The sequence below is a fragment of the Argopecten irradians genome, chromosome 14, assembly GCF_041381155.1.
Source record: "Argopecten irradians isolate NY chromosome 14, Ai_NY, whole genome shotgun sequence".
Taxonomy (NCBI): Eukaryota; Metazoa; Mollusca; class Bivalvia; order Pectinida; family Pectinidae; genus Argopecten; species Argopecten irradians.
The window spans coordinates 34,797,019-34,941,197 of record NC_091147.1 but is presented as its reverse complement, the minus strand read 5'-3'; the positions used below and the strand labels follow the sequence as shown (position 1 = coordinate 34,941,197).

General features: G+C 35.2%; 6 protein-coding genes and 1 pseudogene across 10 annotated transcripts; 4 read left to right on the top strand and 3 right to left on the bottom strand.

The window, feature by feature from the left end:
- The first annotated feature begins 1,199 nt into the window (after nt 1-1,199).
- Nucleotides 1,200-22,685, top strand: LOC138307212 (beta-1,3-galactosyltransferase brn-like). Of its 2 annotated transcripts, none has more exons than XM_069247848.1 (2): nt 1,200-1,402; nt 5,982-7,240. In XM_069247848.1, exon 2 carries the CDS (start codon nt 6,120-6,122, stop codon nt 7,227-7,229), a length of 1,110 nt encoding a protein of 369 aa, XP_069103949.1. In that variant the 5' UTR covers nt 1,200-1,402; nt 5,982-6,119; the 3' UTR covers nt 7,230-7,240. The 2 variants fall into 2 exon arrangements, with proteins under 2 accessions (XP_069103949.1, XP_069103948.1); XM_069247847.1 differs by lacking the exon at nt 5,982-7,240 and adding an exon at nt 20,455-22,685 and having other exon boundaries at nt 1,206-1,402.
- A 10,154-nt stretch (nt 22,686-32,839) lies between these two features.
- On the bottom strand, nt 32,840-40,492 carry LOC138306935 (uncharacterized). Of its 3 annotated transcripts, none has more exons than XM_069247517.1 (2): nt 40,368-40,492; nt 32,840-34,521 (listed from the first exon to the last, which is right to left on the bottom strand). In XM_069247517.1, exon 2 carries the CDS (start codon nt 34,464-34,466, stop codon nt 33,483-33,485), a length of 984 nt encoding a protein of 327 aa, XP_069103618.1. In that variant the 5' UTR covers nt 34,467-34,521; nt 40,368-40,492; the 3' UTR covers nt 32,840-33,482. The 3 variants fall into 3 exon arrangements, with proteins under 3 accessions (XP_069103618.1, XP_069103617.1, XP_069103616.1); XM_069247516.1 differs by lacking the exon at nt 40,368-40,492 and adding an exon at nt 36,771-36,889; XM_069247515.1 differs by lacking the exon at nt 40,368-40,492 and adding an exon at nt 35,024-35,063.
- A 227-nt stretch (nt 40,493-40,719) lies between these two features.
- LOC138306818 (uncharacterized) lies at nt 40,720-46,227 on the bottom strand. Its single transcript, XM_069247295.1, has 2 exons — nt 45,719-46,227; nt 40,720-43,902 (listed from the first exon to the last, which is right to left on the bottom strand). The coding sequence occupies exon 2, from the start codon at nt 43,896-43,898 to the stop codon at nt 42,933-42,935; it is 966 nt and encodes a 321-aa protein (XP_069103396.1). The 5' UTR covers nt 43,899-43,902; nt 45,719-46,227; the 3' UTR covers nt 40,720-42,932.
- On the top strand, nt 46,055-50,585 carry LOC138306817 (leukocyte elastase inhibitor-like). The gene is made up of 2 exons (XM_069247293.1): nt 46,055-46,132; nt 47,405-50,585. The coding sequence occupies exon 2, from the start codon at nt 47,409-47,411 to the stop codon at nt 48,648-48,650; it is 1,242 nt and encodes a 413-aa protein (XP_069103394.1). The 5' UTR covers nt 46,055-46,132; nt 47,405-47,408; the 3' UTR covers nt 48,651-50,585.
- A 1,098-nt stretch (nt 50,586-51,683) lies between these two features.
- LOC138308181 (leukocyte elastase inhibitor pseudogene) lies at nt 51,684-55,148 on the top strand (annotated as a pseudogene).
- Nucleotides 55,149-60,049: 4,901 nt separating this feature from the next.
- On the top strand, nt 60,050-64,903 carry LOC138307584 (uncharacterized). The gene is made up of 4 exons (XM_069248387.1): nt 60,050-60,405; nt 61,708-61,734; nt 63,456-63,908; nt 64,271-64,903. Exons 1-4 carry the CDS (start codon nt 60,348-60,350, stop codon nt 64,720-64,722), a joined length of 990 nt encoding a protein of 329 aa, XP_069104488.1. The 5' UTR covers nt 60,050-60,347; the 3' UTR covers nt 64,723-64,903.
- A 2,365-nt stretch (nt 64,904-67,268) lies between these two features.
- Nucleotides 67,269-138,936, bottom strand: LOC138306979 (Na(+)/H(+) exchanger protein 7-like). 2 transcript variants are annotated; one of them, XM_069247585.1, is made up of 23 exons: nt 138,639-138,936; nt 127,455-128,388; nt 118,628-118,673; nt 108,055-108,096; nt 105,619-105,687; nt 104,568-104,649; nt 101,035-101,062; nt 99,490-99,599; nt 95,699-95,774; nt 92,093-92,163; nt 89,634-89,745; nt 88,537-88,618; nt 87,342-87,437; nt 86,635-86,768; nt 85,715-85,791; nt 84,146-84,271; nt 83,712-83,804; nt 83,351-83,416; nt 80,394-80,500; nt 79,834-79,926; nt 79,244-79,383; nt 78,699-78,829; nt 67,269-77,503 (listed from the first exon to the last, which is right to left on the bottom strand). In XM_069247585.1, exons 2-23 carry the CDS (start codon nt 127,732-127,734, stop codon nt 76,469-76,471), a joined length of 3,096 nt encoding a protein of 1,031 aa, XP_069103686.1. In that variant the 5' UTR covers nt 127,735-128,388; nt 138,639-138,936; the 3' UTR covers nt 67,269-76,468. The 2 variants fall into 2 exon arrangements, with proteins under 2 accessions (XP_069103686.1, XP_069103687.1); XM_069247586.1 differs by lacking the exon at nt 138,639-138,936 and adding an exon at nt 133,900-134,122.
- Nucleotides 138,937-144,179: the final 5,243 nt, after the last annotated feature.

Below are 144,179 nucleotides of genomic sequence, written 5' to 3'. Positions count from 1 at the left end.
TGGTTACTTTAAAGGCCCACTACCTTTCCAGAGCAAACCATAAATGTTTCTTAAAAACATTAATAACACCAGAAAATATATACTGATGGCCTAAGCTGAGGTTACAACACCAAACATATGCACGATTTCCTGTCTAATGTACGATAACAGTGGAGATTCATTTCGCTGTTTTGCCGTCTGGCGCAGTGACAAGTCAACTACCGCGCGGTATTTAGGACGACGGCGGGAAACATAAGACGACCCGCGTTATGAAAATTAACATTTTATTTATTTTCATCAAATTGTTCAGATGGTGATGATACATGTAGTATTAACGGTAAGTTAATAACTTTTGCGACTCTACAAAATTCTCGATCTCGTTTTACATTCCCATTTTAAAAATTAAAAGCCGTTCCGGAAAGGTAGTGGCCCTTTAACCCGGTCTATGATGTAATTTCAAATCAAATGCAATAAAAATGTATATTGAATAATGGTATAAGTTCATCTCACTTTATACTTTCCTGAAACAAAAATATAAGTTTCTTAAAAAGGATAATTCTATGAGACCAGAAAATATATATCGACGGCCTTTGCATCCCCGATACTCCAAGGGTTACTTTCACTGTCTTTTTATATCCATCCTTGATAATCTCATAGTAAACTTAAAACTGATGTTCAGGAGGAAAAATCTGACCAATCACAGACCTGCAGAGATTTCCTTTGAAGATTGCAGGGAGAGTGACGCCCAACTTCAATGCCACAATGTAAACCACAGTGTACCGTTATTTAATTCTTTTGATGTAATCACATGCATCTACGTTCAAGTTGAATACATGACAAACTACCTGTTCATTTGCTGTCAAATACAGAGCCTTCAGTTTTGCTATGGCAAAGTCTAGTGGTGGATATACCGACAGTGATATATACATGTAGTAATCCCGGCAATTTCGTGAATGCGATTTTTAAAGAAGATTCTTTAAAACTCAACAAAACCATTAACTTCATTTTAATGTAACTTAAGGAGTCGTTTCGATATGTACCTGAATCCAGGTAAAACTACGTACTAATATATTCATAGATCGATACAGTGTGGGCGACTTTCATATGCTTCTTAACATGAATCTCTCGACTAGGGTCAATTTTTTACTTGTTCTCTGTGTGTGTACACAGCTACAATATAAAGCTAGCTATATAGTACTAGTGTATGTGGCGTGATCACTGGAGCGTGTCACAATTACACAGGTATTCTACACACTTGTGTATACATGTAAGCTTAGGAACCAGCGTGTTCACCGGACACAGGATACAGTTTATGTACATGTACAGCCATTGACCAGATGTACGTATATAACTGACCAGCGAATGATTCTTTACGGTTTCAACAAATGACTGCTGATGGTTTCTGTAGCTATGGATGAGGCAGGTGAGTGAAATAACACGCGTGGATCAATATGAGTACCAATACATTATTGTATGTGTTGCTCAACAGTCACACACACATGTTCATGGATACCAGAGATTTAGGAGATATATAGAATAATGATGTTTTTGTGTCATTGTATGGTAGATATTGAGCAGCATGTATGTATAATTGTATACCTTTATGATTGTATTGGAGAATATGAAGGGTGGGGGTTGTCGAGGCGCATTGTACATATATGTTCGTGTATGTACAAATTAAATACAATGTACACGTACGTATAGTTACGTACATCTGGTATATTTACAAAATAATAATGCCATTGACGTAATCTTAATATTGATCATGATCATCATCATCATCATCATCATATATATATATAGATATAATGTATATCCTTATGAATATATTGGGAGATGGCGGGTAATGGGGGCGAGGTACATGTACATGCTCGTGTAATATGTAATCATATCTGAATAATGATCACCAACAAAACAATAGCTTTTATAATGTTGCAAAATAGAAGATATATATCCCTATACACGTAACTACATAGTACATGTATACATATGTACACTTGAACTAATGTTTGTGTGTGAAGGGGTGGGGGTCGTTAGCTATTTAAGTGTGATTGAATGGTTAACTTTTTTGGATTTTGATAGGCGAAGTTTGAAAAAGCAGAGAAAACATCACTCTTTCCGTCTGAAATTTAACATGTAAAAAATAACCAAAATAGCAAAGAGATATATACAAAATATGTGCAGGTTCAAGTCTAAAATTTATAATTAATTGAGTTTTAACCGTAGCAATAAAGATCACCTGCTTTCAGTAGTCTATACAAAAAATTACATTTCCTAATCTAAACTCTTCTAAATCAGTATGTGAACAATCAAAGGCTATACAATGTGTTATATAAATCTAAATAAGATGAATTATGAAGCAATGACAATGACATGAACTCTAATCCAAAATTGTTCACCAAAAAACACCAGTATTCGTCACGATTTTCACTATTTTTTTACTACAATACAAAATAACATAGGTAATATGATCATTAAAAACATTCCACAATATTCACGTAATTCCATACAATTTCATATTCGTGACTGTACATGTACATTTGTACATCGCTATCATACTTTGAGAACTTAACAGCGAGTTTATTAAGAAAATGCAAACTAGTTTTAGGGTGAATACATTTAAATGCTGCCTGTCAGTCCAAACTTTAAACGATTTTAGACTTAAGACTGATTCACGATCCAGTCTTTTCAGTCCATACCTGTAGTCTGAAAGTTAACACCGTGTGCCCAATGTGTGGTCTTTAGTCTACTACCGACTGTAGTAGGGGGTTCGACTACACACCCTTTGATTTTAATTTGTTTGAATGCTGTTACGTGTATCATATTGCCCTCCGCTGTTCCGTATATAGACTACTGATCGCTAGTCTACATCTATACACCGCGGTCACTTCTGTATAAAATGAAGTTATTTATTATATCAAAATAAAAGTTTAAAAAATTACATCAAGTTGATTGTTTTATAGTACAGTTCACGGCCCCAGGGTGCTGTCGAACATTCTTTACATATATACATATACATTGTATTTATATTGATGAAAAAACTTTTCACCGCAAGTATACAAGTATACGTATGCTTAAAATAAAATATTTAATATTATTTTCATTGCTGAAACAAAATCACACAGACCACCTCGTTATGTCCATATATTTGGCATCTTGGCTCATGATTTATGACTCATTCATTACATATACATTGTAATTCAATTTTGCTTTTATAAAGCGTTTTATTGGCTTAGAAATTTACTTTATCAGGCTATAAATGGAAAAATGGCGTCGCCGTTTGTAACGTCGCTTCTAATTGGCCGATATAAGGGCGTAATGATTTCATGAACAAAGAGTAACAAAAGTAAATAAGGAATTTTCGAAGAGATTGTCTTTAGTAAATTGAATTGTAAGGATTTATTTGAATAGATTTTGTTTTATTTTATGGAGATATAACACAAATATCTGAGTGTGCTCTCATCATAAACCGCTTCGCACTTTATTAAGAATACACTCGATTTTTGTGTTATATCTCCATAACATAAAATATCTCTTCAAGTAGAGTGATATTATAATATACATTTATATGTAAAATGTAGACTTAATTTGGCTGACCCGACATAACACATTTTAGAAAGGACAAAGTTGTAAAAGTCCTCAGACAAATAAAAAAAGAAGACAAACAGTGTTTGCTGAAGTCAGCGATCATCCTACATCACATAAAATAGATTGAATATAGTATGTAGAAGTTATAGACAAGGGACTTAAAATTTATTTCATCAGCTCTTAAGGGGAAAAATAGCATCGCTCTTTGTAACGTCTCTTCTGATTGGCTGGGATAATGGCATTGTGAGTTCATGGGGGTCCTAAAATTAATATGGCATTATAAAGACTGTCTTTTGTATATTGTATTTTAAGGATTAATCATGTGATTAAGAGTACAGTCAGATTTTTGTGTTATATATCTTTAACATAAACAAATTATCATGCAACTGCCGAACATACTGACCGATAACTACTGCCGGATAAACTTGTGCGTTATCCGTCAATATGAAATGCTTTATCCGTCAATACGATCACGTGAATTTATTCCACATCTAACGGAACATTTTCTAAGTTGACCCTGAGCTTGAACCTTCCGCCGGTGAATGAAACGTCCTTCAGTTCGGCTAAAAAGTGACGCCATATTCACCGGAATGACGTCATTTTTTTACGGTATCGAAACTCTCGTATGGCGTCGTCGTCTTTTTCTTGACTCATGGCAAAGATATGTGTTGGAAAATGATTCTTTGATGGGTAATTGTTATTTTTTTTAGTTTTTTTTCTGTATTGTTTCATTGATATTACACACTGAATAGAATTACTGGAACTGTTTGCGAAGGGCTTATAGTACACTTTCATTCGGTTTAATGAATGAATCTTTTCCTGTGCATCAAAGAGACGCCTCGCTTCGAGAGAAACCAAGTAAACAAGTTACAGTAAGTGTTACAAGCAACATGTGTCCCCTGTCTTCAAAAAAAAATCTGTAGAAAAAAAAAAAAAAAAATTATCTATGTGTAACCTCACAGACTACCAGTGTATGAAGTTTGAACAAAATCTGTTGGTTTGTTCTAAAGATATCATCTGGAAACTAATATTTTGTGAAAAAAAAAATATTTTTATTAACAGTGACCTTTGTAATTGACCTTTTGACCCCAATGTCAATCCCAAGCTGTACTTCCTTATATGTTAACACTGTATGAAGTTTGATCATCATATGGAATTTTGAAGATTTTGTATTTAGTAACATTAACCTTTACAGTTGACCTTTTGGTCCCAAAATTCAATCCCAAGTTGTGTCCCCTCCTGTGCGATCATTGTATGAAGTTTGAGCAAATTCTGCTGATGTGTTCTAAAGTTATCATCCGGAAACTAAAAGGACCATTTATGGTGTGAGCGCTTTTTGGCACCCATTTCCAGTAATTTTTCAAACCTAGTAATTGATTTTTAAATAAGAAATATCGAGTTCATCTTTGATAGAATACGCATGATCGTTATACTTCATTGCAGCTGTAGTTGATATGGTAATTATCCTAAATATGCAAAAATTATGATAATGTGGAAATTGTTATTCAATTATGTGACCATACATTGTGTTTTGCTAGGGTTTTCTTCAAGAAACCATAGAGCTCATTCTTGAAAAACTTTATATTTCTCTTAAAGATGCGTCTGTTCAGACAAAAAAAGTACCTACATATTTTAAATAAATGTTAAGCTTGTTGAAGATTGTGCTCTATCGTTTCTTAGACAAAAACTGTAAAACAAAAAATATTAAATAGGCAAAAAATGTCAAAATTTGTAAATTTAGTTAAAGATGGTCCATCGCTGACGAATGGTATTTTCCCTCTATTAAAATCAGGAGAAAACGAATACGTATTTTTCTTCAGTTACAAAAGTTACTTACTTTACACCTTAACCACCATTGAAAAATTTGAACTTTTTATTTTAATTCAAAATGAAAATATTAAAAACAATTAGTTATGTCCCGAAAAAAATTCCATAGCACTATGCTCTACGTGAAATTAAGCACTGATTGCGCATGCATCAAAACCAAAATAAATCTTTCTTTTTTTAAATGCATTTTTGTGTTAGTTAGGCACATATAAACATGATTTAACTTTAGTTGTTCAAATGATAAGTATCGTTTATCCTCTGTCGGCGTTGGAACATCTTTAAATGCATATTACGAGTGGTTACCATGACAACTTAAAACTGTGAAATTAGAAACGTTTATTGTAATTAAAATCAAACATTCCATATGAAATAATTTTATTCTTGAGTTTTTATTTTGGTGCTCGACACAGAAAGCCGTGATGACTCGGCAAAGCCTCATCATTTCGGCTTCCCTAAGTCTAACACAAAATAAACCTTGTACAGTAAGGTACAACAAAGTCAGATTTATGTTTGAAAGCAAAGACAATTAGTTAAAACAGAGTTATAAGTTACGGTTTGTTCAGGCGTTGAATTTTGCATTTTCCCAGGTAGACATGCATTATTGAGCTGACACGCGGAGATGGCAAGACAAACATCCAGCCACTTTACTCAAGATGATGTAGACATTGGACCCTAACCAACGGCTTGTCGGATACTTATAAAAGAGTTTTGTCACTACAGTGGCAATGGATGTGACATCTGATCACAGATCATACAGCTGCACTATATCTGCAATGTCGGTAATGGGGATTGTGCCCAGAATTTTTCGATATCGATTCATAATTTTATTTGTGACTTTTATAATGTTCTGTGGGCTTTGTGTCTTGCACATCCTAGACAAATCTGACATCACATTTCGAGATGAGGACAACCATAACTTGGAGGCACACTTTGACATGAAGAAAAGAAGATCATATTTCGGTACTCATGTTGATATTATCGACATCGTTAACAGAAAAATCCAGAATCGAACCGTCCAACTTGATGGTGCCAATCCTCATCCATTCCGATACATGAATAATCCAGGCTACTGTCATTTCAAAAGTGATAATTCTCGTACCATATTGATCATTGTGAAATCCACAGTCCGAAATGTCTTACTAAGACAGTCTATACGGATAACATGGGGTAATATAACGGACGAAAGTGTCAAGGTTGTCTTTATGTTAGGACGAAACAGATCCGAACACTTCCATCAAGAAATTGTGGACAAGGAAGCGACCACACATGAAGACATTATCCAAGAAGACTTTCTAGATGCTTATTTAAACAACACTCTGAAATCCATTATGTCGTTCAACTGGGCGGTTCAGTTCTGTGAAAAAGCCCAATTTCTCTTATTTTTGGACGATGACTTCATAATTGACTTTCCAAAAATCCAAGACTATATTTACTCTATCCCAGAGAGGGAGAAGGAAACACTTTTTATAGGCCATCGCATTGCTCGACCTGTAGACAGATTCCCAAAGTCAAAATGGTACATATCATGGGAAATATATCCTTACAAATATTGGCCGCCATATTTAGCCGGCGGTGCATATTTAACAAGTATGACAGTTGCTAAGAAATTTAGCTATGCTTTTCCGTATATTGATAGGCTGGGAATAGATGATGCGTGGTTAGGTATTGTTGCTAGAAATGTGAGGATATATCCCCAGGATCATCATTACTTTCATAATCATGGCCGGTACTCACATCTGGCTCTAGTCCTCCAATGCTGTCATACTCAGAAGGAAATGTTAGATACATGGTGGCAATATAATCACAATACAAGTTTCCGATTTGGGACATTATAGCGTATTCACTTAAGGATTGATTGTCAATTTTGTTGCTTGCATTGACTGATGAAGAAAGTTAATCTCGTGCAAATGAAGTGAACTGCGAAGCAGTTCATGTAACATTTGCACGAGATTAACTTTCTTCATCAGTCAATGCAAGCAACAAAATTGATAATCAATCCTTATATTTACATTAACCAATTTAAAAATTCCGCTGTTAAAAAAAGTCAAATTATATGTGTTCGGTATAAAATTATTATGCAATTTTGCAACATTGTACCAGTTATCGTACATGTATGTACAGCTACGGAACAGCCGCCAGTCAGTTCTTCTCGTCACCAAGGCAACACAAAATGTAGTTCCGAAAATAACTTCATTCTTTGTGCGTTGTTACGATAAAAAACGGAGATTTTGAAATATTGTTTTTATATTCAAGAATTAATGGCTTAAATTTTTCATAAAACATTATTATGTAGCTTCAAATACAAAAATTGCTGCGCAGTACTAGCAGTGCAGTCAATGTGTAATCCGGTCGCTCGATTGAGCAGGGGTCCGGTTTCGAAGAAAATGACGATTGTGGTGAAAATGCTGAATAGTTGGTATCTAAACATAATCAAACCCTTTAAAACTCAATTATAATTGTTATGGAATTAACTGAATGTTGTATTTCCGTCTGATAATTATTTGTAGCTGACATTTAAATATGTATTAACTAAACCTGTTGTGAAATCCAACCCCTGTGTCTGTAGTATGTGATGCAGTCCAATAATCATGCTTCCGGGGCTCAATAAAAACGTGTTAAAAGCGGGACTTAGTCGCAGATCACTGGAAGACTTCTGTGTTATTCTTGAAATGTGATAACTTCTCTGTCTACTGGAGTTTGGGGATTAAAATTCGGTATAAAGTAAGTAGAGAAACATCGATTTGAAAAGTTGGCGGTTTCCAACGACCCTCCAATGCCGTGGATTTTGACACTCACAGAATCGTTTCGTTAGGCTTAATGTCACTGAATTTAGCCTGTTTGCTATTTGAGCGTATTTTCATGGAATCTATCGTTTCTAAGCTTACATGTATGACACCGTTTCACATATATTGTACACATTAAACTATTTGCGTTCGATTATGCCTACTAGGCTATGCGATGAGTGGTGAACCTCACTGCGTTCGGTCCTAACATGACGCTAACCCAAATTACACTTTTTGAAGATAACATTGTTAAAATTTTCTTACGTGTGCTTGAATTAAGATATCTCTCTAAACATTAAACAAATAAATGCTTTTAGTTTTAATTTCATGCTTTGTTTACTTGTCAGCAGTGCATATATTTATAGGCCTAAATAGAGAGCTTTGAAGCATCCCCGGTTCAGGCTATGCTCAGCATTTTTTTACCTGGGCTTGAGCCTAATTCAGTGTGTCATCAAAATACGTGTAAAATATCTCTAGGCGACTATAATATTATATTACTGACAATTTCTAATATCACTTTATCAAGCATTCTTGTCTGTGCTTCTAAATGTACAACGGTAGGCCTAGGCCACATCGCAGAAAGTTCGTTCAAAACTGAAGCGGCGTAAAACTACAATGTAGGTCAAAATGTAAACAATGTCAAAATGTATTCTCACGCCGGTCAGAGGTCAGCACGTGACCAAGCATCTTCATTGGGAAATGAAGTGATCGGAGTTTACTAGTTTCATTGAGGCGGAGCGAAGTGAAAATGTATTCACTTCAAAATGCTCCACCGCCGACAGAGTATTAACTGTACTCATTATTTGAACAATAATTGGTGTTTACTCATGTAAATGTATCTCAATAATTAACACAAAAAATAATATAACTTAATTTCTTTGGCTTTTGGTGCATGCAATGGATTTTTCCGGTGCGTAATTAATCATTTTTAATATTTGTATCTTGAAGTAAAATAAAAAAAATTCAAACTTTTCAGTTGTGGTAATGGTGTGAAGTTGGTAAGTTTTTTTAACTGAAGAAATATACTATACTATATCCTCTTTGAAAAAGAAAACATACAATCCGTCAGTGGTGTAGCATCTTCAAATGTAAAATTGTGTTAAAATCTGTTGTTCCTACTCAATAACTTGTTATTTCGTAGGTACACAAGTTCCCAGATTTTGACTCGAGAAATAACAAATTAACCAAAAATACGTGCATGCAATTAAGAGTACATATGCGTTATTTTTTCTTCTTTTTTTTCCATTTTATTTCATGACCTCGGGTATCGCGCAATATCGCTATCTCAGAATTCCCGCGATATTCCGAAATTATTATCCCAAGAAAATTACTGGCTTTACAGAAACGTCGATATATGTAAACCAACTAATATCCGCGGTGGCTTATTTTCGCGTGTCCATGCCTGACTACTTTCACATTCATTTGATTTCGCAAAATGGGTCTACTCATCTGTGACACGTTTTCGCGTCGATTGATTTCGCCATATTGCGAACACGTGAATTTAAGAAAACGCGAAAAAATGAGTTAGTTTGCAGTATATTTTTGAAGATATGCGTCATGGTTGACATGTGGGAATACTCAATCTCAATTCTAAGTGGCTTTGATCAAAGTTTTGCCACATAAATAATGTCTGATCTTATTACATTTGACATTCTGTAAACGTGTATATTTTCGTGTGTAGATATTTTCGCTGAGGGAACGTTAACAGTGTGATCATTTTCGCGTTTTGTCTGTATTTATAGTTTTCATTCACAGATTATATAAAGTGCATGTTTTGATATATTTGCACATTCACGTACTGTAAAGTTACCTATTTTAGCGGTAGTTTTATTTTGGCGTTTTCACGTTGTTAATGAGTTTAGCTAACTCATGATCAACGCTGAAGTTTGTTAAGGGTTTTTCCTGAATTGAACGCCGAATTGCGCTAATTTATATCATCGCTAATAAATCTTAATTGACAGTTTTTCGCATTTGCGGGAAAATTGAACTTCGCTTAATTTGACTTCGCTATAATAAGTGCGACTTCAGTATTCGCTTAAATTAAATAGAACTGAAATGAATGAAACTTTCAACACCACAAATAATTTCATGTTTTCAGTATTTGGATTTGTTTTAAAGATATATGCACCACAAGTTTCACACTGACGAACCAAGAAGAGCTCGTATTCTTGGTTTTTTTTATGGCGAATAACAGTTATATTTCATCGAGTGGGGTGGAAACTTTTATATTTATTAAAGATGCTCTTCCGCTGACAAATGATTTTTTTCTTAATAAAAATCAGGAACAGACGAATTTTCTTTATTTACAAAAGTTACTTACCATTACCGCCATTGGAAAAGTTTGAGCTTCTAATTTTACTTCAAAATAAAACATTAAAAAATAATTGATTGCACCCCGAAAAAAAATTCATTGCACTACATCTGTATGATCTATATGGAATGACGTATTGATTGCGCATGCACCAGAAGCAAAATAAATTAGTTTATGTGTATTTTTGTGTAAATTATACATATAATACTCACCATTAAACATTAATAATTGTTTAAATGATGAGTATCATTTATGCTCTTTCGGCGGTGGAGCATCTTTAAAGTTTCCACCTAACCAGATGATGTGTTCTCTCATACCTACATGTGTAATACTGCCTGGTCCATGGCAATACACCTATGTCGCCTTAAGCTGTATTGCATGGCTACCCATGCAATAAAGCCTCGTGACGTCACAGCATCAACAAAATTACTATTTTCTAGGCACAATTTTAACATATTTTTTATTAATTTAGCTGAATTTACTTTAAATGATAATAATTCAATTTTGCTTGTTACGAGCATTTTCATTGGCTTAAAAATTTACTTTATCAGCCCATAAAGGAAAAAATGGCGTCGCCGTTTATAACGTTGCTTCTGATTGGCTAAGATGACGGCGTAATGATTTCATAGACAAAAGAGTCCCAAAATGATTTTTGAATATTGAAGAGATTATCTTTAGTAAATTGAATTATAAGGATTAATTTGAATATATTTTTTTATGTTATGGAGATATAACACAAAAATCTGAGTGTACTCTCATCATAAACCGCTGCTTCGCGGTTTATTTAGAGTACACTCAGATTTTTGTGTTATATCTCCATAACATAAAACATCTATTCAAGTTAATCCTTAACTAACAACGGGATCTGCGTTGAAAATATCACGTAATTTTTTAAGTATGGAGATTTGACTTGCAGTCGCGGTTTTTTCGAAATTATTTCAAAATGGCGGAAATTAATAGAAGTAAAATTGCAAGAAAAGGTCGAGGTATGAGAGAACAATACTCTTTCATACGTGGATATGAAGGATAGGGAAGCCTCGGGTTTTACAACATTTTGTGATCCCGAGGGTATGATATCCCTATCCTTCATACCCACGAATTAAAGAGTCTTATATTATTCACCAGCAAACATTACCAACATTATACGAATTACAAAACTTACTATGCATATGTTTTAATTTTACAAGTACAAATAAGAACTTAAAATGATATTTGCCAGTATTGCCAAAATTTATTATATTTATGTCTACAGTGTAGTGAAATGAGTACATGAAGTCCGACCATGTAGCCAAGTTGTGGTCTACAATATTATTTCCCATTTTTTTATTGTTATTTGTAAGGTACATGTTTTCATCTAAACATACTTAAGGCACTAAAAAAACTTTTTTCCAGTGCTATGGTGTGTTGTAATTAATGTTTATATGACATTATTCATATTTGTCTTTCCATTTGAATGATTTTCACACCTGAGTTCATTAAACCTAAAGGTTTGCAATTAATAGCGACGAAAAAATAACGCCAATTTATGGCACATACAACTTTTAAGTAGAAAAGGACACGATTATGTATAGAGCCGCTTACTGTAAACCAATGTTCTTAGCGGCTTTTGAATTTTGCGATTTTCACAGCAAAACAAGTTCGCTAAAATTAAAATTCGCGAATTGAAAAAGTGAATGGAAATTCCTATCAATAGATAAAAATGATGTTTAATGTAGATATTCATTTGCGGAAATAAACTTCCGCGAATTTATTTGGATCGCGAAATTTGCGAAAGTAAATCGTACGCAAAAGAAAGTTGGTTTACATGTATAGCGTTTGCTCGTTAAAATGTCATCTTGTCAATTTTTTACTATTGCGAAAATTATTAAGTACTTACAGTATTTCTACTCTAACAGTTGATGCCGAAAATGTTCAATGATTTGCTGTGTTATGTTACACTTGTTATATTATATTATATTATCAATAACCTTTTGTAACTTGCCATCACATTTATTGTGATATAGAACAGATGACAGTCTTTACTAATAAATTTGATAATTTGGAATTAAGATTTTATTTTTATTAGTTTGGTTTAAAGAAATCACATGAACTCATGTTTCGGCCGGTACGTTACAAACGGGCTGATTCTATAATTATGTTAGAGGCTCCACCGCCGACAGAGCATAAACGAAACTCATCATTTGAACAATAATTAATTTGGTGTTTAATCATTTAGTCGGAACGCAATTTACTTATTTTTAATATTTTTATCTTAATGTAAAATTAGAAGCTCAAAATTTTCAATGGTGGTAATCGTGTAAAGTAAGTAACTTTTGTGACTGAAGAAAAATACGAATTCGTCTGCTCCCGTTTTTGATTGAGAAAGATACCATTTGTCAGCACTGGCGCACCTTTAAATGGACAATTCAATGAGGCTAATTCTGCTACATAACCACGAAGCAAAATATGACATAAATGTATTGTTCGATATTCCTTATGAAACATTTAACAAGAAATATAAACACATTCCACGACATTGTTAAGTATTTTGATTGATACCGTTGAAATTCCAAATCGTTGATCAATACGATTAAGCTGGTACAACATGTACGCTGTACCCATACCCGAGCCAAAGTCACGCACGTTAATCAAATGCAATACATAACCACTGAGGAGTTGATGAAATTATTTTTAGACAAGAACATGCATCTAATAAGGTGAACACACTACTGTAAGAGCGACTTGAGTAATTCTAGACAAACATTTCTTTACTACACTGACAAGGGCCAGGGTTCGGCATACAAGACATCCGACCACTAGTGTAATGGCGGACAGTAAGCGAGTTTGATAATTTCACATACAATTCACTACAGTGGGCTTTTCTGGCATATCACAGTAAAACCAACTTATTAAATTTCTATTTGAGCTGGTTTGTTTTCGATACATGTGCAAATTTTAATATACTCTTAGACTGAATTGTCCCTTCAAACAACCACTGACATATATATATACTCTTATAAAGTAATTTCTGCTCCTGCTTAGCCATTGGGCGACTGATTTGCCTGTTTGTAATGTGTAATATGTGTATATTTGCAATGTGTATAATGTGACTGGGTGGGGTGTGCTGTTCAGTGTATTTGGCAATATGCTTCAGTGAGATAGCACTATAAAAAGGACACGAGTTCCACAAACTGCAGCATTCCACATTACCGATGCTCACACACAACACAATACATACAGGGGATGTCGTCCTTAAATGACTCTGAATGTTAATAGGATGTTTAAGTCGAATCAACCTATTAACCAACCTTTATGGATACAGGTCAGTAAATGAAGTAAACCTTGGGGATTTTAGAAACCAACAACAGTGTAGTTGATTATTATTGTTCATAATATCCAAGATACCGATCATCATTATAAATATAGATATACCTAACAAGTTTTTGTCCTTTTTAAGAACCGTCAGTGATATTTAAGTTATATGTGGCAATAATTTTCATTCTCACGAATCAAAAATAATTTTTAATATATTAATCACCACCAAATGTTACTACATTGTAGCTTTTTCAGTATTACAATACTTACAATGGATTGGTATTCATTTTTGAAAATCAAATAAGAACTCAAAATGAATTTTGGTATTACTGCAAAATATAATTATCTTTACTTCTACAGTGCAGTCAAAAGAGTACACATGGTAAACCAAAAAGCCAAATTGTGGTCTACCATTTTATTTAACATTTTTACAGTAATGTAAGTAATTCTAAAAATACCATAATCTATATTTTCATCTAAACATTCACGAAGCATAAAAAACTAGAACTGCTGTAGTTCATTAATTCTTTGTTGTTGCGAATACTTAGAAAGCATTGTACGTGTATGTCCGTGCCTTTTGATGATTTCACATATCAAAACTTATGATTTTCAATTCTAGGAAACATAACATGGCAAAATTTTCGCCCAGTTATGACATATTTAAATTCATCACATAACTAACCTATCCAGCCATGTCATAAATAGAGTAATTCACATGTGTAAAAACACTATTATGACGTCAAGGTAGTTTTGACGTCATAATATATATGACATTGCAAGATTGTCTCAGTAGACGGAAACGTCACATCTGAACCGGATTTCTACTGTTTTATATAGTGACCAAAAGCTATGTTTTATTTATTATTTAAAGTTATGTGATAAATAGAATCTTACACTCGTGACTATGTGATATGAAATTTATCAAACTCGTTAGATGATATGATATGCCACTCGCCTAAAGGCTCGTGGCATATTAAATTACACAACTCGTTTGATACATTTCATGTAACAGAGTCACTCATGTAAGATCCTTTATTCAAGGACAATATTATTTAACAGCTGTAATTTTCCAATGGTGTTATCGACATCATGCATGTACATTTCTCATTTCTTTTTATGACTTGTCAGCGTTGCTAGGGGACGTCATACATTTGTTTCGTCTTTTTAAGACTCGTAATTGACGTTAAATGTCTAGATTTATAGCTTCAATAATTTTAAAGTAGTTTGGATACATTTGATTTTTTTTCAATATTGAATTTCTAACAAACCCAAATAAACCAAGGAAATGGGTTTGGGAGGTTTGCGCAATTCAAATGTCACCCATTGGAATCATGGTCCATTATTTTAGCTGTCTGAATACTTGAACTCCCCGCAATGTCACCTGTACAGACATTTAGTTGATGGATTATCATTACAGTTTTATTTGAGTAAATATATTTCGAAGAGTAATAGAATTGCCCTCACTAGATTGAGATTATCACCCCACTCGCTAAATATTGAATCAGGAAAATATAGAAATATTGTTAGAAATAAGCGTTTTTTGCAGAATCTGTAACTCTGGTGATGTTGAACATGAATACCACTTTTTGTTTATACATGTATGTCCATTTTTTGTGATATTCGTTCAAAACGATTTAACGTAATTATTGGAAAAAGCCATCTGTGTTTAAAATAATACAATTAATAGGCTCAACTAATTTGAAAGATTTGTCTATGTTAAGTAAATACATTTACGAGGCTAACCAAATAAGAAGAAATTTATTGCCATGAAATTATAACTGTCCATTCTCTATGTATTTATTATACATGTGTACATGCAACCTGTCCTCTCTACACTACTTTGTAAAAAGTTTATGTTTTGTACTGATGGGCTTTAAAGCCTAAAGTAATGGAGAAAATGAATTTGAATACCTGAGTAAACATAAAACCGATACGGTAGTCGAAATGCTTGTAAATTAGATTTTTTTCACATTACATTTTATTAAATTATATCGGCCCACCACAACAGCAATACAGTTAAAACATTTTGAAATAGCTTAACATCGGCACAGTTCATAAGTACAATGTGTAATTTGTTGGTTTTTTTTAAATGGCAAATTACATTTCCGAAACAAACAAAAAATGAAGTTTCTTAAAATAACAACAAAGGGAAAATTATATTGATGGCATAAGATGGCAAATTCGAAAAAAAAGTTTTTTTCTGTGTAATCTCTTTGAAGATTAATTTCGCTGTTTTGTCGTCTGGGACAGGAATAAGGACGATTGCAGGAAACATAAAACGACCCGCGTAATGAAAACTAACATTTAATTTAATTCAATTGTCAAAAAGGTAATGATAAGTGCAGTTTTAACCTTAAGCTGATAACTTTCGTGACACTACAAATTATCAATCTCGTTTTACATTCAAATTGAAAAAATAAAAGTCGTTTCGGAATGTAAGTGGGCCTTTAAATTGCGTCCTTTTCACCATACACGTGTACCTAGTCCGCTAAACCTGCCCATATTATTAGGCTTTTAAAAAAATGCCTAATATAATAATAGTCTATATAATAGGCAAAAAAATTAAAAAGCCTAATAATATAGGCAGGTTAACGAAGAAACGTGTACCTTGTTCACAATCCTGCATGCTATAAAGGGAACCATATAAAGATGTCTTTCACAACTTTTTATAATGTCGTATTTATCTAAATAAATGTTACTAGTTTTGATATTGTTCTTTTCTCCGATATATTTACTTTCATAAATCCACGGAGCCATAGATTTGATGAGTACATATCTTAAAGAATTACATGTATAAAAAATATCTTAATGTTTGTATATAATGGTGGACTATCTTTACTTTGCATTTAAACACATTGAGAATTTGTATTGACTAACCAGTTCAGTCATAAAGAGAGACAAGGTTTTGAAATTTAAACTTTAAGCGATTTTGTTCCATTGCTGTTGGATGCCATACTCACACACGTGTAAGACGAACATATACATAATTCAGTCTAGACAACTACCTATCAGCCACCAAAACATGTGAGCAGAAAGTTTTAAGTTTGTGAATTTTTGTTAATATTTATTACGTTAGTATTGATCGTTCAGATCAGGTTACGTAATTTTAAATGTATACCGGGCAATTTTCTGATAACATTTCTAGTGGAATTCACTGTTATTGTACAACACGAACGTTTCATTGGATTTAGAATTCAATCGTGAAGGTAGAATATTTATTTTAATTTTAGTGTAAGTCCACAGCATTATATGGTGATATTCATAATCTCATGTGTGACTCGGTATTGAAAGTGGTACAAAAGTAATATAAGTGTATTTTATAGTGAAACTCACAACAGGAGACCAATGCAAATGGATGTTGTCATACCAAAAGTCATGATTTTTTTTCAGAAAACACGACATTTGAAAAGATAGATAATTAAAAATGGGGATAATTACTTATAAAACAGTTCTATTCACTAGTCCATCTACTAAAAACAAAACATATATGACATCAACAATTTTCATTGAATGGGTCCCCATTTTCGGAAATCACGTGGTACAAACTCAAACAAAATGTCTGCTGGTCAGGAAATCGAGGCGCTTGAGCAGAAACTAGAAGGTAGACATTTTTTTGTGCTTGGACTCGCCTAAAAACCACGTGATTCCCGACAGTGGTCCGTCGTACGCGTGGTGTGACTTCGTATCTGAAATTTTATGATAATATTTATTCCGTAATATGCGGCTTCGTATTTTTAAACTTTAAATAAATGTAATGTAATGTTTAAAGTGAATTCATTTGTCTAAAATGAAATACTGCTTGAAAAGAGTGAAAAATAAACACGTGTAAAATGGTAGAAGTTACAAATCGAAGCACCCAACATACCATGGCCAGTTGATATATGTTCCAATTAACATAATTACACGAGTATATATATTGATTTAAGTACCTGTCCATGTAGAGTTGAATATATATAAAAAAAAAAGATAAAATAAAAAAATAAAACTCAACGTTGAGTTTTATATTTTGTTGATTTAAGTATATCTGTCATATACCATAAAACATCGTGATAATAAGCGACGGCTTGTATTATTTTTAGAAGGAAATCCCGGGCTTATTTTAGAGACCAGTATATTTCCATATCCCTCTTATCACAGGGACTTTGCACGATTTTTTTAACAAACAGTATACATATATCTATGATACTATAATATAAAAAAATAAAACTCAACGACCTTCCTCTAGTACTTTCGTCATTTCGTGATGGCTCTTCAGGAAATGGCGAAAGTACAAAAGGAAGGTCGTTGAGTTTTTTGTATATTCAACTCTACATGGACACGCACTTTTTTCTTGACTGATACTATAATATATATATATATATATGTGTGTGTGTGTGTGTGTGTGTGTGTGTGTGTGTGTGTGTGTGTGTGTGTGTGTGTGTGTGTGTGTGTATACTGTTGATTAAAAGAATTCGTACCGGGTGAAAGCCGAACTAATTTCAAGATACAAAAAATGTACACAGACAAGAAATCCCAGGTTTACTCTCATGACCGGCCTACTTTCGTTTCAGGCTTATTATCAAGATTTTAGGGTTTTCCAATAAAAGAGCTTCGGTGTCATATGGTAAAAAATAATCGCTAATATTTTCAAATTGGTACTTTTCACTTTTAAAATATCTCCTGTAGATATTTACACATGTATAGCAGTACTTGTATCAATATAAACATTAATATGCATATTTTTTTAAAAACTCTTTACAATTTGTACTCATCAAAAATCTAAGACTCCATTATAAAAGTAAACATATCGGAGAATATAATAAACAGTTACATTAATATTTTTTATGCTTAAAAAATCGTCAAAATATATGGCTCAATTTATGAAAGCAAACATATCTGAGTATATTTTAAAAATTTACATTCATATTTTTTAAAAATTCTTGAAAATGTTTACTCGTCAAAATCTATGGCTCGTTTGTTATGTAAATAAACATATATGAGAAAAGCACATTGACATGACGTGAATCATTTATTTAGAAACATATAATATTCGAAAAAGCAGTGAACGATATTCTCACATAGACATCCACTAGAACATGCAGGCCGGTTATTAATGTACACACTGAAAATATGATAAAAATGTTCAAAATTAGGAATTACAGTGTTGATGATAGGTTGCGTTTCGCTCTATGTTGCGTTCCGCTATTATGTATTCTATCAACCCGATCCGGAAGTTGTAAGAACCATGTACCCAGAATGCTTGCTGTTATTAAAAATGGCTACCTGTTAGTATGCCTCGTGGTTATCTTTACCTCACAACAAATTGTCCTGTTAGACAATACAACGAACAAAGCTTTTACGACTCAATAAAACCGCACAAAGACAATGTCAAATGAAAAAAATGTAAGATCACAAAATATTACTTGTAATCTCCAGTTTTAGCAGGTATAATCAGTATTCCAATAGCTTCTGAAATACTAAAGGGAATTATGACGATTTATTCAACGACAATACATTATCATCCTCGATCCTCCAGGGGTTCCGATCAACTGCGATCTCTACACCCCTGGACTATCTCATAGTATACTTGAAGGCAACAAAATAGAACAGGTAATTTAGTCCTTTGAAAAGAGCCGTATAACGGTACACTGTGGTAGACTGTGAGACTTTGAAGATAGGCTTTCTCTCTAGTCTTCAAAGGACATTTTTGCTGGCCTGTGATTTGTTCAGATTTTTTCCTCTGAGCTGCCTTCAGTTTTACAATGAGATAGTCCATGGGTGTACCTATCGTAAGTGATCGAAACCCCTGGAGTATCAAGAATGATACATTATCGGCGAAGATTGACGTAATTGGGAATTAAGGGGTTATATTAAAGGCCACTACCTTTCTGAAACTGCATTTATTTTTCTTTCATTTGAATGTAAAGCGTTAGTGAGGATTTAAAGTTATCTAAAAGTTATTATCTTATCGTTAATACTACACTTATCATCACGTCCTGATCAATTGTATTAAGATGCAAATGCAAAATACAAAATAGGTCAATTTTCATAACGCGGATCGTCTTATGTTTCCCGCTGCCGTCCCTAATACCTCGCAATAGCTGAATATCTGTGCCCCAGACGACAAAACAGTGAAATCTTCCCTGTTAACATTGATTACGCTTGAATCTTGCATTTGTTGGGTGTTGTAACTTCATCTTAGGCCATCGATATAAATGTTCCTATGTTGCTATTGATTTTAAGACACTTTCAATTTTTGTTTCGGAATAATCTTGAATCTTGCATTTGTTGGGTGTTTTTGTTTCGGAAATTTAGTAGACCTTTAAGGAATAAAAACAACTGAAATTTATTTTTATATAACTACTCATAAGTGCTCCAAAGGGAACGTAACTTACAATATTCATTATATCAACCGTCTATGTTCCAAATTTTCGGCTACGTAGCCTTCATGTTATGCAACAATAGCACTATCCTGTACCATCTGATGGTTCCATGACTCGGATAACGAATTACAAGTCATACTCACATGTACAGTACCAAGATACAGTATTATAGTTATGGAAAACTAGAAGATGAAAATAAAATTAATAATGTCATTAGGGAACGCATCCCAAATCTGTATTTAAAAATAAATATAAAATATAATAATACATTTTTTTTCATTTATGTCTTTTTGGTTTTTTTTTGTTCCAGAAATACACTGTAGCTACCCAATTAATCCCAAAATCTCCATACGGTTTCCTTGACGTTTTAGCTGGTGCTTGGACAACGCATGCGCAGAGGTTGTACTTTAAAAGCAGAATGGTGCGGTTGAGGTGGAAAGCTGTTATCAATAATTTGCCATCAGCATTATGTATCAGGCTAATTCGCCTGCGTGTACTTTTAATATTAATAGTTATCGTACTATTATCTAAGATATTGTTAGGCATAACGGGTACAGAGAAAGAAATGGACATGAAGAAAGAGGATAACAAAATTGAAGCCATGATGCAAAAATCAGATCGCTCATTTTTTGGACTTCACATTGATGTCCGAGATATTGTCAACAAAAAGATTATGAAGGATGCATCGATAACTGCCGATGATGTCGGGGTGGTGAACCCTCATCCTTATATATATATGAATAATCCGGGTCACTGTCATTTCAAAAGTGATAATTCTCGTACCATATTGATCATTGTGAAATCGACAGTCCGAAATGTCTTACTAAGGCAGTCCATACGGATTACATGGGGTAATATAACGGACGAAAGTGTCAAGGTTGTCTTCATGTTGGGGCGAAACAGCTCCGAAAACTTCCAGCAGGACGTTATCAATACGGAGGCGGCGAGACATAAAGACATAGTGCAGGAAGACTTCCTAGATGCGTATTTCAACAACACACTTAAATCTATCATGTCGTTTAACTGGGCAGTTCAATACTGTGAAGAAGCAACGTTCCTACTTTTTCTTGACGACGACTTTCTGATCGATTTTCCAAGAATTCGGAAGTACATTGACTCCATCCCGGAAGCGGATATGGCGACACTTTTTATGGGTCATCGCATAGTTCAACCAGTGGTGAGAGACCAGAAGTCAATTTGGTTTCTTCCATGGGAGGTATTTCCTTTCAAATATTGGCCGCCTTATTTAGCCGGCGGTGCTTATTTGACAAGTATGGACGTAGCAAGGAAATTCAGTTATGCTTTTCCGTATATAGATATCTTGGGTATTGATGATGCATGGCTAGGCGTTGTTGCTAGGAACCTTAGAATCAATCCACAGGATAACCATTTCTTTCACAACAATGGCAAATATTCGCATTTAGCCTTGGTACAACAATGTTGCCATACACAGAAACAATTGTTAGAAACATGGTGGCAATTTAGACATACAGACTTCCGATTTGGTGCGCCGTAGACAGAGTAAACCAATGCTAGATTGTATTGCCTTTTAGCAATTCATGCCAAATACATACTGATACATGAGGAATTCGCGCCATATATATATTTGTTACATGAACAATTCGTGCCATATATATATATTGTTACAGGAACAATTTTTGCCATATATATATGGTTACATGAACAATTCGTGCCATATATATATTGTTACAGGAACAATTCGTGCCATATATATATATGGTTACATGAACAATTCGTGCCATATATATATTGTTACATGAACAATTCGTGCCATATATATATTGTTACATGAACAATTCGTGCCATATATATATGTTACATGAACAATTCGTGCCATATATATATTGATACATGAACAATTCGCGCCATATATATATTGATACATGAACAATTCGTGCCATATATATATGGTTACATGAACAATTCGAACCATATATATATATTGATACATGAACAATTCGCGCCATATATATATTGGTTACATGAACAATTCGTGCCATATATATTGATACAGTCCGAGGGATGCTTGTCTATCAAACTTCGTGAGTTCAGTTTCAAAACAAGATCGTGGTTATTTAGTCTTTTGAAGATTCTGTAATATATCCGTAAATTTTGTAAGTGGAAATGAATTTTAGAGAATTGAACATTGACCAAAAAAATGCGAAAAAATAAATGGCACGCGAAAGACAGTTGCTATACAGTAAGGGAAAGGTTAGGGTGAAGAATCAATGAATATATCGATAGATAGACAGAAATTTGTTCAATGTATTATTACTTATCTCTTTGTCTTTACTTTGCCATAGTAAACCTTACACGGTAAAAATACTTGCCATTGTGGTAGATATCTATATTTAGTATCCATGCTCTTCATATTGGCGCTAATTAAAATCAAAACGTACTACAATAAAACCTGTCTAAAACCTCAGTATTAGGCCACTTTGTTCAGGACCATCATAAGACTTCTTTCTCTGGGTCCCTATTAGACTACTTTCTTTGAGTATCTAGTATGATCACTTTCTTATGAATTCAATTTGTACATGTAAACATTGGCGGACTTCTTTTGACATTCCACAAAATCACGTATCAGTGTTTACAAATAACAATGTACCAAACAATCGGAGATATACAATAAAACGGATTTAATGTTTTAAATGTGTTATTGCTATTTGACTTGAATAAAATAACTGAAATATAGGAACTATTTCTTTTGATTTCATGGAGAAAAGGGCGGGTTTTAGCTGCAGTCAATGGCGCGCTTTTTCTGAATGGCTGTTGTGCATGGATAAACATAACGGCAGTATAATTTTGACCGCGAATAACTGTCGTTCTGGTTGATTTTATTGTTTAAAGAAAATATTGTAAATATAAGGATTAACCTCTTACTCTGCTTAGTCGGTAAATTTACCTCGTGCTCCATTGGGTCTATCATTTTTTTAATTTCTTTTAAACCTAAAAATCCTACACATTTAAGAGGGTTTTAATAGTTATCATTGTTGTTACAGTGGACAATTTTCTAAAATTAAGTACAAAAATGTGCAGCAAAATGGGGGGGGGGGGGGGGGGCAAAAGACATGTTTGCCCCCCCCCCCCCCCCCCCCCCCCCCCGATTCTTCCCCCCTGTGTTATATAATGTTTGTTATCGCACTATCGAACAAAAGATTAATAAAATAATATATAAATGATAGTACATTGTCAGTCCTGTCAAAGATACGGCTTAGAGGATTTTTCATTCTGATCAATTAAAGTTACTTTCTGTCCAGACACTTCCTCGTAGCAACGATAGCTTTCTAAATTTGGAGATAGGGATTTTAAATGAGAAACGAACTAGAGAAAAAAATAGAGTGACGGAATATCCGAAACGGATTTCATTTATTAAAATAGGAATGTAAAATTAGATTGATAACTTTGTAGAGTCGCAAAAGACATTAGCTTAGCGTTAATACTGAACCTATCATCACCTTCTGAACAATTACATTAAAGCAATTTTAATGTTATTTTTTTTTATTTTTTTTTCTATATTTTCTGCTACCATCCTAATTACCGCGCGTTAGTTGACTCTTCACTGTTAACTTACATTATGGAGGAAATCTGGAATTTATTTCCTATTGTAAACTCATCTTAGGCCAGTAAGATAATTTGTATGTTATTATTTCTTTTAACAATTCTTTAAAAAAATTGTTTCTGAAAGGTAGTGGGCTTTACTAACAAAAAAAATGAAAAAAAAATATCCCTAAGAGCTAGCATTAGCCCCTTTAAGGTAAAACATATCGATCATTACAACGTCCTGTTGCCTGGTATTTTTAAGTATCCTTGAAAAAATTATGTGTTTGTGTACATATGTCTAAGGTTACATCGATTTAATATGAATGGTTTCGTTGATAAGTGAGCGCATCTTTGATAATTTGTTATATTAAGACGTTGGGCAAAGTTTTTTTTTTCTTCAAACAAGTGACAAGTGAAGACAAACTATTAGACATGGATTCGGTCGTATTTACTTGTATCAAGGCAAATAGACTTCTAAACAGTATTGATATTTTCATTTGACGTTGCATGTGTTTTTGATAAAGAAGTCAAATATCACCCTAACAAATCAAATGTGTTCACAGTATTATAATAATAATAATATCAAGGTAATACATAATTTGGTGTAGAATATATGAACATTGTTTTGATATTTTTTATAATATTTTCGAAATAAGAATTTATGGTAAGCTAATTGTACCATAGGGTTTGTATCTATAACCATGCTGTCATACTACTGCAAATCGAACTGATTTCCCGGTCTGATGTTTTTATCGCCCAGTGTCATTTTAGCTAAGAAAGGATTACTTGTTATATCTTCAAAGTTGAAAATAATACATAATTTGGCGCAAACAATGCATCATGATATAACGTGTGCAAGTAGTTATTTTGAGTGTTGAAATATTTCCGACAGTTCTCTAGACAAATTTTGGAGGGGTGGGTAATTGAATTCGCACTTTGAAAATGAATTTTTCACACACAAAAAACTAGCTGCAATATTGTAGCTCAAAAGACTTTTAGACTGAAAATGGTGTCGTCTTTAGAGCTACAATTGGTGCCTATTACTGCTAATGGAGCAAAGTAATGATTATGCAAACCATTATAAAACGTCTGTTGGTATTTTATCGTATTTGTTTGATATCGCCAACCTACTAGGCAATAAAACCGAACCACATAAAATATCAAATTCTCATCGAGGCATTATTTTTTGCATAATACATATGGAGGTCTTTCTGAAGGGTCTTTATACGGCAAGTCCACAAATTGTGAACTTGACGTCTTGTGAGCGGTATGGTAGATATTAAGAATGGTAGTTATGTTTGTTATGGACCAAAATAATATTTAAGTGCATGTATACGCATAAAATAATTGGAAACCTACAAAAATGTATAGAAATTTGTGCCCGAGTGATTTTCGGAGGCAGTGCTCCACTACGACACATAGGGACCAATTCGTACCCGGCCGAAAGGTATAGAAGGCCGGGTACGTATATTCGTTCTAACAAAAAACATGCGATTTTTACATTAAGCGGAAATTCCTGAAAAACAAAACTACAACTTCTTGTTGCAGTTAATTCGTAATTGTGTGCTAAAAACATCTTCAAACATTCCAAAATAATATTTTTTTAAAGAAAGACTTACAAAATGAATTGAAATAAAATGTTTATACTTGGTCCATCCTGTCCAGGCTTTGTAATCTGCATCAAACAGAGTGGAGAAACACGTAAGGTAAAACTTCCTGCTTCGATAACATGTGTGATCTCTCCAAAAGATTATTGATGATTTGCTATGATCTGATAGGTAGTTGTAATGTCAACATTTCTCATCAATGCGAGTTTCAGCGTTAGGATTAAGACAATACGTGAGGACCAACGACACCATAGTTTGTGATGGAAGATAAGTGGGTGTTATGCGCGATTGGGCAAATTAGTCGAGTTGTTATTGAATATCTTCATAAATAGTGTTCATTTGGCGTGGGAAGACTGGGCGTCGAATAGAGCATTTATGGATAATAATGGGATGTTTCGCCACGTATTATAATCAACACCAACATTTGTTGCAGGTTGCAGCTTTCGTTTCTGATAATTCTTAAAACACTTTGCACGCATGCCAAACTTTTGATCATCAGTAAAGTTATTGTCATCTGCTTTTTAAAACATCAAGCAAACAATTGTGCTTTGGAAGTCTTAGTTTTGTAGCAGATTTCTTGGTTTTTATGTCTCACGATAACTTTGGAACACCTATCGACCATTGTAAGAACAGAACTGTTCAATGTAATAAGTGTTTAAAAGTCTTCATCAGATGGGATTTTATATTTATATGTACTACCAAATAGCATAGAAACGCTTTAATATAAAAAAAAATATTTCAAGTCAAATCCTGGACAAAGAAACTATTTACTTGAAGAAAATGTCAAAAGTACATGTTATGTGTCAAAAGAACATTCAGATTGGGGTATATGTATCCTCGATATTCCTGGGGTTCCGATCACTTACGATCTCTACACCCCTGGACTATCTCATAGTAAAACTGGAGGCAACAGAATAGTTTGGTTTGTTTATTTTTACGTCCTATTAACAGCCAGGGTCATGTAAGGACGTGCCAGGTTTGTTGGTGGAGGAAAGCCGGAGTACCCGGAGAAAAACCACCGACCAGCGGTCAGTACCTGGCAACTGCCCCACATGGGATTCGAACCCGCATCCCAGAGGTGGAGGGCTTGTGGTAATATGTCGGGACATCTTAACCACTAGGCCACCGCGGCCCCCAGATACTGACGACAAAACAGAATAGAACGGGTAATTTAGTCATTTGATGTTCATCAAAAGAGCCGTATAACGGTACACTGTGGTTGACTGTGTGGCTTTGATGTTGGGCGTCGCTCTCTCTGTAGTCTTCAAAGGAATTCTTTGCTAGCCTGTGATTGGTCAAATGCTTTCCGCTGAGCTGCCTTCAATTTCACTATGAGATAGTCCAGGGGTGTAGAGATCGTAAGTAATCGGAACCCCTGGAGTATCGAGAATGGGGTATATGGGACATAAAATTTGTTGAGTCGTTATCAGTCATTAATACATACGTATGTCGTATAGAAAGTCCTAATTATAATTAACATTAACAGTAAGTCATTTAAGGAGCTGATCCACAAATGTAGTCTTGTTTGCATCCTTCAGGTTGTTACAGAATGTGTCCATTAAGATTTGGAGTTTAACAGGGTGATCTGCTATGTCCACTTTCATTCAACAAGTAGTTGAGGAAGTCATTTGGGTGACACATGCAAGCCAAAAATCAACACTTTGCATAAATGTTAAAATTTTGGTCTTTGGCACCCATCAAAGATTTATCTATGTCTGACGATTGAAAGAGATATCTTTTCTCTGCTTTTCAAACTTCAACTATCAAAATCAAAGATGGCGGCCTATTAAGTACTATCAACAAACTGAAGGACGTACAATGGAAGGACGGGCAAAAGGCAATATTTGAATAGGCCACCTTCTGATGATAGAATTGCGGATATCCCTGTCCGGGGTAAGAGAAAAACAATACAATGCACCTTTCATCAAATTGTTCTTCTTTTAAAAAGAGGAATGTCAACAAGAACAGACTTATAATATTTTTTATTGGTAGAAGTGTTGAACATTTATAGAACATTACATTCAATTTAAACAAACACCCTACACAGTATCTATTCACAATGTTATCTTAACTACTTCTTTTAACGCGACCCGTTTTCAATTACATAAATTAAGTGATATACTGTATTTGACCCAATAAGTGCCCCTTTCCTTTTTCAGCCTCCAATTTCACTTACTTTGAATTAAATGCAGACTGAAAATACGAAAACTTGCTTTGTTTTCTTACTGATTTCTTTTGAAAACTGATTTATGGCTAACTTTGTAGAATAATTTTATGAAAGGTAAGTCCTTATTTGTTCCTATTAAGCGCCCCCTGATTTGCTCTTATTTTTCTAAGCGTCATTGGCACTTATTGGGTTGAATACAGTATTTATAAAATCTTGCCACCTTTGGAATTGATTCAAGCATCAAACCTCTTCAGATGACAAATTATGATGAGTTCTACTGTGAACTGAATATTACTAAGCAGGTTCTGCTGTCCACAATAAATGGAGAATGGAGTGATTGGGACATCACCATCAGCATTCAAGGACCAAGTAAATATATAATTGGTCAAAATTAACCAGGAATGTAAATGTATAGGTCGCTTATAAACACACAAAGTCGATCAACAGGGAAACCACAAGGACTTGGAGTTACTTCCCTTTGCTTCGTTTCATAGAATCACTCCATCAGACTAACGTACATAAAACATTTTTCTTTTTTTTTTTTTGATTTTGTGGTTTTTTTTCTCTCCTTTTTTTATCTCTATGATGACAGAGCACACATTATGAATACAAAATGGTATTGTTCGTACCTTAAAGAGTTGTTTCCCTTTCTTTTATGCACAAAGAGTAATTAAATCTAACAAACCATTAGAGTTATTTCCTTAGCTAAAAATACACTAACAACACACATTTACACAATACAAAATACATATTAGCTCACATAACCACTTATACATATTATATATATGTAAATTGAAATAAATTGTACAACAAAGCAATGACTACTGCACATGAATAATATGTGTGTAACGAAACTACACCGTTTATATTAATGCCAATTTAGATTTACAAAAAAAATAAAATAATGCAGTTTTTCATTTGAGCATTACTTACATGTATTTATATACATAGTAATAAGTAGTCCTCCTAACAATGCTAATGTCTTGTTTACTGTTTATTTACAATAAGTTCAATTTTCTGGAATGGAATGTATCATAAAACCTTACATTTTGAAGACACAAAAACCTGAAAAAGTCTAACATGGACTTGACAAGAAATGAAATTACATCAAACATACAATGATGTATATATGTAAAGAATGTATTTAAATGTGGTTCAAACCACTATGATGCACATTTTATTTCAGAACAGGAAGTGGCCATCAACTTAAGCCTTTATACGTTCGTTCCTTACTTATAAGGTACATATGTAAGTTGAAATATTGGCTCCTGTGAGCCTCAAATAAGTGATAATGTGTCTTACAAAACTGGTTAAGTTTCCATAATGAAGAAATATATAATAAATGAAATATTTTAAATCATGTCAACCCTGAAAACATATTTAGACTCTTCTAAATCAAAGACTAGACCAGTCCATTATGAACTTTCAGGGGTGAATCAGAGTGAAAGGAGTCTGTCTGGATAAACAGAATTTTATAAAAGCATACATTAAATGGTAGGTCCTAAGGGTATTTTTTTATCTTTCAACTGTCATTTCCTGTACTGAAAACATGGATCTAAAAATAAACAAAAATACTGTTTTATTACTCAGATTGGCATATATACCAGGTTTTCAATCATTTAAAGTACATGTACAATCAATTTGAGATTAAAATATTTTTCTGTCAAATTTTTAAAAAGGAAAAAAGACAATAACTTTAGTGATCCATGTCACCAGATCATATTGTGCAACTCCGCATATGAAAATCAAACTTTATAATTATGAAAAAGTAGTGTTTAACCAGTATCATTTTCCGGCTACATGTATATTATAAATAATCTTAAATGCTGAAAATCAATGCTATCATTAAAGCAAAAAGCGGGTCATTTACTGTGTAATTAACAATATGATTAGCATCCAGGGCATTTAATTTAAAGATGCTCCACCACTGACAAATAGTATTTTTTCTTGATTAAAAACAAGAGCAAACGAATAATTAATTTTCGTCAGTAACAAAAGTTACTTACTTTACACCATTACCACTATTGAAAAAGTTTGAGCTTCGTATTTTACTTCAGGATGGAAATATTTTTTGTTTTGATCATTAGACATACATATAAATGATTAAACACCAATTACATTTCAAAATGATAAATATCATTTACGCTCTGTTGGTGGTGGAGCATCTTTAACAAATACAGAGGGAGGGTTGATAATTACAGTGAATATGATATACCGTATTCGACCCAATAAGTGCCCATATCCCTATAAGAGCCCCTCCCCCTTTTTGAGGCCTCAATTTCAATTGCCCAGGCATAAATAAGGACCAAAATTACATAAAACTGTATAGATTTGCAATAATTTTGACTTATTAGCACCTTTTCATTTTTATATTTTTTTAAGCACCCTGGGCGCTTTTTGGGTCAAATACGGTATTTGTTGATTATTGGAGAACATAAAAGAATGTTTTGAGATTCAATATGATGAAAAATATCTATTAAATGAAAGACAACAACTAGAGCTGGGTAAATATTGGAAGGGTTAAAACGATACGTATTGACAATACACAAAAACAATACATGATACGTATTGACGATACAGTGGACCTCTTTTTCAAAGTCAGCTAAACATTATTTTTTGAAAATTGTGACAAAAAATGACAGTATTGATGAAACCTGGAAAAAATCTACCAAACATTTGATTTGGTTTATACTATGTGTTAAATTAAGCTCTTTCAATTTATATTCTTAATTATGAAAAGGCATTTCTAATAGATGCTTATATTAACACTAAATGATGTTCTTACTTGGATGATGTTTTAGAATATATCTGAACAGGAATTTCCCATTTTTAAACGAAACTTGTTGGTTTATTAGTAATAATGATACAGCGATATACAGAATGTTTACGTATTGATAATCGATACTGTAACTCTGGTCAATACTAGCCGCAATATATCACTCGGCTAGAGAGAACTTCTCTTTAGCTCGATTGGTTGAGCATCAGACCAGTAATCCAGAGGTCCCGAGTTCGATCCCTGGCAGAGGCAGGTATTAAATTTATTGCAAATCCTGCACCCTGTTACAATACATTGCTGAAAAATGATATACATGTATACCAGTATATCGATATATTGATCCAGCCCTAAAAAACACAGCAATCGTGTTTATATATAAAACAAAGAGTTATCTGCCCTTGAGATAGATACTGATTGTGATTTCATGTGTTTTTGAATAATGTCATACTTTTCAGAGAAAATAACGTGAATGTCGCTTAAAAAATAATGATGTCACAATGGAAACACACTGGCAAGGGAGGTAACTATGCAATTATACAAAGACAAAATAAACAATGCATATATGCTGATGCAAAATCAAACTGCAACAAGAGTTGAATAAGAAAAGATTTAACACTGAAACTGCCTGTTTTTGTACACAAAGTCGCAGTATAGATATACAAATGTAGCTACCAGCTTATTTCTGACTTGTTTCTCTTAAGTTATTAGATCATGGGTACAGCTGTAGGTGTTTCTATGAATAAATCCAGAAAACAGAGACTAGTAGTTTGCTGCCATAGATCCATTTAAGTATAATGATGTATATATATATATTCAGTACTGGTATAATGGATTAACTGAATACAGAGATTAATTACATAAGTACATGTACATTTATCAAAATATAATAAAGAGTTTTTAAAGTAAAAAATATATAAGATGAAAATAGTATGTAAACAATATTTAGAATTCAGAAATCAAAAAGACTAGAAAAGATATATAAATTTTAAAGGTTATTAAGTAATACAATGTATATTGATAAATAAGTATATTAAGATATAGTGCATTGATTTCAACATCAAACTAAACCTGTAATGGAAGGGACATAACTCTGTGTTGGATTTTGGAATGTAGTGGGGTATATTTTCTAATTTCTTATTGAACGGGGAGGAAAAAATAGTTCAATACCGTATTTGCAATAATTAGCACCCTTCCCCCTATAAGCGCCCCTCCCCTTTTCTGGAGAAGAGTTGAAGTTGTATAAATGCCCCAATGCCATGGATTGGACAATGTTTTATAACATGTGATGCCTCTAACATCAGCATTGTATCCCATATTACATGAACTTGGGAGTCTTTTACCTTTTACATGTGAATCACAACATAATAATGCATCTCAAAGGATAAAAAGCATTTGCATATGTTTACTGTAACAGATTAATGTACCATGAGTAAAGAAAGATTAAAAACATGGCTGATTTTTTTCGTCCAAAACTTTGGTTCAATAAGCTCCCCCCCCCCCTCCCTCCTATTATTTAAGTGCCCTGGGCGCTTATAACAGAGAATACAGGATTCATATAATGACCTGAACATTAATAACAACCCAAACAAACAGAACTTTAAAGCACAAACACAGTTTAGTGTCTACATAAAATCATAAAGCAATACAGTCGTCATGAATGGGATTTTGGGACTCAATACAAATGTACATAAAATACCATAAATGGCAAATACAAATCATAGGCAATATATGAAGTTTGGACTCCAAATTTAAAGTCATAGATGAAAGAAAACTTCCTTATTTACAAATATTTACCAATGATAACATTAAAAGTCATATTTTATAATGTTCGTGAAGTGTCACTGTAAAGCAGTTTCTTAGTACTGTGCTTTTTAAATGTCACACATATGTAGAGAATATAATGGTAATTGGGACCAGAAGCAATTTAAATTGTAAATGTATCTTAGACTATTTTAAATCTAAAGACCATGACTCGGTTGTTCAAAGCATGATTAGCTTAATCACATGATTAGCGAAAATTTCATTTCTTATTTACAGCAACATTTTTAATTTGTGATCATGTCTTCTTTAAACTCAGCAAGTAAGTCATAAAAAAGGAGTTCTTCAGATTTTCATAAAATTTTATAAAATTTACCAGAACTTTTTCATCTTGATTTGAAAATTGTTGTTAAACTAAGATTAGGTTAATAACCTTTTGAACAACTGAGCCCAAATTTAAAAGTCAAACATGAAAATGTAGAACTTGTTAATACAGAACTGGTTTTTAATCTTTTAAGCCTTGCTTGGCTGATGACTATACAGTGGAAAACAAGGTGTTTTTGTGTCCATACACATAGCATTGTATCCTGTATCTCATTATCTAGCAGTAAATAGATTTCTTAATTCCCTTCAGAGCCATATATATATCCTAGACAAGTCTTGGACTCATGATTTTCATGATACGTGGGACTTATTTAAATTTTGAGATCCCTGTATATGTGTATATACTTCTTTATACTAGGATCGACTTATAAATATAATTATCAAAACTTGAAAATCATAGTGTTCTGGACTCGCCTTAGAAAATCATATATATAAAATTACTACAAATTACTATCTATTAATAGGAATATAATATATACTTAGACATATGTACATACATGTTTATTGATAATTATATATAAATGTATGTTGACTATTGAATGTAGAGCAGAGTATTAAAGAAATTAAAAAAAAAATGTAAACATTACTCAAAATGAGGTTTCAACAGCATATTAAGATCAATGTTTACATTTAATCTATAGTAAGAAGTTTTAGAAGCATGCCAAAAGCTTAAGGCTTCCTTAATATAACATTATTAGATACAGACCTGTTAAAAATCTATAATGTCTTTGAGACTAGCGAAAAACTTATATGCCTCTGCCCCAATTTCATATGTTGGTGGTAAAACTATACACTTAATTTCTTCAACAGCACCTACCTCTCTGGAAAGGCTTTAACTCATTAACCCCTAAAATTTCACAATGGACTGCTCTAGTCTCTGATTTAGAAGAGCCCAAATGTGTCTTCAGGGATGGATGTGTTGATAAGACTTCCATAATCAGTGGTTGCCATTGGCAACTACAAACATAAAACTAACTACAAAATTACCCTGATCACAGAATACTAAATGCAATAAAGATTTAAGATCTTTCTTTTTTTTACTGTAATTTCGTTGATGAATCGCTGAATTAGAGTAACCTGTTTTATATTGTAATATCCCGTCTGGTCCATGTTTCCCAATTGAACTTGTAGCTGTAGCTAAGTCTATGAGTCCTCTGTAAAAGTTCCTGAATTCTACAATAACGATTAACAGGATCTACAAGGTACGCTAGCTTTGTATGCGTGGCAAACTGGATATGTTTAAAATTGTTGACGAGTGAATTTGAAATAATGGATTCCAGAACATCGTACTCGCATCCTTCGCAGTTTATAGTCATGAGATCAACATCAAAACAACCAACTCCCAGTTTTGTCAGAAAAACTGTGGTGTTTACGACTTTTAGAGAACAAGTACCATCCGTTGTCTTCGCCAGGAAAGGTGATGTTGCATCACCATCATGGCCCTCAATGCTTAACATAAACACTTCATTCTTTTTACTCAACCCTATATTATAGGTCAGAACATTAGGTCTGTTCTTAAACTTTACAACAAGATTTCGATAAAGAAGCTTCAATGGTTCAAGCACAACATAATTCTTTGGATTGTAATGTTTAATTAAGTACGCTGCGTCTTCCCCAACATTGCCGCCGACATCGAGAACGAGACTCTGATTGGTCAGATACTTATGGTGATGATGGCGGACATATTGGTTGTCTCCGTACCAGAATAATTCGTGAGCTGCCTTGAAGTCTTTTTCATAATTCTGAACACAATGATCCGCTCGACTCTGTTCTTCACTTGTGAGAAGCGTCTCACGTAACAAAACCTTTTTCATACAATCTTGAGGTGTTGCACTGTTAAACGGAAGAAATTCCACTTTCTCCAAACCAGATAATTTCAACAGCTCTGGATCCTCTATGCAGATGTATGTCGGGGACTGTTTCGGACAACTGGATCTATGCAATATGAGAATAAGCAATAGGAATAAGCAGAGGATAATAACAGTTCGGAACAAATGACTAGGATTTTGTATGATGCTTTTGATGAACAGGGTTGGCCTCTGACTGAATGATGATGTTGAGGCCATGTTGGATACGGTTTGATGATAAAGCCTGCGACTTGACCATATGGAGTAGAAGAACCTGAAATAGAGATTAAAACAATGCAATAACGTTGTTTAGAATAAATACCGTATTTTCTAAATATGGAAAACAAATAACAATGGTCTAAATGTTAGGAATCGAAGGAAACTGAAGACCAAGATTAAATCAATTCACAATATAATGACCCTTCAACCTCGTGTATTTGTTTAGGTTACACTACTGACTGAGATAATGGAGAAGAGTGTAAGACAAACAGACAATTATTGAGAGCAATTTCTGAAATATCCCTTGAAGGAACGAGGAAAACAATCTCTTCAACATTTGAACAATGAAGCCTAAATGGCCTGTATCGCTCATCTGAATACTGGTTCAGCGTTTCTTTCCTCAAAAATTTACATGACATGTGTAGTGTTTTCGACATACTTAAAAAAAATTACAAGAAGAAATGGTTGCCAGCATTTGGGCAAAGAAATTCATATGGAGTTTTAACTATTGACTGTTTCCAAAAATTTGAACACCAAGTCGATATGCTAGTACTTACCGGTATATCAACCTCCACATGACAATGCATGTATTTAGCCAATGTGAATACCGATTGTGGAAAATCAGAGCATATATGTATAAATTAAATGTTATTGAATATCCGCTGTTTTTCATTTACATTCTCATCGAGAAGGTGTTTACATTAATATGGATATTTAAATTATCAATAACAATATATATGCTGAATTAAAATTAAAATGTTGAAGGCTTTTGAAAGCAATCAACATTAATATTGCAGTCATGAACAAAAAGAAATATGGGATATTGATTTGAAAACACCAGTAGAATATATATAATTCATCGTTCTAGGTTATCGGTTAGAATTCGCCAGTAGACTAGAATAATTCATTCATCATTCTACTTCTAGGCCAATTAAATACTACCCTGGGATCAGTTTCAAAAACATTCCTTCAATTAAAGGATACCTTCAACTTAAAATTCTCCTTAGGCAAGCAATAAAGATAAAACTTCTTATAACCTTAGATTTTTTCCTTAACTTCTGTGATGCTTTCCCGTAGAATTTTAAGCTAAAGGATTCTTTAAAGGTGCATATATATCTAAACATAATTTTTTTTTCATTTTTAAAACTACTAAAACAGATCTAGACAAAAAATTGTGTGCACATTTATATCCTGTTAGCGACACCACTGGTCGTCTTCTGTTTCTGGACGTCATCCTTATTACCGCTCGTAATTAGTTGACTATCAATGTGATAGACAGCCAAACAGTGCTATGAATCGAGAAACATGTATATGTTTGATGGTGTAACCTCATCTTAGGCCTTCGTCTTCAATATCATTTTTCTTAGGTTGTTATTACCTTTTAAACACTTTTTTATTGTTTTGTTTCGGAATGGTATGGGCCTTTCCATTTTTTAAAGCTAAAAGAGACTGGACATTATTATGTTTGCAGGTATCCGGTTTCAATGTTCTGTTAAAAGAATTCCCTCGTATCTATAAAATCAGAACCACGCACACAAATAGAAGATACGTAGCCCCTCCCACTAAACAAATAAATCACAAATCAACTCCACACCTCCGAGATCCCTTCTCCAATTAAACAAATGTGTAAATTGTACATGTATGTAGTAAATTGATTATCAACAGTTAGCAGTTCTAGTAGCTACTGTTGTAGCGGAAAAGATATCACCCTCTGAAGTCAGTCAGATATCTTTTCCGCTACAACAGTTAGCAGTTCTAGTTGGTAATCCAACCAGTTAACATTATCATAGAATCAGTACTTATTTTACAAATGTATGATATAATATTAAAATGTCGTACAAATGTAGAAGAATCAAAATATAATTTCCATTAATCAGGCATTAATGGATTAACACATGCGTGTGCTTTTAATTTTGGAAATAACATAATAGGCTATCATGTTTTTACAAAACCGGAACTCTGAAGCAGACGCCTGTGGATAATTCATGATCATTAAAAAAAACCACAAATATGCATTCGTGTACTGCGTATACAGGGGCGATTTTACAAGTATAGATTAAAGCCAGATTATGTCAAAGAGGTAATTCAGGTTCGCCGGTAGTTCACGGTAGCGTAGATCTGTGATTGTCAACGAGGTTTTGTAACACGCATGGGTTCCTATGACGTGTAAACCTAAACAATAACACAACGATGTTAATTATACTGCTTACATTTAAACAATTAGAGCTTCGTCCATCAGACCGTGTTATACATATACCGTAATTACCTGGCTTGTGAATAAGGACGGAAATTTAAAGAGCGTACCTTGCTACCTGTGTGCAGTTTCCTAGTCAACAGCTTTATCTCACCTGTGCCTCCACACATGTGTGTAATGTCGTCGCTATTCGGAATATCCTCGGGTGACACACACTTTCGCTCACGATCAGTAGCAAAAGGTAGCTTGTTATCACATGACCACAGGTGTAGCTTGCCAATGATTAGTATTTTATTGGTCACCGGTGCAGAATCATACTTTAAATATGTATGGAATGAGGGAGTTGGAATAATTAACAAGTACATATCACAAACATAATTATATATCCTAATTCTACGAATAATTAAATGGTAGATTTACAACTGTTCCTTTTTGAAATTTGCAGTCGATGGAGCTTTTTAGATACTCCACCGCTGACAAACGGTATTTTTCACTATCAAAAACAGGAGCAGACAAAGTTACTTACTTTACACCATTACCACCATCGAAAAGTTGTACCTTCTAATTTTACTTCGAGTTTAAAATATGAAAAATAATTAATTGCATCCCGAAAAAATTCCTTGGCACTATATATATATCCTATATGGTATAAAGTACTGCATGATTGCGCACGCACCAAAGGCAAAAAGGCGGTCCTTTCGGTCTAATTGTCTTTTGAGCTACAATATTGCAGCTAATGCAGATGTAGGTATTACAATCACGCTTCATTACTTTTTGGAGATATGAACATAAGTACACATAAAAACGAATTAATCTTCAAGCACACTGAGCAATATCAAAGATACACATAGATTTTAACTTCGTCCTTCTATTATTGATATTATCATATAATAATATTATTTCCCTACCTGTTTTACTCCCAACATCTTTCGGGTTTTGTGTTTATACGTGAATAATATTTGTAAAATCCTCCGATACTGACGAGTTTTGGTTTGTTTAGTTTTACGTCCTGGCAACTGCCCCATATGGGATTCGAACCCGCATCCCAGAGGTGGAGGGCTTGTGGTAATATGTCGGGACATCTTAACCACTCGGCCACCGCGGCCCCCAGATACTGAATACAAAAGTGAAACCAATATATATATTTATATTACTCAAAGGAGCCTATATACAATGTATATAGAGTGACTAGGAGAAAGTCAAACGAAGGAAAGGATGATATGAACGTTGATAAGTTGAAAGTTATGGAAAGTGGTTTAGAACTTCTGTCGTCCTTATCGGAGGAAAGATTTGAAAATAAAAGTATATTAGGAAGTGAAAATATCACGTTGTCTTTATATTATAGTTGAGGCGCATACTGGTTATAAAATGTTAAAATTTTACCGAGGAAATAGAGATTTTGTTGACGCCGTGACGTCACGAGGCTTTATTGCATGGGTAGCCATGCAATACAGCCTCAGGCGGCATGAGTGAATTGCCCTAGACCAGCCAGTATTAAACCCATAGGTATGAAAGAAATATATATATACAGAAGATCTGTACAGTTACAACTGATACGAACCCGAAATGGAACGCACGATTAATATCGTGGAACTGCATGGAGCTGATGTTTTAAGCGGGAAATATTCAGGCATTGCTTAAAGAGGGTTCAATGTTGATTGTCTGCATGTGATTATAACAGAAAACGGCGGGATGTGACGAACATTAAGAAAAGCTAGTAGTTCTGATTGCTGTTTGTGTTTTAAGTGTCGGCTGTAATGGATGGCGCGCAATTTTTTTTTTATTAAAGGACTAGATATGGTAATGGCTCTTTTTGTCCAATAAATCTACCATATTTCAAATTAAGTATTTAGAAATTAAGTTGCTGCGTTTGAAATATTGAATACGCCACTGATAAAAACTTAATGATAATTTTGTTGACAGAAAGTATGCTTTTGCTTTATTACCATGGTAACTTTACATAAATTATGCAAATTTGAAAAAAAAAATGGTTAATTTTGGCATATTTTTTGATAGTTTTTCTTATAAAAACAAAAGAGCACAACTTAGAACAAACTTTATATTTTAAGGGAATTACCAGACATGAAGAATACATCATTTTGAGAAATATAAAGTTTGTTCTAGAATGTGCTCTATATTAACTAGATGAAAAACTGCATAAAAAAGGCAATTTCTTATGAAATTTTCACATTTTGCATAATTTATGTATAATAAAAATGGTTGCCATGGCAAATAGAACTGTTATATTACCTAATAGCACTATCAAATATGTCAGGTATGTAGTTAATATTTGAAATGCAAGATTAACATCATGATTGTAAATAAGATGTAAACTATTGATGTTTTACGTCTACTCTTCTTCTGCTAATAGGTATTATACTCGTCAATATATATTCTATAATGATATATTTTAGATATGCTCTGATTTTCAACTATTTTCATTTAATACATGGTCACGTGACGTTCACTATATGCATCATATTGACTCGGTGTTTCCAATTTTAGAAACACTGAGTTAATATTCCTTTCTGAACGCACAAACAGAGCATTCTTCAGAGTGCCGTTCTTTGACCAACGCTTTTATTATGATTAACATGCACATAACATTTGTGGAAGAAACAACCATGTGAAAATCAATGACCTTTGTTTCGGTCTATGTGATGTAACTATTGTTATATCACCCTGGTAGAACAACCTCGGTGATTATAAATTTATTCTACAAAGGTCCATAATTGATATATATAAGATATACCCAGTCTCTGATATTCCACTATTTTCATTGGCGAATGCATAGTCACGTGACGTTCACTATAAAGCAATTTAATTCGGTGTTTCCATATTAGTAACACGGAGTCAATATTCCGAATTTGATTTGCGAACTTCATTGCCCAAACGCTGCGTTCTTCAGGGTGGCGTTCTTTGATCGATGCTTTTCTTGTTATCAATATGCATATTATTATTAGAGATTGTTTTTAACATTTGTTAAAGAAACGACATCAAACATAGAAATTAAGGACATTTAATTTGCTTTTGTTCATATTGTGTAATTTTCGGTGTTATATCACCCTTGTAAATTTTTTAATAAATACCTCGTTCGTTATGTGTGTCCATAACGCGGTAATGGATTAGAGTCTAGTCATCCTCGATATTCTAGTTGATAAGATTATTTGTACTCATACAATTATCTATCCACCCCGGAATATCTCTTAGCAACATTGAAGGCTTTCTATGTGATCATAGATGAGAGGATACTAAAGTTTGGACGTGGTCATTTAAAATTGATGTTCATCAAAATTGAATTCTCTCTGTGCGACCATATAGATGATGAGAGGGTAGTTTGGTCATTTGAAATTGTAAAAGGAGCGGGTCGGTGTGGATTGTAAATAGTGTTATATACAGTCTCTATCACTCAGCTGACGGAGCATGCTTCTTTGGCTCAGTCGGTAAAGCCGTAGATTTCCACACTGGAGACCCGGGTTCGATTCCTGGTCGGGGCACTCGACAGGAATGTGTATTTCCCCTGTTCTTCTACAAAATTGATGTTTATCAAAAATTGAAGGAACCCATGGAGTATTGAGGATGACCCACTTCTGGACTATCTCATAGTAAAACTGGAGGCAACAGAACAGGTAAACTTGACAGTGTGGGTTTGAAGTTGGGCGTCGCTCTCTTTGTGTAAGCTTCAACGGAATTCTTCGCATACATACCAGATGACTGCTGTTGAAATTCAGTTGAATGATCTAAAACAAGATGCAAGCCTAGAGTTCTTTCCTGTTTTCAGTGTCAAGTGTCAATATTGAATAAATGGCGGGCACAGACTAGAGTTAACGGAAGTGATTATGTAAAATTGAAGCCAACACCGTGAATCTTCTTCGGACCTGAGTACACTAAGTGTAGGCCAGCTCACAGATTTGAAACTTAAAACTTCACAGATTTGTGTGTGTGTGTGTGTGGGGGGGGGGGGGGGGGTAAAAAGGGGCCAGCTACAGTTGTAGTCAGAAGGTAATATCCTTTCCACTACAACAGTAGCTAAAAAGGGGCCAAACCATACACTTGATAATGCATGTTACCAGTGCTTATACCTTATGCTACCGTAATGATACAGTCCTTCCTGACCAGGATTTGAACTAGGAACAATAGCTGGATGCTCTTCCGATTGAGCTACCAAATATAGGCCTACACCCATGAAACTGTTGTAACATTCTTACCAATTGGAATTAAGTAGATTTTTAAACTTTACCCGTATTCCACTTGGTTCTTTGAACGCGCCTAATAAGTTAATAACTAAAATGTTTGTCCTGTTAGAAACGGAATTTCTATTCCAGATTTTTTTGTCTTAAAAAGTCGATATCTAGTATACCGGATAACAAAATAATGAATTTCCAAATTTTTCAGGTTTTTTTATGTTTATTAAGTTCGATTCGGTGCCATTTGACAACGCTCCAGGAGTAAAAGCGGATGAAAGCCACAGTGCTCATTGAAAAACCATCGATGGCAGTATATATTTGGCAACTGAATTAATTCGTTATGGTGCATAAATTGACATTCATCCGGTTGCACAATTCAAAATTGCCACCACACATGTAAATTATTGATTAATATATAAACTCGACGATCTCTAAAGTAATGAATTAATTAAATCCATGCAGTATAAAACATTTATCACTGAAAACGATCAAGGTAGACATCTAGATACTACTTTTGAATAATTTTGTGATTTCTCTTCCTGGATGGTATCAGAGACGCTTGTGTTATAAAAATGTAGAATTAAAAAGTATAACTGAAGAGGAGTATGCTATTTGAAATAAATGTGCTTTTTTAACGATTGAAGAGAGATATAGGTGTGTTTTTCCCCTTTCACATGGCGGAACTGCCAGCCTTGGACCCATGTTTAGTAACTTTTTAAGCAACTCTATACAATGCAAACACCTGTGTATTCTCGATACTCCAGGAATTACTTTCACCATCGTTATATCCACCCAGGGCTGGTGTTTATTACAGTAAAACTGAAGGCCGTTCGGGACGGACCATTCCAGTTCTGCTGAGACTTCTTTTGAACCGAGAGTGACGCCAACCTTTAAAGCAACACGCTGTATGTTTATTTGATTCTTTTGAAAACATGTGCATCAAAGTTCCCAACTAACTACTCGTCTGTTTTCACACACAGGTCTCCAGTTTTGCTATGGTATTTTCAAGAGATGGATATAACGACATAGTAACAGTAACCCCTTGGGGTATCGAGGATGGTGTTAAGTTATACTTTTAAGTAACTTCATAAAATACAAGCGCATGTAGATAATCATATTCGATACTCCAGGGGTTCTGATCTCTTACGATCTCTACACGCTTGGACTATCTCACAGTAAAACTGGAGGCAATATAACAAAACAGGTAATTTAGTCGTTTGATGCACATCAAAAGAACCGTATAACGGTGCACTATGATTGGCTATGTGGCTTTGATGTTGGGCGTCGTTCTCTCTATAGTCTTCAAAGGAAACCTTTCCGGGCCTGTGATTGGTTCAGATGTTTTCCGCTGAGCTGTTTCTAATTTTACTATGAAATCGTCACTATCAGGGATGTAGAGATCGTAAGTGATCGGAACCCCTGGAGTATCGAGGATGGTGGATATCATGACCGGCCTTTCAGTACAGATCAACCGAACAAATACACTTAATGTATTGTATTTGTTATCCAACATGAATCATTGTAATGAAATTAAATTTTTGTCGTTTGTTGATGAGTGTATTGTTGGTAGCTGTTTGTTGAAGAGTAAGTCGATGGGTGTAAAGTTGAATGATGATTGTTTTCATGGTTTTATTTAGTTCCATATTTATAACTAGTAAACTGGATAAAGGACCGTATATATATATATAGTCATAAACATCCTGACAGAAATTACAATAATATTTCTCCGTCCTACTAAATACATTCTACAAAATTATTTCCATGCTTCCAAGTGTTGGTGTCTGTAGAGTTGTCCTGTGTCAGTGTGTGAAGTGTGTCATAGTGGTTGTTAGTGTCTGTAGTGTATCTGTAGTGTTTTCTAAAGAACATCTTGAGCATCTCATATATTTGGTACCAGGAAGCAGGAATGGCGTGAAGATCACGACTCCAAAATGATATCAGCCAATGATTGAAAAACAACTTCGTAAATGTGAATAAACTTCCTTTATGGACTTCTATCAAGTCGATGTTCCTGAATCAACTACCTGAAGATGTTATGTATGTGCATTAAATCATATTTCATATCCATGGCCTGGTTATACCACATTATGAACAAAAATCCATATTGTAATTGATCATCTGGGTTGTAAACAAATACGCGTTGATGCAACCTTCGTGGAATTTATACAAAATAACCGAAAGTACAGAACGGTCAATGTTACAGCCATCTTCGACATCTTCTCGACTTCCGGTCACCGTTGAGCTATCAGTCGTTTTACCGGAAGTACTACAAGGATGTTCAGAGACTGTTCGTTTCGAGAAAAAACATTTACGCCTAACTGCACATTTCACCCATGGTGTTATCACTGTTTCCATGACGTCAGTTCTCCGATTAACAAGCATCCAATCGGTGTTTAATTCTCGGGAATACTCGTAAAATATCGGCTCTTCCCGGACGGTTTGCATGACAAGGTCTTTTGTGGCCTTTGACCTGAGATGTGTCTTACCGTCCAGTACAATAATACCGCTTTTGACTGACTTCGCAAGATCAAAAAGAATATCCAATTTACCATTAAGATTAAATCGTATTGAGGAACCAACCCACATCACGAAATCATACTCTGCCAATACCAGTTCTATAAGGACAGGTTTCAAAGCACCTGACTTGATTCGTTGAAGCTGAGCCGGATATTCGGAAAACGGAAACCGGCGTATCTCCATGGCAACGTTTTCTGATAAACTATACAAAGTTTCATTTTGTACCTCTGTCAAGCCGATGTCATACAATACCATATATATTGAAGGATGCTGCCTTGTCAAGTTCCCTATCACTGATTGTAACATTGCAATCGATTGCTCGAAATTTTGCGCATGCGCAGCCGACACAATTATAGGAATATCCTCGATGATTTGTTTTACCGAAACTACAGGTGGTGGAATGTATTCCTCTTCTGCGAAGCACTTGAATTTTTCCTTCACCAAAGTAGTCATAAAGATCAAGAAGAGGACGGAGAGAAAAAAGACCACAGAAATCACCAATCCAATAGCGATTGGAGCAGGTCGTGTTTTCATGATACTGAAAAACAAAACAAACATATTGTTATTTTGACGAATACACATCAGATACTTGCATCTTTATTTACAATTCATATCACTAATATATTATCCTTTGTACAGGAACTATCTTTTGAGCGGAATTAATTTTGTGGACATTTTCAAATGTTTTGTGTTTTTGAAATGTTTTGAATGTATGTTTGACTGACTGAATCCTCAAGTAGTCTTATATGTTTTGGTTTTATTTGTGCTATAATGAGAATTAGCTATGGTTCAATTTACATCCTATCGGCATGTCGTTCATCTGCCACCTCATGATAATAGCTATATCCGGTGTACGTTATACACGGATTTAAAGTTGCATGGCACTACTGCACAGGGAAGAGGGACACGGAAAAGTCCCTGTGCTACAGCTACATATGTAGGGTTGCTGCTCAAATGAAACCTAGCCCTATTCGATATTAAATATCCATTCATTTGATATGAATTAAATGTGTCGAAATTAAACTGATACAGCAAATGCATTTTTCCTAACATTAAAAAGTTTAATTTTTAAATTCAAGACAAAACAACTGTAATTTTCATTTCTAGCGATGATCCACAGAAAGGGAGACCATTTCACATATTTTTTTCATCATTCATTAATTATTCTAATATTAAAACATGGAATCAACATTGTCTCGGTATAGAAACGAACGGATTTCCGGAATTTAGAGCCATGTTTTATAGAAAAGATAATATTTTTAAAGTTTTTCTAAATATTAAATGAAGCCATTATAAATGACAATCAAAAACGATGCAAACCTCGCATTGGATAGAGAACTGTTCGTCGGTGCACAGGGGCACGTAAATACTGACAATCTTGTAAGTTGTATCAGCACCGTATGTCGTATCCTAATAGGATATGGCGTACCTATTGATTATTATACATGATTAATAATTTGCATGCCCCTGTGATTGGTGTTTCCTATTATGGTCACAGAAATAGACTATCCGAGGAACAGATCGCTTTGAGCTTGAATGGACATGAATACCTGTACAAATTGATTGTAGTATCATATATAAGACATATATACAGTGATCGCTTGGTGTGTAGCATTTAATTAGCTAAATAGATAATTAGTAGTAGTTACACATGTATGTATACGTTATTATACTCGACCTTATATATCATACTATTGAGGTTTTGAGGAACATAATTGTTAGAGTGTAAAAAAAAAATATATATATATCAAAAGTACTTAGCAAACGCTTTTATGAAATCAAGTGAATTACAGGTTTAATTTATCTTAATGTATCAGCCGTTTATATAATTGAATTGTTGAAATTAATTAATAGTGTTTCGTAAGTCTTTAAAGGCTGGGTATTTTGATATGTTATTTGTATATGATCTGATGATTTTTTTTTTTTGAATGCGTAACACCAGAATGTTAAATACTATTTAAATCACTGATAACACTTAATTTGATAAAAAATATTAATAAATTTATATATAATGCATCATATTTTATTTTATCTTATTTCGTCTATAATGAGCATACACAGTTGACTATGGTGGAAAAGGAGCTGAGTGCACGATCGGACAACTGAACCATCCTCGATACTCTAGGGGTTACTTTCACTGTCGTGGATATTACAACAGTGATAGTAACACCTCGATTATCGAGTATGCGACCGGACACGCCTGTCTCTTGGTGGGAAACACAAATAAATCTAATATAGCAATGCCGTATACTCGACCATTCTTTGATATTATTGTGTATGTACGTACATTGTACCAATTAATTATTAATAACCAATTAATTAAAATAAAGTTAATTAGTGAAAACATGACATACCTCTGTTAAGTGACTTACATCTGGTTTTAGGCCAGGTGTGCTTTACACATAATCGTCGGTCACTTGTACCATAGGAAAGAGAATAAACGCTTCCATTATTGTCTGTCTAACTCAGCTATACTGATCAAGATACATGTATATGTACGGCGTTTCTGGTTGTTCAATATCAGCAAAAGATATGTCATTTGTCAAAATAAAATGGAGAAGAGTCGAGGTAGAGAATATTAATCACTGCCGATTCATTATCCAAACACAAAATAAAAACTGATATAAAATCAATCACTTTGAACATACTCGAAAGTTCGTTTCGTTTGTTTGACTCTCTTCCATTCCGATAATTCATGAGTGCCCTTGTAAACAAACGTGTGTACGCCTCACGGAAGTAAATATCTCAACTAAATATTAAACTAACAGGTAAGTCTTCATTACAGAAACTGTCCGATTAAAGCTTATGTATCACCAAGAGACTTTTGTAGCTATTCCCTAGACGTGTCACTACGAACTTCTGGTAAAAATATATTACAATGTACATTGTACCTGTTGTACAACACATATAAAATGTAGTTTGCATGCATGTATGTGAAAATACTTGTACAATGTACATGAATGTATGTATGAGTATAGCTTATTCGGGTATTGGTATTGTAGATGTACACCACATATAGCCGTACTGACACATACATCTACACATGTAGTTTTTCTTTTGTGTGTGTCTGTGTGTTACTGCAACTCGTCTACATACATGTAGATACAATGTGTAAAATAGATGTACGACTTGTACACATATACATTGTATACCGTACTAAAATATACGTGGAACCTCAAACATTTTTACACGCATCCTCAGCACTCCAGGGGTTCCGATCACATACGTACGATCTCTACATCCCTGGACTCTCATAGTAAAACTGGAGACAGCAGAACAAAACAGGTAATTTAGTCCTTTGATGCACATCAAAAGAGCTGTATAACGGTACACTGTGTGACTTTGAAGTAGTGGTCCACTTTCTCTGTAGACTTAAAAGAAATTTTGTGTAGGTCTGTGATTGGTTCAGATCTGTTCCCCTGAGCTGCCTTCAGTTTGCTATGAGATAGCCAAGGGATGAAGAGATTGTAAGTAATAGTAACCCCTGGAGTATCGAGGAAGAATATGTTTGTGATCTATCTCATTTGAATTTATATAATCGATGATTTCCAACATCCCGACGAATTGTGGCATACCACTGTTTCATTATAAAAACATTTTGATAGTCTCTTTCATCTGTGTGCTGCCTTATCTCCGTCTGTCTGTCAATTCGGACACAAGATGGCCGAAAGGCAGCCATCTTAGATATTGATAATTGAAGTTTGTTATCGCTATTTCTTAGTAAAACCCAATCTTATTAAAATTAGACTTGTAATTCCGCTCCACTACGATGCTCGAGGTTACGCTCAAATACTGCAGTGTATGGGTGAGTAGAATTATACTTGTATTGGATCGTAACGTAGGACATAGTAGTGGGGCAGAATAACAAGTTTAATTTTAATTAGATTGATTAAGAACCAATCAGGACTTTTTTGCACAGATTTAATCTCTAGGTTCCATTTGGTGTCTGGTTTTGCATATTGCATATTCTTATCAAAGTTTTTATCCTACATTACATGTTTCAGTCTAAACTGTGGATGTTTATTTTTCATGTATTCTAGGTATATGAAACAGCAGTTGTTGTCCCTCGTCCTAGTCATGGCTTTTGTTCAACAATCCCAAAGTAGCGCCAAAGTCTTCAGAGATGATCGACTACACGCAGGATTCCAGACATCAAACGCCGAGTTTACATTGGAGCTTTACAAGCGTCTAACTAAAATGTCCGAGGACGGGAATTTGTTCTACTCGCCTTTCTCCGTCTCGGCTGCCATGTCCATGGTTTACCTTGGTGCCAGGGAGCAGACGGCAGCCCAAATGGTTCCCGCGCTCAGCATTCAGTCACTAGGTCAGCGAGTGCACGAAGCCTATGAAGACTACTTGAAGGTGGTTTTGGCAGGAAACGAAAACGTCACACTACAGATTGCCAACAGATTGTTTCCTAATAATAAGGTAGAAATTGTGCCATCATTTATTGAGCTTTGTGCTAAGCACTACCAAGCTGACGCGAAAGCAATGGATTATGGACAATTTGAAACCGCAAGGAAAGTGATCAACGATTGGGTTAGTCAGCAAACAGCAGAGAAAATAAAGGACCTTCTGCCACAAGGATCTTTGAATGAACTGACCATTATGGTACTGGTCAACGCTATCTACTTCAAGGGCAACTGGGAGACAAAGTTTGACGACAAAGCTACCAGGGATATGACCTTTCATAACCTTAACGGTCAACAAAAAAATGTGAAAATGATGTTTCACAAAGCCACAAAATTCCCGCTAAAGATCGACGATGAATTAAAGTGCAAAGTGTTGGAATTGCCATACAAAGGTAACGACCTCTCAATGGTCATAATTTTACCCGAGGATAAACAGGGGTTGTCTGCCCTTGAAGAGAAGCTAACTCCATCTGTCCTGAAGGAGCTGACGACAAACATGCCACCAATAAAGGTTGAAGTTTATCTCCCAAAATTTAAACTTAAATCCGGTTTTGAGCTTTCTAAACTCTTCAAAAGCATGGGAGTGACAGATTTATTTCACAAGACGAAGGCAGATCTGTCGGGTATTGACGCCACCAGGGCATCGTATGTGTCCGGCATCTTTCACCAAGCCTTTGTTGATGTGAACGAAGAAGGAACCGAGGCTGCTGCCGCCACTGCAGTTGTGATGCTAACAAGAGCAATGCCGAGACCGCCATTGGAGTTCAAGGCCGATCACCCGTTCATGTTCGTTATCAGGGACAACCGGGCAGATACCATTTTGTTTGTCGGGAGGTTTGTGGATGTTGATCAGGCTCAGAGAGATGAATTATAGCGAACTTGCCGTTGACATTGCCTCCGAAACTTTGTGTTCATTGCACCTACCCTACTCTACCTTCGCTTAGTTTATATTGAATGTTATCCTCGATATTCCAGAAGTTTATTACTGTCATTATATCCACCCCTAGGGTATTCAAAGCAACACTGATTGTAGTACAGGAATAAGAACTGATGAATCACAAGTCTGCATGGACTTCCTTTGTAGAATACAGGTAAAGTAACGCCCAACTTGAAATATCAAATGAAAATTTGAAGAAGGTCATCTCACAAAACTGCGAATAATAATTGATAAAAAAGAACCATCTTGCTAAATGTTTAGATGGTGGGATCTATTTTGTGTTGAATTACGCACTAAAAAGTTACCAACATTTTCATAAAATTGCAATCCTGATTATCTCTCCTTAACAAAACAGACTTAAAAGAATTTCAAAATTTCTTTACACATTTTACATCTACATATATTCCCCAACTCACAAATTAAATATCTGGAACTAATGCATCCTGAATACCCAATCAGCAGGCTTCGAAACATTCATCTTTATATGAAAATACTTAAAAGGGGATTTCCAGAAATCTATTTTTGGTTTGATACTGCGAACCCTTCGGGGTGAAGATGACGACAGTAAAGTAACCCGCGGAGTATCAAGGATCACCTACCGTACGCTATAGCTACCCTAGTCTGGTTCCCTGCTGCGAATGCTCCGATAGCTCTGCGCTATTCTTAGGGAACCAGACTATAGCTACCCTCGCTTGGTTAATACGTGTTTATTAAATCTCTGACTTTAAATTAGACTGAAATTATTATGCACCATCTTAGAAACCCTATTGATGAATTATTGATATTCCGCTAAATCTACCTTTATCACTAGCCTAAAATGTAGGCAGGTTTAGCGAACTATATCGATGCGTGTTACTCATGCAATAAGATCCAGACCAGAGCTTTTTCATTTGTTGTACGATGTGACAATCAAATAGCAAGGTGCACAGGTAAAGTATCTTGTCAGCTCTGGTCACGTTCATGTGGAAATGTGTAGATGAAATTAACATGAATATCTGTTGATGGGAGAATCTTATCAGTTCAGGTCACGTTCATGTGGAAATGTGCAGGTGAATTTAACAGTAATATCTGTTGATGGGCAATAATATAATCTCACGAATGTTATATCGTATCTAAACTATTTTCATTGTTTGATCCTTTGTAACAGGGTCCAGTTTCACAATCATTTCTTAAATTTAAGGAATCCCTTAACTTCAATTTCTCCAGTAAAGTATTACAGATTTTAAGAAAGAATTTCCCTTAACCTTTGTAATGTATGGGGAAAGTTGAGGAATCCCACAAAGTTAAGGAATATTCATGAAACAGGGCCCAGATTTCAGATTTGTTAAAGTATCTCGCCATATGTACTATCCTATTCGGGTTGTTTAAACATTGTATTTAACACCCCTATTAATGACTTAACAAATTTATGAAAGTCACATGTATTATATCATTATACTTAAGCACATTTTCTTTTTTGTTATATTTGATTAATTTAGATTTTTCCCTTGTTAAATTTTTTGACATGTTTATACGTAGTTTACATTGATATATTGAAATATGTTCTTTGTTTCATTATTACATATATCAATTAATATTTTTTATTCTCTTTACGAATGCTAGGTTATCTTTCTTGTTCTTTCTACGAATGCTAGGATTAATATACATTATATTGTTTATTACAGTAGTAAGGTATTATTTTACCGACTTTTCAAGGTTGAAAACAGTGACTGATGTGGAAAATGAATTACCGTATATATTGGAAAATGTACATATATACTGACGTTTCTGATTGTTTAATATCAAATGAAAATGGAATCGAGGTAGAATAATAATCCCTCGCTGCCAATTAATTATTCAAACACAAAATAAACTTAGTGTACTTATTCTTGACCTCAGATTTCGTTTCGTTTTTACCATACCTGCCCTAAAGGCAATTGAGCTTATGCCGTGGTCTGCCGTCCGTCTGTCCGTCCGGCTTCAACTTTTCTACTTAAACAATTTCTTCTCCAAAAATTGGAGACATAGAGTCCTAAAAGGCATGTGGCATGCTGGATGAAAGGCTACCAAGTTTGTTCAAATGAATGACCCTAACCTTCATTCAAGATCACGGGGGTCAAATAGACTTAAATCTTATAATGACTTCTTAATATCCAAGATGCCTGGAGAACTGATGTATGCTGAGATGATGGGCTATCAAATTTCTTCAAATGAATAACCTTGACTTTCATTCAAGGTCACATGGTAATAATAGAAATTCTTATTGACTCTCTAATGTTTGAAATATGCACCATGATTACCAGATAGCAGTTGTGCGATTTTCTCGCACTCCGCTAATTCATGAGTATCCTTTTAAACAAACGTATACATGTATACGTACCACGTAACACGGAAGTAAAAGTCTTATCTATACTAAACAAACATAGGGTAAGTCTTCATTACACAAAATAGTTCGATTAAAGCTGATATATTATCAATAATCTCGTGTAGCTATTCCCCAGGTGTGTGAATATAAGCTTCTGGTCAAAAATCAACTTACACTATTGCAATATAATACCAGGAGACTACTCATACAATGTACAAATACATGTAAGTATATATAAATATAGCTTATTCATTCAGGTATTGGTATTGTATATCACACTACATGTACATGTGATATAATTTTCCGTGCTGACATAGTTATATTTTTTAGTTAATTCGAAATCTTTATTTCTGGGTAACAACAACTCGTTTACAATGCAAATGAACTGTACAGTACAATGTGTAGATCTAGATCTACATGTACCATATGTAAATATATATATCTACTGTAATAAATTGTAGTGTAAGATCAAATATATATACACCAATTACCAATATAGTTTAATCTACATTTGTACATGTATTTTCTACTTAAATACTTCATTACACATCTCGACAACTTGTGGCAATCCTACATTTCATGTTCCTGTTATTTGGGGATTTTTATTTCCCTTATATTCTAGGTATATGAAGCAACAGTTGTTGTCCTTCATCCTAGTTATGGTTTTCGTTCAGTCACAGAGTGCCACCAAAGTCTTCAGAGATGATACACTACACGTAGAATTCCAGACATCAAACGCCGAGTTTACCTTGAGACTTATAAGCGTCTAACTAAAATGTCCGAGGAATTTGTTCTACTCGCCATTCTCCATCTCTGCTGCCATATCCATGGTTTACCTTGGTGCCAGGGAGCAGACGGCAGCCCAAATGGTTCCCGCGCTCAGCATCCAGTCACTAGGTCAGCGAGTGCACGAAGCCTATGAAGAGTGCTTAAAGATGGTTTTGGCTGGAAAGGAAAACGTCACACTACATATTGCCAATAGACTGTTTCCCGACAAAAGTGTAGAAATTGTACCATCCTTTATTGAGCTTTGTGCTAAGCACTATCAAGCTGACACGAAAGCAATGGACTACAGGCAAACCGAAACCGCTAGGCAAGAAATCAACGATTGGGTTTACAAGCAAACAGCAGAGAAAATAAAGGACCTTCTGCCACAAGGATCTTTGAATGAACTGACCATTATGGTACTGGTCAACGCTATCTACTTCAAGGGGCAACTGGGAGACAAAGTTTGACGACAAAGCTACCAGGGATATCACCTTTCATAACCTTAAAGGTCAACATAAGAATTTGAAAATGATGTTTCACAAAGCCACAAAATTCCCGCTAAAGATCGACGATGAATTAAAGTGCAAAGTGTTGGAATTGCCATACAAAGGTAACGACCTCTCAATGGTCATAATTTTACCCGAGGATAAACAGGGGTTGTCTGCCCTTGAAGAGCAGCTAACTCCATCTGTCCTGAAGGAGCTGACAACAAACATGCCACCAATAAAGGTGGAAGTTTATCTCCCAAAATTTAAGCTTAAATCCGGTTTTGAGCTTTCTAAACTCTTCCAAAGCATGGGAGTGACAGATTTATTTCACGAGACGAAGGCAGATCTGTCGGGTATAGACGCTGCCAAGACATCATATGTGTCCGGCATCTTTCACCAAGCCTTTGTTGATGTGAACGAAGAAGAAACAGAAGCTGCTGTTGCAACTGGAATTGTGATGATTCGAATACGTGCAATGCCGAGACCGCCATTGCAGTTCAAGGCCGATCACCCGTTCATGTTCGTCATCAGGGACAATCGGGCAGATACAATTATGTTTGTCGGGAGGTTTGTGGATGTTAAGCAGGCTCAAAGAGATGAATTATAGAAAACTCAACATTGACATTGCCGCTAAAACTTGTGTGCTTATTCTGCTACAGAACTTACTATCTATATACATTGACCTAGCGTACTCTACATTATCTTGGTCAATATTGAATGCCGTCCTCGATATTCCAGAAGTTACTATGACTTTTCGCTTGGTTTATGCTGAATGTCAACCTCGATATTCCTGACTCGCAATCTTGATTATATTAGAAATATTGACAACACGACATTAATAAGTATTTTGATTGATACCGTTGAAATTCCAAATCGTTGATCGATACGATTATGTAGGTATAACATGTATGCTGTACCCATACCCGAGCCAAAGTCACGTACATTAATAAAATACATAACCACTGAGGAGTTAATGAAATTACATTTAGACAAGAATATGCACATAATAAGGTAAACACACTACTGTAAGAGCGATCTGAGTAGTTCTAGACAAAAATTTCTTCACTACACTGGCAAGGGCCAGGGTTCGGTATACAAGACGTCCGACCACAATGTGTAATTGCGGTTTGAACATTTCACATACATTTCACTACAGTGGGTTTTTCTGGCAAATCACAGTAAAACCAACTAATCTAATTTCTATCAGAACTGGTTACTTTCCGATATATATGCAAATTTTAAGGTACTCTTAGACTGGATTGTCCATTTAAAAGAATTTCAAATTTTCATTTTACATGTATTGCCCAACTCACACATTAAACATTTGGAATTAATGCATTCTGAATTCACAATCAGCAGGCCTCGAAAAATACATCTCTATATGAAAATGCCCAAAAGAGGATTTCCAGAAATCTATTTTTGGTTTGATGATGACAGTATCATCTACCGTACGCTAGAGCTACCTTCGCTTGGTTTATACGGTATATTAAATCTCTGCCTTTAAATTAGACTGAAATTATTATGCACCATCTTAATAACCCAACAGATGCATTATTGGTACTAGTCCGATAAACTTGCCTATATTAATAAGCTTCCCCCTAATATATATTAGAAATAAAACCCCATAACATAGGCAGGTTTAGCAGACTATATTGCTGCATGTCATTAAAGCAAAATGGTCCAGTCCAGAACTCTTTCATTTGTTGTACAGTACCCCATTACAATCATATAACATGGTGCAAAAGTGAAATATCTTATCAAGTTCAGTTCACTTTCATGTTAAAATGCGTAGGTGAAATTAACATGAATATCTTTTGATGGTCAATAATATAATATCAAGAATGTGATGAAATAAGTAAGCGACTTTTGCAACAGATTTCACATTTATTTTGTTTAAACATGCTACACCGCTGACAAATGCTATTTATTCTTGAGCTACAAAAGTTACTTACTTTATACCATTACCACCACTGTAAAGTTTGAGCTTCTTCATTAAGATAAAAATTGTAAAAATTATTTAATTGCATCCGAAAAAAATAATCCATGGCACTATGTTCTATATGGAATAAAGTACTGATTACGCATGCACCAAGAGCAAACTAAATAATTTTATATGTACTTATGTGTTAATTTGACTCATATGTGCACGATTAAACATCAGTTATTTTTCATATGATGCGTATCACTTATTCTTTGTCGGCGGTGGAGCATCTTTAAAATATCTTTTATTTTGTACCATCAAATTCGGTTTATTGAAACAGTGTTTCTGTGAACTATCATTGAAAACTGCTGAAAATAAGTTCTTACATGTTGCCAATTTGGATTTTAGAACACTACTATAAATATCTTTACATATTTATAATTGTTACATATATAATATCATTATACTTAACGTATGTTTTCTTTTTCGTTATTTCGTTATACTTAGTTGGGCTTTTTTTTAGATTTTCCCCCTTGTTAATTGTTTTACATGTTTATACGCAGTTTACATTGATATATTGAAATATATTCATGGTGTCATTATTAGATATATCAAATCAATTTTTTTTATATTCTCTTCGAATGCTAGGATAGCTTTCTTATTACTACTACGAATGCTAGAATTAATATTCATTGAATTGTTAATTACAGTAGTTAGGTATTATTTTATCGACGTTTCAAGGTTAAAAACAGTGACTGATGTAAAGTGCAATGTGATTTCAAATAAATATAATTTTTCGTTTTTGAAGACTTTTTTGCTAGTTAGCCACTCACTCCCTTTAATAAATAAAATGAAAATGCTATAATGTGAAATCAAGAGGAGATGTCTATACCATTATTGACGAAATGTGCGATATGCTGATATGAAAAATCGTTAGAAAAGTTCGAAGTAACAGCAACATTGACTAGAACAATGAGGGAAAGGATTGCGATATGCTGGTGTGAACAATCGTTAGAAAAGTTCAGAAGTTCAGTGACCTTGTCTAGAAAATTATGGAGAAAAGGTGCAATATGCTTATTTGAACAATCTTTACTACCAAACATCATTATGAGTACATAGGGTCAGACAATGAAGCCAAACTGTGGTCTACAATTTCATTTCACATTTTTACAGTGTTATTAGAAAGATCTTGTAAAGTTATTAAGGCATAAAACAAGAATTTTAGACTGTATAAATTCTATGCTGTAACTATAATGCTTTTAAGGCATCGTCATTTTAGTCTGTCCATTTGAATGTTTCACAGATAAATATTATCAAACCTTATGGTTTTCAATAGATAACTTAAAAATAACATGTCAAAATTTTCGCCCAGTAATGGCAATTATAACTTTAAACACAATCTTGGAAACTGGCATTCTCGATACTCCAGAGGTTCCGATCACTTACAATCTCTACACTCCTGGACTATCTCATAGTAAAACTGAAGGCACCTCAGAGGACAAAATCTGAACGAATCACAGACCAGCAAAACAGTAGTCTTCATTGGAATTGTTTACTGCCAAAAATAATGTTCAGCTCTTATTTGTGCCCGAAAAATTAAAAGCATTGAAGTACTGCAATTCTAAAAATGTTGGTAACGTTTGGTGATGAATGACATATTAAAAGTTCATCTTCCTTCGCGAGTATGAAATATGCGGCACATATAACTTTAAAACGGAGATGCTTACTGTAAAACGGAGATGCTTACTGTAAGTAATATTTTTTCGCCGATAAAGCTAGGTGAAGCTTCCCGAACATTATAATTATTTTAACTTCGATTTCTAAAGTTTTTTCGTAGACGTCTACTAAAACGTCTGAAAGTGCTAGGCCCAATTATACATAATCTGTAACTAATTATCAGATCCCTGGGCTTGAAATAGGATCCACACTAATCTGTTTCGAAGGATTATTTTTACAAATGTCAATACGTTCATTGTTCAAGTTTTTGTGATATCTTATATTTTTCAATTGAGTTCAAAAATATTGAATTTTTATATTCGTTTCCTGCTACACAAGTATGCATTGACCGATAATCAAGCACAATACAAAATGCAACGTCCGGATTGATTGACAGATTGCAAGCGACAAAGCCTTCCTACAACCTGTTGCAAAAGCGTGAGTTAACAAGTCGGTCAATGATACAAAGATAAAACATTTAAATATTTGTTAATTATTAATCTCAGCTATCCAATATCATCGGATAATGTGCCACAACGAGGGAATAATGAAACGTTTTTATGCATGCTTCAGGGAGACATTTTTATAACAGTTCTTCCTCATATTATCATTCAATTAAGCAATCTGTGACAGTATATATTTACGGTAAGTACGTAACTTAAACCTATATTTTTGTTGTATTTTACTATGGTATTTCCGTATTCTTTTCTCCTACCAGGCCTTACCTGTATACTGTTTCACATCTTACCTGGTTGCACTAAACCTCATTATGTTTTTGTAATATTTTTGGTTTTAAAGAATATCTATTTTTGCCAAATGATAGGATGTATATCCTAATGGTACGGTGGGTTGGAGTAGACATGAAATAATATAAGACTCTTTCATTCTACCGAGGGTCACAAAATGTTGTAAAACCCGAGGCTTGCCGAACATTATAACTATTTGAACTACGATTTCTTAATTTTTCATAGACGTCTACTAAAACAACATTTTGTGATCCCAAGAGTATTTTTCTCTCATACCTCGACGTTTTTTTGCAGTTTTACTTCGATGATTTTTCTGCCGTTTTAGCACACCTGGACCGAAGGGCCGGTGAGCTTATGTCATGGCGCGGCGTCCGTCCTCCGTCCGTCAATATTTCTTTAAATCGCTACTTGTCATAGAGTTCTGCATGGATTCTGCCAAAATTCGGCCACAAACATCCTTGGGGGAAGGGAAACAGAACTTGTATAAAATTTGGCTCTGACCCCCCCGGGGGCAGAAGGGGCGGTGCCCAATAGGGGAAATAGAGGTAAATCCTATAAATCGCTACTTGTCCTAGAGTTCTGCATGGATTGTAACGAAATTTGGCCATAAACATCCTTGGGAAAAGGGAACAGAACTTGTATAACTTTTGGCTATGACCCCCGGGGGCAGGAAGAGCGGGGCCCAATAGGGGAAATAGAGGTAAATTCTATAAATCGTTACTTGTCCTAGAGTTCTGCATGGATTGTAACCAAATTTGGCTGCAAATATCCTTGGGAGAAGGGAAACAGAACTGGTATAAATTTTAGCTCCAACCCCCGGGGGGGCAGGAAGGGCGGGGCCCAATACGGAAATAGAGATAAATCCTATAAATCGCTACTTGTTCTAGAGTTCTGCATGGATTTTGACCAAATTTGGCTGCAAATATCCTTTAGAGAAGGGAAACAGAATTTGTGTAAATTTTGGCTCTGACCCCCCGGGGGCAGGAGGGGCGGGGCCCAATAAGGGAATTTGAGGTAAATCCTATAAATCGCTACTTGTCATAGAGTTCTACATGGATTGTAACAAAATTTAGCCACAAACATTTTTGGTGGAAGGGGAACAAAATTTGTATAAATTTTGGTTCTGATCCCCTGGGGGCAGGGGGGGGGGGGGCGGGGCCCAATAGGGGAATTAGAGGTAAATATTCAAATTTCTATAGAAAAGAAACAGTGAACCTGTATTCAGAACAATACTTGGCATTACACACCAGGTGGGCGATACAGGCCCTCTGGGCCTCTTGTTAAATTATTGCGTGGGAACGAAATATTATCGCGTGGGAATGAAATATTGTTACATTCCAACGAAGTGTTTGGAATGCCATACCCGGATGAAAAAGAAATAGTGACACCAATGCTTATGATTAATTTTTCCAGCGACTTGATAAAATGTGATCATTTTTTCCAAATATGTACTCTGATTCGCACAGTTAGCTAAAAATTTTCTTTCATACCACGACAAAATTAAAAAAGAGTTACATCAATACTTAAAGGAAAAAAAGTCCGAGAATGACGCGAAAACCCCACATTAAAAACAATGACGTTGCGTATTAATTTGGAAAAAAATAATCCATAGGAAAATCAATGGAATCGCACGTTTAAACGTATTTTGTTTTATCAAGTAGTCTGAAAATTGAGGTAAATAAAATTATAAGCATTAACGCCACTATATTTTTCATCGGGTTATGAAATAAATTTTGTTTGCAAACTTTTGTGAGAATCCGCAACGTTCAAATATTTTCTCCTGAGCTGCCATCAGTTTTACTATGAGATAGTCTAGGGTTGGATATAATATCAGGGTCTAGTTTCATAGATATTCCTTAATTTTACGGAATTCTACAAAATTCTACAAATGCAAGGAAAGCATTACATATTTTTATTAAGGCTCCTTAACTTAAGATTTTTTCTTAAATTTTGTAATGCTTTTCTGTGAGGAAATTTAAGTTAATATTCGTGAAACTGGACCCAGTTATAGTAATCCCTGGAATACCGAGGATGGGATAGAATCGATGTAAATCCCATATGAATGTCACAAAACATAACACACATTGAAAAGTCTTTTATTGTGGACCAAGCAGACAATGTCTCATCAGCCTTACTAGACTGTAAACAGACGAAAACAAAAGACAAATGGTGTTTGTAGCTGGACATCAATTCAGTTCCATCCTCGATAATCCAGAGGTTACTATCACTGACGTTATAACGTCAGTGATAGTAACCCCTAGAGTATCGAAAATGGACCATTTGTATCATTATATTATTATCCATCTTCCACTTGGCAAATTCCATTTATGGTTTATTAGAAAATGAAAAAAAAAATGTTATAAATACAATTATCATACTATTCATTTAACAATGATTCAATGTCAATTTATAATGTCGACTAATTACACACATTGCGCAAAGAAAACCAAAGACGTTTCTTCTTTTGTAGCACGAGTTAAACGAGATATGATATCCTGTGAACACGGATGCATAGAGATTACCAATAAGTGATAGTTGTTCATCATGTTTATGAAGCTCGAAAAAAAAAATATTTATCAAATTTTTAATTTTTGATTTTTGATAAATTTTGATAAATATAATACAATTAGTTCACAGTCACGCGTTCAGGGAACTTGTTTATCACATGACTTTAACAACAGTGGTGATCACGGGGATCTGACACGAATTTCTAACCATCAGTATACGCATATGTATATATACATATTAATTATAGTTTTATAATATATATTTTATATGTATACACTGTTGGTTAGAAATTCGCGTCAGGTCCCTGTGGTGATAATGAATAGTTGTCTCACATTACAGTCAGGGTAGCTCCACATATGGCATCATAATACATTCCGCCATGAAATATAGTACCCAAATACATAGTCAATATTCTATTGTTAATACTTACCTGTTATTTATGCAATTTAAAAGAAAATGCGTTATAAAAAGTAGTCCAAAGTTGAAAGCCAATCGGAATCAAGAGATTTGGAATTAACCAATGAGAGTAGCAAGCGTGTAAACATAAACCATAACCAACCGCTGTGGAATTGATCACACGATTATTCCATTGTGAAATATGAATTGCTATTGGATAAACTATCATCAAAGATCAGTAAAGGTCTGTGCAAATATTGACAAATGTACATCATATTGGTCAACACATCTGCAATTGTTGGTCTAAAAAATTGAATAGTAATTTGATTCAGCACATGTTGATGATAAAACGCATATATTACAACGATATTGATGAACACAAAACTAGTGTTTGTGTTTAATGCATAAATATTTTTATGTTCGAAACATGTCTTTATTTCTATTTTCTACAACAACGAAACTTTTTTAACGCATCATTTTAGTAGGGAGATACTTCCTCGTGTGTACCGATGATCTTACAATGAAATATACATTGTGCATCAAAGCACGAAATTTGATCGGATACGAATCTTGATTATTCAACATCATGGTTAACAAAGCATAAATTAATCCAGCAACAGCTTCAATGAAAACAATTATTTTTATGACGTAAAACTAGCTTCTCTAATTCGGGATTCTTATTGGAGGAGGTTTGTATATAAAGAAGGTACATGAGATGCTTTGGTATCCGAAGGATCCGTCGCCGAGATGGGGATACTTCGGACACGGCTCACTGGATGTCTGATCCTTGTAATAGCATTGTGGGGTAAGTACGATTGTTATCTGTTCTTATCTGGCCATTTCCTCCTTCAAATATTCTGACATCTGTATTTCATGTTTAGTCTTCCTATTCAGAACACATGTGATTTTTCGTTGTTCTAATGGCGAGACATTGGACATTATTTTAGGCACAAATGACTTAGAGTAAATACAAACTGAAAAATAGTAATCGAAAATGATGACAAACTTTTTCTTTGATCGTCAATATAATTATTTGAACACTGGGTTAAACATAAGCACTATAAATGGAATTGTATCATTGACTTTATGGGTAATTGAAAAAAAATCCTCCTATGGACATGTACATGTAATTTTGGTCAATAAACTAGCGTTTGCGGTATAAAATCGTTGACCTTGGTAGATTTAAATATGAGAGATCAATATGTTAAGAGTTAGCCGTCAAGGTGAGACATTCAATTCTTCAGCCTGTACAGTCTATAAGCAATCATCGATGATGCTAGCGTATATTTTGTTAGGCGACTTGTGTGGAAATTTTCATTTTTTTCCTTCATTCAACAAGATATTTACTTAATATACACAATAATTAATAATCATGTAGAATTCGCAGATTACATTACTATGCATACATTGTTTAACGCGGAACATGAACAGTTCATGTTCAAATTATTTTCTTAAATACGATGGGAAAATAAGTTTCTAACAGCATTAGAATGATAATTCCTAGCTATAATCATGTCACATGTTTTGGAATCTAACATATTGTTAATATAAGTATTTTGTCCAATAATGTTTCAAATTAGTCAGATCTCGGATATTGTCGACGCAATAGAAGTTTAAAATTGAAACTTTAATAAAACTTCTCTTTCAACCATATAGTCTTCTTCAGAGTTAAGCTCTCTCTATTGTGATGAAGATTTCGTTTTGCCATTTTAATAGTCGACATCAACTCTGTAATTGCATAAATGAAATGTGTAATAAAAAAAATTGCAGCTCTAGAATTTTAAAATGAATAACGTTTTAAAATATCAAACCAAAATCCTATGTTCGAAAAATGTAAGGAATCAATTCACATTGTATCTACCAAAAGATTTACACAAATACATATTTGCTCTGTATAATACATGTACATAGCAGAAATCAGTTTCGCGTTAACGTAATTCCGTAGCGTTTTATTTTGTTTTCTTATAAGTTTGTTTTAATGTTTCACGATATCGTAATTTCGTAGCGTTTTATGCTGTTTTCTTATACGTTTGTTTTAATGTTTCACGATATCGTAATTTCGTAGCGTTTTATGCTGTTTTCTAATAAGTTTGATTTACTTTTTCAGCGTTATCAGATGGGAAATCAAAACGAGGTACGTAAGGAATATTTTGTATATTACTTTATATAACTTGTTTCTTATATACTTTATTCATCAAATCTCTTATCTTAAAGATGCTACACTGCTGACGATTTTTCTATCAAAAACAAGAACAGACGAATTAGAAGCTTTCTTCAGTTACAAAAGTTACGTACTTTACACCATTACCACCAATGCAAAGTTTGAACCTCTTATTTTACTTCAAGATAAGATATCAAAAATATGGTTAATTGCGTCCAGAAACAAATCAATTTCACTGTGCCCTATATGGAATGAAGAAATGTTAACGCATCAACCAAAAGCAGAACAAGTTATTTTATATTTTTCCCCTGTTAATTAGATATACATGTACATGACTAGTACAAATTATTGTTCAAATGATATTGTTTATTCTCTATCGGCAGTGGAGCATCTTTACATAAAGATATAATTATACAATATGTTATATAAAATAATACATATAATGTGATAAATACAGTATGAAAATATTTCGTTCGAAATAATGTTTCTTAATCCCATTGCAATTTACTGTACAAGAATATATTTTCCAATTCCTGAACATGTGGAATGATGGCGGTGAAAATTGAAAATGTAAAAATTGTCGTGGAAGGTTATCAAAAATTTCTTTATTAATGTTTAAAATTGGATAACTATATGTTTGTGATAGATTATAACTTGTAAATAAAATTTATGACTTATGACTGCTTATTCATTAAATGATATATTTTCCAATATTTTAGTCATTTTATTTAGAATACAACTTAAAGAGGTAACTGAATTTCTATCATTTCCTTTCGTCGTATTTTTTCAAATAACTACAAAACTGTTTTGCTGTTTGAAGAAGTGGGTTTATCACTTCCGTAAAAATAATACCGAATAGAAATCAAGATGGGCGGTAACGATTTGGAAACGTGTGTTAAAATTCAAATATTGAACATAGCTAAGTTGGTCCCACATTTTAAACGAACCAACGTTAGTCCAGATTGTAACGTCGTGGCCCGTGCACTACGTGACTTCCGTAACTCGTGACGTCTTTCCGAACTCTCTCACGAAAGGGTGAAGAAATTTCCGACTTCCGTTCGGCAATGATCGTAACTTCTATTGCGACCAGTTCAAAATCAAAGCATCGCTCAAGGGAAAGCAAAGACGATAAGAAATATTCAAAGACAGAAGGATCGCTCAAAGGAAATCAACAAAGATAAAAAGTACTCAAAAGAGAAGGATCTCTCAATGTAAAGCAAAGAGGAAAAGAAACGAAACATTCTATAGAGAATCAAACGAAATCAAGACTTATTCAACACTGGAAACAAAACCACTGATGGAAATTTCAATGAAAGTTATACTTTGTATCTATAGACCATAGGTGTTGTTATACTCGATGAAACATCGGGAAATTGTGGTAAGTCGGACACTTATTTGTCCGCTGTATAACAAGACATGACACTAGAGGAAAACTTAACTACATGTGCATGTCAACGCCAGTCCTTCACAGCAATGCGTCTTGGACTTAAAAAAAAAACTTACTTATAACTTTGTCCGCACTGTACAATTACCCTTTCGCTCGTCCCTTGCCATTGATTATTATGTATGACTTATTTTCGTTTTAATATATTTTAATGAAACATATTCAATCATAAAACCGCAGTCAAAGGGGAATTGTATTTAAGTTATATGTTATTTTGTTGTATACTAATCGCCAGCAATATTTTTTGTAGGAGGCAGATTGCGCACAATAAATACTCCGAAACAGATTCCAACGTATTTATACACCAAACTGAACAGATATGGCTATACCCTGAATCGTAGGAAAACTTTCGAATTTGCAGCGAAGGCGTGCAACGATGTCCATGTTGCTTTAATGGGCCGAGGTGGCGAAACGGGCAAACTATACGAAATTGTCATAGGAGGCTGGCAAAATTCTCAATCCGTAATCCGAATACGGAAGCAAGGACCCCAGGTTGACGTTAATCGTGGGAGGTACCTGGACTGTCATAAGTACCTACGATTCAAGATCACGTGGTATAACGGCGAAATTAAGGTCCTGCGCCTAGTTTACAACAGTTGGAGGACATTTCTGAAGTGGAGGGACCCAATACCGCTACGCGTAAAATCTATTGGCGTTTCTGGTGGCTTATGGGCGGATGTTACTTGGCAAGCCAAGATACTAGGTAGGATTTCGTGTTTGAAAATTGAAAACACGCTTATATACGAGGGAACTCATTTTAAAAAAAATTGTAATTGTTATTAGACATTAATTTACACGAGAAGCGAGTTAGGTGCACAATATTGTTCTTATAATGAACTATGATTGTTTGTTGTTATTTGTGAGCGGTAAGCTGCAAGTAATATCAAGTAGAATAAAATGTTTTTGAATAACAAATCCTAATGAGAAGATTCATATTGATATATATAAAATAAATATAATGAAACATATTCAGTTATAAAACCGCCGTCAAAGGGGAATTGTTTTGAAGTCATTTGTTATTTTGTTGTATACTAATCGCCAGCAATATTTTTTGTTCTTTGGTAGGAGACAGATTCCGCAAAATAAAAACTCCGAAACAGATTCCAACGTATTTATATACCAAACTGAAGAGATATGGCTGTACTCTGAATAGTAGGCAAACTTTCCAATTTGCAGCGAAGGCGTGCAACGATGTCTATGTTGCTTTAATGGGCCGAGGTGGCGAAACGGGCAAACTATACGAAATTCTCATAGGAGGCTGGCAAAATTCTCAATCCGTAATCCGAATACGGAAGCAAGGACCCCATGTTGAAGTTAATCGTGGGAGGTACCTGGACTGTCATAAGTACCTACGATTCAAGGTCACGTGGTATAACGGCGAAATTAAGGTCCTGCGCCTAGTTGACAACAGTTGGAGGACATTTCTGAAGTGGAGGGACCCAAAACCGCTACACGTAAACTCTATTGGCGTTTCTGGTGGCTTATGGGCGGATGTGTCCTGGATAATCATAAAATAACGTAGGGATATCAAAAAGGAAAATATTAAATGATACGTAGAGGTAAATGTTGATATATGTATTTCCGACATTCTTGATAAGCAAAATTTCATGATTCTACATTTCTATAATGTCTATCTCTCTTAATGTGCTAAAATAAAGTATATGCTGTATTATCAAAATAAAAGCTATGACATAATCACTATAATGTTCGTGTTTTTAAGCAAACCTTCAATAAAACGATGAATACGGCATTCTGCCGGATATTTCATCAATCAGCGTTGAATATCCTTCCGAAACCGATGGTATAGAAAAAAAAAAGTTGTCATTATTTCAGAAAGACGCACGACTCCATCCTTATCAAATCTGCCTCATTATTTCTGAATCATTGAATCATTGCGCATTTAGAGTCAAATTGTATGTGCTGTAATTACAAGAACTTTTCATATGCTATTCACCATCAAAAGTTACCAACATTTTGATAATTACAATACTTTCAATGCAAAGTTTTTTTGTATTAAAAGTACAAATAAGAGCTGAAAATGATTTTGACAGTACTGCTAAAAAGCATTAAATCTACATCATGAACATACGGTCAGACCGGGAAATTAAATTGTGGTCTACAATTTTATTTCTCATTTTTACAGTGTTATTAGCGATTTCTGCAGGTTTGTTTCCATCTCAACATACATAAGGCATATAACTGACGTTTTTTTATTCAACATACATGTTTTTTCCGGCCATTTGAATGATTTTCACAGCTTTACTCAAAAACCAATGAGGTTTTAATTGATAATTGAAGAAAAAAATAAAAAATAAATTTCGCCCATTTTTCAGCACATGTAACTTTTATGTTTAATAGATGGAGTAAGTTTGTTACCCCTATTTCTCGGATACTAACATAGTGCATGTTGCATTTTGGGACTTTCAGGATACTTAGTGATATTTATACGGCATGATAATCATGTATATTATATCACACACCAAATCAAAATAATAGATTAATTAACTGTCTATCGATTGAGAGTATTTCCATCGTTATGGGAAGCCATTTTGAAATTAAATACGTGATAGCTTAATACGTTGAAAATACATAATTTAACTTAATTTCAAAGGATTTTAGCTTCAGTATCGGTCTCAAAATGCAAATTACACAACTAGGGAGAACTCCAAATAAAATAAGATTTTGAGACAATCCCTCCAGTAGTTTCTTAGAAATAGTGGTAACAAACTTCAGCGATTAAAATCCAAGATGGTGGCCTGTTGGTATCTTGTTGACTGATGGGCCCTAAAATACAACAGTATATGCACATCAACGACCCTAGGAGACCTTGCAAATGAAATTTGAGATTATGAGAACTAGCGGTAACAAATTTCCACTATCAAAACATAAGATGGCAGCCGGTCGGCCATCTTGTTGACCGATGGGTCCCAAAATGCAATATGCACAACTAGGACCGTAAGGAAAAATACAAATGAAAATTGAGAAAGATCCCTTCAGCACTTTCCGAGAAATAGCGGTAACAATATTTAACTATCAAAATCCAAGATGGCTATCTTGTGGCCATCATGTTGACCGATCGGTCCCCAAATGCAATATGCGCAACTAGGGCCCTACATATGAAATTTTAGGAAGATCCATCCAGTACTTACTGAGAAATAGCTATAACAAGAGTTCTTAACGAACGGAAGGATGGACGACGGACAACGGACGAAAGGCAATTTGAAAACGCTCTATCTGATGATGATGGGCTAAAAAACTAACTTTATCACTTTTTAAAAATTAAATTGATATCTAATTAATTAAAAAAATTATGACACAATAAGATTTCTCATGTTTCATATTATTACTTTTAAACTTAAATTAAAAATAGTTTTCTACTTAATCTGAATTGTTATACAACTTAAGGTATTCTTATATTTTCGCTTTTTCACACGAAGTTTTTTCACTTAATCACTATCTCAACTTAAAGTTATATAATTATGCCGTAACTGGGCGAAAATTTTGACATGTTATTTTTTTCTGCAATGATTTCTTAAAAACCATCATGTTTAATAAATAAAGCTTTGAAAAGCATTCAAATGAACAGAAAAACATGTTTAATGGCTTATAAACAGTAATTACAAGACAGAATTTTAGAACTGTAAAATTCCTGTTTTTATGCAGAGACAACTTTATAATTACTAATTACATTGTAAATATGTTTAATGAATTGTAAACTACAACTCGGCTTCGTGGTCTGACCTTATGTACTCATATTACTGCACTCTAGGTGTAATCATAATTATATTTAGCTCTAATTTGTACTTATTAAATCAAAACCTATGCATAGTAATTGTTGTAATTTTAAAAATTGTGGTAATTTTTGGTTGTGAATAAAATATCAAAAGCTCTTCTTGATTCGTGAATATGAAAATTACTGCACGAATAACTAAAAGTAAAAATGGTTTTTGCATTATCTTTTTTTCATTTTAAGTTAGATATAACGTCAGAAATAGTACCTTACTAACCCTCTGAAGTGTCGAGGATGAATATTTAGTTGGTAAAAGACAACAAAATAACTTCGGTATGCTACACAATGTCATATTTTCATTTGAATAAAACAATCCACAGCTTGCAATCATACACCCATACAGTAAAGCAATTTCACACAACCGTTTGAATAGTTTTATAAGTTTAATTTGTGCGTGATGAACGTGTTTTGAATCAAAAAATGTAAAATTTGATCCACTTAAAAATCGAAATCTGTACAAATATCTCATCAATTTTACATCTTATCTATTGAATTTTATGGTCATGATAAACTTTCAGTTACCGCATTCGACCCAATAAACGCCCAACCCCTTTCCCCACTTACTTTGAATTAAAAGCGGACTGAAAATATGAAAACCTTTTTTTACTGATTTCTTAAGAAAAATAATTGATGGCTTGTTTTGTAGAATAATGCTATGAAAGGCGAATCCGAATTTGAGTGTAATAAGCTGATTTGATCCAATTTTTTAAGTGGCCTGTGTACTTAATGGGCCAAATACGATAACTGTTATAAATTGACAGCAAACAATATATTTAAAGATATTCCACGGCCGACCGAGCGTAGATGATACGCATCATTTAAACAAGGTTACAGTAAGAATTGCAAGCAACACACATCCTCGGCCGTCAATTACATTTCTAATATATGGTAAGTTGTTATTATTGCTTAGTTATGCTATCATTGTATGAAGTTTGAACAAATTCAAAGTGTTGATGCGTTCTCAAGTTATCGTCAAGAAAAATAAAATTTGTGAAATAATATATTTCCAGTAACAGTGACCTTTGAAGTTGACCCTTTGATCCAAAATTCAATCCCCAGCTGTATTCATTTATATGCTACCATTGTGTAAAATATGATCAAAATCAATCAGATCGTTCTTAGGTTATCATCTTGAAACCAAATCCGGACAGACAGACAGACAGAGGGAACAAACACTATATATAGTCCCCTCCTGTTTCACCGGCAGGGAACTAATAATTGATGATTAATTGTATATATATATACATGTATGTCTAATTAAAACAAAAAATTACATAAAATAATTTTAAATTGCTTTAGGTGCATGCGTAATCAGTTCTTCATTCCATTTTGGTGAGCAATAAGAACTGTAAAGTGGATATTTTCAGGAGTGTAACATTTTGCAACTAACATCGGTAGCAATGTAATTTCATACACATACCAAATATTATGCGTGGTTGGTTAATTTTCGAGCTAAAATGTCCTTTACGAAGTTACATCATGAAGTGTAAATTCACCCCTAACGTAAATTTCCATGTTGACAGAATATTTATTTGAAAAGGATCCAAAATATCAATCAAATATCTAATCACATGTATCCATACATGGAATGAAATGGTCTGTGACGTGGGTGCTGCATTCCATCTTTGCATATTACAGAGTAAGCACCCTTGTGGATTGGTATCCATTGTGACATCATTATTTTGTGGGTGCAAATCACGTCGTTATCTCCGAAAGTTACGACGTTAAGCTCACAAACATATGACGTCACAATCAATACCTATCCACAAGGGCAGATAATTCTGCAATATGCAAATACAGAATACTTAAATTTGCAATATATCAAGTGAGTGTACTTGACATAAATAATCAGACAATGTGTCCTTACAATTTCAAAATGCATATTATATCACATGTGCATTGTAAATGTAAACCTGAAACTATTGAAAATGATTGAGTTCATAATCTTCAACAAAAATACTTCTGAACTATTAAAAATGAAATGGCATAAGTCAACATTTTAATGTGTACAAATACATGAATGAAACGAATAACAAACAGCATTACTTGTACAGTAACGATCGCGTAACAATTTACAAGTACTATGGAATCAAAAGGCCCACGGGGTCGTATTACTCATTGTCAGATGTGATGATCCTTTCAGATGTATTATATATTACCTATATATAGTATACACACTGTTTTCTGGTTCTCAAAATAAAGTTTGATTAATTGTACAAAACAATATCTTTATCTAACAACAGTATCTTTTTTACAATAATAAATAACATAAATGAATGGCATACTAACTTTAAATTTCAACTGTACAAAACAATTTATTGCGATTAATAGAGAAAAAATATAAAACAATTTCTATTTCTATGAAAATCTCTTCCTATTTAAAGATGCTCCACCGCCGACAGAGCATAAATTATATTCATCATTTGAACAATAATCGTGTATATAATAGTCTAATTAACACAAAAAATAACATAAAATAATTTATTTTGCCTTTGGTGCATGCGCATTCAGTAGTTCATTCCATATAAGATATAGTGGTACGGAATTTTTTCGGGATGCAATTAATTATTTTTCACATTTCTAACTTGAAGTGAAATTAGAAGCTCAAACATTTCAATGATGGTAATGGTGAAAAGTAACTTTTGTAACTAAAGAAAAATACTAAATCATCTGCTCCTGTTTTTAATAGTGAAAAAATACCATTTGTCAGCGATGGAGCATCTTTAATACCATACCAACTTTTAATTTCACCTGTACAAAACAATTTATTGCTGTTGAAAGAGAAAAAAAAATAAAACAATTTCTATTTCTATAAAAAGTTCATTTCCTAATTAATACTATACACCCACTATTAAATTCAACTGTACGAAAAGTTTTTTGGTGTTGACACAGAAAATTTATAAAACATATTTTTATTTCCTTGAAAATCTTTCTAATTAATACCATATACTATTTTTAAAGGCCCACTACCTTTCCGAAACAGCTTATAACTTTTAAAATGGGAATGTAAAATGGGATCGATAATTTTGCAGAGTCATAAAAGTTACTAACTTACCGTTGATAGTACACTCATCATCATCTTCTGAAATTTTTTTTTAAAAATAAACAAAATGTTAATTTCCATAACGCGGGTCGTCTTATGTTGTTAATACCGACGACAAACAGTAAAAAAATCTCCAAAGTTATCATGTATTACGCAGGAAATCTTGTTTATGTTTGTTGTTGTTCCCTTATCTTAGGCCATTGATATGTATTTTTTTTTTCAAGAAACCTGTAAATTTTGCTCCGGAAAGATAGTGGGCCTTTAATGAATGAAATCAATCAAACAGATCCATATCATTTTACAGTAATAATCTTACTAAGATAAGAGAGTGTAAAGAAACCAAAAAGACACATTCTAATTCAACCCTGCTGAGATCGTAAAGATGCTCCACCGCCGACAAATCGTATTTTGTCACTATCAAAATAAGGAACAGACGATTTAGTATTTTTATTCAGTTACAAAAGTTACTTACTTTACACCATTACCAACATTGAAAAGTTTGAGCTTCTAATTTTACTTCAAGTTAAAAATATGAAAAATAATTAATTGCATCCCGAAAAAATTCCGTGGCCCTATATCCTATATGGAATGAAGTTATGATTGCGCATGCATCAAATGCAAAATCAATTATTTTTTTATTATTTTTGTGTTAATTAGACATATATATACACGTTAAAACAAAAATTATTGTTCAAATAATGAATATCATTGATGGTCTGTCGGTGGAGCATCTTTAAGCTAAAGCAGATCAATTTGACACTTTAACGCTGAAGCACAATAATGTATATAATATTATAATTTCAACTGTACAAAACTATTTACTGTTGTTGATAAAAAATATAAAACAGTTTTTATTTCTAAGAAAAGTTCCATCTGATGAGGGGACCGGCCAGCATTGGAGATATCCAGTGTATATTACGGTTTTAACATCCTGGATTTCCAGTGACGACTAGGAAAGACTAGATGACGACGACGAATAGTACACCGACAACCTGGAGAGACAGGAGGCAGTTGGGAGAGACAAGCAACGCACAGGGCGTTAGGCTTGGCACGCCGAAGCGCATCCTCCGTGAAGAGGAACCCTTAGAACCCTTATATGCAATGGGCATATATATATGTTAAGACACCCTCCGGGTCGCGTGAGAGTAGGAGATGACGAGCGACCTATGGAGGAGGCCAATGAGCGGAAGCAACAGAAATACCAGCAACTGGTTGAGGAATTTTAACAACGTGGATGGAAGACATGATGTCTACATATAAAGGTTGGATGTAGGGGCGATGTCAGTCTGGTGAGACTTACGACTACTAGGGGTCATAGGAGCAGATCGGCGACATCTGATATGGACTATAAGTAGGCAGGCAGAGGGTTGGTTCCAGTTGGATCTGGAGAAAAAGGGGACAAGAGTGGATTGGTAACCAGACAAAGAGCTATACTTGCATCAGGTGACGATAGGGAATGTAGACCTCACCGCCCGAGGTGAGAACCAAGATGCAGTAGCTATGGCAACTACCAACAGTCACATCAATCGGAAACTATAGCCAATCGGTTCCTAGTTGGGCCTAATCAACCCAGCCAGCACACCTTTAGAGGACGAAAATTGCCGAAGGAGGACCCACCTGATGAAGGGCCAGATCGATAGCGGACCAGTTCCTTGTTGGGCCTGATCAATCCAGTCTTCACACCTTCAGAGGACTTCGTGGAAAGCGCCGGAAAATCTAAGGAAGAAGGACCCACCTGATGAAGGGACCGATCGATAGCGGACCAGTTCCTAGTTGGGCCTGATCAATCCAGTCTTCACACCTTCAGAGGACTTCGTGGAAAGCGCCGGAACGTCTTAGAAGGACCCACCTGATGAAGGGACCGATCGATAGTGGACCGGTTCCTGGTTGGGCCTGATCAATCCAGACTTCACACCTTCAGAGGACTTCGTGGAAAGCGCCGGAACGTCTAAGGAAGAAGGACCCACGTGATGAAGGGACCGATCGATAGCGGAAGAGGACTTCGTGGAAAGCGTTGAATCGTCGAAGGAAAGAGGACCCACCTGATGAGGGAACCGGCCAGTATTGGAGATATCCAGCGCATATTAAGGTATCTTTCTTAAATAATTAAGAAGTATTTATCTTGCTTAAATAGTTAAGAAGTATTTATCGAGTCTTATCATTGATCATAGAGACAATTGGTCTTAGATAAACATAACTCCTTTAATTTTACTAATAAACTAGATCTTAGGAACTCGGTTGGACAATGTATGTATTTAGATTGCATTTATTTCGAAATAAAAAAAACTTGTTATAGTAATAAATTAAAAACAATATAAAGAATTTCACATACCTGGTAAGCGATAAAAGAACATTATTGAGAGTTACCTCGCTTCCAATATAGCTTACAAAATATCTGAGGGAATGATATTATAATTTGTGACAATCTTTAGATTGTAAATATCAAAGAAACACAATTTAACAAAGCATGACAATTTATTGACTCGTGCCCTATCCGGGCCCCGAACCCACGATCTACGGCACCCAATCGCCTAGCCAAACATAGCTGCGCCTTCTACCACTGCGCCACATTCAATTGTATATGATTAACATGAATGTATATGCGTGTCAAATATCATTTTGGTGACAAATTTGATCCGTCTTTTAAGATTTAATTTCTTCTTTTTGTGTCTTGATAAAGGGGCAGATTGCCTTGAAAAATAAATTGTGTCCAAACTGCTTGGAATTCTTCATTACTCTATATTTACCAATTCAAGTAATTTACATCTTACAGACATACATTTATAAGGATATAATGTTATCTGGACTTAAGCTGTTTAATGATATACATGGGACTTAAATGAAAACTTTGGCAAATCTTCAAAGAATACTGCAAAATATAATAGTAAAAGAATAAATATCTGAAAAATCAAAAATATTTGTACATATATATAAGTGAGTAAAGATACAGAGTGTATTTAAAAAGTGATATCACATGAGATTCTTTGTTGAGATTTTATAATTAATCTATATTAAAACAGAAAAAAACCAGTTACCGTATTTCACCACAAATAAAACCCCTCCGCAAATAACACCTTGCTACTACCCGTCTGTCTTACAACAGGACTTACAACAGGACATTCAAAATTCCAAGATGTCTACATCATAGATTGATGTTATCAGGGAGGTTGTCCACAAATAAGACCCCCACACCACTTTTGATCTTTATTTCTTCTCTGGGTGGGGGTCTTATATGCGGTGAAATACGGTATACAACTGGTGTACTTGACATGAGTGTATACTATATGCACTAATAGAGTACCTACAGAATAGTCTACTTTTGTTACAATTAATGATTGAAATCATTCAAAAAGATCCATATTAATTTTCATTTATAATCTTACTAAGATAAGAGAGTGTAACAAAAATCAAAACAACACATTCTGATTCTACCCTGCTGAGATCTTAAGCTAAACTAGTCCAATTTGAAACTTAAACGGTGAATCACAATAATGTATATAATATTTCAAGCAATATATTTCATTTATAAATATTCCTGATATACAAAATATGAAAGTAATAATATCATATTATGCAAATAGTTCTATAGATATCACTTATATAAGTAATATATTCACCGTAACTACCGCCTGAAAATCAAAGGAAGGGGGGGTGTGTTTGCTTATCAGTGAACAAAAATGTAATAGTGGACAAAACTTTTAGTCATATTTTAAATCTTTCTATACTCATGACACATTAATCTGTTACATTAAATAAGCCTGTTTTAACCTCTGAGACGCATTATTATGTTGTGATTCTCATGTAAAAGACTCACAAGTTCGTGTAATATATGGGATACAATTTTGACTTTAGAGGCAGGACATGTTGTAAGACATTGTTAAATCTATGGGGTGGGGGTGTTTATACAACCTCAATTCCTTCTCCAGAAAAGGGAAGAGATTCTGTCTGTTAAGGTTTGGTAGGTCCGGATACATTTTTTACTAAGTGTCTGAGATCGAAATCCCGACTTTCAATTTTTTTGTAGAAAAGTGGAAACAAATTAGGATAGGGGGGGTATGAAATTAGGGTTGATCGGGTAACTCTAAACAAATATATTTCTTTTGCCTTATAGGGGAGGGGCGCTTGTTACGGTGATTACAGTAATAATATATAAGTTTTCACAACAAATAGTTTATATGTGTAAACAACAAAAACAAAACGCATAAATAATACTGCAACATGCACCAGTTATAAACGTCAAAGTATATTATATATCATAAAAATATGTAATACTGTCAACACAAATAAAATGCATCATAAAGCATAAACCTAGACAGGAATTCTAACAGTTTAACTCATTCACCCCTGAAAACACATTTAGACTCTTCTAAATCAAAGACTAGACCAGTCCATTATGAAATTTCAGGGGTGAATGAGTTATGAGCTACATATCCTCCCAAAACTTTTATCAGGAGCCTCTACAACCATCTTGGATACTTGATCAGGAAGAAAGAGGGATTAGGTATTCTGTATTTGCATATTACAGAGTTATCTGCCCTTGCGAGTAGGTATTAATTGTGACGTCATGTGTTTTGCGAGAGTAACGTTATATTTTTCGGAGAAACAACATGAATCGCGCTCAAAAAATAATAACAATCGATACATATCTGCAAGGGAGCTAACTCTGTAATATGCAATGATAGAATGTCGCTTATTAATTACATATTAAATCTTAACCCTGTATACAACAATGGTTGAGTCTGGTAGGTGTGACACCTTGTGTATTACCTGACCAAAGCCATAGGTACTGATCATATTATTATCAGGACTCACATGTATATATTTCATATATATATATATATAATAATTATACTGCTTTAGGGGGAATCAATATTTTATATATTGTTTTATACATAAATTACTGACCTGGGTTAATCATGCATAAAATATTGTCCCAGTTGACCTAGGTCATTTATTTTATGCATAAAATATTTATCCAGGTTAGTATTTTACGGGGATCAAAATCTTATTGAACACTGGTAATAGACAGTGTCATGTAGGCATTAATAACTAAGTTTTACCTGCATACATGTTTTATCACTATTGTTGCTGACCTAATAATATCCTTATTAATACATCAAACTGAATATTCATATGGATTGAAACAAGTAAGTGTATAGAAACAGTTAAATTTACAAACACCACAGTACCACTTATTTCCATTAATTACCAACAATTTTATGTTGCAATATTTCTGGTGGGAATAAATACTGTCAAAAATCTGAACCACTACAGTAGTTAGATGAGTTAGTTACACTAAAAATACTTGTTTTAGTGGTATTTTTTTATTTTAGCATTTTTGCGGTGTCTTTGAAGGGTATATATCTGGTTTATAACCAACGAATAACACTTATTGATATCCACGGCAACAAATCATAATTTATACATTTTCACATTTGCGCTTAAATTTGACTGTGGTAAAATCAGTAAGTTTACAGTATACAAAAACGGATGGAACAGAATAGGACAAATATATACTGTAAAGCAATTTATTTTTGTATGCAATTCAATATTGCGGATTTCATGGGCAATAAGAAATCGCAACAATACCCCTCTGCATAACTGCTTCAAATACAGAAGCCTAGATTGCAAAAGATATTGAAGACAATAACAAATCATGAAAATAAATCTCCACACCATTGGTTCAAATTAGGTAATATAGGACTCAAAAAGTTTACATCGTGAAATTAAATCTCTGCAAAAATATCCTTAGGTACACAACCGCAAAATTAGGTTGCTGCGAAAATAAGTCGGTTTATGTCCTTCAACATGGCATGGTAATTAAAAATGCATATTATATACACATATGTTGCAATATCTACTGGTGTAAGTGGAAATTATAATAATTAATAATTACTGAACCTGAGACAAAATGTTATCACAAACCTCATACCCTGATTACCAACATCACTGATAATTCCCTCTTACAGACTTTGAAGGCAATCAAAGTTTTCTCTGAGACATAACGTATATTACAAACCTCATACCCTGATAACCAATATTGCTAATAATTCAGATCTAAAGCCTTTGAAGTCATTCAAAGTTATCTGAAACCCAGGACGTATATGAATAAATATAAATCCTTGTCTGAAACATTTAAAAGTTTTTCTGCAGACGTTTACTTTTACTTAAATAAAGATGAAACTTCCAATGGCAAAAAAAAATATTATTCAATTCTGAAAAAATTGCAAACCAGATATGTTGAGATTTATAAGTGTATGCAATTCACATAACACATAAAATGTGCAATGTATAGCCAATCAAACATTCATACTTGCCAATCAGCGCTAAAAAATTATGCATGTGAGCATTTAAACCAAATTCAATCTCCAAGCAATTCTAAAGTTTACAATTCAATAATTCATTATCATACAATAATAAAAAGCACCATTCACTGAATATCTTCCTTGTGTTTTTCTTGTGATATGTTTTCCATCTCGATAGAGTTATCTCCCTTGTTGGAATGCTCCAGTGGTTTCTCACCAATAGAATCTGTCTTTGAAATGGCAGTTATATATGACGACTTCCGTAACGAAGATCCTTGAAGATCAGACTTTTTGTCAGAATCCGTTAAAGGTGAACATTCAGAAAGAGGGCGAGGATTCACTGAATTTGAATTAACAGACTTTTCTTTCCCATCAAAGTCAAGCTTAGTTCCATCGACAGATCGTGTCTTCTGTAACAAACTTCGTTTCTTATGAAGCCTTGATTTTGGTGAAGATTTTACAGCAGAGGCGTCACTATCAGCTAAATGTCCATCGTCGATTGAATCAGAACTTTTCGGCTGACGATGCGTGTCTACTACATGACTATTTGGAGTATTCTCCCCTTCTGTAACAGAGGGCGACTTTTCAGTAATTTTCAGGTTTGGGAGACTTTTTTGATTGGGAGATTTCTCGGGAGATGATAAATCCTCTTCCTCTGAGATCACCTCAAATTTTTGTCCAGTTGAGTTCCTCATCGGACTACTAGATGGAACATCGAGCTTTGCCCGACGTATCAAGGGAGATAAATCTTCCTTTACATCGCTTCCATCTATGGTGTGAGACTTTTTGAACATATGTGCACGTTTCTGCGGAGTTTCAGATACAAAATCTGCCCTGTTTGCTCCTGCATCTCCTTCCCTAAACTGACTCATCATCCGCAGTGACGTAATGTCCGAAGGCGAACGCTCACGTATGAAGTTTGACCTCTGTGCAGGAACAGCAAGGCTTAGGCGACGACGATAATTTGCTGTTGCTGCATCTGCATTGAAATTTCTGCCCGGAATTTTTTCTGTACTTCCTAGAAGCTGTTCCATGCCAGGAAGGTTCCCTGGCATGACAGCCCGAGACATCCGTCTTGTTCTTAATTGTTTCTCCTGAAGGCATTTTAGTAAGTCAGCACTACTCTCATTCTTCAGATTCTTGTCCAGTTTGGCAGGAATCTAAAACATAATACCGCACTCATCAATGAAGATTTTACTCTTGTTAAGTCTATAAAGAATTAAGAATTACTGCTAATAATTGGGGCTTTTAATTTAATTAAATTTGTGGATTCACACCAATTTGCGAAATCTAATACCTAGCAAATGTCTACAAAAAGCATGATTTTACATGTCAATTGCTAGCTCATTTCGGCACTTTAAAAGACTATAAAGAATATTCACAAAAACAATTCCACGCAAATAATTTAGAAGCAGTATAAACAGCACATTTTTACATACATGAAATTTCAACTATACAGCTAATTGATGGTTGTTAAGAGTCTTCTGAAATTAGATTTATGAATTAAAGATGCTCCACCGCCGACAGAGCATGAATGATATTTATTATTTGAACAATTATTGGTGTTTAATCGTGTATATATGTGCCTAATTAACACAAAGAATAACATAAAATAATTCATTTCGCCTTTGGTGCATGCGCAATCATTACTTCATTCCATATAGGGTATAGTGCTTCGGAATTTTTTCGGGATGCAATTAATAATTTTTTCATATTTTTAACTTGAAGTAAAATTAGAAACTCAAACTTTTCAATGGTGGTAATGGTGTAAAGTAAGTAAATTTTGTAACTGAAGAAAAACACTAAATCGTCTGCTCATGTTTTCGATAGTTAAAATATACCATTTGTCAGCGGTGGAGCATCTTTAAGCAGATGTTTTTTGCAGTTTTAAACAAAATTACTTAAGTAATCTTTTGTAGTGAATTTTCTGACCCCTTCCAAACTCTGACCACGATACCAATACTACTGAAAATTAGACAATATTATTTCGGACACTTTTATTTCGTCTTTGCATATTACAGAGTTAACTCCCTTGAGGGAAGGTATCTATTGTGACGTCATTATTTTGTTGGCGACCAGTGGTCAGTATCTGGCAACTATCCCACACGGAATTCAAACTTGCAATTTGAATGTGGAGGGCTTGCGGTTATATGTCCCAAAATCTTAATCACTCGCCCTACATGGCGTCTAATATGAAAGTGCTCCAGGTATATCTTTGATGCATGGCACTTTCTCTTCATTGGTTAACTCCTACATCCCTAAAGACACATTTAGACTCTTCTAAATCAAAGACTCTATCAGTCCATTATGGAATTTCAAGGGTGAATAAGTTAAACAAAGTATAGAATACACTACCTCTCGACGAACAGGTGTCAACATCTTGCGGACATCCTTCACTGTAGGGTTTTCGATGTGTTTTGATTCTCTACGTTTACCAAATATTGGTTTGTTCCGGATGTTTGCCAACGTCTCTCTTCTGGCTTCAGCTATAAAAAAGTATGCATATGATGTAATTCGTGCATAAAACCTTACTCTATGATAAAAATTTATTCTGCACAATATAAATAACATATCATAAATTTAATTACGATTTTAATTGTGAGAAGTGTTCCATCGAGCCTTATATTAAAGATGAATGTTAATTTTTATTTATTCAAAACAGGAGCAGATGAATAAGCATTTTTCTTCAGTAACAAAAAACTACTTATTTACATTATTGACATCATTGAAAAGTTTGAACTATTATAATTAAATCTATTTTAAATAATCAATTGCATTCGAAAAAAAGCAATGACATATTGCTCTATATGGAATGAGGTACAGATTGCGCAGACAACAAAAGCAAAACAAAGAATTATTTTTCATTGAAATTATTTTAAATCACGTTTTTGTATAATTACCTCCCCTTCGAATGAATTCAATGTCTGCTTCTCCTTCCCCAAGGTCAAAGGTCATTGCCTTTGGTGGTAGGGAAGGAACGGTGACAGAGGGCAGCACCGTGCCCTCCGAACTATCACTGTCATACTCTTCCTGATAAACACTAAGAGGAAAAGGCCAAAAAGGCATGTTAAGTATAATTGACGTTTTTTCAAATAATAGCTCAGATACAAAACTATAATGACATTTCCCTGTGGAAAGTGGAAAGGGAGAAGAGAAGGTACAACATTGAATAAAAGTCAAAAAAACGACCTTGGAACTGAGCGACCTAGTTATGGATAATTGAATCAGTCTCATTACACAAACAATTATAGCAGAATTACTTGTACATTTGCCAACAGAGTAACTTTATGGAGCCAGAGATGGAATTTATTTGATACAGAAAGAGATAGCTCTAGGTTAAAATCTAGGTCAGAGTATATATGTCAAAATCTAAGCCAAAGTATATAGGTCAAAATCTAGGCCAAAATCTAGGCACTACAAAGAAAAAATTGAAAGAATAAAAAAAGTATAGAAAAAGGAAGTATTATCAGAAAGGAAACAGCAGACTTACGTTTTTTGTAGTAATTGTGAAGGAAGAAGAACTTCAGAACTTGCATATTTGTCTTGTATCATTTTAGAACCTGCTAAATTCTCAAAGTGCTGTCTGAAACAAATCAAAACATCAGAGATAAAAGGTTGAAGATTATCTGATATTAATTTACCTTGAAGAAAACCATGTACTAGACAGTAGACTGTACTATGGTGGCATAGTGCAAGAAAAAGAATGTACCGTATTCGACCCTATAAGCGCCCCTTCCCCTTTTTGAGGCCTCAATTTCAATTGACCAAACATAAATAAAGACCAAAACTACACAAAACCGTATAGATTTTGCAGTAATAGCGTCTTATTAGCACTTTTTCATTTTTTTAAACGCACTAGGCGCTTATTGGGTCGAATATGGTACTACCATTTTCTGTCTATGACTTGATAAATTCCAAAGATATTGTGAATAATGGTTATAACATATTTTTTGGACTAGGTCAGATAAAAATGGTGAGTTCTTGTTGGATATTTAATCAAAGAGAATGTAACAATGGACTTAACATTTATTTTATCACAGGTATACTTACTGTAAGGCGATCTGTTCAAACATAAACATTATATGTTCGTCCATACTAACAGGGTCTCTCTGTAACCATAGGTTCAGATATTTTCTATTATAGTGCTCTAGGATTTCCTGGAAGAAACAAAAACATTTCATCAAAAATACAATTTCCCAGAGGGCCTGTATCGCTCACCTGGTTTGTAATGCCAAGTAATGTTCTGAATACAGGTTCATGGTTTCTTTTCTGAAGGAATTTTAATATTAACCTCTAAATCCCCTATTGGGCCCAACCCCTCCTGCCCCCAGGGGTCAGAGCCAAAATTTATACAAGTTCTGTTCCCCTTCCCCCAAGGATGTTTATGGCCAAATTTGGTCACAATCCAAGCAAAACTCTAGGACAAGTAGTGATTTATAGGATTTACCTCTATTTCCCCTATTGGGCCCCACCCGTCCTGCCCCCGGGGGAGTCAGAGCCAAAATTTATACAAGTTCTGTTTCCCTTCCCCCAAGGATGTTTGTGGCCAAATTTGGTTACATTCCATTCAGATCTCTATGACAAGTAGCGATTTAAGGGATTTACCTCTATTTCCCCTATTGGGCCCCGCCACTCCTGCCCCCTGGGGGATCAGAGCCAAAATTTATACAAGTTCTTTTCCCCTTCCCCCAAGGATGTTTGTGGCCAAATTTGGTTTCAATCCATGCAGAATTCTAGAACAAGTAGCGATTTATAGGATTTACCTCTATTTCCCCTATTGGCTCCGCCCCTCCTGCCCCTGGGGGATCAGAGCTAAAATTTATACAAGTTCTGTTCCCCTTCCCCCAAGGATGTTTGTGGCTAATTTTGGTTACAATCCATGCAGAACTCTAGGACAAGTAGCGATTTAAGGGATTTACCTCTATTTCCCCTATTGGGCCCCGCCCCTCCTGCCCCTGGGGGATCAGAGCCAAAATTTATACAAGTTCTGTTCCCCTTCTCCCAAGGATGTTTGTGGCTAATTTTGGTTACAATCCATGCAGAACTCTAGGACAAGTAGCGATTTAAAGGATTTACCTCTATTTCCCCTATTGGGCCCCGCCCCTCCTGCCCCCGGGGGGTCAGAGCCAAAATTTATACAAGTTCTGTTCCCCCTCCCCCAAGGATGTTTGTTGCCAAATTTGGTTACAATCCATGCAGAACTCTAGGACAAGTAGCAATTTATAGGAAATGTTGACTGACGGACGGACGGACGGACGGACGGACGACGGACGACGGACTACGGACCCCGCGCCATGACATAAGCTCACCGGCCCTTCGGGCCAGGTGAGCTAAACAAGAGGCCCAGAGGGCCTGTATCGCTCACCTGGTTTGTAATGCCAAGTAATGTTCTAAATACAGGTTCATTGTTTCTTTTCTGAAGGAATTCTAATATTTACCTCTAATTCCCCTATTGGGCCCCACCACTCCTGCCCCTGGGGGTCAGAGCCAAACTTTATACAAGTTCTATTCCCCTTCCCCAAACGATGTTTGTGGATAAATTTGGTTACAATCCATGCAGAACTCTAGGACAAGTAGCGATTTATAGGATTTACCTCTATTTCCCCTATTGGGCCCCGCCTCTCCTGCCTCTGGGGGGGTCAGAGCAAAAATTTATACAAGTTCTGTTCCCCTTCCCCCAAGGATGTTTGTGGCCAAATTTGGTAACAATCAATGCAGAACTCTAGGGCAAGTAGTGATTTATAGGATTTACCTCTATTTCCCCTATTGGGCCCCGCCCCGCCCCGCCCCGCCCCGCCCCGCCCCGCCCCCGCCCCGCCCCGCCCCGCCCCGCCCCGCCCCGCCCCGCCCCGCCCCGCCCCGCCCCGCCCCGCCCCGCCCCGCCCCGCCCAGCCCCCGCCCCGCCCGCCCCGCCCCGCCCCGCCCCGCCCCGCCCCCCGCCCCGCCCCGCCCCGCCCCGCCCCGCACCGCCCCTCCTGCCCCTGGGGGGTCAGAGCAAAAATTTATACAAGTTCTGTTCCCCTTCCCCCAAGGATGTGTGTGGCCAAATTTGGTTACAATACATGCAGAACTCTAGGACAAGTAGCGATTATAGGATTTACCTCTATTTCCCCTATAGGGCCCCACCCCTCCTGCCCCCGGGGGATCAGAGCCAAAATTTATACAAGTTCTGTTCCCCCTCCCCCAAGGATGTTTGTGGCCAAATTTGGTTACAATCCATGCAGAACTCTATGACAAGTAGCGATTTAAAGGATTTACCTCTATTTCCCCTATTGGGCCCCGCCTCTCCTGCCCCCGAGGGACCAGAGCCAAAATTTATACAAGTTCTGTTCCCCTTTCCCCAAGGATGTCTGTGGCCAAATTTGGTTACATTCCATTCAGAACTCTATGACTAGTAGCAATTTAAAGGATTTACCTCTATTTCCCCTATTGGGCCCCGCCCCTCCTGCCCCCGGGGGGTCAGAGCCAAAATTTATACAAGTTCTGTTCCCCTCCCCCAAGGATGTTTGTGGCCAAATTTGGTTACAATCCATGCAGAACTCTATGACTAGTAGCGATTTTAAAGGAAATGTTGACGGACGGATGGACGGACGGACGACGGACGCCGCGCCATGACATAAGCTCACCGGCCCTTCGGGCCAGGTGAGCTAAAAATACAATTTATCGCATTGCATTTAAATTTTTCAATATATCTACAACAAAACTCATTTGTAGATATTTTTATCGGAATTTTTTTTCTCTTGAATAGAAAAGTTAACATCTTATATTTAGCTTTATTCAAAGATTTCAGTGAAGTTTGAGCCTAACTCCAAAAGACCTGTAGGTCTGCATTGCTCACCTGGAAGTTTCATTAACACTAGTTTACTACAGCAAACCAACTTAATTTCACATTTTCATGCCAACAACATTTTAACTGTGATTCACAGGTTAAATGCTCTACCTAACTTGTAGTAGAACATTTTCCCTGATTCAGAAGTTGTCATTCAAAGATTAACAGTAATATTTACCCTAAAATAGTGTTCCCCTCTCTCACCGATAACCTCCTCAATTCCCGCCATTATGTGGTCGGTTACCTGTGAAATAAAACCATAAATACAAAATTAGTATTAATATTTCATTCAAAACTGAAGAAGTTTTAGATTCGAAAAGAGTCGTTATGACAGAAGGCACAGTGAAACTAGCATTTGTTTGGAGTTGTAATCATCTTAGGTAGGTCATCCACATACGTTTTTTTTTATTTTATTATTGCTTTTAAGAAATTTTTATTTTTTGTTTGGGAAAGGCAGCGAGCCTTTAAGATAAATATTATTACCTGCATATTAAAAGCCATTTCAGAAGGTAGTGGGCCTTTCAGTTTAATATTCTCACCTGCATATTAATCTCCTCACTGATAATCAGTAGTTTGTCATTCTCCTGGAGTTTTACGCGGAGAATCTTCACCAGAGGTTTTATAGTAATCCCCTATAACCAATCAAATAAAGAAACGAATATCAAATGGAGATGGAAAATTGATTTCAAAACATCTTTAATTTCAATTCAGTCTTCACACAGAATAACATTTTTTTAACACGTCCTTTCCAAGCAACAATATTTATATGCTACTGTTGATAAAAATAAATTATCACTTAATTTGATAGTTTGGCACATTTTCTATGATCTTTAAATAATATGAAATTATTATTTGTAAAAAAAAATGTACTGTTTGTTTTAAAGATAGTTATAAACACTAAGTTGTCATGAACTGATCACGGAATGTTGACGCGAAATTTACCCACTTTGGATTACCCTCCATCATCACAAACCTGCAAGAATACTGTGAAGAAGATTAAACAGAGCGTTGCTGAGGTAAACATATCCTTTGGAAGGCCACCACTGTCCAGCAGGTTGACCAATGAGAAAGCAACAGCTCCACGTAATCCTCCATAGGCCTAATGTAAAGCATAAAAGCACATATTAAAACATTTTTATTTGGACTGCAAGATGTCAAATTTTTAATGAAATCATTTGTTTTATGTTCTATTTAAGGGGTCAATAAACTCAAATCACCCCTAAATATGCATTTAGACTCACCTAAATCAAAGACAAGGGTAGTCCAATATGAAATTTCAGGGGTGAATCCATTGTACCAGATTTAGGATGCCGAGTTCTCAGATAAAAAACACCTGAACTATGGTCAGTACCCGGCATTAATTTTCATGTTTTTACTTATTTTTACAATAATAACTCAAATTAAGTTGTGGTGCAGTAATATCCTAGCCATAATTTAGTTTCTAAAGCTTTATTGTTTTCTTACCTGAATTTTGCCACTTTTTTCAGACAGGAATAAAAAGAGCTACATTTTACATAAAATCGACCTTCAAATGACCATTGAATGTATCCAACATATTATTTGGATTCTTCTTGGTATTTTAGAAAGAAGAAAAAAAAAGGTTTTATTTTTATTTTTTTTTCAAACAATTCAGCACTCGGTACTATCCCAATATGAGAAAATTCAGCACTACTAGAGTTAAAATCCCTATGAAAGTGTTCTATATGTATGACATAATATTTATTTACATACAAATTTTTCAGTCTGTGCAAAAATAACCTCAAACTTTTTTTTATAATTTACTTTTTATTCAGGTTTTTCATCAATACATGTACAATATACAATGTATGAAAATGCTTGCACTCATCTTTCATTCATTTGCACCCACTTAAAGATATTGATTTTTTATATTCTTTCAAAAAGTATTTTACATGGTAATCAAATACATTACTAACACACATAAACACATATATACATCTATTTATTCCTATCAGGGTTCATATTGCGTTTAGTTTATATTAGCATATATTAGTTTAAAGTTAAAGATTATGTATTTTTATTATGATTTCAAAGTGTGAAAACTATAATACATACAATTATTACAAATAATTTAAATCAAATACCAAATGCAACCATTTATAATTAAGTAAATTTGATGTTACCAATATAATGTTTTGACTTTATGGAAAGAAGGAGATTGGTAGAAAGAGAAAAAGAAGACAGAAAAAGAGAGAGAGAGAGCAGTTGGTAGAAGAGAGACAGTAGATTAATTAAGTATGTTTATTTGGAGTGCGATGGCAGTTATGAATACTTGTTCTAATAGTATATGTATGCTGTATCACAGGATTTAAGGGAGAAAATTCTTCTGGAAAATATAATCCCGATATCTCAAATAACACTAAATTAGTCAAATTTGTTTGCATAATATTTATTTACATACAAATTTTTCAGTCTGTGCAAAAATAACCTCAAACTTAATAACCTCAAATTTCTAACTTATGAAAATGAGTGTAACATATGAAATTAAATTATTTTGATTTGGAATCAATAAAGATAAATTTACCATGATGAATTGCTCCTCTCTGTCGATTCGTCTCATCCTATTTGTCTTGTTTACAAAGTAGGTCAGCACGAACACAACTGAAACACAAATCATTAATTGTTTGTTTTACGTCCTAGTGTAATTAACTCATTAACCCCTATAGACACCTTTGAACTCTTCTAATTCAAAGAATGGAATAGTCCATTATAAATTTTCAGGAGTAAATAAGTGTTCGGTTTAATTTGATAAAAGCAAAATCAAAATGAGCTGAATTTAACTATGATCCATTTCAACGCATAATAATAATAATTCAACAATGTTCTAAAAGGGCTTAAATAATTATTTGGTTTCAATGGGTAATTCAGGGATGCTGTTTACTACAAACAATATCTGATATGTCGAATAATATTGTATAGTTGCTTATATCCAAGAGCTTTTTTCCTTCTTTAATTTGCAATTTATCCGAATTCCCAGAGTTTATCAAAATTATGCTTCTACATAACCCAATCTGTTGTGTGAATGCCTAATTCAAAGGTTTTTAATATGATTTGTTAAAATAAGTCCCATCAAAAAATTATATGGAATAACAGGTACCAGGAACCTATTTTCTGAAAGTCAAAAAGGCTGAAATCAGCCGATCAGCTGAACATTTTCATCCCTGATTAATAAAGTCAACAGATTTCTATTATCACAGGTTTGTTTATTTTCACTTTTCTTGGAATACACTGTTTTTGACCCGATAAGCAGCCCTCCAACATTTTGAGGCCCCAATTTCAACCTTGAACTATTGGAAACTGTAGGTTTCTCCAATTGATTTCTTTTGTAAATTGATTAATGGCTTACTCTATATAATTAGTGAAATATTTTATGATCCTATTAATTATGTGTGACTTCAATTTTCATTTCTGTTTATTTGATTGAATATGATACCATATACTTACCTAGAAACCTATATAGGAGACATAAAAACAAGGTCCAAAGTATAAATCCAGGGTGCCAGTTTTTACTGTCGAACAAATTAGGGCTGAAGAGAGCAATCCCCAGAAACAGGAAGATGATACAGTCACTGGTCGAACTACAATTAACATACATCATAGAGGAATTCAAAAATTCAAAGGGAAAAGAAGGATTTGAAACTTCATAATATTTCAATAAAGGTTTAAATCAGGCAAGTCAGGAATAATTTGTGTGTTAAGTCATTCACCCCTGAAATTTCATAATGGACTGATCTAGTCTTTGATTTAGAAGAGTCTAAATGTAACTTCAGGGGTGAATTAATTACATAAAGGTGTTGCTTTAAGATTATTGCCCTGATATTTGGCCACTTCAGGTTTGCACAAACAGGCAAATACATGATTGCTAAACTGAAAGTAATTCATTCCAAGGTGATAATTAGGGTAATTGTCCTTAATTTGCAGCTTGTATTTTGGTTTAGGAAATCACAGGTTTAATGAAATTGGCCATATTATATGCAGAAAAAGAAAACAGTACATTGCTGAACTAAGTATAGCATCCAAAAGTACAAAACATTTAAATAATTACGATTTAAACAACGAAAACATCTATTTTTAAACCTTTGACCTGGGAAATTACCATACGCTAAGAAAAAAATATGCAGCTGACCCTAAAGTAAAGAGAGTAAGCTTACCTCTGCATCTTACTGAAGTACTTGATGGTCGTATGGGACTTCTGAGAGATGTTATGGAAAGCATACTGGGCTTGGACAAGGCCACAGCCTATAATACTGTAAAATATAAGGTCAAGGTCAAAATGAGGTTAAGGTCAAACATAGAAAGGTCAAATATGGTGAGCTACAGAAGTAGACAAAGCCACATCTAAATATAGTGTGAAAAATAATGTCCAGGTCAAAATGAATCCAGTCATGATAGAGGTCAAGGCCATACCATATAATACTTTAAAACATAATATCAAGGTCAACACAAAAACAATAATAAGAGATCAAGAACACACCCCATAATATTGTAAATTATAATGTCAAGGTCAAATAGAAGCAATCATGACAGAGGTCAAGGTCACACCCTGTAATACTGTAAAATATATGTCAAGGTCAAATAGAAGCAATCATGACAAAGGTCAAGGTCACACCCTATAATACTGTAAACTATAATGTCAAGGTCAAATTGGAACCAATAATCACATACCCTGTAATACTGTAAACTATAATGCCAAGGTCAATATAGAAGCAATCAAGACAGAGGTCAAGGTCACACCCTGTAATACTGTAAACTATAATGTCAAGGTCAATATAGAAGCAATCATGACAAAGGTCAATGTCACACACTATAATACTGTAAACTATAATGTCAAGGTCAAATTGGAACCAATAATTACAGAGGTCAAGACTCTATAATACTGTAAAACATTTGTCATGGTCAAAATGGAACTGATAATCGAGGTCAAGGCCAAACATGGAAAAGTCACATATGGTTAACTACAGAAACAGGGACAAAGATACATCTTACAGAAGTGTCTAATATAACATAAAGGTCACATATGGTTAACTACAGAAACAGGGACAAAGATACACCTTATAGAAGTGTATAATATAATGTAAAGGTCACATATGGTTAACTACAGAAACAGGGACAAAGATACATCTTACAGAAGTGTCTAATATAATGTAAAGGTCACATAAAACCAATCCTTATAGAGGTCAAGGTCACACCCTATAATACTGTGAAATCGAATGTCAAGGTCAAGATGGAACCCATCATGATAGATGTCAAGTACACACTCTATATAATATTGTAAAATGTAATGTCAAGGTCAAAACGAAACCAATTATGATAGAGGTCAAGGTCAAGATAATACAACATATTCACCTGATAATGCCCGAGAAATGGAAGAGCTCCGCAATCAAATAGGATATATAGGCAAGTACAAAAACAGCCAAGGGTTCCACCACTGAAAAAGTGAAAACAGGCTGGATAAATCAAATAGAATGAAAATATCAATACATATGCCTCAGTAAATATAAACTTATAGTGAACTTTTAGTTATATTAATAATGTAATGGAATTTTACGGGTTTTACTCTTAATCTTTAATATTGAGGAAAATGAATTCTAGCACCACTGAATTACAGCAAAAATATGCATTGATCTCATGGCCAGAGAGTGGTACATATTATGTAATCCTAAGCTCATATATCATAGCAGAAATCAATGTCAGTTGTAGAGGAAAATTTCAGTACAAATTGATCCCTTGGGGATCTTGCAATTATCATTTTTTCTATCCTGAAAATATTTGTCATAGCAATAAAAACAAGACATATAATCTAATGTCTATGTGCAGAAATCCATGGGGATTTCCCCTTTGACAGCAGTCTTCATAAGTGCACACTTCAATGATATTTTTATTATCAATAACTTTCCAAAGAAAAGTCATCAAACGACCTTAGAGGGTTAATATACTTGCTTTTGAGCTGTTGATGACAACAACAACAACAAAGGGCTTTTACAATAGACCCAATGTTTGATGTACTTCAGTATTTTGGAAGACTGCAGTATGTCATATTGTGTCTTCTTGTGATATTGAAACTCTTGTTTCTGAGCTGAGAGATGTAAATAATCCTTAAAATAGTTTGAAATAGTGATACCTTCAAACTATTTAAAGGATTATTTACATCTCTTTGCTCATAAACTATAAGAGTGCCTAGCACAAGAAGACACAACCGATATGACATACTGCTCCAAATCACACTACAGCCAATCCAACAAAATCACACTATCACAAGAAGACACAACACAATATGTCATACTACAGCCTCCCAAATCACACTATCACAAGAAGACACAATATGACATACATCAGTCTCTCATGAAATGAACTTGGTACTTGAAAATACCGGAGCATAGGGATCCTGTATGATATATCTATACCAAAAAAAGAAGACAATACATGATTTTTTTCCTGCTTACCTCGTACATGGACAGTATATTTTGTAACAATCGCCGTCAAGACTCCAAAAATGATACCAATAAAAAGACCACCCAGACTGACCACGAAGAAGGCGGCTAGTCCCAGGAACACCTGAAATATGGTACAATATACATAATGTATGTCCAGACTGACCACGAAGAAGGCTGCTAGTCCCAGGAACACCTGAAATATGGTACAATATAGGTAATGACTATGTCCAGACTGACCACGAAGAAGGCTGCTAGTCCCAGGAACACCTGAAATATGGTACAATATACATAATGTATGTCCAGACTGACCACGAAGAAGGCTGCTAGTCCCAGGAACACCTGAAATATGGTACAATATACGTAATGTATGTCCAGACTGACCACGAAGGCTGCTAGTCCCAGGAACACCTGAAATATGGTACAATATATGTAATGTATGTTCAGACTGACCACGAAGAAGGCTGCTAGTCCCAGGAACACCTGAAATATGGTACAATATACATAATGTATGTCCAGACTGACCACGAAGAAGGCTGCTAGTCCCAGGAACACCTGAAAAATGGTACAATATACGTAATGTATGTCCAGACTGACCACAAAGAAGGTTGCTAGTCCCAGGAACACCTGAACAATATGAAACAATATATACGTAATGTATGTCCAGACTGACCACGAAGAAGGCTGCTAGTCCCAGGAACACCTGAAATATGGTACAATATACATAATGTATGTCCAGACTGACCACGAAGAAGGCTGCTAGTCCCAGGAACACCTGAAATATGGTACAATATACATAATGTATGTCCAGACTGACCATGAAGAAGGCTGCTAGTCCCAGGAACACCTGAAATATGGTACAATATACGTAATGTATGTCCAGACTGACCACAAAGAAGGCTGCTAGTCCCAGGAACACCTGAAATATGGTACAATATACATAATGTATGTCCAGACTGACCACGAAGAAGGCTGCTAGTCCCAGGAACACCTGAAATATGGTACAATATACGTAATGTATGTCCAGACTGACCACGAAGAAGGCTGCTAGTCCCAGGAACACCTGAAATATGGTACAATATACATAATGTATGTCCAGACTGACCACGAAGAAGGCTGCTAGTCCCAGGAACACCTGAAATATGGTACAATATACGTAATGTATGTTCAGACTGACCACGAAGAAGGCTGCTAGTCCCAGGAACACCTGAAATATGGTACAATATACGTAATGTATGTCCAGACTGACCACAAAGAAGGCTGCTAGTCCCAGGAACACCTGAAATATGGTACAATATACGTAATGTATGTCCAGACTGACCACAAAGAAGGCTGCTAGTCCCAGGAACACCTGAAATATGGTACAATATACGTAATGTATGTTCAGACTGACCACAAAGAAGGCTGCTAGTCCCAGGAACACCTGAAATATGGTACAATATACGTAATGTATGTTCAGACTGACCACAAAGAAGGCTGCTAGTCCCAGGAACACCTGAAATATGGTACAATATACGTAATGTATGTCCAGACTGACCACGAAGAAGGCTGCTAGTCCCAGGAACACCTGAAATATGGTACAATATAGGTAATGACTATGTCCAGACTGACCACGAAGAAGGCTGCTAGTCTCAGGAACACCTGAAATATGGTACAATATACGTAATGACTATGTCCAGGCTGACCACCAAGAAGGCTGCTAGTCCCAGGAACACCTGAAATATGGTACAATATACGTAATGTATGTTCAGACTGACCACGAAGAAGGCTGCTAGTCCCAGGAACACCTGAAATATGGTACAATATACGTAATGTATGTTCAGACTGACCACAAAGAAGGCGGCTAGTCCCAGGAACACCTGAAATATGGTACAATATACGTAATGTATGTCCAGACTGACCACAATGAAAGCTGCTAGTCCCAGAAACACTTGAAATAATGTACAATATACGTAATGTATGTCCAGACTGACCACGAAGAAGCTGCTAGTCCCAGGAACACCTGAAATATGGTACAATATACGTAATGTATGTCCAGACTGACCACGAAGAAGGCTGCTAGTCCCAGGAACACCTGAAATATGGTACAATATACGTAATGTATGTCCAGACTGACCACGAAGAAGGCTGCTAGTCCCAGGAACACCTGAAATATGGTACAATAGCGACTATCAATAGAGAGGTTTTGAGACTAATACAATTTAAAAGAAATCTTGTCATGACCACTGGAAAGTGGGACTAATCAATGGTAAATGGCACTTTACACACATCCTTCAGGATCTCAAAATCCCCCTACATGTATTACTGTATAAGGAGTAAATTTTATTATAAGGTGGTTAATTTTCGATATATTCACTTTTTATTGAATCTGCGAATTTGAAACACAAAGGAAATATTCAGAATCTCATTAACATAGTTCAAGGAATTATTAGAATTTGTGAACCGCTAAATTTTACCTCCGAGTGACTTACCTGATCTGTAGTCACTGAAGGCATCTCATTGAACTCTTTCATGGTGTTGTAAAGTACGACTGTAACAGCATCTGGTTAAAAAAAAAAGCATTCTGAGGTATTGCTGAAGAAACATATGTCCCCTGCCAATCCTGTAGGCTTTTACAATGACCTTAAACTATTAGCATCAGTGACTGTTGTAGTTGAACTTTTGACCTCAAAATCTAATCCAAGCTGTTTTATCTAATAAGTTACCGTTGTATGAAGTTTTCACTAAACCTATCAGTTTGTTCTGAATTCATCATATAGAAACTAACAATTGCCAAAACATTTTTTTTCAGTAACAGTGACCTTTGTAGTTGACCTTTTGACCCCAAAATTAATCCCAAGCTGTGTTATACCCCATAAGTTACCAATGTACATGAATGAAGTTTCACCAAACTCCTCAAAGTGTTCTCAAGCTAACGTCTGGAAACACATGACCTTGACCTTTGTGCAATAACCTTTGCCTTAATGTTGACCCTTAAGTTATTGCCTTGACCTTGAGCTGATCACATACACTCTGACCTTGAACCTATAATCTTGACCTTTGTGCAATCATATTTATCTTTGAGAAAATCCCTTCAATCCTCAATGACCAAATTGTCTGAATGATTAGGAAATGACTGACATGTTAAACTGAAACAAAAAACATTTTTCTAGGGCAGTTTATTATGTATTTCATCTTTGATATCACAAATATCATTATGACTGATTTTATTTTTTATTTTAACGATAAATTAAGTCAGTAATGATAACAGCTTCCCTTGTAGTTGTACATACTTTGTGTACTGTGTAGCATGAAAGTTTCATTATTTTCGTTGTATCTAAAGATTATATAAACAATAAATGAAGTTTTACATATCATTATTATCGGTGTTCCATTGTTTAACCACGCATATTTATATTCACGAAATGATTTGAAATCTTCCAACCACGAAAGAAAGTATCCACAAATAATTAATGATATGCAGTATGTCTGGTCAGTGGAAACTGTGGTATATTTGTTTTCTCTTTCAAAAGTGGAAACAATCGATGTCCCCATATTAAGTGCTATCTTACTGAATCAAACTGCTAAACATATACAAAATAATACTGAAAATATCAGCTATGCTCCAGACCTTGAAGCGTGTAATTGAGAACGATCGGTAAACAAGACGTCCGACAGAGGATGTTTAAGGGGCCAGAATGGGTGGAATTGACAGAAAAACTTCTCAATTGACATGTATGGAAGCATCAATTTTCTTCACAAACAACAACAAATCTAGAACGCGTTTGAGGGAATGTTGGACACTTCAGGGTCGGTGCTTTACAAATATCATTTAAAAATTCATACAATCAATAACACAGTTAAGGAATGCCTCATTTTGATTTCAGAAAGGTATGCTGTTCACATTACTAACTGTCAAAACCAAACACTTGTATCTCTATGTATAAATACAGAATCTGTCTGTGACAGATGGCACTGTTTGTAATTCTGCAGCGTGCAGTTTACATTCCTGGCAGTCTGGGGACAAAAAACACAACACATTACTTGTACAAATCACTTTCGATGGCCCAAATGTTAGCGCCATGGGTCTTAGAGTTGGAGGAAACCGTAGTACCCAGAGAAAACCCATAGGATCGGGCAGATAACGACTTGTAAAGTCCTTTTATTATGATGGCTTTGATTAAGGAAAACACTTTAGACTTATAATACTGTGTTTGCCGTAATTAGCACCCAGGACTAAAAATAACTGCATACACATTAATTTGTGTTAAAATATACCGTCTACATTCTGTATCTGATTGAATCATTCCTACTCATTGTTGTTTCCTTGTCATACAGATGTGTCCCGAACCAGAAAGTGTCTCCTTCTACATACCATGGATTAAATCTGGCTACAAACGTCTTTCGTTAATCTAATCAGAACGGATACGGCCATTCACTGCCTGCATACAAAAGCTGTGGATTACATTAATTGTCACCGGAGGGTGTTCAAAGAAAGGAACAAGTATCAAAGTGAAAGCCTGGCTTGTTTCTTCCAAATTTCATTATCTGTCGCCATACGGTTCCTGGACAAGTGTTCGTGATAGAATTACATGCTTGTCCGAGAATTCTTTCATGATAGAAAATAAGAAAGGCAGTCTAGTCTACTTTGTAGCAATGATACATCTTGCCTTCCCATATCTTACCAATGCGCAATTTTCTGAAAGTCTTTAAAAACACTAACTTATTCATTCACCCCTGATATTTCATAATGGACTGATCTTGTCTTTGATTTGAAAGAGCCTAAATCTGTTTTCGGGGGTGCATGAGTTAAAGATGATTGATCCCGCTGTGACAGCAATTTATTGAAAAAAAAAATTTCTTAGGAGACAGAAACACAGACAGCAATTATATTGATGTTAAATGTTTTTTGCCTATTATAACAATAAGATGTATGTCTAATCTTTTATGAGATGGAGGCGAGACAGAAAATCAAATCCTAATCCCCAACCAGCAGACGGTTTGTAATGTGTTGAACTTCTCATGGGGGCTTCCTTGAATTTGATAACAAACATTTCAAATCTGTCTCATTAAATTTGAGGTAACAGTACAGCCGAGACCACAATTTAACACTCAGACATTATGGAATTGGGATGATATAGCGGTATGGTTATTGTCATCATCTACAGCAACTTACACTGGTGACCTCTATCAAAGTTTGGAATGTCGTATTAACAACCAGGATCATTGAACTCTTTCACCCCTGAAATTTCATAATGGACTGGTCTAGTCTTTGATCTAGACGAGCCTAATTGTGTCTTTATCTTTCCCACTGTCATCGTTACCGTGCTTTAGTTGACTTATTCTTACTATACCAGACAGCAAAACAACAAAAGGAATCTTCAACGTTAATATGTTTGGTGCTGTAACCTCATCTTAAGCAATCAATATAAATGTTCTTATGTTATTTTTGTTTTTAAGAAACTTTTCATATTTCGTTTTTCGGAAAACGTATTGGGCCTTTAATAAAACTGTCAACATATACAATGAATGTACACACAATCTGTAAGCCTTACAGTACCTAATTAATTCTGTGTAAGCTTATATATATAGATAAGGTGATAAATGTCTTTGTGTTTTCTCCCTGTTTCCTCGAAATTAATGCTCTTAAGCTTAAGGCACCACAGAAGATTGACAAACAGCAGGAATACTTGTTCCATTTCTCCCGATGAAATGAACATCCCATGTTTAACCCACGGGATGCCATTATTTCAGTCGAAGTTTCCGGACACGCGACATGATTATACTCCAGGGCTAGCAGACTGTAATTACATTGAACTCATTCACCCTTGAAGACACATTTAGACTCTTCCTAATCAATGTCTAGACCAGTCCATTATGAAATTTCAGGGGTAAAAGAGTTAAGGATTGATGTCACTCCGATTTGAGCTGTATACTTAATCTAATAGGATGCATGATGTAACAAGAACACTATATTCACCTTATCAAGTTTTGTACATTGTTGTGTCAAATCAACTTTCATCTTCATTTTTTTAATTCTTGATAAATACGAAGCTCTTGTTAAGATAAGACATTATATATTGAATAGGTATTCTTACCATTTAGTAGAGATTCTCCAAACACCAAAAAGTACAATACGTTGTTGACCCCTATTTCCTGGAATATTGCTAGTACCTACAACAAAAACAACAAAAATTTGACAAAGCACAAAGACATTTCCTTCTTAATTAAACATTCACTAAACAATAAGATTCAAGCTGTACATGAACAGTACCTCAGCAAAAATCAGAGAATTCAAATTTGATGTAAAATAAATAAAATTTATATTTTTATACATTAGAAGTGTATCACTTTATACTCTTCGTGCTATTATCATTATATATAGTCTTTGTAACCATGGCAGTTATGGACATTCATCAATGATTTCTGTAATCACAGGCCCTTGTTACCATGGTAGAAATCACAGGCCCTTGTTACCACTGTAGAAATCACAGGCCCTTGTTACCACTGTAGAGATGAAACATCCATACATGACTTTGACATTAGATATAATTACAGTGACGGGGTCGACAGCTATGATGATGGTACTGAACACTAGTTGACCTTGACATTAGTTAAACTTACAGCAACAGGGTCGACAGCAAAGATGATGGTACTGAACACTAAATGACCTTGACATTAGATAAACTTACAGCAACAGGGTCGACAGCTATGATGATGGTACTGAACACAAGATGACCTTGACATTAGATAAACTTACAGCAACAGGGTTGACAGCTATGATGATGGTACTGAACACTAGATGGACCTTGACATTAGTTAAACTTACAGCAACAGGGTCGACAGCAAAGATGATGGTACTGAACACTAAATGACCTTGACATTAGATAAACTTACAGCAACAGGGTTGACAGCTATGATGATGGTACTGAACACAAGATGACCTCGACATTGGATATACTTACAGCGACAGGGTCGACAGCTATGATAATGGAACTGAACACAAGATGACCTTGACATTAGATAAACTTACAGCAACAGGGTCGACAGCTATGATGATGGTACTGAACACAAGATGACCTCGACATTTGATATACTTACAGCGACAGGGTCGACAGCTATGATAATGGTACTGAACACAAGATGACCTTGACATTAGATAAAAACTTACAGCAACAGGGTTGACAGCTATAATGATGGTACTGAACACTAAATGACCTTGACATAAGATAAACTTACAGCAACAGGGTTGACAGCTATGATGATGGTACTGAACACTAGATGACCTTGACATTAGATAAACTTACAGCAACAGGGTTGACAGCTATGATGATGGTACTGAACACTAGATGACCTTGACATTAGATAAACTTACAGCAACAGGGTCGACAGCTAAGATGATGGCACTGAACACAAGATGACCTTGACTTTAGATAAACTTACAGCGACAGGGTCGACAGCTATGATGATGGTACTGAACACTAAATGACCTTGACATTGGATATACTTACAGCGACGGGGTCGACAGCTAAGATGATGGTACTGAACACTAAATGACCTTGACATTAGATAAACTTACAGCAACAGGGTTGACAGCGATGATGATGGCACTGAACATAAGATGACCTTGACTTTAAATAAACTTACAGCAACAGGGTCGACAGCTATAATGATGGTACTGAACACTAAATGACCTTGACATTAGATAAACTTACAGCAACAGGGTTGACAGCGATGATGATGGCACTGAACATAAGATGACCTTGACTTTAAATAAACTTACAGCGACAGGGTCGACAGCTATGATGATGGTACTGAACACTAAATGACCTTGACATTAGATAAACTTGCAGCAACAGGGTCGACAGCTAAGATGATGGCACTGAACACAAGATGACCTTGACATTAGATAAACTTACAGCAACAGGGTCGACAGCTATGATAATGGTACTGAACACTAGATGACCTAGACATTAGATAAACTTACAGCAACAGGGTGACAGCTATGATGATGATACTGAACACTAGATGACCTTGACATTAGATAAACTTACAGCGACAGGGTTGACAGCTACAATGATGGTACTGAACACTAGATGACCTTGACATAAGATAAACTTACAGCAACAGGGTCGACAGCTATGATGATGGTACTGAACACTAAATGACCTTGACATAAGATAAACTTACAGCAACAGGGTCGAAAGCTATGATGATGGTACTGAACACTAAATGACCTTGACATTAGATAAACTTACAGCGACAGGGTTGACAGCTACAATGATGGTACTGAACACTAGATGACCTTGACATTAGATAAACTTACAGCAACAGGGTCGAAAGCTATGATGATGGTACTGAACACTAAATGACCTTGACATAAGATAAACTTACAGCAACAGGGTCGACAGCTATGATGATGGCACTGAACACAAGATGACCTTGACTTTAGATAAACTTACAGCAACAGGGTTGACAGCTATGATGATGGTACTGAACACTAGATGACCTTGACATTAGATAAACTTACAGCAACAGGGTCGACAGCTATGATGATGGTACTGAACACTAAATGACCTTGACATTAGATAAACTTACAGCAACAGGGTTGACAGCTATGATGATGATACTGAACACTAGATGACCTTGACATAAGATAAACTTACAGCAACAGGGTCGACAGCTATGATGATGGTACTGAACACTAAATGACCTTGACATAAGATAAACTTACAGCAACAGGGTCGAAAGCTATGATGATGGTACTGAACACTAAATGACCTTGACATTAGATAAACTTACAGCGACAGGGTTGACAGCTATGATGATGGTACTGAACACTAGTTGACCTTGACATTAGTTAAACTTACAGCAACAGGGTCGACAGCAAAGATGATGGTACTGAACACTAAATGACCTTGACATAAGATAAACTTACAGCAACAGGGTCGACAGCTATGATGATGGCACTGAACACAAGATGACCTTGACTTTAGATAAACTTACAGCAACAGGGTTGACAGCTATGATGATGGTACTGAACACTAGATGACCTTGACATTAGATAAACTTACAGCAACAGGGTCGACAGCTATGATGATGGTACTGAACACTAAATGACCTTGACATTAGATAAACTTACAGCAACAGGGTCGACAGCTATGATGATGGTACTGAACACTAAATGACCTTGACATTAGATAAACTTACAGCAACAGGGTCGACAGCTATGATGATGGTACTGAACACAAGATGACCTTGACATTAGATAAACTTACAGCAACAGGGTCGACAGCTATGATGATGGTACTGAACGCTAATGACCTCGACATTGGATATACTTACAGCGACAGGGTCGACAGCTATGATGATGGCACTGAACACAAGATGACCTTGACTTTAGATAAACTAACAGCAACAGGGTCGACAGCTATGATGATGGTACTGAACACTAAATGACCTTGACATTAGATAAACTTACAGCAACAGGGTCGACAGCTATGATGATGGTACTGAACACAAGATGACCTTGACATTAGATAAACTTACAGCAACAGGGTCGACAGCTATGATGATGGTACTGAACACAAGATGACCTTGACATTAGATAAACTTACAGCAACAGGGTCGACAGCTATGATGATGGTACTGAACACAAGATGACCTTGACATTAGATAAACTTACAGCAACAGGGTCGACAGCTATGATGATGGTACTGAACACAAGATGACCTTGACATTAGATAAACTTACAGCAACAGGGTCGACAGCTATGATGATGGTACTGAACACTAGATGACCTTGACATTAGTTAAACTTACAGCAACAGGGTCGACAGCTATGATGATGGTACTGAACACAAGATGACCTTGACATTAGATATACTTACAGCAACAGGGTCGACAGCTACAATGATGGCACTGAACACAAGACATGGAATGAGTTCTATATCAAAATTCCCCATAGCTCCAACTTTAGCTAGTCCAAAAAGAGTCGGTCCTGTACAAGAAACAGCATGTGTGTTTAATATACTAAGGTCCAGTTGTCAAAATGGTGATAAGTGATATATTTCACCTTCAATGTGAAACCTTCACTTACATCTTCATGAAAATGGTGACTTTAAAGTAAACACTGATTTCTTAAAAGTTTTATGCAAGTTTTTCAGTTTTCAAAAAGTGGTGAAAAATTGAGCTTTCAAACTTACATTTGATGGTTTGTACCATTGTTTTGTTTTCCATTTTTTTAGGGGTGGGAGAGGGGAGGTAGGTGTGGCGTACATAAGATATGGAGGAAGATTAAAAGGTGGTATGGTATTCCTGTGAGCATGCAGCCATAGAGGATCAACAGATAATGGATTGGACTAATTATTAGACATAACTATTGATTATATACTTAATTACACTTAAAGGTTTCCATGGTAATTGGAAGGAAATCTATATTTCTATGATTTAGTACTATTACAAAGTGGCTAAGGTTTCAATCCAAAGCAAAAACGGCATAGAGAATCTAGTTTAAAATGGCCTTGTTATGTGACTTCCTTTTTCAGGAACAAAATGTTACGAAGTTAATTTGTCGCAAGTCCATAAATAATTTTAGTTAATTGATTACAAACACACTGTCGACTGACAAATATCCAATCAATGTTACACAATTAATCATGTGATCAAGACTAATTAATGTAGACAGGATTCGTTAACACTAGTTAAATGGATTGTGACAATATTGATTTTCAATTGGGGAAAATGTTAGCCTCATGTTAAAAGCCACTAATTATCGTACAAAATTAGCAAATCACAGTTGAACAAGACAACTGAGTGCTATTACCACAAGAGGCCCAGAGAGCCTGTATCGCTCATGTGGTTAACTTACGTATTTCAGTAAATGCAACAAAAATTGTTTATGGGTATGATATGAAAAGATCTTTTGACTTTTATTATTCCTCTGATGAGGAAAAAAAGATAAAACTGGTCAAAATAAATATTCATTTATTCAGAGCATTCGTGTTAAACGTTCATATATCACTGCAGTGTAGTGAACACGATATTGAGATTTATTGCAAAGAAAAAATATCAATATAAATTATATTGAGTGTCGACCAGAGTTAACAACAAGGAAGAGGGAGGGTAATGTTGACTGTAGGTGACAATGTTTTGAGAATGGTGCAGTTTATTTTGGTTTGGGTTTTATTAGTTTAACATCCTATTAACAGCCAGGGTCATGTAAGGACGTGCCAGGTTGGTTGGTGGATGAAAGCCAGAGTACCCGGGGAAAAAAACCACTGGCCAGTGGTCAGTACCTGGCAACTGCCCCACATGGGATTTAAACTCGTGACTCAGAGGTGGAGGGTCTGTGGTAAGATGTCGAAACATCTTAACCACTCGGCCACCTTAGCCTCATAAAGAATGGTAGAGAAAGGGATTTATTAGATACTCACCTATCAAGAAGCAGTTTAATATTGTACCCTGGAAAAAGAATAAACATCATCCTGAATATCAAAAACTTGAAATTTATGATCTGAAAATTATCTTTGAACAGAAACATGTTGCTGCAAGATGTTAAGTTACAGTATATATACTGCATTTGACCCAATAAGTACCCAGGGTGGGTAAAAATATTGAAAACTGAAGGGCAGCTTCCTAGGACCAAATTTGTACTAACATTTCACAAAATTATTGTAGTGTGTAAGACATTAATCGATTTACAAAGGATATAAATAAAGAAACCTGCATTTCTCATACCTTCAGTCAGCATTTATGTTTAAATGATCAATGTTCAACTGCAGTAAGAAAATATAAAGACATTAATCGATTTACAAAGGATATAAATAAAGAAACCTGCATTTCTCATACCTTCAGTCAGCATTTATGTTTAAATGATCAACGCTCAACTGCAGTAAGAAAATATACAATGTTTCATTGCTGCTCACCTAATTTTCTTCAAATAATGTTCTGGACATATTCTTGTGGACAAGAAAACTGGCAGCTAGAGTAAACCTCAATTTTATATCTCTCGAAAATCTATCAGAGATTTGTATCAGACGGGACAAAATCCTGAGATGGATGTGTGCAATATTGTGAGTATACCCTGGCCAACCGAGGTTAATATTCTCTAGCAATAGTAATATCATTTGTGTGGCATCCACTAAGCCCGCCCGACAGATCAATTACTTTGATTAAATGTAGATAAAAACGAGTATGAGAGTGTTAGCTATTTTGATCTCTGGTTATATTGTGTTTGATAAAGCGGTTCTCCCACACTCTCCCCATTCACTTTATATCTTTTGTATATTGGAGATGAGGATCAAACTCAGGAGAGAGTTCAACCTGTCATTGGAATATCTCTCATACTAAGACAAGTCTGTTCGATGAAAAAAAATAATGCAGATTCTGTGACTTCCAGAATTCCAGAATTCCAGAATCTGGCTATCCTAGAAAAAATTGAGGGTAAAACAAGGTCACCATACAACCAAAGGTCTTAAATTTCCTTTATTAATGTTAACTAATTCACCCCTGAAATTTCATAATGGACTGATCTAATCTTTGATTTAGAGGAGTCTAAATATGTTTTTAGGGGGGTAAATGATTTAAGAAAGTTCGAGATCGAACAAGATTTTTGTGTCATTGACTGTTTCAAAAGAAAAGACCTCCGAGCTCAATAATGAGGTTTCTGCTGAAAAACACTGATCAAAAGTTATGGAATTTGTGGGTTTTTTTCTCTCCAAATTTCCAAAGCATGGGATTGTCACATCATTCTATCCATCAAAGCCTTTTTGCGATTTATTTGCACTTTTTATACATTTAAAAAATGCATAAAAACGAAAGGAATGAATTTATGGCATGAATAATTTGGCTAAAAAAATCCCTCTCCCAGATGAACATATTGAAAGTTTTATGCATGACAAAAAATCAAACCCATTTACATTTCATCAGCATACTTCTAGCATACTTTAGGATGGTAAAAGTAAGAAATATTATTATTCTTATTTCTAATATAGTTAGACCTTAGAGTAAATTAGAATACTCATAATTATCAATAACTGATAATTAATATTCTGACCTACTGGTAGTATGATACAAAAATTATTACAATTTATTTTTAGATTAATGAAATCGAGCCCCAGAAGGATAATGTGACTAAAACGACAGACAGATATTGCAATTACTTGTGTCATCTAATTAACAAAATCTTTTTGTTTGATTTATGTATAATAATAATTCAATATCCAATTAATAGAAAAATCATCCGATGAAAGCCTATGTACCGGGATACGAGAGACTTGAGCGGAAGTCTCGGAGGGATGTCTGTCTGTCACACGATAGTGTTATAGGATTATCCGTGACAGGAACCGTCCACGATAACAGATTAACAGACAACCAATGCAATACCCTCCCCTATAATACGGTGGCTGTCACGCTAGACAGTCGTAATGTTTCACCGAGTGTGTCTCGGTCTCACAGATGCTTTGAATTGAGATTCCTTCCTGCAGAATTACAAATATCGCTGATTAGATTGTTCACTATTTGATCATTCTATATCTATTTTTGTGTTTGAGGTATAAATGTACTGTTGGTGGTGGATTTTTCAGTCCCCAAGTTTATGATTACAGATCCTGTTGTCACATTTTTCTTACAGTTGACATGGTATACAAATAATTAATTTTTCTTTGTGTCTGGCCTTCTGATTGATCTTTTCATTTTTTTCATTCCATGATGAAAAACAAATATCCGAGAATGGCGCAGAAATCCTACTTTATTGTGACGTCACAATAGAAACAACGACGTTGCATATTGATTTGGAAAAAATAATCCATTGGAAAAAATCAATGAAATCGTACGTGTAAACGTATTTCATTTTATATAGTAGTCTGGAAAATTAATTATAAGCATTGAAGTCACTACCAGTATTTTTTAATTTCATCAGATTCACACAGTTTGTAAACAAAATTTCTTTTATAACTATACACCAATGTTCATTAGAACAGGTTAATTTTCAAGGTAAATCAAGACTTCTATGTACTCCCTGACTAAATTGTCCACTTTGATTATTAATGATTCCATTCCTCTTCCTATTTCATCCTGTGAAAGCTATCTAGCACCGCTGGTGGATTAGCTATCTAGCACCGCTGGTGGATTATCTATCTAGCACCGCTGGTGGATTAGCTATCTAGCACCGCTGGTGGATTAGCTATCTAGCACCGCTGGTGGATTAGCTATCTAGCACCGCTGGTGGATTAGCTATCTAGCACCGCTGGTGGATTAGCTATCTAGCACCGCTGGTGGATTAGCTATCTAGCACCGCTGGTGGATTAGCTATCTAGCACCGCTGGTGGATTAGCTATCTAGCACCGCTGGTGGATTATCTATCTAGCACCGCTGGTGGATTAGCTATCTAGCACCGCTGGTGGATTAGCTATCTAGCACCGCTGGTGGATTAGCTATCTAGCACCGCTGGTGGATTATCTATCTAGCACCGCTGGTGGATTATCTATCTAGCACCGCTGGTGGATTATCTATCTAGCACCGCTGGTGGATTAGCTATCTAGCACCGCTGGTGGATTATCTATCTAGCACCGCTATTGTATTATCTAGCACCGCTGGTGGATTATCTATCTAGCACCGTTGGTGGATTAGCTATCTAGCACCGCTGGTGGATTATAGCTATCTAGCACCGCTGGTGGATTAGCTATCTAGCACCGCTGGTGGATTATCTTGTCCCTATTGTAAACTTTTCTACAATTATCTGCTCTTATGGGTAAGTATTGATTGAGAATTCATATGTTTGTGAGTGTAACGTCATAATTTTCAAAGAAAATGACGTAAATTTCATTCACAAAATAATGACGTTATAATGAATAACACCCCAAAAGGGAGGTAACTCTGTGATATGCAAACTAATATGGAATATGCATTTATTGTTTACAATTATATTAAAAACGACAATACGACTATACATAGATAATATACTTACAATGACAGCATATATAATAATGGTACCAACGTTCTCAAAGAACGTTCTGTCATGGAGACTGTACGCCGATTCTAGGATGATCCTGACAATGGCAGAAAATAGAATTAAAATAAAAAATGAATTTGAAACCAAAACAGATAATTCCTTATTTCTTACACAACGTCACAAGACACTTTCTTTTTTAAACAGGTATGATAATACTGATTTCTCAACAGATTTAGGGATGTAGGACAGAGAAATCTCTATCCAAGGTGGAGATATACAATTGTCCAAGGTCTAGTTTGTCGTGAATCTACTTCGAAGTTAGAGATATCCCTGTCCTGCTTAAATTCTCTGAAGGGCAGTTGCCAGATACTAACCATTGGTTGCTGGTTTTTCTCGGGTACTCTGGCTTTACTAAACCAGCTAAACCTGACATGTGGCTAGATGACCTTGGCTGTTAATAAGGCATTAAACTGAGCACTAAGCAACACACCCAACCTGTTCACTTTATATTTAGGGGATCCGATGTAGAGCTCACTGCAAAAATTACCAATTCAAACAGCCTTTAATTTCATAACTTAATTGGGCCCCATAGCTTCCGTTAACAGTGGGAATATACTTGATGTCTGCATCTGACACATGGTTGACTTTATCTCCCAGATTTGACAAACATGTCGATGTTGAACTGATGTTACATACTGTCCATATATCATAAGATTATAATGGCAGATGACTTGAGGATTTGAAAACAATTCTCACCCCTTCATATTGTCACACAGCCTTATACTGTAAATTATACTTATTTTAGCGGTAGGTTTATTTTAGCGGTAAGTTTATTTTAGTGGTAGTTTTAAACTTACCGCCTTTCACAATGTCTTTGAAGAGCTAATTCATGTACAGCGCTAAATTTTGCACATAAAGGGTATTTCTGGTATTTAACCACTGAATTTGATATCTGTGCTAATTAATGATAATTTACAGTTTATTGCATTTGCACTAAAATTGGACTGTGCTAAAATAGGTTCATGCACTAGATTAAGTCAATTCCAACAATAATTTTTGTACGTACGGCGGAAGTAGATAAAGGAAGAAGAGAGTGGCTCCCATTCGTGGTATGTCTTCAAACGGCATTGTGGCACTGTTACAAAAAACAGACATTAAATTATTCAAATGATAACAGTACTAATTAACTCATCCACCCCTAAACACACATTTCGACTCTTCTTAATCAAAGACTGGACTTGTCCATTATGAAATTTCAGGGGTGATGAGTTAATATCAAACATTTTGATTAGAATGCACCCTTATTTCTCTTCACCAACAACAAAAAAAAGTTGTGAAATATTAACAAAATATCCTCCAGCATTGTATATCTCAATGGTTCGATTGGTGACAATATTTTGTTTTGTTCCAATAAAGAAAATATTATTTTGTTTTTGTCCCTGTGAGAGATATGAGAAGTAAAGGATCAGTCAATTTAGGATGGTGAATGAAAGCTAAAATAGCGTAAATTGAAAAATCACTTTCTTGGAAACACCCCAAGAGGAGGTGGCTGGCTAGTGATACAGTACATTATCAGACATGATTCATATCAAATTTCCACATGATTCATGGTACATGCTACGCTTGGGTAACTTGAATTTGCCTATGATAAATTATCTCACTGGCACTTTTACTTGTCACATGATCGTCCTTTCATCAGCGCCATAGACCTTTAAGTGTCAATTACATTTGACAAGTTTGATCAGTCACCACTGACACATTTTGACTAAATCTGGGCCCTGATGGAAAGTCTCTGCATTTGTAAATGGTGATATTTTTCTGATAGTCAGCACATTTCCTCCCCGGGGAAGGGCAGATAACTGCCGTACGGAAGCTAGGTGTTGAAATTCTCTCGCCGTGAGTTCGTGACTGTCAACGTTTCAGCAGGAAATATGTACGTGCCAATGATTCCGAGCAAGACTAGATTGTCTCATTACAGCGACATTGATTTGGTCACGTAATGAGTTCGCATGCAAGATGGTGCGATTGTTGTGATCAGCTGTTCTGATCAGGATCTTCGAGTCGCTCGTCTGCGACACCGATTGCAACAGACAGAAATTATTCAACTGCTTTTAAATCTACTGATATCTAAAATCAATAGATGCAACAACTTTATCTATTTAGTGCTAAATGTCTTTATTTGAATCAAGGTCAATTTAGGGTCAATTTCGTGCGAAATTTTCAGGTCAGATTAGATTGAAAAAAGAGCAAAAGGGATATACAGGTGTGGTATATATAAGGGGGACTTTTAAACTAAGAGCTAAGAAATTAGTTGTTTTATTTGAAATATTTATTACATCCCTGAACTAATTGAAAGTTTTCTAATTTTGTAGCTTTAGCTGCCGAGGTATATTGCCTCTTTTGCTAATTTTTTATAGTTCATACAGAATGAAGCGCAGTCTTGAACAAACTTAATTCTATTATACTGAAAATAAAAGATTTAAAAAGATGGCGATGACATTACACAAAAGGACATCCAGGTGCCATCTACGGATAGCTGTACACATTTGTGTAACGACAATGGGGGTTCGTTGCAGTAACTAAACATTCTAAAATCAAATTTATTCAAAACATCAAATACATCCCTTGGCATGTATACAAATGTGAAAAGCATGTACTTTAGATCTTTTAGTCCAAAATGGAAATAATTCAAACTGAACTGTTTAATTATGACAGATCGTTTCCTTATTCAGGAAATTATTATTTCATTTCCTCCTATTATGAAGACAAACGAGTAAAAACTTGTCAAGCGACAGTTATCACCATCTGGAATAGACGATAAATCTGTTTTTTAACAAAAACTTCTCTTTAAAACCATGACCACATTTTTCCAACCCAATAAATGCAAGAGTCAGTTTCTGCAGATAATAATAATTGATAATTATTGATTAAGATTGTAAAAGAAACTATTTTGGAAAGTTCACCGTTTTTTGGTAATTCCTTATTATATAATCTGACATGAGTAACTCCCCAAGTTGATAGGATTTCTGATGTACCTGGACTTTTTCACTTTTCATATGCAGTGAATTTGATTATAACCTTAATTTGAGAGTTTAGATGTGATTGAATAGTCTCCCCTGATTTGGGAATTCTGATATGACTAGATTATCTCCCCTTAAATTGGGAATTCCGATGTGGTAAGATTGTCTCTCCCTTGTTTAGAATTCTATTGTTACTATATTGTCTCCCACTGATTTAGAATTCTGATGTGACTAGATTGTCTTCCCCAGATTTAGAATTCTGATGTGACTAGATTGTCTCCCCTGATTTAAAATTCTGATGTGACTAGATTGTCTCCCCTAACTTAGAATTATGATGAAGTTGGATTATCTCCCCTCATCTAGGATTACTGATCTTACTTCTAATAATTTAATTCAACAATTTGAAAAAGATGTTCATCATTTCACAAATGAAAATAGAAACATGTCATATATGATAGTCCCAATTATAATTACCAACTCACTTCATGATGGCTCCAACCACAACACCGAGGATGATGAGCAAGCTAAAAATAAAACACACAAATATTAAACTATTATCAGCAAGTTGAAATTAAAACACACAGATATTGACCAATTATCAGCAAGCTGAAAATAAAACACACAGATATTGACCAATTGTCGGCAAGGTGAAAATAAATCACACAAATATTAAACTATTAGCAAGTTGAAATTAAAACACACAGATATTGACCAATTGTCAGCAAGCTGAAAATAAATCACACAAATATTGACCAATTGTCAGCAAGCGGAAAATAAATCTCACAAATATTGACCAATTGTCAACAAGCGGAAAATAAATCACACAAATATTGACCAATTGTCAGCAAGCTAAAAATAAAACACACAAAAAATGACCAATTGTCAGCAAGCTGAAAATAAAACATACAAATACTGACCATCAAATGTATAAAATTACAAAAATTGATCATTTTGATTTTTCAGACTGATTGAACTCTATCTTAATTTCATTCCTGAAATTTTCCTTCATTATCAAAATGTGCGATACAGAATATCACTATTACATATTTCTGAGGGATTGGCGGCAATAGCGGCCTAGTGGTTAAGGTGTCTGAAACTCTATCAATAGGATTCATCAATAGGTTTCAAGTTTGAGAGGCTTACAATTGTTGTCAGTTGATATATTCTGACCAATCATTTAATTAAGCTCAATAATTGTTTTTTAGGGTGGGAGTGGTGGGGGACTTACAAAAACACTGACACTTTAATCCAAGCCTATTTTTTAATACAGGTATATTCAACTGTAACGATATCTTGGCAATACATTATAGACAGCTAACGATAGAACATCCCTATCAAACAGTTTGAGCAGACCATTAAGGCATACCTTCCTACTGAACATAATACAATTAGGTCCAAGGACACTTACAGAACAAATGCTCTGTACCAATGACCTTGATAATAATTCCAAGGTCAACAGCACTATTACAATTATGTAGCTCCCATGAGAGGTGGAAAACTAGGACAAAGGAGATAATCACAGACAACATGTATCTCTTCTCCAAAAAATAAATGCCAAATTCCAAAGTTTCTCGTTTCTATAAATACATCTACAGAGCCATCGACTACAGTAACAATTTCTGGTCTCAGTGAAGATATTATTGTAAGTCTAAAATCTGGAGCATTTCAGACTTTTTGGCATAATTCACATCTAGGAACTAGCCTTTTTATTAGATAATGAATAGTCAACATAATGACATGTTACCAGAGAAATTGTTTATTTACTACATTGTAGTAGAGCTGATAGTCTTGTCATACTTGAAGCACAAATTACTTTAAAACAAAACATGTCTGGTGTCATTTGAATGGTTTGATTTACTGTATAACTATCAATGAGTACTGTACAATTTGTAGCAGCAAGTGCAATAGGCAGATTGATAGGTAATAGAGAGAATATAGTAGAAGGTAGAGGGCAGAGACAGGGAATAGAAGTACAATGGGCAGAGGGAAGAGGGATATAGTAGAAGGTAGAGGGCAGAGACAGGGGTAATAGAAGTACAGTGGACAGAGGGAAGAGGGGATATAGTAGAAGGTAGAGGGCAGAGACAGGGGTAATAGAAGTACAGTGGACAGAGGAAAGAGGAATATAGTAGAAGGTAGAAGGCAGAGACAGGGGTAATAGAAGGACAGTGGGCAGAGGGAAGAGGGATATAGTAGAAGGTAGAGGGCAGAGACAGGGGTAATAGAAGTACAGTGGACAGAGGAAAGAGGGAATATAGTAGAAGGTAGAGGGCAGAGACAGGGGTAATAGAAGGTAGAGTGCAGAGGCATGGGAAATAATAGTACAGTGGGCAGAGGAAAGAGGGCACATAGTAGAAGGTAGAGGGCAGAGAGAGGGGAAATATTGTAGAAGGTAGAGGGCAGAGACATGGGTAATAGAAGTACAGTGGGGAGAGGGAAGAGGGGATATAGTAGAAGGTAGAGGGCAGAGACAGGGGTAATAGAAGTACAGTGGCAAGAGAAGAGGGGATATAGTAGAAGGTAGAGGCAGAGACAGGGGTAATAGAAGTACATTGGGCAGAGGGAAGAGGGAATATAGTAGAAGGTAGAGGGCAGAGATGGGGTAATAGAAGTACAGTGGGCAGAGAGAAAGAGGGGATATAGTAGAAGGTAGAGGGCAGAGACAGGGGTAATAGAAGGTAGAAGGCAGAGACAAAGGTAATAGAAGTACAATGGACAGAGGAAAGAGGGAATATAGTAGAAGGTAGAGGGCAGAGACAGGGGTAATAGAAGGTAGAGGGCAGAGGCATGGGTAATAATAGTACAGTGGGCAGAGGAAAGAGGGCACATAGTAGAAGGTAGAGGGCAGAGACATGGGTAATAGAAGTACAGTGGCAGAGGGAAGAGGGGATATAGAAGGTAGAGGGCAGAGACAGGGGTAATAGATGTACAGTGGGGAGAGGAAAGAGGGGATATAACAGAAGGTAGAGGGCAGAGACAGGGTAATAGAAGTACAATGCGCAGAAGGAAGAGGGATATAGTAGAAGTAGAGGGCATACAGTAATAGAAGTACAATGGGCAGAGGGAAGAGGGGTTATAGTAGAAGGTAGAGGGCAGAGACAGGGGTAATAGAAGTACAATGGCCAGAGGGAAGAGGGAATATAGTAGAAGGTAGAGGGCAGAGACAGGGGTAATAGAAGTACAATGGGCAGAGGGAAGATGGGATATAGTAGAAGGTAGAGGGCAGAGGGAAGATGGGATAATGTAGAAGGTAGAGGGCAGAGACAAGATGGGTAAAGTAGAAGGTAGAGGGCAGAGGCATGGGTAATAGAAGTACAATGGGCAGAGGAAAGATGGGATATAGTAGAAGGTAGAGGGCAGACATGCGTAATAGAAGTACAATGGCAGAGGGAAGAGGGGATATAGTAGAAGGTAGAGGGCAGAGACAGGGGTAAAAAAGTACAATGGGCAGAGGGAAGAGGGGACATAGTAGAAGGTAGAGGGAAGAAGGAACAGGAGATATAGTAGAAGGTAGAGGGCAGAGGGAAGAGGGTATATAGTAGAAGGTAGAGGGCAGAGACAGGGGAATAGAAGTACAGTGGACAGAGGGAAGAGGGGATATAGTAGAAGGTAGAGGGCAGAGACAGGGGTAATAAAGTACAATGGGCAGAGGGAAGAGGGGACATAGTAGAAGGTAGAGGGCAGACATGGGTAATAGAAGTACAATGGGCAGAGGGAAGAGGGGTTATAGTAGAAGGTAGAGGGCAGAGACAGGGGTAAAAAAGTACAATTGGCAGAGGGAAGAGGGGACATAGTAGAAGGTAGAGGGATGAAGGAACAGGAGATATAGTAGAAGGTAGAGGGCAGAGGGAAGAGGGTATATAGTAGAAGGAAGAGGGCAGAGACAGGGGTAATAGAAGTACAGTGGACAGAATGAAGAGGGGATATAGTAGAAGGTAGAGGGCAGAGATGGGTAAGGTAGAGAGGGGACATAGTAAGAGGGCAAAGGGCAGAGACAGGGGGGATAGAAGTATTGTGGACAGAGGGAAGAGGGGGATATAGTAGAAGGTAGAGGGCAGAGGGAAGATGGGATATAGTAGAAGGTAGAGGGCAGACATGGGTAATAGAAGTACAATGGGCAGAGGGAAGAGGGGATATAGTAGAAGGTAGAGGGCAGAGACAGGGGTAATAGAAGTACAGTGGGCAGAGGGAAGAGGGGATATAGTAGAAGGTAGAGGGCAGAGATGGGGTAATAGAAGTACAGTGGGCAGAGGGAAGAGGGGATATAGTAGAAGGTAGAGGGCAGAGATGGGGTAATAGAAGTACAATGGGCAGAGGGAAGAGGGGATATAGTAGCAGGTAGAGGGCAGACATGGGTAATAGAAGTACAGTGGACAGAGGGAAGAGGGGATATAGTAGAAGGTAGAGGGCAGAGACAGGGGTAAAAAAGTACAATGGGCAGAGGGAAGATGGGATAAAGTAGAAGGTAGAGGGCAGAACAGGGGTAATAGAAGTACAGTGGACAGAGGGAAGAGGGGATATAGTAGAAGGTAAAGGGCAGAGACAGGGGGAATAGAAGTATAGTGGACAGAGGGAAGAGGGGATATAGTAGAAGGTAGAGGGCAGAGGGAAGAGGGGACATAGTAGAAGGTAGAGGACAGAGACAAAGGTAATAGTAGTATAGTGGGCAGAGGGAAGAGGGGACATTGTAGAAAGTAGAGGACAGAGACAAAGGTAATAGTAGTATAGTGGGCAGAGGGAAGAGCGGACATTGTAGAAAGTAGAGGGCAGAGATGGGGTAATAGAAGTACAGTGGGCAAAGAGAAGAGGGGATATAGTGGAAGATAGAGGGCAAAGAGAGGGGAAATAAAAGAGGGAGAAGTTTAAGATTAATGATATGATTTAGGTCTAACATGGATTATATATTTTCTTGGATTTGTTTGCTTTGCCAAGGGAGAACAGGTATTTGTACTAACAATCGTAGAGACAAACAAGTGAAGCCTTTACTGTTATTGTTCATTAGGCCACCTGTAGATACAGAGTGAGATAATGTAGAAACCCTGGTCAGGAACATTCTCCTGGGATGTACAGTGTCACCAGAGATAGCCCTAGATCTACTGAGCCCTTGTTACCAACAGATACTATCAGGAGAAAGCAGCCAGCGCTCACATCACTGTGGTAACTGGGACTAGTGATCTATTCCTGGTACATACAAAAAGATGGGGGGATTAAATGAGTGGGCAGACAAATGAAAGGGTAATGTATCGGTGGGGTTAGAATGTTTCTAGTATGTCAGTAGATCCTTCCTATATGTACTGTAGAGACATAATTCAACTCAGCAGGAAGGAGAGCTTTATACTTCAATAATGGAGCAATTAATTATGGAAAGATTTAGTTCCTAAAGGAAGGTACTGACAACCCATCAATTGAGGATTGGGAAGGTTGTGCAGTTCATTACCAAGGAGAAGGCGTTCAGAAGACATTTTTAAACACACTTTCTAGGAAGTAATTAATTTTCAAAGTATAATTAAGAAAGTAAAGGACATCCTATAAAAAGTATATAGCCATCAAAAATAATGAGTCAAACCTGTCTATAAAGAACATTTGAGAGACCAAGAAAGAATTATCTTTAAGGCTAAGTGGTCTTTATACACAGCTAGGGCAAATTGCGATGAAATCGACCATTTGGGACCCATGAAAAGTGACCTTAATCAGCAGGTGGTCTTTATATAGGGAACCTGTAACTTGTAGAAGGGGTTTAAAATGATTGATAGAAGGGGTCAAAGGGGAATTAACAATCAATTAAACTAAAGTGACCTTCTGAAGGGGTCAAAGGTCATAGATAACAGTCATAAGGCATCAATGATAAAGAAATCAGTAGAGGTTGAAAAGTGTTGAAAGTGAACTTGATATTGGTCTAAAATAACCATTTAACTGAGACTAAATTATTACCTTTGACTAGTTTTCAGATGACAGAAAAGAGATACCATCGTTAATGAGATAGAACAATTCATAATTATGATGTTAGACTTATAAAAGGGTGAAACCTGTCAAAGCAACCACCTCTGTATAGAGACCACCTGCAAAAAGAGACCACTGTCTTGTAGTCCCAAATGGCCAATTATAACATAATTTGACCTGTGTATAAAGACCACTTGGCTTTAGAGACCACTTTTCACTTGTCTCTTGGGTGGACTTTAGAGACAGGTTTGACTGTACATGGCTTTGAACCAAATCCACTGAACTACGAAGAGCTAACACGAACTTGGAGAATGTGCATGATCACTTGAAGCCTCCATGAGACTGGTTCACCTTTTTGTGAACAAACAACATCACGCTATATATACATTATACGATGAAGATCGTAAAAAACACACAAGAGTTACTGTTTTTAGGTACGAGGAGCCTAAATACTTCAGTTAGGCGGTTAAATAAAACCAACGTTTACAGAGAAAGCATTCTTTTGTTTCACCTGTTTTTTTTAACTCATTCACCCCTAAAATTTCATAATGGACTGGTCTAGTCTTTGATTTAGAAGAGTCTAAGTGTCTTCAGGGGTGAATGGCTTACATCATTACCTCAGAAGGATATCAAGACTCTAAACAGATCTACAAAACCAACAATATACACATCACTGCCGATAAAACCCAAGAACGAATTATTATAAGGAGAGAATGCTTATGTTGTGATATTGGGGAAGAAACTGAATTGTAGGTTTTCAATGAATAAAAAACAAGTTTGAATGCATCAAATTTCTGAAAAAAATAGATGGTTTTTTTTCTTTCTCATTTAATTTCTTGATTTTCTTTTTGACAGTTTATTTTCTTTCTCTTTTTAAAAAATAATTCATATCAACAAATTACATATCCCTCTGAACTGATCAAATCTTCAACAACAGATTTTGATTTATTTGATGTTAGAAATCAGCCCAGATTCTGTAACCCTTTAACCTTGATGCCACCCTAGAACACAACCTCTTACCAAAGTCGATATACATATTCAAGCTGCAAAACTTCCTATCATTGCCAAATAATATCTATACTTATTATGGCAACCACCCAGAAGACCTTTTTTCGTATAACCTTTGGCATCACAAAGAATGCATTATTTCCAAATTCCTAAATACCTTCAACACTATCATGTACACAAACAACCAATACTACATTCCTAATTAACATGAACACATTCCTAACAGGAATAGTTATCTAATACATCAGTAATAAAGAACCGTCTATCGCTCATTAGAATGAAATTAATTATGGTCTTGTAACAGGAAACACATCATTCATTGTTCTCTGGTTTGTGACAGATATCGAACATTTTCTTTATGACTTTATGAGCAATGAAAATATCTTAGCCCGTGTCGATCTGAATAAAACATCAGAAGACAAACCAAATTGACAACTCTGTATTGCACAGCATGTAACTCCTTGAAAGACATGCATTCTTGTTCTGCCAGCTCTGAAGTTTTTTTCTTAACTTTTTTTTTGTCAACACTTTCTATATACTTAAATTTGTTAGTTTTCCAAATTAATAAAGCAAGATATACCATTTTTCAAGGTGATAGGGGTCAAGTGTGCTAAAATATTTTAAGAACTGTTCATTATCCAAGAGATCAAGAAAATCTTTATTATTAATAATTTAATTAATTAATTAATATCAATTGGCCCTCAGTTACCCAACTGGGATAAAAAGCATGTATGTCTGGAATATCTGTTAGCATATTTGACCCCGGTGACCTTGAATGAATGGACCATTGTTCTTCATAGAAACATGCTTTCTGAAATGGCAGATCACTAAACTTAGACTTTATTCCAACAAACATGTATATCAAAGAACAGTACGAATGAGATGAAAGAAACCATTGATTAAGGTTTTTATTGGTTTGTTTATTTTTACGTCCTATTAACAGCCATGGTCATATAAGGACGTGCCAGGTTTGTTGGTGGGGGAAAGCCGGAGTACCTGGAGAAAAACCACCGACCAGCGGTCAGTACCTGGCAACTGTCCCACATGGGATTCGAACCCGCATCCAAGAGGTGGAGGGCTTGTGGTAATATGTCGGGACATCTTAACCACTCGGCCACCGTGGCCCCCTCATTGATTAAGTAAAGCAAGTATTTACACCATGTTATTCATATATACTAACTAACTGTTAGCTGTTTTTGTAGACAATTGGCTTTTGTTGCTATCTCCTTGAAATACATAGTTATACATACTGTTCACTATGCATGTCAGCAGCATCAGTCTGAATTAGCTATCTGATATCAGAGACTGTACCCATAGCATTGTGTGGTCAACAGAACCATCACTCTCTGCTAAAGAGGGTCAATCACTGCTGACCAGATACCATCAATTAAATACAGCAACCAGACCATTGTCTGTACAAGTCCATCTTACTGCACTGGTGATTCAAGATTGCCGTAGAATAGATTATAGAGATAAATGAATACATACAGGTTCTCCAAACAAAATATACAAGTGCTATCACCACAATATAACTACAGAACTCTTATCTCCTATCTGGATACATAACAGCTTCATTGATAATGATAGTATGGTGCTTTTATCGTAACAGGGTGAATTCAGTTAAAGATGCTCCACCGCTGACAAATGGTATTTTTTCACTGTCAAAAAAGGACCAGACGATTTAGTATTTTTTCTTCAGTTACAAAAGTTATTTATTTTACACAATTACCACAACTGAAAAGTTTGAGCATCAAATTTTACTTCAAGATAAAACTATAAGAAATATTTAATTGCATCCCGAAAAAATTCCGTGGCACTATGTTCTTTATAGAATGAAGTTCTGCACAAAAAGCAAAATAATTATTTTATATTATTTTTTGTGTTCATTAGACATATATATACACGATTAAACACCAATTATTGTTCAAAGGACGAGTATCATTTATGGTTTGTTGGCGGTGGAGCATCTTTAAGTCTGGTGTTGTTTTTATACGATTTGTAATTCAGTTAGGTCTGGTTTTGTTTTTATAAATTTATTTAAGTCTGTGTTGTTTTTATAAATTTGTTAGTGGTGTTGTTTTTATCAATTTGTAATTCAGTTAAGTCTGGTGTTGTTTTTATATATTCAGTTAAGGCTGGTGTTGTTTTTATAAATTCAGTTAAGTCTGGCGTTGTTTTTATAAATTCAGTTAAGTCTGTTTTTTTTAAATAGTTAGTCTGGGTTGTTTTTATATATTCAGTTAAGTCGGTGTTGTTTTTATAAATTCAGTTAAGTCAGGTGTTGTTTTAATTCAGTTAAGTCGGTGTTGTTTTTATAATTCAGTTAAGTCAGGTGTTGTTTTTAAATTCAGTGTTTGTTTTTAAAATTCAGTTTGGCGTTGTTTTTATTTGATTTGAAATTCAGTTAAGTCAGGTGTTGTTTTTATAAATTCAGTTAAGTCTGGTTTTGTTTTTATAAATTCAGTTAAGTCTGGTGTTGTTTTTATAAATTCAGTTAAGTCTGGTGTTGTTTTTATAAATTCAGTTAAGTCTGGTGTTGTTTTTATATATTCAGTTAAGGCTGGTGTTGTTTTTATAAATTCAGTTAAGTCTGGCGTTGTTTTTATAAATTCAGTTAAGTCTGGCGTTGTTTTTATAAATTCAGTTAAGTCTGGCGTTGTTTTTATAAATTCAGTTAAGTCTGGCGTTGTTTTTATAAATTCAGTTAAGTCTGGTTTGTTTTTATAAATTCAGTTAAGTCTGGCGTTGTTTTTTATTGAAAATTCAGTTAAGTCTGGCGTTGTTTTTATAAATTCAGTTAAGTCTGGCGTTGTTTTTATAAATTCAGTTAAGTCTGGCGTTGTTTTTATAAATTCAGTTAAGTCTGGCGTTGTTTTTATAAATTCAGTTAAGTCTGGCGTTGTTTTTATAAATTCAGTTAAGTCTGGCGTTGTTTTATAAATTCAGTTAAGTCTGGCGTTGTTTTTATAAATTCAGTTAAGTCTGGTGTTGTTTTTAAACAATTTGTAACAATTTATTAGGATCTTTCAAAATACAAATCTCCCCATTTCAGTTTATTTCTAATTTGGAAAGAGATCAAAGTGAAAGAAAAACCATGATAATAAAAATACACCTGTATTTTGCACTGTTGTCCTACAATTGTAGCTTTACATTACTGTTCAGAAAATAAACCGGATGATAAGATACAACATGTATGTTGTACACACAACTTGCAAGCTTCAGCAAGCCTCGGGGTAACATGCCAAAGTTTTTCATGAGACTTGAGATATCCTTGTCCACTTGACAGACCTATGTAAGATTCTATTATTCTTTACCCTTTTTGCCCCTTTTTTGCCCAGCGCCCTGCCCTGTTCAAACCCTAGCTGTTAAATGAGATTGTTTTCATTGCAAAGTTGACTGTTTCATTGATCAAAGTCATTCAGTGTATTATCCTTATATATATATTCATTGATTTATAAATGCTACATCCGAGAGAATTGCTTCATTGGTATAATTCCAGCATACGCCAAGTCCATATCTAGCAATAAATCCCAGTAAAATTTTGAAAAATATTCATTCATTCTCTATTTTTCAGAAAGATCCACTTGGGAAATGAACTTTGTTTGCCATTCTTAAAGATTTTATCAAATTACAAATAAAATGCATGACTGTCAAATAGTATTAACCATATTAAATGTATACTCTCTTTACACTTGAAATGGAATTCCATGTGACCAAATATGATTCAAAACAGAAGATACGGTTTTCAGAGCTGTATTAAAAAAAATACAAAATCACTGCAAGGTTTAAAAGATGCATGACAAACAGACAGACAGCATGAATCCAGTATACTGAACACTCTCTAACTTCACTGCAGGGGGAGGGGGGTTATAACAAGAGCTGTTAGTCAAATGCTATTACAATCCCCTCCCCCTACCCCTTATTTGAGTCCATGGCAACCAAATCTTCCTCCATCGGGTTTCCATGGTAACTGTTAAGTGATTGTGATGTGTCAAATTATAGATACATCCATACTGAACAAAATTAATCCAAAACAACAAAACTGATTAAAATTTTACATAGAGTTTAAATGATGAATTAACATAACAGTGTAATTATTATACTTACCAGGATTCTGGTACATGAGAAGACAAAATGTCTGCATGGTGGAAACCTGGAATAGAAAAGAACATTGTAAATAATTGTCAGTTAATTAACATTATCGAAATATTTGTTTCATTTGTCTTATCACATTTACTATTGTTGTACATGTATATGCTTACTTGTGACTAATTGACCATATTGGGCAAATGTGGTTGTCTTGATAAAGGGGTGAACTGCCTTCAAAGTTATTATTTTTTTCTCTTTGTCTTTGCTTTTGTTTAATTTCTATATGGAGGGGGAGGGGGAGGTAGGTGGGGAGGATTGCTGATACTAATTTCACTTGGGCCCAGTTTCATGAATATTCCTTAAACTTAAGGAATCCCTTAACTTAAAATTCTCCATAGAAAAGCATTACAAATTTTAAGGAAGGCTCCTTAACTTAAGAATTTTCCCTTAACTTTTGCAATGCTTTTCTGTGGGGAAATTTGAGTTAAGAAATTCCTTAAAGTTAAGGAATGTTTGTGAAACAGGACCCAGGTAAAGATAGTGTTAGGAATATGTCCACTGTCAAAATTAGTCAACTAAATTGGGATTTCATCTTTTCTATTCTCCCTAACTTCTAAACGACTCCCATGATACTACTTATTTTGTCCACATAGCCAGATTACTTCTTTGCCCCATGTTCACTGTATTTAGTATATACATATTTTATACTATTTTTTTTATAATAATATTTGTGTTGGCCATATAATTGTTCTTTTTAAAGCATGGAAAAAATGGATAAAACATGCAGCAACGTACCGTATTCGACCCAATAAGCGCCCATGTCCCTATAAGCACCCCTCCCCCTTTTTGAGGCCTCAATTTCAATTGCCCATGCATAAATAAGGACCAAAATTACTTAAACGGTATAGATTTGCAATAATTTCGACTTAATAGCACCTTTTCATTTTTATCAATTTTTTAAGCGCCCTGGGCGCTTATTGGGTCAAATACGGTAATGCCCAAATATCTGCTTCAAAAGGTGTGAACCAAGGTGACTTCATGGGACAACACACTTTACATTTAAAGAAATAACAGTAAATGTTTGTGAAAATGCCATGGCATCATTTTCCAGTGTATTATATTCCATGATTGGATAATTAATCCATTCATCACTTAAGACACATTTGAACCCGTCTAATTCAAAGACTGGAAGGGTTCATTTTGAATTTCCATGGCATCATTTGTCAGTGTAATATAGTCCAAGATTTATGGAAAATTAACTCATTCACTCCTAAATACACATTTGAACTCTCCTAAGTCAAAGACTAGAACAGTTCATTATGAATTTTCAGGGGTGAATGAATTAAAGAGCCAGATTTTATCTTTGTTTCTACTGCAAGCCTTTTTGACAAAATCCTTTCTTACAAATGCAAATCACAGAGTGTTTTAAATGTGAATCTATTGTGTATAATCAAACCTTTCAAGGATTTCCTCTCCACGAAATAAAACGTTTAATTAAACTTACTTTGCATGCACAGCAGATATATGCAAATCATTTAATTTACCACTTTCAATAGACTGAGAATTAAATTCCAAGAGAAAGGCTTAAAGGAAACGTGAGGCAATTGGAATTTGATTAATATTAGCAAAAAGTAGAACTTTTTCGCTGCAATAAAGTATATTAATTCCAACCAAAACAGATTCAAAATCATTCTCTCCACAACTGCAGTGAAATACTAAATGATGATTAAATAAAGAACATCATTTGAATACTGAATTCAGTTACTACATTAGCTGTAGTAGCAGCAATTGTTTCTGGAACAAAGTTATTATTGTATCCATATCCTTTGTGCCCCTACCCCCAATATCGAAGGCAGCGGTAAAACAGAGTGCCCCTCCCTCCCAATATTGTGGGCTCCTGTGGAAGAGTGCCCCTCCCCTATAAATAAGGTCACCTGTGTCCCCAAAGGAGGGGAAGGAGCTAAAAAGGTAGGAGGAGATATGAACGGATATGGGTTTGAAGCCAGGACCCCCAAACTCTGGACCAACTTTAGAGGCCGCAGTGGCACAGTGGTTAAGATGTCCCAACATATCGCCACAAGCCTTCCAATCCCTAGGTTGCGAGTTTGAATCCCATGTAGGACAGTTGCCAGGTACTGACTCCTCATTGGTGGTTTTTCTCTGGGTACTCTGGATTTCCTTCACCATCTAAACTTGGCACATCCTTAAGAGACTCTGACAATTGATTGGATGTTAAACTACTTAAAACCAGGAACATAAACAAACCTTGCTTCAATGGCTCCAATCTAAAAACATCATAGATTGGGTGATATAATGTGTTCTAATGCATTTACTCTCTAATCAGACTCCATCAAGTGGTATAGCAGCGTCATCACTACTTTGATGTGCTACTCTGACAGAGAAATCAATCGTACAGAAAAGTGCCTTATCCTGTTTTTATCCGTGTTTGATCCTCTACATGTAAGTGTTATCAATGTCTGTTAATGACTTCAGAACAAACAGTACACACTATTAACTCTAAAGTTATACACAATCTGAACAACGTTACTGCTGTATCACTCTTCCTTTGCACGATTCAAGAAATGTAGTATTGTACAAATATAAAGTACTACATGAGTCAAAGTGTTCTACTTTGCAAGGTTTATAATGAACATGCTTACAGCAAAATTTATGGTCATAGCATAGCTATTTCATTTCTATAATTAGGTCAACTGAATTACCATATATGGCATGCAGTGAAAATGTTTATAATTTATCAATATACACGGTGGATTTCATTTACAAATTATATGATTAAAATTGTGGTTCTCAGGGCAAAGTAAAGAGAGTGCCCACTGTTGCTATGTGTAGTAAACGAATCCCATTCATAAATCTCACTTTCAATTGACCAATCTGAAAATGGCGTGAATTGCGCTCACTAAATAACAATGTATTAATTGATACCTACCCACAAGGGAGTTAACTCAGTCATATGCAAAGACGGAATATGTGTAACAAATTATGCTTATAACAAATAGATTTCGTTGGTCTCCTGAGGTTTGTTGTGGCCATGTAAATTACTGTAAACTTGTAACTGTTAGCTAAAATCTAGCAAACGGTCATCTGACAATTGGCACAATACAACTTGGTCATTTTGGCATACTTCAGGCCCAATTTTCTATGCCTTCCAATTATAGAGAAGGAGTTGTTTTGATGAAAAGTTTACACACGGCGAATCAACGACAAAGCACAAAGGTTATAGGTCACTAGTGGTCCTAACAAGGTGTCATACAAAAGCCGCATTACAATAGCAAATTTCAATTATATATCTCCAAAGTTCATTCAAAATAATGTCTGATAAAGCTACATAGATGTTTACTCCAACAATGTTAGAGGAATAGCACGACGAGACACTTTTGGAACATTACGTCGTGTCTATAACCTCTAGCTTCCGACAGGCCATTTACCCGATGCTGAGGGTAACATTACCACCATTGAAAAGTTTGAGCTTCTATTTTCAAAGATAAATACTCATTTATGCTCTGTCGCGGTGGAGCATCTGAAGTAAATATCAGATGGAAAAGGTTATATATAACTGTGTGACATGTACTATATAGGATTACTGACAATATAAAAGAATGTTTTATAAAAAATTGTCTTTTATTCGACACAATATTCAAAACACAATGGTCAACTGAATTTGAAAAAAGGTCGACTGTATCGTCAAATACGTATCAACTGTGTATTCAATAAAGACCTAGTCATAAATGCGTAACAGTGAGTTACGTCAAATACTCCGAATCAAGCACGTCATGTAGACGTTTATCGAGGTAGAGGACGGATACGGCGAAATGTATTAGATTAAAAAGGCTGCATGCAGGTCTAATAATGTTAAAGAACACAATAAGACATTCAAACCGGAGATACAACGTGACGTACATCTTTTCTCAGAGATTAAACGTAAATATTCTATTTCTAACGTTAACTTTCATGACCCGAACCTAGACCAAAACTTCATGTTTTGTATAATTGTGAATTTCCATTAGCAATCGGCCGGTAAATAGAGAACTTTAGAAAAAAATAATTTCAAAGTCCCCAAAATACGCTTGATACTGCCTTATATGAATACAGGGAATGTCAAAATATTGATATAATGATAAAAGAAATACATGTACCTTAAGTCCGCTAAACATGCCGCCTTATTATAAAGTTGATATTAGCACACCTAATATATTGTGAAACAAAATATTACAATTGAAAGATTAACACATAGTAGTATAAAAACCTTATAATATAATGAAAACTCTTCCTTAAAGCTAGTATTTATGAAATTTAACACTACTAGAAACTCTTCACAAAACAACCCTGCATAACGTTCCAAAAGATGTTACCTAGACGAAAACTTCATGGTTTTCAGGCAATCCAGCCGGTAAATAGAAAAATCAATTCTTCGGTAAATGTCCCCAAATCATGCTTGATACCTGCCTTTATGAGCTACGTGCAGCCGCATGGTTTAAAACTAGACTCAAGTTATTGTTACGTAAACATAGGGGATAATGTCAATTAATACTGCTAAAAATATCTATGACCTATGAGTACTCAGTGTTACACATGGTTGCCTTTATAGATACGGCAGCCCGCCATGGATAGGTTATAAAGGATATCATTCTAATTCTGCTATATAAATATATTGCCCTATGTAAGTTGTACTAAGTACACATCGATGTGTATCTATTGCATTTTTCATTCCCCTTTCATCTGACGTTGGAAGTTTCATCAAAGAAATTAGCCTTCGGAAATGAGAGTCGACAATCAGCAAAGTAACGTCCGATAAAAAAACAGCTGACCAGTCGACACTCATGTTCTGCGAGTACATTTTTAAACATAAAGCTAGGCTCCATAATTGAAAAGAACTACACATTAGGTCAGTGTTATTTCAAAGAGAGATTACTTTTTAGATCCTGCTGGTTGGGTATGTAAGTAGCAGCAGTTTAATGTGAGGATTGTGCAATACATGTAGATTTAAAATGTGTGAAACACATTTGAAACCATTTCACATCTGTTTTTGTCAGGGGAGCTAATTAATCATGAGTGCACTTTGTTGAAGATTTTGTTCATTTTTTGGTGTGGAATTCAATACAAGATGGCAGCCCCTATGAAGTTTAGCAAGATGATGGAAGATCTACTCACAGACTCACAGTTGTGCGAGATGAACTTCTTCAAAATCAGTGATAGAAGGACCCCATTCAACAGTGGCCAATGTTAACATTGTCATCGATGGAAAATCATTTGGTTCTGCAGTCTTTTCTCCACAGTTTCTTTCATTGATACAGTTAGGTTTGTTGGGTAAATTAACTTTTCAAGAACTTTATTACTGTATGTTACCACAAATAAGAATTCCTATCCCCCCCCCCCCACTCAGAGAAAAATAAAGGTTAAAAGTAGTGGGGGGGTCTAATTTGCAGACAATAACTTTACGCATCACTCTATTTCTGATATCAAAACCAGTAGCTGTATATTAATTAGATTTTATTAGAAGCGTCAAGCCAAATTAACTTGGGAAGTGTGTTAGTCAAAAAGCCTTTTACTTTAACTCATTCACCACTGAAACCACATTTAGACTCTTCTAAATCAAAGACTAGACCAGTCTATTATCAAAATTCAGGGGTGAATGAGTGTTAATTGCATGCTCTGCATCAGGTCTTACACCAAACTACAATCCAGCTAGTAATATGTCTGAAGGAGCAAGTATAGTAACTATATTATCACACAAATTCACATACCAATATATAGTTAATGGCAATATTTAGTGTGGTATTAACAGCCAGTGTCATTTGAGGACAAGCTAGAACATTAGGTCAGGGTTGTAGGAATTAAGCTTAAGTTCTTAAGTTCTAACCCTGGCAACATGCTCTCATTTGGATTAATATATCAGACACCTTAACCACTAAGCCACCCAACCACAAAAATCTAAAAGGATTACTGTCATCATGTTTCGTTGAAATCAGTCCAGTAGTTTAGGAGGAGAGGTCAGTCAATCATATATTGTGTTTGCAGACAACCTGTGTGAATCCATTATACCTCCCTTGCGTTACTTAGACCTATATATATGCACAATTAAACAACCAATTATTGTCAAAATGATAACTATTGATGCCCTGTCAGTGGTGTAAATTTGCTGCCCTTAATCATAAATGTGCCTTTGTTGGGTCCAGTTTATACAGCCTTAGCTGGTTTGTGCCCTAAAACCTCTGATCAACCTGAAGAATTCAGTTAAGTTCCACAGACTCTATGGATTACAATATCCTTCCCAATATTTTTTTTCAAATTCAAAAGTGAGAGGGCAACAACAGATCTATGAACTCCAATCGATAGTTCAATACATGGAAGTTATAAAGTAGTCAATTACCAGCACAGGTTGTGGTCTGGAGCGTGCCGTGATAACGAACCATCCGCTTCTATTAATATGTCACGTCATCGCGAACATGATAGATAGTATAAAGTGCATATGATGTCTACTGTCTATTGATGGTGTTAACAGCAACAAACAAAACACTAGCTCATCTATATTGAACTCTGAGCACAAACAATATTTATAGTTAATATTGATCTATATTATAATGCAGCAGGTTATTTGACATGAACTTGCAAGTTTTTCACATGTGAATCACGACGTAACAATGCATCTCAACAAAAAGAAGTTGGTATGCATTTATATTGTGGCAGTTCAATGTGCCATGACTATGGAAAATTTTTAAATACGGTTGACTTTTTTTCAGAGTTTTTTTTGTCTACAACTTTAATTTTCATTACCTAATAAGTGACCCCTTTGTTACGATTTTTAAAGTGATCCGGGCGCTAATTACGACAAATACAGTAAAACTAGCTGCTTCAATTGCACCTCATATAACCGATTGTTCATTGATTTAAAATCACTCCTGAATCCTGAACACATAAAATATACAACATGGAGGCAGGTTACGATTGAAGAATGACTTCTGTTCTATCGTAGACAATAAGACAGTGAATTGATATGGAAAACTTGGCAATATTCCATCTAAACAGAAGCTTATCGACGTATCATAAAGCTGAATTGAAATAGAATCGCAAGGTTGCATAGTCACAACCTTGCAGTCCCAGGTGCCAATTGCACTGTCACTAATAACTGCAGCAAATGTGGTCCAAGTTAATTCACATGCCAAATGAAAGTGTATGCATGTATATTGGTCAGTAAAATATTGCCATCTATTGTTATCAAAACAACAAGCGCCAAGTGCGCTAAAAAAATTGAAGCAAATAAGGGGCTCTTATTAATTACTTGAAACAAATTTGGACTAGCCTTTCATAAAATTATTCTACAAAGTATGCCATAAATCGATTTGCAAAAGATATCAGTAAGGATGCCAACGCACACTTAAAGATGCTCCACCACCGACAGAGCATAAATGATATTCATTATTTGAACAATAATTGGTGTTTTATGGTGTATATATATGCCTAATTAACACAAAAAATAATATAAAATAATTTATTTTGCCTTTGGTGCATGCGCAATCAGTACTTCATTCAATATAGGATATAGTGCCACAGATTTTTTTCGGATGCAATTAATTATTTTTCATATTTTTAAAAGTAAAATTAGAAGCTCAAACTTTTCAATGTTGGTAATTGTGTAAAGTACCTAACTTTTGTAACTGAAGAAAAACACTAAATTGTCTGCTCCAGTTTTGATAGTGAAAAAATACCATTTGTCGGTGGTGGAGCATCTTTAATATTTTCTGTCTGCATTTAATTCAAATTAAGTTTAATTGAAACCTAAAAAGGGGAGGGGCACTTATATTGATGAAGATGCTTATTGGATCAAATACAGTAGATGGAATAATTTAAGAAAGACTGCCTAAAGTTATTTACACTGGAGACCTGATATGGGTTCGATTCCTGGTCAGGGTGTTTGACAGGGATGTGTATTTTTACATTTTATTCTACATGGATATTCATGTTTATATTTCATAGAAAGTTGATGGATATATTGATGTTTAGTTCATAGAATATTGGTTTATGATGTCAACAACAATGGGATTTTAGCTTTCTTTTAGTCGAATTATGACCTGAAGGCAGTCCACTTAGAGAGTATGGGAAGCTGCTTGTGTCAGATCAGCGTATACTTCATTATTAGTTTTTCCTATTATGTAGATAGGAACATGAAGGTATATGCCATTACACTTTTGTTTACACCATGACTTATTAATAAACGAGACAGGTATAGACGTAATCCTATCATTGAGCAGACGTAATCAAATTATTGGGCAAGGTATTTTATCTCAATATTCCTCAGACACGCTAGCCAATAATTATATATCCTTTATCAATTCCCCCTTTGAACTTACATGTGCAGCGTTATCACATATCACCTGGTCCTGATATCATTCCTCATCTGTTAGATACGATATCACATAATTTTTATCTGCACCGTGGAATATCCCAAGTAATTACGTAACATCACGAAAATAATTTTGTATAGCAATACTGAAAATTAATCCTGACTTTCTATAACACAAGTAAACTTCATTTATTTTACATTGATTGCGAAACAAGTTATTTGACTTATACAAATCACTTTCAACGGCCCAGAAGTAAACTTAAGAGGGGTCTTAGAATAGGTCAGGAAACCGGAGTACCGGTAAAAAACCCATGTGCATGATTTTTTTATGGCTGGGTAAGAGTCCAAGAGGAATTCATTCATCTCTTTGCCATTGATTGCCTTTTTTATAGTGTAATCTCACCGAAGCAATGTCTTGCTGAATGTCAAAAACGTCGACATTCAGCAGGACAATAATATTTTAAACATGCAGAATATGGCACTTACCTAATTTGGAGATCCCAGCAATCAACAGGAACACAGCAATAGTGAGTGGTTGTTCCACATATTCAAAATGTATACTGGCCACGTGTATTCCGGAGGAGTGGCCATCATCATGGTGACCGTCTGCGGCATCACTACCGTTGTCATGGTTACTAGAATAATTTTCACCTGTAATCCCGTTGCCATGAGAATCCGCGGACGGAACATGAACACTGGCGAATGTTGACAGGACACATAAAGAACACATTAAAACATACGGAAATATCCTCATCGTTTCCATCATTATTTATACTCGTAGGAATCTGGTGATATCTTCTTTAAAATTTTCGCGTATGTGGTAAAAACTAGACTTCCATTTTATAAAACAGAAACTGCAATAAATTCCGTTCCAGACTGAATCTTCAGATTTTCTTATTTTTGCTATAAATTTTTCTATATCTATCCACAAATCCACTTTATATAATTGTACAGGGAATGTAATGTGGCAGGTAGATCCATCTGGGAATAGAAAGGCTCGCTGAACGCAAAATTTCCAAAATATTTAGAAATGAAATTTCAATCGAAACTGTTGTATCATGGAAATAATTCCCAAAGCAGGAGCTGAAAAGAATATTTTCAAAATATTTATAATCTTTCCAGTTTTATGAAAATTTAATTGAAACTGTTGCATCCTAGAAATACTTCCCAAAGATAGAGTTTTTCCATTAGCACATCAGCTACTGTAGATCTATAGAATGGACAAGAATTTTCTCTGAAGCAGTCTGCGTACTAACATAGCATATATCATCTTCTTTCTGTAGAAACTCAAGCTAAACTTTGAGTATGTGTTAATTAAGCAGACATCCTCTTTGCATCAATTGGGCTTTCCATCGGCTCTGTATCAATAAATCACAGAAATCTGTTAATGTCCACTCTGTAATCCTTTATCTCGTATAATCTGAAACAGAAAAAAAAAATTAAATCAAAGCAAACAGGAAATTTTTGATTGTGCACATGTCAAAGAAATAAATTATAATTTTTTTTACTTTGTTGCTAAAGATTTTCGTTTTCAACCATTTTTCTTTTGATAATAAAAATGTCAAAATGAGGATTCCTAATTTCATTTTATTTTTAAGCTGTGTGTTCTCCATCAAACTTTCCAGAGTAGAGTATTTGCCATACCAATTTTAACTAACCTATTCACCCCTATAGATACAAGTGAGCTTTTCTGATTCAAAGGCCGAAACAGTTTATGATGAATTTTCAGGGGTGAATCAGTCAAGATATCTTTGAAGAGTGAAAAAATAATTTCCTAAAATCTTTCTTCAAAATCAATTTCTTGCTTTTGATTAAAACAAAAAGTGTCACCTTCATATTCTGTAATTTCAAAGTTTTAAAGTTTGAATATGCATTTGCCTAATGACTTATTGTCTCAAAATAATAAACTATTGAAGGCTGAAATTCCAAACTGCCTGAAATGAAATAGTCATTAAACGAAAATATAATAGGACGACCCCCCCTAAACTAGAACTGTTGTCTAGGAATGATCAAAGCAACATTAAATATAAGGTACATATTTCTTATAGGAGGAGAGAAAATGTGGCAACGAACTTATTCGAGCCTGGGACCTCCGAATACTAGCCTTATGCTCTACCTATTAGCTACCTGGTCACCGATGATCAACGCAGTCCAATCCTGCTTAATTCCTCCCATTTGACTTCAACATTTATGTCCTTGAAGACATCCGAGACCCTTTTACCACCACAATAGATATTTAGTTGGGCACCAAATTTTAGACAGAAGAGAGGAGACAATTTAGCAGCCAGACTAGGATTTGAACCCAGCACCTCTGAATAATAGCCAGATGATCTACCAATTAAGCTACCTTGTCATCAATGAGGAACCCAGTTCAATCCCACTACACTCCTCCCTCCTTTTTCAAACTATTTGCCCTAAAAGACATAAGAGACGCTTAAACCGCTACCGTGGGTATTTACTTAGGTGTTAAACTTTTAACAGGAGAGAAAATGCAGCAGCTAGACCTGGCTTCAAATCAGGATCTCCTGACACTAGCCGGTGCTGTACTGATTGAGCTATTAGGTCACCAATCATGGACCCAGTCCAAACCTGCTACACTCCTGCCTTTCTCAAAATCTTCACCCTAAAAGACATAAAAGATCCACACCACCACCGTGGGTAAAATTTCTGACCCATTCAGACAGGCTTCTCCAGTTGAGTTATTTAAGAACCAGCAAAGTGTAGCTGTCAAGATATCATCAATTACAAAGAGAAAGTGTAAAAGACGGGAGTATAAAATATTGATGTGGTACCAGATCATGCTGACTGGAATTTCTATTCAATTTGTTAGAATGGTATATACATTTTAATCTCCTTTACACTGGTGGGAATTCCCTACCAATCCATATTTTCAATCTCACAGTTCAAACTTCATACATAATAAAAATCTAACTTGTTGCACTACATATCAAACTTGGAATATATCTTATTCTATCTTTTGTGATTATCAATCTCCAGCAATTGAAATCATTTCAAGTTATAGGCATTTAGGAATCTGACATTGTTGACATTGTTAGCTTAAAACTCTAATTGAGATATAAATTTTCAGTCATATTTCGTATAAAAGTTAAACATATTTGCACTCAAATGAACCACGTTTGTATGGGTATTAAGAATTTTAACACATTAATAAAAATTACGGAATGCTATTATAGAATTCATAAAAAAACCCAGATTAAATTTTTGGTTAAGATGACAATACTTACAGCTTCATTGTTTTGGACCACAAACATCGACAACCCTTGCTAATCTATTTCACTTACACTTTCATGATTGACTTTTCACAAAACTCTGAACTCTTCTGACATACAATTCGCCTACCCTATGTAGTATACCAATGTATAATTTAAATCTGTATTTTCTCACATACCCTATGTATTATATACCAATGTATAATTTAAATCTGTAAATTCATAATCTTAATACCTATACTTTTATATACCTTTAGGGTCAGAGACCTCTCTAACCTTCATTAGAATGAAAAGCTTTAATCATTGAACTACTGCGTCAAGATTACCACTGGTTCACCAGTGTTCGTAAGTAATAATTTCTATTAGACTTGTAAAAACAATTAGTCTAATACTACTCTATCTGCTGTAATTAGCGGCCAGTGAATTTAAAAATAAGGGGGAGCACTTGTTAGGGAACCAAAATATAAGTTGTGGACAAAAAACATTAAAAAGCAAGCAAATTCCTGGAATTTATATCAGTCTGTGACGCTATTTTTTTCACCGCTAGTCATTTGGACTTGTAAACCCCAAAATTTTACTAGAGTGACTATTTAATCACTAGTCCAAATTAAATATACATCCGTTTTGCTTCAGTTCTTAAAATTCAGTCATGATCTGTGTACATTTTTTTACCCAAATTGCAGTCTGGATGTTTTAGTGAACACAAATTCTCACAAAATGCTGATCCGGACTGAAATAATATCATAAAGAATGCACTCAACATGTGTTGAATAAATGCAATTGACCATGGCTCTTGTAAATAAATTAACGATATTAATCTAATTGGGAGCCACTAGTCCAATCGGACTAGTTCATTACAATTGGCACTAGTCCGGTCCGGCTGTAAAATTACTAGTCATGGGCATCGGACTAGTGCTTTAAGTTGCAGACTGTTATTTCCCCTGCTTTTGTAAAGGGCCATAACTCAGCCAAATAGGGTCCAATGAAAGTCCCAATCGAATTTGGCCAAGGCTCCGAAACATTTAACCATGTTACCAAGTGCGAGAAAATTCTATAATATTTGCAAGGGTTATTGGGTTGAGGAATACATAACTTCAACCCCTTCTCCAGAAGAGGAAATGGTCAAATATAAAAGAAAGGTACTTATTATAGGTGTCTATAAGGTAAATGTTCACAATGCCTCTGTGACTTTCATCTTATTAACCCACACTATTTGTCTCCATTACAGAATACAATAAAACCTGTCTTAGTGACCACTTCTGTATAAAGACAAATTGTCCAGGATCCCAAATGACTGATTTTAACACATTTTAACCTGTATATACAGACCATCAGGCCAGAACGACCATTTTCCCTTTGTCCCTTTGGTGATCTTCATAGACAGATTTGACTATTGATATTTTTCATGAGTGCCTCTGATACCTCTTCTTAGACGTCAATAGCTAGCTGATGTCAGTTAATACATGGGTTTCGAGATCCTAAATCAATGTTTACAGTATTTCAAGCTGTCAATACTTTTGTCAGTACAGCTTACTCAATCATTAATTATCAAGATTCATCAGAATCAACACCTGTTAAAATGATAATGTAATAATTGACCTTATTCAGAGGAATGAGCAATAATCAAGTAATTCTGTAACGAGGATGTCGCTCTTAATGAGGATGTAGCTGTTAATTGGAACTCCATATACCATAGCGATCAATATGCCAAAAATTAGGACTAACACTTGTACATATAGATAGCTGCACTCCTGATTATGAAATCCAAATGGATTTCTCTTTAAAACTTTCTCTGAATAGCTCCATTCTGACATTAAGTGGCAATCATTTTGTCAACTTGTATTTCCTTTAAAACTCTTTAGTTCTCTAATTATATAATGAGTTTGAAGGCTTCATTAAAGTGAATATTCAGGCAAAGACCGACTAAAGTCGGTAAAAATGGTGAAAATATATTCAGTATTATTTCTTATGAAATAGAAAAATTACATTTTTTTGGTCAAAATTGCTCTGCAAGCAAAAAGGTAATTTGTATTATAGGAATTCTAACATGTCCTCCTGGCTGGCAATGTCCATGTTGACATTTCCAGGCAGCCTCGCTTTCAAAAAGTTATTTTTAGAAATGTGCTAAATTTACAGAGACTTGTGCATATTTTCAATGGTTAAAACTGGACAATATATGTAGAAGTGGACCGTAGTTTTGATATGTAAGGACTTTTGGAAGACCAATGAACGCATTTAAACTGGTTTTCTTTGCCTGACAATTCACCTTGATTTTGAAATTCCTCTGTACTTTTTTTAATTACTTTGGTTTAGTGTTGGTTTGGTTAGCTTAACCTCCTCTTAACAGCCAGGTTCATGTAAGGATGTGCCAGGTTTGTTGGTGGAGGAATGCCATAGTACATGGAGAAAAACCACCAACCAGCGGTCAGTACCTGGCAACTGGAATTTAAACAAGTGACCCAGAGATAGAGGGCTTATGGTAAAATGTCAGGACATTTTAACCAATTAGACATTTTAGTTTAATGAAAAAGCCACAGCACAGGAACATGGCACAAATTTTCAACATTATTTATAATGTTGGTTGAAAAATTGTGCCAGGTCCCTGTGAGCTACAGTAGGGGGATTTCACCATCAAAGTCAGAAGAGAACACAACAGCTAGACTCTCAGATTTATGTTCCAGTTTTTAATTACAGTTTAGTGCTTTTCATCTATATGTTACTGAAATTGAATTCGGTAAAACTAATATTAATCCAATTTCAATACCATTTACCAGAAAGTAATATTTAATTAAGTTTATGATGAAATCTGATTAAATTCTTATCAAATTATCAATTATGTCAAGTCTATACTTCAAAATTTTCGGATTAATTTGAAATAGTTGTCTCCTTACAGAAAATTTAACTACCGTTTTGGACCAAGTAAGTTCTTAAAAATTGAAACAAATAAAGAAGCGCTCGATAGAACCTAAATTGAGCTAAGATTTTACAAAATTATTTCAGAGAAAGCAATTCATCAATATGCAAAAGAAATGAAATAGAGAAACCCTCACAGTTTTCATACATGTAATTGCAGTCTACATTTAAATTTGTGGTAGTGATAATGAGGCCTTCAAATGGGCAGGAAGCTTATCAAGACAGGGGTGTGTATTGGGTCAAATATGGTATATGTGCTATATCATTGTTTTATGACAATAAGAAAACATATCTTGGCATCAGTCAAAGACTATTTTAGCCATCTCCAAAAGTTGAATCCCAGTGAAGCATAAACCCATAAAATCAGATGATATTTTATCTGTCTCAAATCTGGTCAGAATTAATTGATTCACCCCTGAAGACATATTTAGACCCTTCTAAATCAAAGACTAGACCAGTCCATTATGAAATTTCAGGGGTGAATGAGTTAAACACATAAATTGTTCCTTCAAATGTTAAGCATAACCTTAGCATCAACTTGATGATTATGTTCTTCACACTCAAAACGATAAATTTACGTTTTCATAAAATAATCAATACCTAACCTGGCTGTCCATTAACATCTGACGATAAAAATATTCTGAAACGAAAATGTCCATCATCATGGACTTCTGCACACTTTTGACCAAACACATATACATATCACAGACCAAACACATATACATATCACAGCATTAACACAAGAAAATCAATTCTGTTCTACCTGTAATAGGCAGGTAAATACTTACCTGGCTGTACATTTCCATCCCAAACCTATAGTCATGCTGATTCCAGATATTATATATATACACATATCTCCACTAAACCAGATACCTTCAATACTTATTTACAATGCTTACATGGAGAATCTAGCCAGCTTCCATTCCATTGCGTAAATCCACTTAATATTGCTTACACTAGAAAAGACCACATCCTCATTTCAGGATCATTATAAATAAACAATTGCAGTTGTACAGATGTATAATTGTAGAGATTTGTTTACATGAAACTCTCCATCTTTTGATTTAAATCCTTATAGAAATAAACTAATTTACGATTACTTGGTTTGCTAGCCTTTTCATCAGGATCTGTCCAAAGAGATTTTTATAATTGCAGCACCATGAGTGAGTGTTCACATAAATCCTTTCCTGTAACCAATTCTTTCACACGAATCCTTATAAATAAATCATTTGCACAGAGGTGCAGTTGTGGAAAATTTCACTATGTAGAATTTCCCCTATGGACCCATTAAACTTAATTTTAGCCGTACAGATGTGTAATTGTTGGTTTTCACCTGAAGTTCCTCCGGTAACCATGTGTTTCCTCTAACATCACTTCCGTATGCTACACCACACGTGCTGATGTGGGAATTAATGTAAGCACACTGTGTACATCACCGATATGTTACAAGTACACAAAAACATCTCTACCATAGGTATTCCCATTCTATTCAGTCTTGTTTACTGTGTCCAGTGATGTCCAGACTATCCATTCTACAAGTTACTGGTCAAGTGTAATCATCCTTTTGGGTAAGCTGACCTTGAAAGCATCAGTGAGTGGAGTACAAAAATAGCCCTACTGGTACCATATATTAGTCCTAATGGTACCCAATACCAGTCCTATTGGTACCCAATACCAGCCCAGCTGGTGCTAAATTAGCCCTGCTGGTACCTAACTAGCCCTGTTGAAAGTTTAACACAAGCAATTGTGGTATATTACAAGTCCTGCTGGTAACTTTCATTAGTGTCATTGTCGTTTTTGTTTTGATAATGTACTTACCATACAGTCATACTTGGACCTTACAATTACAGTAGGTATATGGTGAATATACCTAGGGTTACTTTAACTAGAATTTGGTTAGTCTTAATTAGTCATTAGCAGCCTATCAACATCAAGGGTCATTTAAGGACAAGCAGTTTTGTTGGTGGAGATAAGTCAGAGTACCCGGGGAAAACCTCTGACCAGCAGTCAGTACCTGGCAACTGTCCCAAATGGGATTCGAACTCCCAACCCAGAGGGGAAATATTTGTGGTGGTTTGTTGGCCACTGCGGCCCCTAATGTTACCTTAAGAAAGCCGTAGTATTCTAGACATGTCTCAATTAATGTAATCTGCATTAGTGGCTTACATACCCCAGCAACATCTCATAAATATGCCAGAGAAGTACTTTACATATCTCAGTAGCAACTTGACCCCTGTCCATTTCATACCTAGCATGTTCCTGTGGCACCGAAGAAGCCCTAGAAATACTATCCATGCCCCTGTGATAGCTTACAAACCTTAAAGGTATGCTCCATGCCCCAGTAATGATAACAAGACAAAGAGGTAACCCCATGCCCCTGTGATAACTTACAAGCCCTAGAGGTATCCTCCATGCCCCTGTGATAATTACAACCCCTAGAGGTACTTTCCATGCCCCTGTGATAACTCACAAGCCCTAGAGGTACTTTCCATGCCCCCATGATAAATACAACCCCTAGAGGTACTTTCCATGCCCCTGTGATAACTTACAAGCCCTAGGAGGTATCTTTCCATGCCCCCATGTGATAACTTACAAGCCCTAGAGGTATCCTCCATGCCCCTGTGATAATTACAACCCTAGAGGTATCCTCCATGCCCCTGTAATAACTTACAAGCCCTAGAGGTATCCTCCATGCCCCTGCGATAAATACAACCCCTAGAGGTACTTTCCATGCCCCTGTAATAACTTACAAGCCCTGGAGGTGCTTTCCATGCCCCATGATAACTTACAAGCCCTAGAGGTATCCTCCATGCCCCTGCGATAAATACAACCCTAGAGGTACTTTCCATGCCCCTGTAATAACTTACAAGCCCTGAGTGCTTTCCATGCCCCCTGTGATAACTTACAAGCCCTAGAGGTACCCTCCATGCCCCTGTGATAAATTACAAGCCCTTAGAGAACTTTCAATTCCCTTTCAGTGTCCCCAATATGACTCAGCATCTAACCATTGAAGTCCAGCAATACAAACTCCATGCTAACCAAAAAGCCTTCATAACCACTATATTGGTACCTTTAAGGTCCTTGTATTAATTTTTAAGCCCAAGGAGAACTTAACATGCCCTAGATGTATCCACAATGCCCCTGTGATAACTTACATACTGTATTGCTGTCCCTTACATAACCCAGCATCTAACCATTAAAGTCCTTTGATCCAGGTCCTAGTGCTACCCAATAAGCCTTATCTCTCTATTAATACCATATTAGCCCCCCTGTGATAACTTTCAAGCCCTAGTAGAACTTAACATGTCCTACATGTACCCTCCATGCCCCTGTGATAACTTTCAAGCCCTAGGAGAACTTAACATGTCCTAGATGTATCTTCCATGCCCCTGTGACAATTTACATGCCCTACTGATGTATCCTCACATGACCCATCATCTAACCATTGAAGTCCAATGCCTCATCACTCTATTAGTACCCTTTAAGCCTCCTATAATAACCTACAAGCCCTGTGAAAAATTTACAAGCCCTGTCCCTAACATGACCCAACTATTGAAGTCCAATGGTACCCTACAAGCCTTCTATAATAGCCTACAAGCCCTGGGAGAACTTGACTAGTACCCTATAACCCCCCATAATAACCTACAAGCCCTGTGAAAACTTTACAAGCCCTATGTCCCTAACATGACCCAACTATTGAAGTCCAATGGTACCCTACAAGCCTTCTATAATAGCCTACAAGCCCTGGGAGAACTTGACTAGTACCCTATAACCCCCCATAATAACCTACAAGCCCTGTGAAAACTTTACAAGCCCTATGTCCCTAACATGACCCAACTATTATAGTCCAATGGTACCCTACAAGCCTTCTATAATAGCCTACAAGCCCTGGGAGAACTTGACTAGTACCCTATAAGCCCCCCATAATAACCTACAAGCCCTGTGAGAACTTTGCAAGCCCTATGTCCCTAACATGACCTAACTACTGAAGTCCAGTGACAGAAGCCCCAATGCTACCCACTAAGCCTCACCAATGTAGTATTACATGGTCCAGCCCAGTGGCCAGTACTATATCAGCCTGGCACCTACCTGTCAGCCTCGCCTGTATCATTAGCTGTGTCTTGTAAACCTCACTGCTGTAGTACCATACACACCAGAGTCTGTCTGTGGAGTATGAGAGCTGGCACAAGAGAGAGAGTGCTCCTACAACACTACAGGTCTACCATGGTAAAATGTTGAGAGACTATACACCATCAGTCAATTTGATGGGCAGGTATAGCTAAAACATTGTAATGTTTAGCGGCCTGGCCCAACACAACAGGACTGTTAGTGTAATCAAGTAAATCTGACCCATTGGAGCCATTCCTAGAATAACATTTCTTTATACATCAGAGCCGCATAGAATATATATATATCAGGAAACATTTTTGGGTTTTATTTGTTTGACGTCCTATTAACAGCCAGGGTCATGTAAGTATGTGCCAAGTTTAAATGGTGGAGGAAAACCCTGAGTACCCGGAGAAAAATCACCGGGGTCACTAGGGGTCAGTATCTGACAACTGCTCCACATGGAATTCGAGCTCACAACTCACAGAATTGGAGGACTTGTGGTAATATGTCGGGATATACCACACGGCCACAGCAACCACTAAGTGTGTTATAACATTAACCATAGTAACAAGAGTAGGTTCACATTATACATATACATGTACATGTCCTCTGGACCTCTTACATTAAATTTTACTTCGGACAATTTTTAATGTCCTACATTAACAGCCAGGGTCATTTAAGGACATGCTAAGGTTTTTGTTGGTGGAGGAAACCCATAGACTGACCACAGTGTCAATTTGCACTCTATCCTTAGAGCTAGCGATCAATACCAAACAACTGCCCCACATGGGATTCATACTTGAAACCCTGGGTGATAATATGTCGGGACATCTTGTTAACCATACAACACCTTAGCCCCCTTACGTTGTCAAGCTTAGTATCAAAACCTACAGTGTGTCCATAGAATATAAATTATTAAGTATGGTCATCTTAACAAATAACTATATACATTAGTTGTTAAGCTGACTGTTCATGAAAAAAAATTGAACATTATCGCCCAAACAAATCATTTATGCTATGTATCGATGGAAAAAATAAAAACATCTTCATAAAAACATTCTTACCTCAATAATAAAAGATATAATTGAAAATTCTTTAATTAATTTCTAAAATCTTTTACAAATTATTTGAAAAAGTTTATGTAAAATGTACAATTGCATCTTGGTAACTATCATTTGGTAAAGTTTTGTCAAAGAATTAATACAAATGTGGTAACATTACACAGTACTTTATTTGAATTAGGATTCATTATTTCTATTGTAAAGTTATGTAATATCAGTCAATTTTAAACTGAAAGCGCTTTGTAATCCATAAAAATTCCAAAGACATATCACCTCAACCATATTTGGGAAGATTTAAATTCTTCCGATGCTACAATGGTCAAAATTGAAAAGAAAATACAAAATGCCTTCCTTACCTTTCGTTAGGATTAGCCCCGATCTCTAGTCAAATTCCAAAGCTGTTGTAAGTTCAACATTTTTTAAAAACGGTTTCAGTTTCCACATATTGGACATTTGTCCTAAATATCTACCTGTTAATGTTTTAGTATCAGGAAGTCAAATGTCACGTTGGCAGTTAAAAAACATTTTCACAGGACAAGTTATTGTGACAGAGGCGACAAATCAACTATATAAATGATCGGTATGCTATAAACAAATTGGACTTTACCATAATATACTACAATAAGCTGTCTCAGGCTTTAAACCTTTGTTATATCACATAAGCCCCAGGTATGGCGGACATCCAAAATTTATTTATAAACAATATGTATAGGTACATTAAAATAACAGTCGATGCCTATATGAACTCATACTGAACTCAACATTTCAGAAATATTTTCATGTGATAAATCCAAACAAAATTTTAACAAAATATTTGGAATAAACTTATCATTACTGTGTATTAATTAATATCATTTATTTTCTGAACTCTTTTTAAAGAAGTTTTAATTAATATCTTACGATAAATAAATAAGAAAATAAATACTCATTTTGCTACATATGAAATTTTATTTCCTATGTGTTGAAAAGTAATGTTATCCACAAATCCAACTTCACACGAAAAATTGAACAGGTACGATGGCACTTGTAATATATATATACATAAATCCAATACACAAAGATCAAATTCAATCAACCGTGAATGACCTCTGACCCCCTGCTTATGCATGTAAAATTCTATTGTACAAATACAGGAGTTCCAGAACAACACTTCAGCACTTAACACCCGCACTGATTTTATCAATTGAAACAATTTAAATTTCAAAATGGATTTTTTTGCACGCCAGCCATTGTAAACAAATCAATCACCGACAGAATCGTATCGGGACACAAAATTCTTTTGATACACAGCTATTTAACATGCCTGATTAAGGATTTAAACTTCAGATACAGATTACATATCGATTTAAAATCTTTTAATTTTAATTGTATCAATAAATGTACATAAATTTACACTGATAATCAATTGGATACAATTTATTGAAAAAGTTAGAATTTCCAAAGTGACATATGTTCGGGGTCGGAAATCGTCTCCAATATTACAACGACACAACTTCGCTGCAGTTTTATACTACATATTCCCACGACTCCTGGGTCACATTATTTTGACATTTATTTGCAAAATATTTCAGTAACAAAATGACAAACAAAAAGAAGAGGCCCATGGGGAGGATTGGGCTTTACCAGTTACAGTTAAACATGCCTTCACGACCACCTCTGTATAAAGACCACCTGCTTAATAAAACTACTGTTACAGGGTCCCAAATGGTTAATTTCAACACAATTTCACCTGTGTATAAAAACCACCCAGCTAAAAGACCATTTTTTATTGGCCACTTTTTGTGATCTTTATAGACGGGTTTGAGTGCACTTTTTTACCATTTATAAGAGAACTTTATTGGCATTACTAGTTCTTCAATCCAACATCAATTTATTATTGAAATAAAATTTTCTTGAAAATTAAAACAGTCACTTGAAAACTTGCATTCACACTAATAATTGATGCTTTTGTTAGAGAATTTATTTTGATTGACTATCTTAGAGATGATCAATGTTGTAAATCAATTAAGTTTTTGCCTGTTGTGTTTGATATATCGCATCATTGTTCATTAGATGTAAATGTTAATTAATTTAACATCCAAAACATTGATGAAAACTCTGGGATTAATGCCACTTTTTTATACTAGGATGATTCTATTGCAAGTACAACTTCAATACACTGTAGTACCACTTAGCTTTAAGAGAAACAAGATCCAACTTACAGAATCACCTCCTTTGGTTAATTAATGGATAAAAAAATGTGTAAAATCTCGTTAACTCTAAGCCAAATCATGTTTACAAACAGTATAATTGATATTCAGCTAAGAAAAAGATTTGTTAGCTTAACAAATAAAATATGAAACTTTAAAGTAGTTATTTTCAAACACACACATGCACTATTGATGTATATATTATAAAGCAATACTTTTAACTTCAACTTTTCTCAAGTATTTATTTCCAATATTTCATATGAAGTATACCATATCTGTAATCTTTAATCTTATTTTGTTAAGCTGAGTGTGACTATGCTTGATAAAAGTTGAACTTTGTAAAGAATGATTAGCAAGAACTGTTATAGTAATTTCCCAGGTGGCCACCTCTCTCTTCGTCTGTCTGTGTATTCTGATGTTCATACAAGATTAATGCATGTTACAAATAACATACAAAACATATACATGAACAAGAGTTTATAGCTAAAAATTGTCTAGTCAGGTTAAAATGGTTTCCTCCGTTACTTCCAAAAGATATTCTGTGATTTCTATAGGGAAATGACAACTCTTTCTCCAATACTTGACAGGGTTATCCTGCGGTAGCTAGGGAAAAGACAACTCTGTCATTTACCAGGGTAGGAAAAAGTAGCTACATTTACTAGGTAATGACAAAATGTCATCAATATATGCGATGACGACGCTAATTTCGATGCATTGTGACACCCTTCTGATGACAGAGCTATGTAAATATATCTTAATGACTGAATTTTCATCATTTTTTGTTAAAGTAATGAGAGAAAAATAATCAAAGATGTGTCGGTAAAGTGGACAGGGATGTATTCATTATGATTTACTAAACAAACTAATTATCAGTTATGATAGGTTTAAGGTTTGATCTAAGTTTAAATGTCCTATTAACAGTCAGGGTTATGTAAGGATGTGTAAGGTTTGTTGGTGGAGGAAAGCCGGAGTACCCGGAGAAAAACCACTGACCAGTAGTCAGTACCTGGCAACTGCCCCATCAGAGATGGAGGACTTGTGGTAATTTGTCAAGACATCATAATCACTCGGCCACCGCGGCTCCAATTATAATAAGTAAAGTCTGAAATCTTGGTCAGTTACGATACAACTTAAGCCTTCTAGAATAGATCAGGGGGGACAACTGATTATGAATAAGCTCTTAATAATGATCAATAATGATGAATGGAGTCTGGACAGCATCTGCTTGGTCACTAAAGAAATCTCTGGTCAGTGGTCAATGGGCTGTACTTGTCATCTGGCCTTCATCACATATAACATTCCATACCATATAGGTATATTCTATGTAATATTTTATACTAAAGCTTTTGAGCTATCTTGTAAACTTTATGTGATATTTAATATATTTTCTTTGATACTATTATTTAGCTAACACTATAAGTTAATTTCTGATGGAGATGAGAGATCTAAGCTTATAATTTTCTTGATTGAAATATCTTTTGTAATTAAATGCTAAACAAGATTGAAGCTACAAAGACATTCTTCGATATCTTTTTTATTATGATTTTTCAGGGCAAATCTTAAAGATGTTACACTGCTGACAAATGGTATTTTTTTGTATTTACTCTATGAAATAAGGTGCAGATAAATTAGTATTTTTGTCTGTTAAAAAAGTTACTTTACACCACTACCATGATGAGTAAAGTTTTATGCTCTGTCGGCGATGGAGCATCTTTAAAATATACTGTATTCAACCAAATAAGTGCCGAGTCCCTATAAGCGCCACTCTCCCTTTTGAGGCCTCAATTTTAATTGCTCAGGCATTAATAAAGACCAAAACTGTACAGGTTTGCAATTATTTTGTCTTATCAAACACCTTTATATTTTGGCCAGTTTTTAAACACCCTTTTTTTTTAGTGCTATCTAATATAAGTATCATATGTTTAAAACACATTTTTTCTATTGAAAGAATTCTTTCTGTGGTGTACAGTAAAACTTGTCTGAGGGACTACCTCTGTATAAGGACCACCTGCTTAATAAGACCACTTTTCTAGGCTCCCAAATAACCAATTTCAACACAATTCAACCTGTGTATAAAGACCCCTTGTCTATAATTTAAAGACCACACAAGGGGCAGAAGAAAAACGGTCTTTATAGCCAGGTGGTCTTTATACACAGGTCAAATTGTGTAGAATTGGTCATTTGAAGCCTCGGAAAAGTGGTCTTATTAAGCAGGTGGTCTTTAAACAGAGGTGGTCCCTAAGACAGGTTTTTCTGTATTAAGTTTATGGCATTGGTTCATTTTTTTAATCTAGAGCTTACACTTGATTTTTATCATTGCTACAGAGAATTTTTTGTGTTCTCTTCCATTCATATTAACATTCCCTATGAATTCATTTATAAATTACATCCTGCATGCTATTGCTTCATAAAAAACACATTAAGTGGTTTTTTTCTTTACACTACAAAAATGATTTGTCTAAAAACCAAGAAGAAAATCAATATTTATCAACGTTTATGGAAATATATTTTTCAATTGGTTCTACAGAGAATTTAGAAAAGGACAAGTTTGTGTGAACATAGCTCTAGATCCGGTTAGAATGTATTGTGTAATTTGGAATTTTTAATTTTCGTTTTATTCTCAAACCACAGGGACTTGTGTGTAAAAGAAATTTTGTTGGGATATATCATTTATTTAGCTATATCCATTCACAATGGCGGCCATCCTCGATACTCCAGGGGTTCTGATCACTTACGATATCTATACCCACACAGTCTTCCACAATGTAGAAATTGTAAGTGATTGGACCCCTGGAGTATCAAGGAATTACTGGCGGTATGCTTCTGTCAAGTTTCAATACTCCACAGATATTTTTTTTTTCAATTTTTTTTTTTTTTTTTTTTTTTGGGGGGGGGGGGGGGGTTAATTTTCATTAAATTGCTATGATCATGAATTTTTGATATGTTATATATTTCAAAAATTGAAGGGCAAATGCCAATGATCCGGTGACACAAATTTCATAAGGATCCAAACTGACTCAAATAAATTTACAGCTAAAACCTGACTTAGCAATCACCTCTGTATAAATACCACCTGATTAATAAGACCAATTTTCTAGGGTCTCAAATGACCATAAATTTTAACACAATTTGACCTGTGTATAAAGACCATCCAGCCATTTTTCCTCTGTCCCTTGTGTGGTCAAATAATTCAAGGTCAAGGTCAATGTCAAGGTTGTTGGTCTATACAATTGTAGGTCAACTATTATCTTCAAAATCTACAAAGCACATATCAAATATATCTACTGTACATGTGTACATAGAAATTAAATCTCACAATTTTTTTCATAGCAATAGATTAAAAATCAAATATTGGCATTTGGAACCATTTTTTCTCCCTACCTTTTCCTTCCGTTCTTCTTTGCTTATCATCTACATAGATCTGCATTTTCTTGCATTCCTGGTATGTTTTCACTGTCAAAAGGGAGAGAACACCGAATTTTAACCAGCATGGAAAAGTTATCAAACACACGATTTTTTATAAATAAGTTTATTAAATAAGCAAATTCCACATTTCATTGTAAATATTTGTAAACTCTTGGATCTATTGATATCACTGACACACATTTTTGGCAAAATCGCAAATTTGAAGGTTTTGCATGTATTACTAGTATTACTAGTATTAAAGTTTGTTTCGATCTGGTCTGAAATAGTCAGCTAAACCTGCCT

Excerpts from the sequence above, each read along its gene's own strand:
- LOC138306935 (XM_069247515.1), bottom strand. The coding sequence starts at position 35,043 with ATGTGGAGGTTGATATACCG. Across the intron at positions 34,522-35,023 it reads ATGTGGAGGTTGATATACCG|GTTCTTCTACTCCATATGGT; the intron begins GTAAGTACTAGC and ends TCTCTATTTCAG.
- LOC138306818 (XM_069247295.1), bottom strand. The coding sequence starts at position 43,898 with ATGAAAACACGACCTGCTCCAATCGCTATTGGATTGGTGATTTCTGTG.
- LOC138306817 (XM_069247293.1), top strand. The coding sequence starts at position 47,409 with ATGAAACAGCAGTTGTTGTCCCTCGTCCTAGTCATGGCTTTTGTTCAA.
- LOC138307584 (XM_069248387.1), top strand. The coding sequence starts at position 60,348 with ATGGGGATACTTCGGACACGGCTCACTGGATGTCTGATCCTTGTAATA. Across the intron at positions 61,735-63,455 it reads AGATGGGAAATCAAAACGAG|GAGGCAGATTGCGCACAATA; the intron begins GTACGTAAGGAA and ends TATTTTTTGTAG. Across the intron at positions 63,909-64,270 it reads TTGGCAAGCCAAGATACTAG|GAGACAGATTCCGCAAAATA; the intron begins GTAGGATTTCGT and ends GTTCTTTGGTAG.
- LOC138306979 (XM_069247585.1), bottom strand. The coding sequence starts at position 127,734 with ATGATGGAAACGATGAGGATATTTCCGTATGTTTTAATGTGTTCTTTA. Across the intron at positions 118,674-127,454 it reads TGCTGGGATCTCCAAATTAG|GTTTCCACCATGCAGACATT; the intron begins GTAAGTGCCATA and ends TTTCTATTCCAG. Across the intron at positions 83,417-83,711 it reads GTGAGGAGATTAATATGCAG|GTAACCGACCACATAATGGC; the intron begins GTGAGAATATTA and ends TTTATTTCACAG.